At 38.7% G+C, this 144,179-nt stretch overlaps 2 protein-coding genes and 1 long non-coding RNA gene across 5 annotated transcripts; 1 reads left to right on the top strand and 2 right to left on the bottom strand.

Annotated features, from left to right (window-relative positions):
* The first annotated feature begins 38,083 nt into the window (after positions 1-38,083).
* Positions 38,084-43,820, top strand: LOC136117742 (uncharacterized). Its single transcript, XM_065868710.2, has 2 exons — positions 38,084-39,705; positions 43,597-43,820. Exons 1-2 carry the CDS (start codon positions 38,725-38,727, stop codon positions 43,621-43,623), a joined length of 1,008 nt encoding a protein of 335 aa, XP_065724782.1. The 5' UTR covers positions 38,084-38,724; the 3' UTR covers positions 43,624-43,820.
* A 37,552-nt stretch (positions 43,821-81,372) lies between these two features.
* LOC136117750 (uncharacterized) lies at positions 81,373-94,851 on the bottom strand. The gene is made up of 2 exons (XR_010655294.2): positions 84,566-94,851; positions 81,373-81,938 (listed from the first exon to the last, which is right to left on the bottom strand). It is a non-coding gene; the product is annotated as an uncharacterized lncRNA (long non-coding RNA).
* Positions 94,852-99,284: 4,433 nt separating this feature from the next.
* LOC136117747 (uncharacterized) lies at positions 99,285-140,610 on the bottom strand. 3 transcript variants are annotated; one of them, XM_070998206.1, is made up of 3 exons: positions 140,437-140,610; positions 105,676-107,180; positions 100,849-105,616 (listed from the first exon to the last, which is right to left on the bottom strand). In XM_070998206.1, the coding sequence occupies exon 2, from the start codon at positions 106,188-106,190 to the stop codon at positions 105,831-105,833; it is 360 nt and encodes a 119-aa protein (XP_070854307.1). In that variant the 5' UTR covers positions 106,191-107,180; positions 140,437-140,610; the 3' UTR covers positions 100,849-105,616; positions 105,676-105,830. The 3 variants fall into 3 exon arrangements, 2 of the variants coding, with proteins under 2 accessions (XP_070854307.1, XP_065724792.1); XR_010655288.2 differs by lacking the exons at positions 100,849-105,616; positions 105,676-107,180 and adding an exon at positions 99,285-100,838; XM_065868720.2 differs by lacking the exons at positions 100,849-105,616; positions 105,676-107,180 and adding an exon at positions 133,382-140,356.
* Positions 140,611-144,179: the final 3,569 nt, after the last annotated feature.

Below are 144,179 nucleotides of genomic sequence, written 5' to 3'. Positions count from 1 at the left end.
CAAAAACAAAACGGAAATTTAAACTTGGACAACGGCAATCTTCACGATGTACATTTTTGAACACCTGAACTGGAATACACAGCACTAATCGCGGTTCTGGAGTCCCTCCCAACCATGAGTGCATCCTTTCACATTTTTTTGGACACATCTCCCAATTCTGCTTTGTGGGTCGCACTACCTCGCCTAAACCATCTCACGCCCCAACACCAATTTCTACTCACACGAATTCAATAAATAATAATAATAAATATTTCAGTAGTTTTTGGCTTGCGTAAATAAAAAAGTTAAAAAAATACTGATTTAAATAGATATAAATTGTCATAAAATATTTTGGGCGGGCTACGAAATTAAATATTTTATCGGGCTCGTTTTTATTTTAATTTTCGGCTTGCTGATTTTTTTGGCGATCGCAGTTCCCGGGAACTCTATTTTAAATTTTCGTTGGCAAATATAATTTTATTGTCAAATAAAAACCTGTGGCCACCCGGGGATGAATGGTCAATTTTCTTGTTAAAAATTCGATCTCCTCCTGGTGGCTGGTCTTCGTTTGCCCTTATATAAATCGGTATTCCTCATTCCGGCTTATCCCCTCTGGAATATTTGGGTAGGAACTTGAATTTTTTTTAATATTATTTCTTTGCCAACAGAACCGTCTGCGACCACTGACACTCGCCATTTTTTTACCCTTGCTTGTTCAACTTTTCTTGGCCTCTCTTCGCCAAAAACCACTTAAATTTTTCGGATTTAAACTTCGGTTAATTTGGTAGTTATCCGGTTGAAGGAACCAGTTTCATAATTGGACTCAGCTGCCCGACTCCCTGCACTCTCGAGTCGTCGATAGTGGTGTATCGATTTTGTGCCTATCGTTATCTGTCTTAATGTAAACAGCTTTGTTAAATTCGTAATTTGTGTATTCTTTTGTCGTTTAGAACATAACACCAGCCATGTCTTTCGGCTCGATGTCGCTTAAATTTCCGAGACTGGCCCTGCCAACCCTTGATGGTAAATTTTCGCAATTCCAGATTTTTATTGCAATGTTTAATCAGATTATCAATAGCCAAGGCTCATTACGATCACCGAAAAGTTTAACCAGCTAATTGCTTGCCTCAGGGGTCCCGCTGGAAACCACTCAGGGGTTTCAGGTCTCGATCGATAACTATCCGAAGGCGTTAGCTCGATTAAAGTCTCGCTATGGCAATCCGATCTTAGTATTCCTCGACAACATCTACTCACTTACTGTGTTTATGCGATGCCGAATTCACGCTTTCATTTCGCGATTTCAGCCGATTCGTGTGTGCATAAACGCCATTTCGTGAATTCGGCAACACCCGAAAGTTGACTATGAATTCAACCTAAAAGCGTGAAATGGTCACAATTAAGCTCCGGTAACTCTATGTAATTATCGGAGTTGCCAGATCGATATAAATACATAAATACACCTTACTTTTAACAAATTATTTTTTAATTCAGTGTCAATGGAAACTATTTTTTATCTTTTATTTTAATGGTAGAAAATATTGTATACTGGCTTGCACACACTTTATCTTTAATAATAGCAAGATTAGTTCATGCGAATCGAAAAAAATAATCGGTTTAATACTCGCTAACACCTTTTTCCACCGGTCCGGCATCTCTGTCAGCTGAGATTGATAAAATGCATGAATTCGGCCGCGTCGCATAAACAGGAGCAAATTTTATTTCACGCTTTCAAGAAATCATGAAATTCTTAGCATAAACATAGTAACTGTTTACAATACAACCCGTAGCCAACACAAGCTGAAAAACCCTACGCAGCCTGATCGACCGCGCCTTAGCATGGTTTATTTTGCTGCAATCGATAGGTAGCGAGTCTCAGATAGCTCAAGCAATGCTCAGCTGGATCTTCATGGAGAAAGTTGATGAACGCACTCGAGAAAAATGGAACGAATCTCAGGAATTTTCTACATTGCCATCTTGGTCATCTTGCTTGCAAATTGTGGAACGCCATTGTCAGTACTTGGAGTCTACGTCTACACCCGACAGCACTACCTTTCACAAGGGAACAATAGCAGACGAAGCCTTCAAGCAGTCCCGTTACTTGGAACAAAGACCTTCTTTGGAGCACCATCAGTTGGACAAATCAAACTAGGGGACAGGATGTCAACGCTACAGAATGGAACCAGGAAATGGAACTTCGCATAATTTTTGCCTATCCGTCAAAGAATCAAATAATTGAAATTTTGGAACGCCTTTAGTTTACTGATAATGGCAAACCCGCCGACAGATTCTGACCAGAACAGCAATCATGTGAGTAAATATGCACCCAATCAATTCGAAGGGGGGCAGTCGGAAGATAAGTGTAAGTACGATTAACTTACCATTAAAGGAAGAACCCTGCCTTCTTGGATCAATAATCGAACGCAATCGGACTAGGTTTTTGTCCTTGGAACGACGACTAAACAAAGGTATTAAAACTCAGTACGCGAAGTTTATGGATGAATTTCTCTCTTTGGATCACTTGGAAGTCGTCCATAAACCTCTTTTAGATAAACCGCATTTCTATGTTCTCCTCACTGCGTATTTAAACTCTCTAGCACTTCCACAAAGTTAAGAGTCGTGTTTGACGCATCGTGTCAAACTACATCGGAAAAATCGTTGAATGACCTTTTTCTAGTAGGACCAACAATTCAACGCAACCTCTACTCACTTCTCCTAAACTTCAGACTTTACCGATTAGTGTTAACCGTTGACGTGGTAAAAATGTATCGTCAGGTGCTTATCAGCTCAGAACACCGATTCCAGTACATCTTTTGGAGAAACCACCGTTCAGAATCGCTTCAGACTTATGTTTTGAAGACCGTTACATATAGTACTGCAGAAGCGCCTCACATAGCCATTCGCAGTATGGTACATCTGGCCAATCAGTTCGAAAATGATTATTCCACTGGGGCCGGTATAATAAAATCATCATTTTATGTCGACGATATTATTTCCGGTGCGAACTCTGTTGTAGAACTTCGTCAAATTCAAGAAGTTACAAAAATTCTGGGAAGTGCAATATCTTTATAAATTGTTAGTCATAAGCAAAAGCTCCGAATTAAACCTTTACATTACATCTCATTGTTACTCTCTGATATCTGAAAGCTTAAAAAGTAACTTGGCTAAGGACGAACCGCGACTTTTAAGAAAAAGGGGAATAACTTTTATATTTAAGATGTTATGTGGACTACTGGGTAAAATGGTCTTAAAAATAAGAGCATTCAATTCTTACTGAACTTAACTAAAGAAATTACAGATATTCGTAATTCTTTTAAATGTTGGTGCCGCTTGTTTTGAATAGGTCGTCTCCTTAATTTGTTTTTTAGTTCATGTAAAACAAAAGAAAAGGACAAGTGCAACTGGGATGAGTTAATACATAATCATATACGCTTGCTTGGATAGGTTGGAAGTATTTCCTTTGCTGACTACTACTGTGGGCAAAATATAAATACAATTTTTTCGAAAAGTTAAAAAACTTTATTCTTCTAAATGATCTTCATCTCCATCAGAGTAATCCCCTCCTGATAAAATGCACTTATGCTAAGTTTTTCCAATTTTCAAAACATGCCAAATTTTCCTTTTCCGGTATATCCATCGGCGCCTTCATCGATTCAGCTTTTATCTCCTAAATCGACTCGAAACGCGTTACCCGGAGTGATCGCTTTAGTTTTGGGAATAGCCAGAAGTCACACAGGGCCTAATCAGGCGAATGCGGTTTTGTGGAATTGGTAACGAAGAACAAGTGAGAATCAAAAACCAAGAGTTGCTGTTTCCCATAGTTCTGGTTCTTTTAACCTAACCTAATATTCCTTACTGGTCAGGTGAAAAAAATTCATAGAGAACCACACCGCGAAAACCGAAAAAGCAAATTATTACATTACTTTTTGCCCACAGTATGTTCCTTTCGAAATATGTGAAGCTGTTTCATTACGTTAAGATTATTTGGGATAAGTATTAAGATAAATTATAGGATATAATTTATTATTTTGTTATTCTAAACGACTAAAAAATTCTAAATATTATCTGCATACTTTATTTTTACAGACTCTTACGAAATTTTAATTTTGTGAGTTTCGTTCAAAATGTGCAGTTTTTATTTTAGAACAGAGAAAATTACACCATTGGAAAGGGATCAATTGGTAGGTTGACGAGACCAATACATTTCAGTAAAAAAATTTATCTAGCATGAAAATTGTGGGCGTCACTGGTTTTCGGGGTTTGTGGGCGTTAAAGTGGGCGTGGCAAACTTTTTTTTCGTCAATCAATTTATTCTTGCATCAAAACTGTAGGAGCCACAGTTTTGGGCGGTTTGTGGGCGTTAGAGTGGGCGTGGCACTCTACTGAAACAAACTTGCGCTGCGTAAGAAGCTCAGAAGTCTGCAAGCCAAATCTCAATAGCCTAGCTCTCATAGTTTCCGAGATCTCAGCGTTCATCCGGACGGACAGACAGACGGACAGACGGACATGGCTAGATCGACTCGGCTAGTGATCCTGATCAAGAATATATATACTTTATGGGGTCGGAAACGCTTCCTTCTGCCTGTTACATACTTTCCGACGAATCTAGTATACCCTTTTACTCTACGAGTAACGGGTATAACAACTCATACAAAATACATTTAAAACCGCCTAAAAAACTTCCGCAACCGCTTTTAATAGCTACTCTTATCTTAAGGCTTAAGAAATTCGAATGGTTGCATCGCGACATCTTATGCCAATGCTGGCCCGACCTTAACTGACCATTTATTCATATCTTGATTACACAGAGATTGCCTTTCCTTAACCTATATCGAAGTTGTACACCTTCGATATTTACCTACATCCTAACCCCTCCTACACCACGATCACCCCCGGTAACTTGTTATCAATTCTTGTGTTCGTTTTCCTTCTAATAACCATTCTACTGGGGTATTGGGCTGCTCCTTATATTCGAGAACCAATCGGATTGGTTCTAGGAGTACAACATGCCTGTATGCACTCCCTGTAGATGTCAACCTGTTAAGTGAACATTCTAGACTATAAAAATGACACCACTCAAATTGCTCAGGATCAGTTCTTCAAATGCCTCAGTCTGCATGCCTATGGATCTAACCGTAGAATTTGTCGATTCGGAAAACGAGGTTGAGATTGACAACCTGGAATTACCACCCACCCAAGATTCTGATCTTAAAAAAATCGAAAACTCGGATCTAGACCTTGTGCAGGTTTCCGAAGCAGAAGATTCGGTTGATCGCCCCCTACAAAGCGTATTTCAACCGGCTGCATCGTCGACCCAAAATAGGGACCCAGGATTGGAGTCTCTTGAGTGGAGCCAGTTTCCATTGGGGACTACTACGCAGGCTTTTTTAGAATCCCTTATCACACACGAAGAAGGTGAAGATGTATTTCAGTGACGACCTATCCAGCCCAGAAGATGAGGTTTTTCCTAACGACGACCACATCTTTGAAGAACTTATGGGACCTCAACCGCCACCGACTAACCATTAACTATTTTTGCTGGATGATGGAGATGACGACGCATTACTAGATGTTTTATTTGATCTAGATTCTTAGATTTTTAGAAAAATAAAGTAAAAACTATTTTAAAATTGTGAGCTTTTAATTGTTTTTTATTTATTGGTCCATTTTTCTTTGCCTTATAAATACTTTTTAGCACTGCGTTGTGAACCAACAGACGATGCATATTAAAGTCGTATCGCAACCAAATTTTCCGTACTTTAGGACAGAAATAACAATAATAAAAGGAAGATTTAGACTTCTGATAGGCGAAGTTGTATATCGTTAAGGTATGCGCTTTTAGGCCGCAGCGAGTAGTAAAGGATTTGGTTTCTGAGCACAACTCGCAATGATACTTCACCATTTCGATGTTTTTAAAAATAAACTGACTTTTCTATAAAAAGGTATCTTATATAGCATCTGAGGGACAATTCTTACGTTATATACACTAACTTTGTTTTAACGCTAATAAAAGATTTATATAAATATAAAAAGAGATAGACATACTGATATGTATTTCTGGCTTTATTCTCAAGTATTACATCGTTTGAATAAGTATTTTGTTACATATAATGAAGACATATTGTTATCTCATTTACTCCACATAAATTGATAGAAATATATTCTTTTTGAAAAGTATTAAAGACCATGTAATTTCGGGTTAAAGAATTAGTATACAACAGTTAGGTACTAGTGCACAACGAATCCAATCTTACGCTGATAAAAAATGGTATGCATATAAATTAAAAGTAAATACTTTATCACCTAATTTTGTTGAATTTGATAGGACTTCTTTGTCTGAAGCCTGTGATTGGCTACACAAAAATTGAAAATCTATGTATTGGATTTGAGTATAAGATCAATGGATGTAAGCTGAAAAAGACACCATATGGAACTAAAATAGCTCTGTATTTGACTGATAAGGACGATAAAGATGTTTGGATATTTCTACCTAAAAGTTATGTGAACAAATTTTCTACAAAGACATCAGTTAGGAAATTAAATGAGAATGGAATAACTCATATGGTATATAAAGGAAAAGATCTGAACAGATATAGTTGTGCTCAAATTGAATTGTTATCAGTAAATAAGTAAAGTAAATAAGATTCTTTAATATAAAGAGCTGAGTTTTTAAATCCAACAACAGTCTTAAATCAGTCTCAAAAATAAATAGTTTTCCTTAAAAATGTACGCTCAACAGATAGAACAATTCTTTATGCAATTTGAAAGAATGCTTTTCGAGTAGTACCTACAAAGGATGGAGTTCCTAAAAGCTACTTTGGAGGATTAAGAGGAAAAAGAGTTAATCCATTCGAAGTTTGGATTCCATTATAAACTTTGTCCCTGGAGCGACGATGATGCCTCATCTGGACCAGACACATGTCAGTGTCATATGCTGCCTGCACTGAAAGAGGAAGCCCTTAGTCTAATGATTAAATATTATAAGTTAAACAAACGTATTGCTCCAAAACCATAAATAAAACGAATTCATTTTACTTAAATATATATGTTTTTTATTTTTTAAAATGGTTCTTAAACATTTTTATTATTAATTTATCATTAAATGAATAGTCGTTTTCTTCAATTTTCTTAAAAAAAAATTTAGTGTTTTCTTTTTACTTTTAAAAAGACCTAACAGCATACAATAATGTCCGCAAGTGTTAGAAAAGTATCCCTGCAGTTTTTGCTTATTAAAAAAAATGTATAGGCGTTAGATTTTAAAAATTTTAAAAATTCTTTTTTCTGGGGATATTGACCATATGAATCGAAAAATTCTGCTGACCTACGACTATCAAAATAAAATGCAATCCAATGAGTTCCAGGTTGATCTGAAGTGTCGGTACTCGCAATTATTAGTGCGGGATACTTTAAAATAGTTTTTGGTAACCTATCCGAAGGAAAAACTCCTTTAAAAATAGATTTTGTTTTTGAATGCTTAGAAAGAAAATGTTCAATTTGTAAAGTATTCATTTTAAAAGAGCATACGAATATTTCTATGCTTATCAATATCAATCATTGAATCGTATTCACAGTATACCAAGCAAGTAACTGCTTCAGCAAGTGGTTCCGAAAATCTTCCATCGATTCTTATAGTACCTTGAGAGATTAAATTTGAACATATAGTTGAATTTGATTGGTCAGCAGTTAAGTCTAAGGCTAATATAAAACTGTTTGAATCAAACATTTCCTTGGTAATTTGTAGTCCACGATCGTAATGTTTAATTCCACATGATCTAAAAAGCATATTATAACCTCTTGAGCTTTGAACCTTTTCAGCGTTCGAGTAATCGAACTCCAGAGCCTGGGAAGGAACTTGAACTCCATTAACCAATAGGTTAAAGCGTTGAATTTTAAAATGTTCAAATTGAAATGGGTCTAAGGCTCGGTTTCCTGAGTATGAGCGGTTTTTAACCATACAAAAGGGCAGAAAATTTGGTATTTGACCAATAACTGCGTTGTCTATCGACAGTGTATTGTTGCCCGGATATATTGTAAATGATTTGACTTCAACCTTGCTGAATGGGTACAGAGCATTTTTTGTTTGTAAAACATGATGATGAGCCAATAAAATGCTTGGGTTAACTGTTATGTAGTTCATGAAAAGTGGTGCTTCAAGTATCTTTAAATTTCATTCAGTACCAGATTCCACTAAATAAAACGCTGTTTTTTCAATATTGAAATTTATTCTTAAATCAACATTGTTAACGAGAAATGCGAATTACTTTTTTTTTGGTGCTTTTTCACAGCGCAAAATGTACAAAAAATCCAACGGCCGGCTGTGCACTTTTATATGCACATATGTATGTATGTATGTTCGTATGTTTGTGACCGAATGCACGAAACGACAGCGAAACAAAGCGTTTGTTTAAACTATATTAAACAATCGCGAGACCGAGTTGCAGACTCCGATAAAAACTGCCATCACGTCGTCACGTCACGTATGCCACCTTTATATTTATAATTAATAACGCACGAATAGGTTATATTAAAATGTATAGCGTTTATTCGGAGCGGCAGACGGACTGTTAATGTGAAAAAAGCTTGGCTCCAAGATCTTCATATAGACATATGCAGGCTTACAAAGTAGTTGCTGAATAGATAAGCGACAGCTTTAGTGGTATAAGAAAGAAGGCGAAAGATAAGCAGAGAGCGCTGCCGGTGCCGTCGTACACCTATGCGCGCATGACTAGGCGCTGGCGATCTGCTCCGAAAAATGACTATTTTAGTTCTAAATAAATAATATTTGGGTATGCATTATTTATAGTCCAGACCTTCTCCTTCTTCTAAAGTGAAGAGTAACGAAAATCGGAACAGCTGAAGTTTCAAATGGTACCTTATATCCATTGGAATCAGTAATTAGTATTAAGATTTCATTTGGTGACCACATGTCCAAAGGATAATATTCAATATTTTTATATTGAATATTTTTTTTTTTCCATTATAATGCATTTCACGAAGGCATCGCGGTCTTTTACTACCTACTGACCTTGGTTTTATTATGTCAGTGTAAATAAAAATCCATTTTCAGGAATATTCGTTTAAACGGATACATTTTTATACCTAAATGTTTCAGCATTTACAAGACTAACAAATTCGGTTTCTTCAACGACATTTTTATCTTGGTTAGGTGCATATTTAATGTAATTATTCAAATATATATCTGAAATACCGACTTTCCAATCATTGTTCATATCTTCTGGAATGTTTACAAGACGGGATTTAGTAACTTTATAGTTTCCCTTCAATGTGTTCAATACAATCTCTACTATTGTTTTTACCAGGTCACTATTACTATTGCTTATAATTGCCTTACGTAGTCTATTGTCAGCCTTTATGAGCACATACAATAAATGTTTGTTTGCTTTCAAGCGATTTAGGGTCTTTTTGTAAACCACTTTCATTTGAATAGCACACAGAATATTCTGAATTGAAAATGTCACATCTAAATATTAAGAGATCGTTAATGCCCTGAGTGAGATCAATAAGTAAATATCCGTGAGGTGGCTCCGTTACTTCTTTATATATTCTAAATAGCTCCGTTGGGTTTTCTGGGTAAATTTGTCTTGCTAAACATTGAAATTGAAGCTTATCACTAGGATTTTTGAAAGCAACAATGTATTTGGTATTTAGTGAAATATCTCTGCTGTGCGAAGTTTTTTGAAATATGTCCTGAGTTACCAATATAACTAATAAATTTCTATGATGTGATCCTTTTGTAAACAGCTTACACACATTTTTATTAAAGGCTCCCCTCATCAAGTCATCCAATATTAAAAGAATTGGTTCATTCGTTTAGTTTTCAACTGTTTCAGGAACTCCTTTAAAATATACAATCTTTTCGAAATTGAGCTTGGCACTCTCCTCTGCATAACACCAAATAATTCGATCTATTGAAATATTAAAAAGATCATTCTTTTTGGTGATTAGATTTTCTAAAAATGTTGTTTTTCCCGATCCTGAGGGTCCACAAATAAGCATTGTAAAAGGATGTATAAATTGTGTAAATGAATGAATGAATTTTAATATATTATATTATTAGTAATTGCTTATATAATGTTTTTAAGTTATACTAGGTTTTATTAATATTCTCTTGATCGCGTTTCTTGGAGCAGTTCTTCTCGAAATGAGTATCAGATCCGCAATAATTACAATAAATAAGTTGCGTGTATCCATTCTTACGGGGATCATTTCCAAAAAATCTCTTAAAAGAATCCATAATAAGAGACAACCTGATAGGACCATGAATTTCTTTTTACTAAATTTTAAACACATGTGTCACCATTACTATACATTTCATAATTGGTGTTTTCTAAGAATGCAAACAGCTTAAATAAATTATTTAATGAACATCGAAGTGGAAGTTTTTTCTTGTGTATTCTACAATTCGTAAAAAAATTGGGTAGTTGAGTTAAACTTCTTCCAATATCTATATCGATTATGTTTGTTGATAAATACTTGATTAAAAATTTTTTTTTAATTTCATATCGAACAAGAACTGTGTGATACTTGTTGAGTGGTGTGAGTATTTCTTCAAAACTTGTGTATGGAATATCTCCAGCTGACCAATCCAATCCGTTTACGTTCTGCTGGTTAAGGTGCTGCTGCTTAAGAGCTCCATTATCCAATTCTTTTATGTTATATGGCGGTTTGAAATGGAAAAAATTAATTCATAAAATGACCCATTAATAGGGGTACCCATATTATCTTGTATTTCATATGTTACGGGGTATGTAGACTTGACTTTTAAAACTTTAAAAACTTCTGTGGTCCAATTAGGTTCGTATCCCTTCATAAATGCTCCCTTGTATTTACTTATTCTAACAAAATCACCTACTAAAAATGTATGTTTTGGAAATATTTTTGGTATATTATATACCGATTTTAAAATAAACTCTTAATTTTTCGTGCAGACATCTATAGGCTTCCTTTTAATTGTTCGGTGATATGAATTATTGTATTGATTTACGAGATAATTGATGTTATGAATCCACTTATATTTACCCTGCATACTAAACATTTTCCACATACGATTTTTTAATGTTCTATTAAAGCGTTCACATATAGAAGCCTTGAGATGCGTAAAAGTATGACAATGATTTATATCAAATTTATCCATTAATTTCCAAAAAGTGGAAGTAAAAAATTCTTTCTTTTGATCTGACTGAATATTCTTGGGTGTACTTTTACTCTTTTTAAAAACAGATTTCATTCCTCTGCTACATCCAGGACAGACTTTATCTTAACTGCCTCGGCGTATGCACACTTTGAGAAAGTGTCAATAACGGTCAGTAAATATCTAAAACCCTTATTTTCTTTCCAAAATGGTATCATTTCAACTAAATCAATTTGCCATGTGTCCTTTGTCCCTTCTTGAACGAACTTTCGCCGTGTAAAGTTTTTTCGAGCTGCCTTATGAATTTCATCGATAACTTGTTATTAGCTCATCTTAAGATGTTGATTTATTAGTGTTACTTTTTATTTGATGACGATGGTTGCTTAGTCAATAATGCTTGCTTATATACAAGAACATCCCTTTTTATTTCTGTACGCATTTCAAAACATAATCGTGTTAAATCTATTTGCACATCCTTATCATAGGTACCTTCTAAATCAGATAGTTGAATACCAAGTTTTTGTAAAGATACACACTTAGGAATAATATGATTATTGTAAAGACATATTACTTGCTGTCTTAATATGGAGTTCCAACATAAAAATGTAGTAAAAAATATGCCAAATCTTAGTAATGATCTCCAGGACTCAGAATCAAACTCAATTTTGTTACCATACTGATTAATCACAAAAACGTACTGATTATCTGATTTCCTAAATCTACAGTTACATTTTATGGAGTGCAAGCACGGATGATCAATAATTGTATCAGGCATCAAGAAGTCATACTGGTCCAGTTTCAACTGAATAAATTCCTTATACGTAAGCAGTTGCATCCATTCGTCTTTGTCAAATCCAATGAAATTATTTTTACTTTGCTGCATCCAAACCGTCGGCAAAAATTTTCGAGTAGTTGACAGACCACATTTCAATTTTAAGTTATGAACAACATAATACTCGAATCCAAAAATGACTTCGTGGTCCTTTTTTTCGAGAAGTTTTATTTCTTTTAGTTACACACATTTCCATCAGGTAAGACTACTTTAAATAAACTGTAAATATGTTCTAGTCTTACCGGTATATAAAGGAGAAAGCCCTAGCAAGCACACCCTCAGTTGGTTAAAATATCTCAACCAATGATGAACACAGTCGATCGTAATTCAAGCATTATAGTAGATTTTCAATATGTACTTGGTAACAACAAACAAGTTTTCGTTAAGGAGCTGGCGTTTATGCCTGCTGGAACTGTTATACCTAATTTTTTCCATTTCAAACCGCCATATAACATAAAAGAATTGGATAATGGAGCTCTTAAGCAGCAGCACCTTAACCAGCAGAACGTAAACCGATTGGATTGGTCAGCTGGAGATATTCCATACACAAATCTTGAAGAAATACTCACACCACTCAATAAGTATCACACAGTTCTTGTTCGTGGTGAAATTAAAAAGAATTTTTTAATCAAGTATTTATCAACAAACATTATCGATATAGATATTGGAAGAAGCTTAACTCAACTACCCAATTTTTTTACGAATTGTAGAATACACAAGAAAAAACTTCCACTTCGATGTTCATTAAATAATTTATTTAAGCTGTTTGTATTCTTAGAAAACATCAAATTTGAAATATACAGCAATGGTGACACATGTGTTTAAAAATAAGTTAAAAGTAATTCATGGTCATATCAGGTTGTCTCTTATTATGGATTCTTTTAAGAGATTTTTTGGAAATGATCTCATGATCAAATGACCTCAGGATCGGGAAAAACAACCTTTTTAGAAAATCTAATCACCAAAAAGAATGGTCTTTTTAATATTCCAATAGATCGAATTATTTGGTGTTATGCAGAGGAGAGTGCCAAGCCCAATTTCGAAAAGATAGAACTAAAGGAGTCCCTGAAACAGTTTAAAATGAAACGAATGAACCAATTCTTTTATTATTGGATGACTTGATGATGGGAGCCTTTAATAAAAATGTGTGTGAGCTGTTTACAAAAGGATCACACCATAGGAATTTATCAGTAATAGTGGTAACTCAGAACATATTTCATAAATCTTCGCACACGAGAGATATTTCACTAAATACCAAATACATTGTTGCTTTCAAAAATCCTCGTGATAAGCTTCAATTTCAATGTTTAGCAAGACAAATTTACCCAGAAAACCCAACGGAGCTATTTAGAACATATAAAGAAGTAACGGAGCAACCTCACGGATATCTACTCAGGGCATTAACGATCTCTTAAGATTTAGATCTGACATTTTTAATTCAGAATATTCTGTGTGCTATTCAAATGAAAATGGTTTACAAAAAGAGCCTAAATCGCTTGAAAGCGAACAAACATTTATTGTATGTGCTCAAAAAGGCCGACAATAGACTACGTAAGGCAATTATAAGCAATAGTAATAGTGACCTGGTAAAAACAATAATAGAGATTGTATTGAACACATTACAGGGAAACCATAAAGTTACTAAATCCCATCTTAATGCTCTAAAAAAGTATAAAAATGCATTGCGCTACCTTTCGTGCCCAAAGCGTACATTAAACTCTAAGAGAAAAGTCCTTATTCAAAAAGGGGGATTTCTACCGATTCTAATAACTTCATTGCTTTCTGGAATTTTTGGAAAACTATTAAAAAATGATTAAGAATAAACATAATTTAAGCAAAGTAATTTTAATGCATCCTAATAGCTATCAGAAATTGATAAACAATGATAGAGGAAATGAATTAATAAATATAAAATTTTTACCAATATTAAATAATAACAAAATAAGTGATTTCGATAAATGGATCAAAATTCGTCAAGAATTAAGTTACTATCAAAATAAAAAACGTAATAAATCATGGAATTTTCAAAATGAACAAAAAGCGAATCCTATTACAACCAAAACAATTGAATCCCAAACCACTGATTGGATTGATATAAAACCCAGCACATCAAAATCAACATCAAAGTACGATCACTCACGTCCGGAAAAATTTGAGTTTCCCGATTTACCACCTGAAAGTGATAATGAGGATTTTAGTTCAAATAAAAAAGAAAATGTTGTATCAGATAAACGAAAAGTGAGTGATACCTCTTTTTTAGATAGTGAAACAGATAAAAAGAAAATAGGATGAGAGAAACCAGTGCTCAAAGTGAAGCTTAATGAACGACAACGCAAATTCAAAGCAAAACTACAAAAATTGAAAACGGAAACTTTACCTTATCAAAATTTTAAATATGTAACAGGACGGGAAAGGTTAATGCGATCGGTTAGAACAAAAAATCCAGTACAAACTGGTAAAAATAAATTAAATTGGATTTCGTATCATTAACTTCCATAAAAATCAAATATGGGTTATTTAAATGAGATATTTATCACATTGTTAAGTAATGACTCAATGAATGTATTTCCTGACAACGTAAAGTGTGCATTTACAAACATTGTTAACATTCCAGAAGACATGAACGATGATTGGGAAGTTGGTATTTCAGACATATATTTGAATAATTAATTAAATATACACCTAACCAAGATAAAAATGTCGTTGAAGAAACCGAGTTTGTTAGTCTTGTAAATGCTGAAACATTTAGGTATAAAAATGTATCCGTTTAAACGAATATTCCTGAAAATGGATTTTTATTTACACTGACATAATAAAACCAAGGTCAGTAGGTAGTAAAAGACCGCGATGCCTTCGTGTAATGCATTATAATGGAAAAAAAAAAATATTCAATATAAAAATATTGAATATTATCCTTTGGACATGTGGTCACCAAATGAAATCTTAATACTAATTACTGATTCCAATGGATATAAGGTACCATTTGAAACTTCAGCTGTTCCGATTTTCGTTACTCTTCACTTTAGAAGAAGGAGAAGGTCTGGACTATAAATAATGCATACCCAAATATTATTTATTTAGAACCAAAATAGTCACCATGGTGAAATCTTATCAGGATTATTATGTAAATCAGTGTGGTGGGGGCTTAAGCAACATCGGAAGTCTTTACATATCTCCGCATATAGTGCAACAATGACGAGGAATCGAAAATTTTTTTAGCGGTCTTTTTAATTACATAAAACCACTTTTTCTTTCGGGCATATCTGCTATAAAAAATCAGGCTGCTGAGACTGGTAAGACTGTAATCAATGAATTTGGGAGAAAGCCTTTAAGAAATATAATTCAAGAACAAAGTAAAATTGCTTTACAAAATCTTTCAAATAAAACAATTGATAAAATTACCCGTTTTCAAAGTGGAAGTGGAAAAAGAAATAAAAGGCTAGGTAATAGGAAAAAACGACTTCATTATACATCTAAACGACAACGTAAACATACCCAAACGCAACATAAAAAGAAAAAATCAACAAGAAAATTAGATATTAAAGATATTTTTTCTAAAGCAAAATGAGTACGCATATCGAATGTATGAAAAGTGAATTAGATTTGTTTGCGGCACACCCCACGCAAAGTTCTATTCTAAGAACTGAAGAAGTCTCATACAACCCAATTGCTTCTTTGGACGGTGCCTCTTCAATCGAATTTGTTTGCTTGGGAAATGGTGAAACGTATCGAGATTTATCAAGTGTTTATTTACGACTTGTTGTGCAACTTAAAAAAAATGATAACAACAGCATTGAAGGAAATGCTGTTGGTGTTATAAACAATATTCTACATTCAATATTTAGAAGTTCGTCAGTTTATTTAAATAATATACTGGTATCGCAAAGTGATAATAATTATCACTATAGAGCGTATTTGCAAACAATTTTAAACTATGGGAGTGACGCCTCTGAAAGTCACTTGGCCTCCCAAGGTTATTTTCCCAATTTTGGAAGAATAACAGCAGGGAAATATGTTTATCCGGACTCGAATGAAACCCTTAAAAATATGTTTCAAAATAGTAACAAGGTTGAGTTATTCGGAAAAGTTCATGGAGATATTTTCAATCAAACCAAACTGCTTGTTAACAATGTTGATTTAAGAATAAATTTCAATATTGAAAAAACAGCGTTTTATTTAGTGGAAACTGGTACTGAATGAAATTTAAAGATACTTGAAGCACCACTTTTCATGAACTACATAACAGTTAACCCAAGCATTTTATTGGCTCATCATCATGTTTTACAAACAAAAAATGCTCTGTACCCATTCAGCAAGGTTGAAGTCAAATCATTTACAATATATCCGGGCAACAATACACTGTCGATAGACAACGCAGTTATTGGTCAAATACCAAATTTTCTGCCCTTTTGTATGGTTAAAAACCGCTCATACTCAGGAAACCGAGCCTTAGACCCATTTCAATTTGAACATTTTAAAATTCAACGCTTTAACCTATTGGTTAATGGAGTTCAAGTTCCTTCCCAGGCTCTGGAGTTCGATTACTCGAACGCTGAAAAGGTTCAAAGCTCAAGAGGTTATAATATGCTTTTTAGATCATGTGGAATTAAACATTACGATCGTGGACTACAAATTACCAAGGAAATGTTTGATTCAAACAGTTTTATATTAGCCTTAGACTTAACTGCTGACCAATCAAATTCAACTATATGTTCAAATTTAATCTCTCAAGGTACTATAAGAATCGATGGAAGATTTTCGGAACCACTTGCTGAAGCAGTTACTTGCTTGGTATACTGTGAATACGATTCAATGATTGATATTGATAAGCATAGAAATATTCGTACGCTCTTTTAAAATGAATACTTTACAAATTGAACATTTTCTTTCTAAGCATTCAAAAACAAAATCTATTTTTAAAGGAGTTTTTCCTTCGGATAGGTTACCAAAAACTATTTTAAAGTATCCCGCACTAATAATTGCGAGTACCGACACTTCAGATCAACCTGGAACTCATTGGATTGCATTTTATTTTGATAGTCGTAGGTCAGCAGAATTTTTCGATTCATATGGTCAATATCCCCAGAAAAAAGAATTTTTAAAATTTTTAAAATCTAACGCCTATACATTTTTTTTAATAAGCAAAAACTGCAGGGATACTTTTCTAACACTTGCGGACATTATTGTATGCTGTTAGGTCTTTTTAAAAGTAAAAAGAAAACACTAAATTTTTTTTTAAGAAAATTCAAGAAAACGACTATTCATTTAATGATAAATTAATAATAAAAATGTTTAAGAACCATTTTAAAAAATAAAAAACATATATATTTAAGTAAAATGAATTCGTTTTATTTATGGTTTTGGAGCAATACGTTTGTTTAACTTATAATATTTAATCATTAGACTAAGGGCTTCCTCTTTCAGTGCAGGCAGCATATGACACTGACATGTGTCTGGTCCAGATGAGGCATCATCGTCGCTCCAGGGACAAAGTTTATAATGGAATCCAAACTTCGAATGGATTAACTCTTTTTCCTCTTAATCCTCCAAAGTAGCTTTTAGGAACTCCATCCTTTGTAGGTGCTACTCGAAAAGCATTCTTTCAAATTGCATAAAGAATTGTTCTATCTGTTGAGCGTAAATTTTTAAGGAAAACTATTTATTTTTGAGACTGATTTAAGACTGTTGTTGGATTTAAAAACTCAGCTCTTTATATTAAAGAATCTTATTTACTTTACTTATTTACTGATAACAATTCAATTTGAGCACAACTATATCTGTTCAGATCTTTTCCTTTATATACCATATGAGTTATTCCATTCTCATTTAATTTCCTAACTGATGTCTTTGTAGAAAATTTGTTCACATAACTTTTAGGTAGAAATATCCAAACATCTTTATCGTCCTTATCAGTTAAATACAGAGCTATTTTAGTTCCATATGGTGTCTTTTTCAGCTTACATCCATTGATCTTATACTCAAATCCAATACATAGATTTTCAATTTTTGTGTAGCCAATCACAGGCTTCAGACAAAGAAGTCCTATCAAATTCAACAAAATTAGGTGATAAAGTATTTACTTTTAATTTATATGCATACCATTTTTTATCAGCGTAAGATTGGATTCGTTGTGCACTAGTACCTAACTGTTGTATACTAATTCTTTAACCCGAAATTACATGGTCTTTAATACTTTTCAAAAAGAATATATTTTTATCAATTTATGTGGAGTAAATGAGATAACAATATGTCTTCATTATATGTAACAAAATACTTATTCAAACGATGTAATACTTGAGAATAAAGCCAGAAATACATATCAGTATGTCTATCTCTTTTTATATTTATATAAATCTTTTATTAGCGTTAAAACAAAGTTAGTGTATATAACGTAAGAATTGTCCCTCAGATGCTATATAAGATACCTTTTTATAAAAAAGTCAGTTTATTTTTAAAAACATCGAAATGGTGAAGTATCATTGCGAGTTGTGCTCAGAAACCAAATCCTTTACTACTCGCTGCGGCCTAAAAGCGCATACCTTAAAGATATACAACTTCGCCTATCAGAAGTCTAAATCTTCCTTTTATTATTGTTATTTCTGTCCTAAAGTACGGAAAATTTGGTTGCGATACGACTTTAATATGCATCGTCTGTTGGTTCACAACGCAGTGCTAAAAAGTATTTATAAGGCAAAGAAAAATGGACCAATAAATAAAAAACAATTAAAAGCTCACAATTTTAAAATAGTTTTTACTTTATTTTAAAATCTAAGAATCTAGATCAAATAAAACATCTAGTAATGCGTCGTCATCTCCATCATCCAGCAAAGTTAGTTAATGGTTAGTCGGTGGCGGTTGAGGTCCCATAAGTTCTTCAAAGATGTGGTCGTCGTTAGGAAAAACCTCATCTTCTGGGCTGGATAGGTCGTCACTGAAATACATCTTCACCTTCTTCGTGTGTGATAAGGGATTCTAAAAAAGCCTGCGTAGTAGTCCCCAATGGAAACTGGCTCCACTCAAGAGACTCCAATCCTGGGTCCCTATTTTGGGTCGACGATGCAGCCGGTTGAAATACGCTTTGTAGGGGGCGATCAACCGAATCTTCTGCTTCGGAAACCTGCACAAGGTCTAGATCCGAGTTTTCGATTTTTTTAAGTTCAAAATCTTGGGTGGGTGGTAATTCCAGGTTGTCAATCTCAACCTCGTTTTCCGAATCGACAAATTCTACGGTTAGATCCATAGGCATGCAGACTGAGGCATTTGAAGAACTGATCCTGAGCAATTTGAGTGGTGTCATTTTTATAGTCTAGAATGTTCACTTAACAGGTTGACATCTACAGGGAGTGCATACAGGCATGTTGTACTCCTAGAACCAATCCGATTGGTTCTCGAATATAAGGAGCAGCCCAATACCCCAGTAGAATGGATATTAGAAGGAAAACGAACACAAGAATTGATAACAAGTTACCGGGGGTGATCGTGGTGTAGGAGGGGTTAGGATGTATGTAAATATCGAAGGTGTACAACTTCGACATAGGTTAAGGAAAGGCAATCTCTTTGTAAGCAAGATATGAATTAATGGTCAGTTAAGGTCGGGCCAGCATTGGCATAAGATGTCGCGATGCAACCATTCGAATTTCTTAAGCCTTAAGATAAGAGTAGCTATTAAAAGCGGTTGCGGAAGTTTTTTAGGCGGTTTTAAATGTATTTTGTATGAGTTGTTATACCCGTTACTCGTAGACTAAAAGGGTATACTAGATTCGTCGGAAAGTATGTAACAGGCAGAAGGAAGCGTTTCCGACCCCATAAAGTATATATATTCTTGATCAGGATCACTAGCCGAGTCGATCTAGCCATGTCCGTCTGTCCGTCTGTCCGTCTGTCTGTCCGTCCGGATGAACGCTGAGATCTCGGAAACTGTGAGAGCTAGGCTATTGGGATTTGGCTTGCAGACTTCTGAGCTTCTTACGCAGCGCAAGTTTGTTTCAGTAGAGTGCCACGCCCACTCTAACGCCCACAAACCGCGAAAACCAGTGACGCCCACAATTTTCATGCTAGATACAATTTTTTTACTGAAATGTATTGGTCTCGTCAATACCTACCAATTGATCCCTTTCCAATGGTGTAATTTTCTCTGTTCTAAAATAAAAACTGCACATTTTGAAAAAAACTCACAAAATTAAAATTTCGTAAGAGTCTGTAAAAATAAAGTATGCAGATAATATTTAGAATTTTTTAGTCGTTTAGAATAACAAAATAATAAATTATATCCTATAATTTATCTTAATACTTATCCCAAATAATCTTAATGTAATGAAACAGCTTCACATATTTCGAAAGGAACATACTGTGGGCAAAAAGTAATGTAATAATTTGCTTTTTCGGTTTTCGCGGTGTGGTTTTCTATGAATTCCTTTCACCTGGCCAGTAAGGAATATTAGGTTAGGTTAAAAGAACCAGAACTATGGGAAACAGCAACTCTTGGTTTTTGATTCTCACTTGTTCTTCGTTACCAATTCCACAAAACCGCATTCGCCTGATTAGGCCATGTGTGACTTCTGGCTATTCCCAAAACTAAAGCGATCACTCCGGGTAACGCGTTTCGAGTCGATTTAGGAGATAAAAGCTGAATCGATGAAGGCGCCGATGGATATACCGGAAAAGGAAAATTTGGCATGTTTTGAAAATTGGAAAAACTTAGCATAAGTGCATTTTATCAGGAGGGGATTACTCTGATGGAGATGAAGATCATTTAGAAGAATAAAGTTTTTTAACTTTTCGAAAAAATTGTATTTATATTTTGCCCACAGTAGTAGTCAGCAAAGGAAATACTTCCAACCTATCCAAGCAAGTGTATATGATTATGTATTAACTCATCCCAGTCGATATGCACTTGTCCTTTTCTTTTGTTTTACATGAACTAAAAAACAAATTAAGGAGACGACCTATTCAAAACAAGCGGCACCAACATTTAAAAGAATTACGAATATCTGTAATTTCTTTAGTTAAGTTCAGTAAGAATTGAATGCTCTTATTTTTAAGACCATTTTACCCAGTAGTCCACATAACATCTTAAATATAAAAGTTATTCCCCTTTTTCTTAAAAGTCGCGGTTCGTCCTTAGCCAAGTTACTTTTTAAGCTTTCAGATATCAGAGAGTAACAATGAGATGTAATGTAAAGGTTTAATTCGGAGCTTTTGCTTATGACTAACAATTTATAAAGATATTGCACTTCCCAGAATTTTTGTAACTTCTCATACTGCGAATGGCTATGTGAGGCGCTTCTGCAGTACTTTATGTAACGGTCTTCAAAACATAAGTCTGAAGCGATTCTGAACGATGGTTTCTCCAAAAAAAGTACTGGAATCGGTGTTCTGAGCTGATAAGCACCTGACGATACATTTTTACCACGTCAACGGTTAACGCTAATCGGTAAAATCTGAAGTTTAGGAGAAGTGAGTAGAGGTTGCATTGAATTGTTGGTCCTACTAGAAAAAGGTCATTCAACGATTTTTCCGATGTAGTTTGACACGATGCGTCAAACACGACTCTTAACTTTGTGGAAGTGCTAGAGAGTTTAAATACGCAGTGAGGAGAACATAGAAATGCGGTTTATCTAAAAGAGGTTTATGGACGACTTCCAAGTGATCCAAAGAGAGAAATTCATCCATAAACTTCGCGTACTGAGTTTTAATACCTTTGTTTAGTCGTCGTTCCAAGGACAAAAACCTAGTCCGATTGCGTTCGATTATTGATCCAAGAAGGCAGGGTTCTTCCTTTAATGGTAAGTTAATCTTACTTACACTTATCTTCCGACTGCCCCCCTTCGAATTGATTGGGTGCATATTTACTCACATGATTGCTGTTCTGAACTAAAGGCGTTCCAAAATTTCAATTATTTGATTCTTTGACGGATAGGCAAAAATTATGCGAAGTTCCATTTCCTGGTTCCATTCTGTAGCGTTGACATCCTGTCCCCTAGTTTGATTTGTCCAACTGATGGTGCTCCAAAGAAGATCTTTGTTCCAAGTAACAGGACTATTCAACGGGACTGCTTAAAGGCTTCGTCTGCTATTGTTCCCTTGTTGAAAGTAGTGCTGTCGGGTGTAGACGTAGACTCCAATTACTGACAATGGCGTTCCACAATTTGCAAGCAAGATGACCAAGATGGCAATGTAGAAAATTCCTGAGATTCGTTCCATTTTTCTCGAGTGCGTTCATCAACTTTCTCCAGCTGAGCATTGCTTGAGCTATCTGAGACTCGCTACCTATCGATTGCAGCAAACTAAACCATGCTAAGGCGCGGTCGATCAGGCTGCGTAGGGTTTTTCAGCTTGTGTTGGCTACGGGTTGTATTGTAAACAGTTACTATGTTTATGCTAAGAATTTCATGATTTCTTGAAAGCGTGAAATAAAATTTGCTCCTGTTTATGCGACGCGGCCGAATTCATGCATTTTATCAATCTCAGCTGACAGAGATGCCGGACCGGTGGAAAAAGGTGTTAGCGAGTATTAAACCGATTATTTTTTTCGATTCGCATGAACTAATCTTGCTATTATTAAAGATAAAGTGTGTGCAAGCCAGTATACAATTTTTTCTACCATTAAAATAAAAGATAAAAAATAGTTTCACTTGACACTGAATTAAAAAATAATTTGTTAAAAGTAAGGTGTATTTATGTATTTATATCGATCTGGCAACTCCGATAATTACATAGAGTTACCGGAGCTTAATTGTGACCATTTCACGCTTTTAGGTTGAATTCATAGTCAACTTTCGGGTGTTGCCGAATTCACGAAATGGCGTTTATGCACACACGAATAGGCTGAAATCGCGAAATGAAAGCGTGAATTCGGCATCGCATAAACACAGTAAGTGAGTAGATGTTGTCGAGGAATACTAAGATCGGATTGCCATAGCGAGACTTTAATCGAGCTAACGCCTTCGGATAGTTATCGATCGAGACCTGAAACCCCTGAGTGGTTTCCAGCGGGACCCCTGAGGCAAGCAATTAGCTGGTTAAACTTTTCGGTGATCGTAATGAGCCTTGGCTATTGATAATCTGATTAAACATTGCAAAAAAAATCTGGAATTGCGAAAATTTACCATCAAGGGTTGGCAGGGCCAGTCTCGGAAATTTAAGCGACATCGAGCCGAAAGACATGGCTGGTGTTATGTTCTAAACGACAAAAGAATACACAAATTACGAATTTAACAAAGCTGTTTACATTAAGACAGATAACGATAGGCACAAAATCGATACACCACTATCGACGACTCGAGAGTGCAGGGAGTCGGGCAGCTGAGTCCAATTATGAAACTGGTTCCTTCAACCGGATTACTACCAAATTAACCGAAGTTTAAATCCGAAAAATTTAAGTGGTTTTTGGCGAAGAGAGGCCAAGAAAAGTTAAACAAGCAAGGGTAAAAAAATGGCGAATGTCAGTGGTCGCAGACGGTTCTGTTGGCAAAAAAATAATATTAAAAAAAATTCAAGTTCCTACCCAAATATTCCAGAGGGGATAAGCCGGAATGAGGAATACCGATTTATATAAGGGCAAACGAAGACCAGCCACCAGGAGGAGATCGAATTTTTAACAAGAAAATTGGCCATTCATCCCCGGGTAACCACAGGTTTTTATTTGACAATAAAATTATATTTGCCAACGAAAATTTAAAATAGAGTTCCCGGAAACTGCGATCGCCAAAAAAAATCAGCAAGCCGAAAATTAAAATAAAAACGAGCCCGATAAAATATTTAATTTCGTAGCCCGCCCAAAATATTTTATGACAATTTATATCTATTTAAATCAGTATTTTTTTAACTTTTTTATTTACGCAAGCCAAAAACTACTGAAATATTTATTATTATTATTTATTGAATTCGTGTGAGTAGAAATTGGTGTTGGGGCGTGAGATGGTTTAGGCGAGGTAGTGCGACCCACAAGGCAGAATTGGGAGATGTGTCCAAAAAAATGTGAAAGGATGCACTCATGGTTGGGAGGGACTCCAGAACCGCGATTAGTGCTGTGTATTCCAGTCCAGGTGTTCAAAAATGTACATCGTGAAGATTGCCGTTGTCCAAGTTTAAATTTCCGTTTTGTTTTTGTTGTGTCTGCTGCGTATACATTTTATTAATTGTTCCCCCCCATGGGACATTCGATGACTAGCCGGCATCTACACTGCGCGAAAAGCAGGACACAACACTGGCCAAAGCTGCATGTGATTGCAAGCCAATGCCGATTACATCCTGACTGCATGACTTGACTGAGACGTAGAGCTCTTCAAATTTAGCATAGCTGTCGTCTGTTCAATCCGTCCCTGAATCGCTAGGGCATTGAAGATGATTGTTTCCAACATAGCCAAGCGGCACGATAATTTCGATGTTGGGCGTATCGGGTGTTCCGATTTGGTGTCGGGATCAACTATGTCACGAATTCTCAGCCGAAGGTTATTACGTTTCTGTAATAACAAGTCTACCCAGACATTTTCTTCAACTCTTCGGTTAAAGTTTCTTATTTTCCAACGACAAAGAACTTACAGATTGCGCTTATCGAACCATTTTCAAATATAGACAACAGCAAAGTGTTGTTAGGTATCACAAAGATGACCCCGCTTTTCCAATTGCAGACTTACATCGATTTTACAAAACGACAGACGATGTCCAAGAAGTGATTATGAGGCTTTTTATTTGACAAAATCCAATTACAAGGCGAAGGAGTCCCAGTGAGAAAAGTGCGACCAAAATTCGACTTCCAATTCGAGCCACGCGAATGAAAGGGTTGTTGTTTTTGTTACACACTTAAAAATAAATAACTTGTCTAATACAAAAACCCCACACCCACAATGTTCACTTTTTTAAGATAAAATTACGAAAGTAGGCCTGTTTTTTGTTCTTTTAATCACTTTAAACCCCGAACGGCAAAACTAAAAATGTCGGTGAAGCTACAGAACTTGCTTTAATTAAAGTTAATTTAAATTGTATCTCAATTCAACACTAATGGTGTCTGTACTTCTTAGGATTTTCCTAATATGCCTTATGCAAATCTGGTTCTTCACTAGCACACCTATAGCGCCACCTTCCTACACCTAGCGCAACCAAGCGCTACTAAGCCTATAGCACCAACTAAAATATCTGACATTAAACGGACAGAAAACGCTTCCTTCTACCTGTTACATACCTTCCGACGAATCAAGTATTCCCTTTACTTTACGAGTAACGGGTATAAATACATATAAAAAGCAGTCCTCCCAAAAGCAATACTTTATTAACACATCCATTTTTAGCCATGAATTTCTGCCATACGAATTTTTTTTTATTTAAACTTTATGGTGGTATACAATGATTTATTTATTTATTTTTTAACGATGTTAGTAAAGATTTCAAAACTAAAACTAACACGGTGTGTTGTAGTGTTAGCTGCGGGACCTTTGACTACGTATTTTTAGTTAGTGAACTTAATTTAACAATGATTGATATTTTGATTTTATATTAGCTTATAAAATCTTGTTTTTTTAGTAAATTTATGAAAGTTGTTATATTTTCTGCTGTTGTGTGCTTGAGGTAGTTGCTGGCTTAGAGATTTTTAAAAAGTAGATGGCATGAGTCTAGGATGTGTTCCGTGTTAACTGAAGTTGATTGGCGGAGAGGGCAGTTGCGTGAGGTGTTTGGATCGATAAGGTTTGTGTGTTATGTTTGAATGTCCAAGGCAGAGTCTTATAAATTTCATTTGGTCAACTCTGGTGATTTCTTCTTGAATGGTTTTGTACCATGTGCTGCATTTGTTTATTAAGGTTTAAATTATCTCTGCTGTTAGGATTGATGAATAAGGTGGCAGGTTTCCGTATTGCAATGTTTCTCTTTCGGCGATTATAGCCAAATCTGTGGTTGAATTTTGTTGAGATCCGTCCGTGTATATAAATGTATGGATTTTTATACCCGTTACTCGTAGAGTAAAAGGGTATACTAGATTCGTCGGAAAGTATGTAACAAGCAGAAGGAAGCGTTTCCGACCCCACAAAGTATATATATTCTTGATCAGGATCACTAGCCGAGTCGATCTAGCCATGTCCGTCTGTCCGTCTGTCTGTCCGTCCGGATGAACGCTGAGATCTCGGAAACTATGTGAGCTAGGCTATTGAGATTTGGCGTGCAGATTCCTGAGCTTCATACGCACCGCAAGTTTGTTTCAGCAGAGTGCCACGCGCACTCGAACGCCCACAAACCGCCCAAATCTGTGGCTCCTACAGTTTTGATGCTAAAATAAAAATTTTAACTGAAATGTATTGTTCTCGTCAATACCTATCGATTGACCCCAAAAAAAGTTTGCCACGCCCACTTTACCGCCCACAAACCGCCCAAACCTGTGGCGCCCACAATTTTCATGCCAGATAAGAAATTTTAACTGAAATGTATTGGTCTCGACAATACCTATCGATTGATCCAAAAATTTTCCACGCCCACTCTAACGCCCATAACGCTTAAATCTGTCTACCACCGGTAGGTGGCGCATTTCAATTTCGCTTTACTGCTTGCATATCTCCATTTCCCTTTGGTTATTTAAGCTGAGTAACGGGTACCTGATAGTCGTGGTACTCGACTTAGCGTTCTTCCTTTTTTTTTGTAGTTTTGCAGCGAGGTGTTGATTATATTTTGTTGTAGTTGCCATGGCGGTTTTGTTTTGTGCAGTTTTGTTGGTTGACAATTTTCTATAGCTCGTTCTAGTGTTGGTGTGTCTTAGGAGCGAATGAAGTTTTTGAAGAGTTTAGTTGTAAGGTGGTCTCGCCGTTGCTCGATGGTTGGAATGCTGGATTCATAAAGTAAGTTATATGTTGGTGTTGTGCGAAACGCACCCAGGACTGCTGTAAGAGCTGCGTTTTGTGTGATTTTTAATTTGTTTAATAGTAGGGCTGCAGAACAGACTTTGCGGACTATCCAGAAATGTGAATACAGTTTCGTTTAACACAAGACCTATTAACACACGATTCACCAACTAAAGATTCTGGAGAAGAAACTGTTTTTTTCCTTTATGAAGACATATCTGGCAACAAAAGAAAAGATTAAAAATATTTGGAGACGCCCCACGCTAGTTCAAATATTTGTCCGCTGGACTATTGGAAGGTTTGTTCGCTATTATTAATTACATCGATAAAATCTGAATTACGTTTTCTTCTTTGTCAGACTTTTAAAAAATTGTGCCTTACGCTATTTAAGCATCCCATCTCGCTCTACTAAGTCAGAGCGTGTCTTCAGTAAGGCTGGCTGCATCATTTCAGACAGTTGAGCCGCTCTCAAGGCGAAAACGGATGATAGATTCATTTTTTTCCGCGCCAAGGAGGTGCTACTGTGAATGTTAGTGGTTAACAGACGAGAGCAGTTACGTCCAGATGGTCTCTCATCTCGCTCTCGGACTCTCCACCACCGCTCTCCTAACAGTAGAGTTAAGTAGAAGCTGTTACTTCTAATTTACCAGTGAAAGAAAGCCCACGCAGTGGCTAATAAAGCGAAATATTGTTGAAAGTTTAACAAGAGACTTTTCTATTCGATACGGGAACGGAGCCGACAGCCAGAACCCAGGAAAGCCGCCACCCTCCACTTCATGGTCCTTCGAGCCGGATATTTCCAGGAGTTTACGAGTTCCAGCGTTCAGCGGCGGAGTTTTCCGAGTTCTTCAAAAAATCCAAGATAAGTACGAATATTCCATATTTCCATTGCCGACCAGCCAGATATTTCCCAAGAACCCAATTTTCTTATATCTGCCTGATCGGCCATTTCCATTGTGCATACGATCGCCATATTCCGGCTTCTTTTTCGTATTTGCCATTTCCATACCAATCCCTGCCCATTCTACAATGACATTGTATCAATAAGACACTTACTCTCCACTTGCAACGCGGTAAACATTCAAAGACAAAAAACATTTAATAACACCAACCCACTAGAAGCACAGTCGAATCCCACACCACCAAACATATCAAAAATTATACAATTTCTAAAAAACACAAATTTATACCACCGCATATAGGACGACTCTACCTAAGCTTAACAATAGAAATAAATACCTATAAAAAACCGTAAAAAATAATATTATGTACAATTCGAGCTGAAGGCCCACGTCGCCATTGCTCAACATCATTGCTAGCTCATAATTTTAATTATTTGTTAGCTCCTTATAAATAAAAAAATTAAATTACCAAAAATCAAAATAACCGGATTCCACCGAACCCTTCACCACCTTTCCAGAATTTGCATGATATTTATTTCAGCAGCGCTAATTCGCACACACCGGCGGCTCACATCCATTAAATATAAATAAACAAATACATTTTTTTTCCAAGCCGTGACGGTGCGAAATATATATTTATTTTCCTATTCCTAGCGCTCATTTCCGCAGCGCAGCAAACAACTGCAAATATCTTGCAGGACATTTGTTCCGAATTCTCGTTATTTCTTCGCACATCAAGTAGTTGATGAGCGACTGTTCCGTTTCCACATATTCCAAAAGTAGAACGGAGCTGCAACGCTAATAGCGAACACAAACGGACCGCTTGCAATTGTCATAACGGGAGAACGGAGTAGCCACTGCGAAATATTAATATTTTTTTTTGGTTTTTAAAATTAAATTAAATTAATTCCATACGATTTTTTGTCGTTCTTTTTCTCTTGGAATCCAATCCGGTGCTCCGCAACAGTGTGACCACACTCCAGGACAGACTTTTCCGGGCGGGTCTAATTTTTACAAAGCAAACAAGGGCGGCCCAGATAATCTGATTTTTGGAATGCCAGGTTCCACCTCTCCTCGCTTGCGCACAGCAAGCCCAGTAGCCCCAAAGTCGATCACAAAGGGAAAGGGCGAAACTTCCTTAGACACCCAAGGACACGACAAGAAGCTGTCTGTCAGCAATCAGAAACGATCGTCTCTGAGTCCGCTCACGCCTAAAGTTAGGCCACAAATCTGGACCAAGTCCTTAAAGTCGCTAGCAACTCGTTCTCAACCCTTGCGCGGTTCAACACGGTGTCCGACCGTATGAGCCATTTAAGAGCGACGATTGAAACTCCATGGCCGTCATCTCCGTCCGGCCACACCTGCAAAGTCCACTGGGACAAAGCCAAGAAAGAATTTAAAGCGTGTCTAGACACGATTTCCCGCATTACGACTGAAGGGGCGTAATAAGAGATTCTGAATATGAACATTGCTATTCGGTGTACGAGGAGCTAGCGGTTCAACTCAGTGAGCTAATCGACCGAGCCAATTCTCAGCATCCGCCCACGAGCACCAATAATCAGTCCACTTACATTCCGTCTGGGTGCCGGTTACCGCCATGCGATACTGAAGTATTCGAAGGGGACTATCTGAAATGGCCAACATTTAGGGATCTTTTTACAGCAGTTTATGACAACAATTCTAAGTTGACATCGGTCGAAAAACTTTTTCATCTCAACGCTAAAACTAGCGGCGAGGCTAAGGCAATCGTAGCCAATCACCTCTCACAAATGAGGGTTTCGATTCAGCATGGGCAGCGCTTCGAGACCGTTTCGAAAATAAGAGACTGCTAGTAAACATCCAACTCAAACTCCTTTTTAATTTGAGTTCCGTAAGTTCTGAACCTGGCCAGGCTCTGAAAGACCTGCAAATTTGCCACTCCCACTCTAACAGCCATAACGCTTAAATCTGTACACCTCCGGTAGGTGGCGCATTTTAATCTCGGTTTGCTACTTGCATGTCTCTATTTAGCTGAGTAACGGGTATCTGATAGTCGAGGTACTCGACTATAGCGTTCTTCCTTGTTTTTTTATTGACTTCATTATAGTATTCTGTAACTGTCATTCGTCCCTGCCTGAGGATACTTAGTTCTGACTCGAGAATATGTATTGGTCGTTTATCGCTATATATAAAGTCCAATCTAGATAAGATTGCTCGAAAGTTTAAAACGGTGCCATGATTGGTAAAGCATCATGGGCAGCTCCCAAAATTTTATTTCGTAAAATTGTTAAGGCGATAAAATATTGTTCACTTTGAATTTTATAGAGACTCATTACAGTTTCTGCGGCTTCCCTCCAACCTACATATTGTGTTGGTTCCCCCGTGAATTTTGGTAAAGATTTTACCACTTCAAGTGTTGTATCGCATTTTATAGTTGGGTCGATTTTTCATTAAATAATTTTTGGAACTTTTTATTTAACGCGGCCCCACGTTGGGCGCCAATTAAATTCGTCGTTGGTAGATGATTTAAAAAAATTTATTTTTTTATTTTTAAAACTCGGGTGATAAACCTTTATTCTTAAAACTCAATTAATACAAGACACTTTTTATAAACTGTGAACCGATCGCGGTCTCGGATAAAATAGGACTGGCTCTTAATTCTAAAAAATTATCCAATGAACCTCGGCCAGAAGCTTTCCTTTTCTTAAGCTTCCAGAACTTTAATTTTTGTTTAAAATAAAAGCTTATGCTGAAACTGTCGCATCTCGTTGTGAAATGAAATTATGCTGACCGTTCAATTTGATTGAAAATCGGAACGCAATATGTTCTGAACTTAGAACGCAATACTGTGGGCTTTGAACGGAAAAGTTTGGGCTTCGAACGGAAGCTTGTGTTTACTTTACGATTGGTTTACTTATCTTAGCAGGACGGTCAAGCGCGGCCCTCGAAGTGAATGGCAAAGGCAAAGGCAGAATCTTAAACAAAGGCAAAGGCAATGTCGCTGAAGGCAAGGGTAACATAGCTGAGATTGAATTCAAAAATTTGTTTATAAATTCCATAAGTGGAACCCTTTCACGGGTTGGATAACTCATCCCCTTCTAAAATGGATCGTCCCGATTCAATATGAAATTCATTTAATTGATCTCTTAATTCTGTTAAAAAATTTTCTTGGTTAATAGGTTTTTCTGGTTCTGGCCGTTGTTTTTTGGTTACAAATAATATGACATTTTTGTATTTTATAATAAGTAAAAAAATCCAATATATAATGATTAAAATTAATAATATAAATTTAAGTGATATTTTGGTGTTATTAATTTTAATGAAAGGATTTAAAATGTTTATATTATCTAAAGAAAGTTCTGAGTTATTTGATAATATGTAATCGGATATTTCATAATTTTTGAAGTGGTTCGTAGTTAAGTAGTTAGGAATTTTGTTTTACAAATTGGAATTTCGGTTGTACCATTAAATGTTATCAAAAATGAACCGTTTAAATGAGAGTTGTTCACAATATTGTTACCATTTATAAGAATGGCACCATCTTGTATGATGTCTATTTTTTTATTTTTCTCTCTTATTTTTTTACAAGTGGATTTCTCGCCATTTAATAAGCAGGTAAAACAAGTTTTTTCATTATTTAAAGTGCAATAATTATTAAAAAGTTCGTTCTTAAAGTTAGACATTTCATAAAACATATTTACGCATTTTGCGACTTGATTGCTTAATACTAGTTTCCCATCGATTTGGGAAATCGCTCTAGCGTAATATATTTCGCATCTGTTTTTTATTATTGGGTATTTTATATAAATTATTACAAGTTCTTTATGCAGTGCGATTTTAAAAACAGAGATGTCCATTAGGTCAGCGATAATTACTGGTTTTTGTTCATGTTTTAATATTTCCATGATGTCATCATTGTTTAATATTTTGGTATTAAAAACGTCAATTTTTGCTAGTGTGATTGTGTCAATTAAATTTTGCAGATCAAATGTTAATAATCGTAAGCGATGTTTTCGCAGTGGTAAATCTTGATCAATAAAAACATTTTTAAAATCATCAGAAAGAGATTCTATTTCTTTAAACAGTTTGGAATTGATAATAAATTGCTTATTATTATTTTCAATTAATTCATCGATTTTATTCTGTATTTTAATAAAATCATCATAATTCCATTCCAGCTAACCATTTCCACACAGTGCCTATCTCATTTATCCCCCTTTTTGACCTAGTTGATATTAATTGTGATAAAATTAATTCGATTACTTCTATGTCATATTTAATTTCCCATTGTGACCTTTTATTAGTATCCCTTTTTATATTATCTGATTCCAATTTTATTATTTCTTTATAAAAACTTAAGTTAAAATAAGGTGTAGTATGAGCACCTGATAAAACCTTTTCTGGAAAAGGAAAAAAAAGTAACATATACATTTTTAGAATTTTATATTATCTTTGTGAATAATTATATTTCTATTGTTGATTATTATTTTGTTAGGTAAATTTTCTTTAACTACTTGTTTTTTATATCTATCTGTTTCTAACATTTTCTCTTGTGTATTTTTTAAAATTTGAGGAATGTTATCGTGCTCTATTTTATTATATAGTACGTCAAAAGGTTTTTGGTTCGTTGTAGAATGAATGCTCTGATTATATTCTTGAGCGGCTCTTATTACTATTTCGGAATAGTCGGTTAGATTAAATTCTTCTTTAATGCATCGAGCTAATTCTGTTAGTGTAGAATGTGCCCTTTCAACTTGTCCGTTTGAGGTACCTCGTGCCTCGGGTCTGCGTAATGTAAAGTTAAACCGCACCTTTGTGCAAAAGATTTCAATTGGGCCGAGGTAAAGCTTGGTTCATTATCGGTTATTATTACTTTGGCTTGTGGAAATTGTTGAAGAAGTTCCATTACTTTGTTTTCGATATTTAGTTTATTTTGAATTTCTTTTACTACTAAAAATTTTGAGTAAGCGTCAATACAAGTTATGAAAGTATGACTTTGCGCGTAATATATGTCGATGTGTAAATTTTCGCCTTCTTTACTCGGGATTGGGGCTTCTCCAATTGGAATTTTAGTTGGGTGTCTGTTATATTTGTTTTCATTGCAAATTTTACAATTTTTTATATATTCTTTTAATTTTGTAAGTAAGTTTGGCCAATAATACAATCTACTGATTTGTTTATAATTTTCGTCCCCTGTGTGCTCTGCAATGTGTTTCTTCGATTATAAGTGCTCTGTCCTCAGGAGTTTCTACATCTTGGACAAATATTTTTGTATACAAAGATTTATTCACAAAATTATCTTTAAGTGGTTTTTGAATTCTATAAAAGTCCTCTAAAGTACAATGAATACCTACCGTTAAATTAGGAGGAATATATTCTCTTAAGATTGATATCAAATTTTCGGGAGTGTCAAATTCTATTATATGTCTGGTATTTTCGAATATATTAATCGACTCATGTATTGTATATCTCCCCGTTGCTAATAGCAATTGTTGCTTAAACTGGTTTAAGGGTTTACGGGTTTCTTGTAAAACATTCTCAAAACTACTCTCTGCTGAATGCTAAGTGTTTTGATCTGAGACCGATTCGTTACTGTCAGTTAAGTTGTTGATCGGAATTCTTGATAAGACGTCTGCAACTACATTAGTTGTACCTGGCTTATAAATGACTTTAGGAGTGAAACTTTCTATGAAGGAGTACCAGCGTTTCATTTCAATATTAGGATTTTTATCAGAGATTGCGAAAGATAATGGTTGATGATCGGTTTGGATTTCAATTCCAATCACTCCGTATAAGTAGTTTCTTAGATTTTTAAGAGCCCATACTATGACTAAAAGTTCCTTCTTATTAGTTGCATAAACTTGTTCCGTTTTAGTCAAGGTTTTTGAAATAAAAGTAATTGGTTTACCTTCTTGAGATAATACTGCACCAATTGCGACGTCCGAAGCGTCGGTGGTCAGGGTAAATTTTTTATTATAATCCGGTTGAACTAATTCTACTTGAGCAATGAGATTTTCTTTCAGCTCGTTAAAAGCTTTAATAGCTGGGTCATCCAGCTGAATAAACATTTTTGTTGACGTTCTTTTGAAATTTTGCCATTATGACCTCCAAGATATTTTGTTAGAGGTTTGGCAATAGAGGCGTAATTTAAAACAAATTTTCTTTAATAGCCCGTAAGGCCTAAGAAACTTCTCAGTTCCCGAATATTTTTTGGAAGCGGATATTTAATTATGGTGTCAATTTTTTCTGGGTCTGTCTTGATGACGTTATAAGATACGATGTATCCTAAAAAACTGGTTTCGCGTTTAAAAAACTTTCATTTTTCTAAAGAGATTTTCATGTTTGCCTTTAATAAGTCCCTTTGCCTTTGTATAAGTCTTTATAATGTTGTTCAATCGAGTTTGAGAATATTATAATGTCGTCCATGTAGACATGACATGTTTTCCCTATTTGTTCGATAAGGATGTCGCCCATTGCTCTCTGAAAAATTCTTGATGCATTTGTTAGTCCGAATGGCATTCTTAAAAATTCGTATTTTCCATTATTTATTGAAAAGGATGTTTTTTCTACATCAGATTCTTTCATTAATATCTGATGAAAACCTGATTCTAAGTCTATTGTTGAAAAATATCTTGCTTTTCCCAAATTAGATAGAATTACTGATGGGTCTTGCATTGGGTACCTGTCAGGTATGGTATTTTCATTTAATTTTTTATATATATTTACGGCTTGAATTCTCCTTTATTTGGTACTACCAGAACTGGTGAATTATAAGAGCTTCGACTAGGCCTTATAATTTCCTTTGCTAACATTCTACTGATTTCGCTGTTCACGAAGTCGGTGACAGAAAAAGCGTACGGATATTGTTTCCCGTATATTGGCCTGTCGTGAATAAGATTTATTTCCCCCTTTATGTCTGTTCTAAAAGGAATTTGCATATTTATCTTTGAATGCTCTTTTTCAATATAGAGAACTATTTTTTCCTTTAGTCCGTCTAATTGATCAGTACCTATATTATTTATCTGTTGTTTGTCGGATAAGTCAACGACGGCGGGCTTGAAATTTTTATATTTGAAACGATTTTTATTTATTTGATTTTTGACGGTAATTACTTCGTCGGCACTCTCATGATTTTGAATTCCCAAGATATTTGTATTTTTATTGACGGTATTTACTTCGTCGGCACTCTCAGGATTTGAAATTCCCAAGATATTTCTATTTTTATTGACGGTATTTACTTCGTCGGCACTCTCAGGATTTTGAATTCCCAAGCTTTTTTCACTTTTTTCCACAGATAATAAATCTGTGTTTTCGCTATTTTTTTCATCAAAATATTTTTTTATAATAAATTCTTTTAACGGAAGAATATTATTTTCTTCAATTAAACTTATTTCCTTTTTTTCCTCATTATCATAATATTTTAACTTTTCTGTTTTCCCTTTATATTCCAAGACTCCCTTTTCTATATTTATTAAAGCTCCAATTTTTCTTAATAAATTAAATCCAATTAGCAGATCAGATTCTAATCCTTCGATTTCATAAAATAATTGTCTTGTTTCAAATATATTTATAATACGGTAATACCTAATAATTGAATACCCATGAACTGTAGTTACCTTTTTGTATATTGATAACTCATTTTTATTTTCGAAAATTCCCTTTTTTATATTTATTTTATATATTATATGTATTATTTTATATAACAAGCAGTGGCTCTATTAAAATCTTTAACTGCTTCTTGGTTTTTCGGTCTGTCCTATTTAAATAAGGCATTCCCCTGTAGGGGTAGTTTGTAGTTTGCTCTTTATTTTGATTAGCGCGATAGTAATTTGATCGATTATTATTTTGATAATAATTATTATTGTATCTACCTCGATTATTATTTGCCTGCCAATTATTATTCGGCTGTCGATTGTAACTAGGTTTATTCTGGAGTTGAATCGATGGATCAACATCCATTGGCTCGACGGCTTGTTGCTTTTGATTATTATTATGATTATCGTTTTGCCAAAAATGTCCTTTTTGTGGCCAATTATAGTTCTGGTTATTACTCCAATAATTTCCCGTTTTATTACTATTATTGTTCTGTCTTTTTTGATCAAATCGTAAGTTGTTTCCTGATATTTATTTTCATTTTAAAAACCATTAAACCTGTTTGCAAATTGAGCACGGAAATTGTTTGATTCTAGTTCTTGGACCTTTGCCAAAGCATTGGGTAAATCTGGTGGATTTAATGAGAAAAGAGTTTCTGAGATAGGTCCATTTAGCCCAGATATAAAAATTCGTAAAGCATTGCTCCTTATTGTTTTGTTTGTTTCTTTGGCAAATACGCTGTCCTTTCCGTATGTCATTATGGTTTTGTTTATTAGTAGTGTCATTATACCCGTTACTCGTAGAGTAAAAGGGTATACTACATTTGTTGGAAAGTATGTAACAGGCAGAAGGAAGCGTTTCCGACTTCATAAAGTATATATATTCTTGATCAGGATCACTAGCCGAGTCGATCTAGCCATGTCCGTCTGTCCGTCTGTCTGTCCGTCCGGATGAACGCTGAGATCTCGGAAACTATAAGAGCTAGGCTATTGAGATTTGGCGTGCAGATTCCTGATCTTCTTACGCAGCGCAAGTTTCAATAGAGTGCCACGCCCACTCTAACGCCCACAAACCGCCCAAAACTGTGGCTCCTACAGTTTTGATGCTAGAACAATAATTTTAACTGAAATGTAATGTTCTCATCAATACCTATCGATTGACCCAAAAAAAAGTTTGCCACGCCCACCCTAACGCCCACAAACCGCGAAAACCTGTGACGCCCACAATTTTTATGCTAGATAAAAAATTTTAACTGAAATGTATTGGTCTCGTCAATACCTATCGATTGGTCTGTATACCGCCGGTAGTTGGCGCATTTTAATCTCGGTTTGCTACTTGCATATCTCTATTTAGCTAAGTAACGGGTATCTGATAGTCGAGGTACTCGACTATAGCGTTCTTCCTTGTTTTTTTATTGACTTCATTATAGTATTCTGTAACTGTCATTCGTCCCTGCCTGAGGATACTTAGTTCTGACTCGAGAATATGTATTGGTCGTTTATCGCTATATATAAAGTCCAATCTAGATAAGATTGCTCGAAAGTTTAAAACGGTGCCATGATTGGTAAGAGCATCATGGGCAGCTCCCAAAATTTTATTTCGTAAAATTGTTAAGGCGATAAAATATTGTTCACTTCCCTCCAACCTACATATTGTGTTGGCTCCCCCGTGAATTTTGGTAAAGATTTTACCACTTCAAGTGTTGTATCGCATTTTATAGTTGGGTCGATTATTTGTATTTTATAATCCTCCACAGTGTTTGCATCTGTGGCTAACTTTCCTTCTAAACCTTCTATTTTCCTGCTCACTTCATTTAATTGAACATTTATCAATCTATTTATAAATTCCACTGTTAAGCCGCCTGCTGTGGCTATACTACCTGCAGAAAAATTTGGTGCTGAACCTCCGGTTGCCATGGTTAGATTTATTTCACCAAAGCTATTTATTAAGTCTTCCAGATTCTTTCTCAATATTTTTTATTAAATCGTGAATCTATCTTACTTTCTATCAATTTTTAAATCTTATATTATTTTTTTTTTAAATTCCCTGATCTTAGATTATAATTTTTAATTTTTTAATTTTTTTTTTTTATTGAAAATTAATTTTTCACGAAACTGTCCCGATAGGGTCTTCCTTCTGTGAGGTTGTGGGTTGATCTTCCTTCCTGGATTCAGTAGAAATTATGGCAATAGAATGCCCTTCCTTCCTTCTTTATTTTTTCCTGTTTCAGCGAGTTGTGATTTTGTTGTTGTTGTTGTAAGAGCTGGTTTATTTAACTGTTTTTGTTTAGTGCGTTTCTGGTTTTGCTTTATTTTGTGTCCTTGTATTTTTTTTATTTAAGATTTTGGTCCACCTTTTTTTTAAAGTTCATCTTTAAATGGATTATTTCATTTTTTAATTTCCATTTAATTATTGTTAACGACCACTGTCACTTTGTTGTGATGTTTGGTGGATTTTTTAATTTCTCCACTAAAAATGTTGAGTTGTTGGCCGCGCGAGCTCTGTTTATATTTAACTTATTTTTCATTAAATAATTTTTGGAACTTTTTATTTAACGCGGCCCCACGTTGGGCGCCAATTAAATTCGTCGTTAGTAGATGATTTAAAAAAATTTATTTTTTTATTTTTAAAACTTGGGTTGTTCGGAGCAGATCGCCAGCGCCTAGTCATGCGCGCATAGGTGTACGACGGCACCGGCAGCGCTCTCTGCTTATCTTTCGCCTTCTTTCTTATACCACTAAAGCTGTCGCTTATCTATTCAGCAACTACTTTGTAAGCCTGCATATGTCTATATGAAGATCTTGGAGCCAAGCTTTTTACATACATTCACATTCCGTCTGCCGCTCCGAATAAACGCTATACATTTTAATATAACCTATTCGTGCGTTATTAATTATAAATATAAGGGTGGCATATTTGTTGTCTTCCCCATAAACATTTGGTGACCCCAACGTGATAGCAGTTTTTATCGGAGTCTGCAGCTCGGTCTCGCGATTGTTAATATAGTTTAAACAAACGCTTTGTTTCGCTGTCGTTATCGTGCATTCGGGCACAAACATACGAACATACATATATACATAAGTGCATATAAAAGTGCACAGCCGGCCGTTTGATTTTTTGTACATTTTGCGCTGTGAAAAAACACCAAAACTGTGTTGTGCAAACAATTCTTAACAAAGTGAATCGCATTTAATCTTTGTTAATAGCGCATATTACATATATATATGTACATATAGCCATACATACATTCGTTTGCCAGTTACATAATCCGCTGTTGCTAGGGAGGCAACTTATCGGCAAGAACAACAACAACCAAGTTAAAGGTTCCGTTGCATCTCGGCGACGCTTGTTAACCTTCACGTTTTCGCGGTAAAGGGTATACGGTGTTTTGTGCCTCTAACGCGGTCGGACATTTTATTTTATTTCATTTTCATTTCATTTTTTTTCCTTTCTCGTGATTGAAAAATGTCTGATACGGAAAACTCGGTTCGGGCTCAAAATGAATCCACAAGTGACGTCGACTACTACCGAGTCAAAGCCCAATCTATTTTGCGGCAAATGAGCTCGATGAAATGCTATTTAAACGCTGATGCGGTTAATCAGTTTGACGAAGCTGATTTGCTGGCGCGAATGGAATGTATCAATTCCCTAAACCAGGCATTTGATTCTGCGCAGACATCGTTGGAAAGACTGGATTTTGCAGAGATCTCGAGCGACCATCGGATTGAATTTGCTGAAGTCTTCATGGATGTCAAGGCGAAACTAAGCCGAGGCTTGTCGGCTCATCGCAAGTCACAATTGCCGGCTTCAACCGCTGCAAATTCAATATCTATTGACATCACTAATAATGCGGATCTTTCTTTTCGATCTAGAAAGCCTCGGTTGCCAAATTTGGAAATTGCTCGTTTTCATGGATCCTACTCTGAGTGGCCGGATTTTCTTGCGACTTTCACTACGGTCATCGGAAATGATGATGAGCTAAGCGACATTGAAAAATTACAATATTTGCGTTCGAGTTTGGGCGGCGTGGCTCTGGAAACCATACGCTCGCTCGAACCCTCGAATGCTAATTTTAAAAAGGCTATGAATTTGCTGGTTAATCGATTTGATAATAAAGTTTTACACTTTCAGGCACATGTTCAGGCAATATTCGGTTTAAAAGGTGTCGAGAAGGGATCTTCGAAGGGTCTTCGGGAGCTGAGCGATTGCATGAATTCGCATCTGCGAGCAATTCGAACCCTGGCCAATACGCAACAAATTTTGGATGGACTTTTAATTCACATCGTCACTCGGAAACTGGATCAGAGGACGCGGGAAAAATGGGAAGAGGATTTGTCAATCACTGAGCTGTCTACCTGGGATGCTATGGAGTCGTTTTTGGAAAAGAGGTGCAGGATGATGGAAAACTTGGATCAAGCCTTGGTAACTCAAACACCAGGCCAGCAGGTGGGAAAAAACTTGCACAATAAAACCAAAATACACTTATTGCATCTGCTACTAACTCAAATCATTTGACATGCTTATTTTGCGATGCACGGGATCATTATTTGCCAAAGTGTTCTCGATTTTTAAATTTGAGTCCGGATCTTCGATATAGAGAAGCAATGAAGTTGCACCTTTGCCTCAACTGTTTGCGCAAGGGGCATAGTTTGCAGCAATGCAAGTCGACTCACTGCAAGTATTGTCGCATGAAGCACCATTCATTATTACACATGAACCATGACCCATCCGCAACATCAACCTCATTTTCATCTCCATCATGCGACCCATCCTCGAGCTCTCAGCCATTACCATCTACTTCATCAGCATTAGTATCATGTTCGCATACATCATCGCATCCTGATCATCATTTACCAAGCCCTCCACCCAAAACCTTAAATATTTTGCCGATCGACTACGCGTTGCTTCCAACTGCTATTATCTACGTCAGAAATAGAATTGGAGCATTTATGCCTTGCCGAGCAATTTTAGATTCGACCTCCCAGCTAAACTTCATAACCTCTCGCTTAGCTAGCCAACTAAACTTGAATCACAGAAGATCGCAAACGTCGATTTCTGGGATAGGAGAATCTTCCACGATCTCTGATAAGACTGTCGATATTCTTGTGCAATCACGGGATGCAAGCTATCGTGCGGCATTCACAGCGGTTGTGACTCACAGTATTACTGATTATCAACCCCATTTCAATATAAATGCAACATCGTGGAGGATACCGCAAACATTTCACTCGCTGACCCTAATTTCAATCAATCACAACGAATTGACCTTTTACTCGGCGCTGGGTTGTTTTTCGAAATAATTTCTATGGGACAAATTCATTTGGATAGGGCTTTGCCAACTCTTCAGAACACCAAGCTTTGTTGGATAGTCTCTGGAGGGTTATCATCGAACGTGCCAACTCATAAATCGGTTTTACAAGCCAGCATCAAGGACCCAGCTGATCATTCCGATGACACACTTTCCGCCATTGTAAAGCGATTTTGGGAAATTGAGGACTTCACTTCGTCTAAGCCATCTTTATTGCCGGAAGACTTGCGATGTGAGCAACTTTTTACTGAAAATTGCATTCGACTTGGAAACGGCCAATACTCTGTTCGTCTCTTGACCACTTCCGGATTCGAATCTTTAGGTGATTCTTATTGCTTGGCTCGTCGTCGTTTGAAGAGTTTGGAAGCTAAATTAGATAGAAACCCAGCCCTGAAAGCTCAGTATTCAGCATTTTTGAGGGAGTATATCGACCTAGGTCACATGTCTCTTGTAACTAAGGAACCGCCAGAAACACAATTCTTTTTGCCCCACCATTGCGTACATAAGCAGGAGAGCACGAGTACGAAGCTTCGTGTCGTTTTTGATGGATCTGCTAAATCAACTTCTGGTAGCTCTCTGAACGACTTACTTCTGGCAGGACCAACAATTCAACAAAAAATCTTCAATATACTGCTTCGCTTTCGATTTTTTAAAGTTGCCCTTTGTGGAGATATCTGCAAGATGTACCGTTGCGTGCGTGTCTCGTACCCGAATGATTTCTTGCAGTGCATCGTTTGGAGAGAGAGCTCCAGGGAAGAGTTTTTAAATTTTAAATTGAACACGTTGACTTATGGAACCAAGCCAGCTGCCTTCTTGGCTATAAGGGCCATGCATCAACTCTCTTACGATGAGGAGGAATCATTTCCTATTGGAGCAAAAATTGTTCGTAGAGATTTCTATGTGGATGATTTAATATCTGGTGGGGACTCAGTTGAGGAGGTGAGAGAAATTCGTCGTCAGGTGAAGGAAGTACTGTCGCGAGGCCACTTTCCAATTCGCAAATTGTGTTCGAATGAGTCAGCAGCCCTTAAAGGAGAGTCTGAATGCGACAAGGAGCAGTTAATCAAATTTCACGATGGATCGGATGTCGCCAAGGCATTGGGGTTAGTCTGGGATCCATCTTCTGATCAGCTCCTATATCATTTTTCTCAACTGCCAACCAATCAACGACCCACTAAGCGGGTTGCATTGTCGACGATTGCCAAATTCTATGATCCACTCGGTTTAATTACTCCTATTATCACAAAATCTAAGATTTTTCTGCAATCCCTATGGAGTGCGAACGTGGATTGGGATGATGCACTGCCAGAGCCCATTCTTTCGTCATGGGGGGAGTTGACCTCACAGTTATCGGTCGTACAGAACTTAAAATTCCCACGATTCGTACTGCAACCAAGGGCTTCCGTTGAGTTGCATGGATTCTGCGATGCTAGCATGTCAGCTTATGGAGCGTGTCTATACTTGCGATCGGAGACCAATGGAGAATCGAAAGTCCATCTGCTCTGTGCCAAGTCAAGGGTAGCTCCATTGAAGGCCTTAACAATTCCAAGATTAGAACTTTCCGCAGCGCTTTTATTGGCTGAGCTAATCGTAAACGCCAAGGAAGCCATAGATTTCGATTGCACCTTTCATTGCTGGTCGGACTCGTCCATTGTGTTGGCGTGGATTCGGCAACCTCCGAGGGAGTTTAACGTTTTCGTATCAAACAGAATCGCGAAAATTCAGGAGATGACGAAAGGCATGTCTTGGCATCACGTTCCTACAAACTTGAGCCCGGCAGACGTCGTGTCGCGAGGATGTACCCCAAGAGAATTGTTGGAACATTCCCTTTGGGCTAACGGGCCTCCATTCCTTCTGCAAAGCTCGTCAAATTGGCCGTCCCTGCTAGACTCAGTAAAGGATCTTCCAGAGCACCGTTCTGTGGCTCTTATTGGGGCCGTTTGCATAGACAGTTCATCAAACTGCAAATTCCTCAACTCTTTTGATAAGTTGCAGCGCGTATTTGCATACATTTATCGATTCATTTCAAATTGCAGAGCCAAATCTCCGTCGTTAAAAGGTCGACTTTCGGTGGAGGAGATCAACTCTGGAACTGTACTTCTTCTGAGGAGCATCCAACAGGTTAACTTGGCGAAGGAGTATGGATCTCTTAGCCAGGGCAAGCCGTTTCCACAGAAAAGCAAGCTGGTTTCGCTTAGGCCTATACTCGGCTCCGATGGGTTACTTCGCGTGGGTGGAAGGCTTCAGAACGCAAACTTGGACTACGATACGAGGCATCCGATACTGTTGCCCAAGGATCATCCAGTCACCAAGGCGATCATTGTTTATTATCATGAGAAATATTTGCATGGAGGATCGCAGGCGCTGCTTGCCGCATTACGGCAAAGGTACTGGCCGATTGGAGGCCGCAAGTTCGTCGCCAGCATTATCAACAAATGCGTCCGATGTTTCCGAATGAAGCCTGTTACTTGGGAGCACGTCATGGGTAGCCTTCCAGCAAATAGAGTGCAGCCTAATCCAGCTTTTCATACCACAGGAGTGGACTATTGTGGGCCATTCTAGCATAAGGCAGAGGCCAGAAATAAGGCACCCCACAAGTGCTATATCGCCGTCTTTGTCTGTTTTTCCACGAAGGCTGCTCATTTGGAAGTGGTCCAGGATCTCACGACGGATTCTTTCATCACTAAGGAGATTCATCAGCCTTAGAGGCAGTCCGCGTACCATTTGGAGCGACAATGCTACAAACTTTGTCGGTGCAAAGAGAGAGCTTGCCGAGCTGAAAGAGCTCTTTTTGAGCGAGCAGCACACAGCATCGATATCTTCCGTCTGTTTAGCTGATGGGATCGATTGGAAGTTCATCCCTCCGCGTGCCCCGCACTTCGGTGGTTTATGGGAGGCCGCTGTGAAGTCAGCTAAATTTCACTTCTACAGAGTCGTCGGTGCATCCACCTTAGCCATCGATGAATTAAGAACTCTTGCATATGAGATTTCTGCCATCCTGAACTCCCGTCCACTCTGTCCAATTTCAGAAAATGCTGAAAGCCTTGAGGTGCTAACACCGGCGCATTTCCTGAAGGGTTCCAGCTACACTAAATTTCCTGAGCCTGGCATTACTCATCTCCGCGAAGACCGCCTCAGCAGATGGCAGCGGGTTACCCAGATGCAGCAACATTTCTGGAAAAGGTGGAGCAGCGAGTATTTGTCCCTACTTCAAGAGAGGAGCAAGTGGCGCGTAGAAACGTCTAACATAAAGGTTTGACGCATAGTTTTGCTTAAGGAGGACAACGTTCCACCCTTGAGATGGCAGCTTGGATGCATCCAGGAAGTCATACCCGGGGGGGACGGAGTCATCAGAGTAGCTGTGGTCCGCACACCTACAGGTCTGATCAAGAGAGCCGTCGCCAAGCTAGCCGTTCTGCCCATCGATTCCGAGATAGTTGGAACCTTACCCCTTCCAACGGGGGGAGTATGTTCGGACCAGATCGCCAGCGCCTAGTCATGCGCGCATAGGTGTACGACGGCACCGGCAGCGCTCTCTGCTTATCTTTCGCCTTCTTTCTTATACCACTAAAGCTGTCGCTTATCTATTCAGCAACTACTTTGTAAGCCTGCATATGTCTATATGAAGATCTTTGAGCCAAGCTTTTTAAACACTCACATTCCGTCTGCCGCTCCGAATACACGCTATACATTTTAATATAACCTATTCGTGCGTTATTAATTATAAATATAAGGGTGGCATAAACCTTTATTCTTAAAACTCAATTAATACAAGACACTTTTTATAAACTGTGAACCGATCGCGGTCTCGGATAAAATAGGACTGGCTCTTAATTCTAAAAAATTATCCAATGAACCTCGGCCAGAAGCTTTCATTTTCTTAAGCTTCCAGAACTTTAATTGTTGTTTAAAATAAAAGCTTATGCTGAAACTGTCGCATCTCGTTGTGAAATGAAATTATGCTGACCGATGTAATTTGATTGAAAATCGGACGTACATATACCTGCCTACTGCAACATATGTACATAAGGAGCAACGCACATGCGTTCATACGGTACACCCAATAAAAATTTCAACAACGATTTTTATTATATGTATAATAATATTACACTTCACACGCCCGCAACCTGCTACAAAAATTCCCTAAAAAATTCAAACTACTTTGACCACGTAGGAATACCAGGAAATGAACTGGCGGACACCCTAGCAAAAGACGCAATTAAACAACCACTTATAACTATTGAAAATCCTAACACAAAAGACAAACTAAAATATATAAAAAACACACTCCAAGCCAAAACACTATCTTACATAACGAAGACATCAGCCTGGTACCAGTCAATTAACCAACTCCAACTCAATATCTACCACATCACAAAGAACAACCACTTATCCATTTCACGTTTAAACCAGATAAAAATAACAAGACTCAGACTTGGACACACCAAAATAACCCACACAAACTACATAGATCCAAACCATACCAATCCCTGCCCATTCTACAACGACATTGTATCAATAAGACACTTACTCTCCACTTGCAACGCGCTAAACATTCAAAGACAACAAATATTCAATAACACCAACCCACTAGAAGCACAGTCGAATCCCACACCACCAAACATATCAAAAATTATGCAATTTCTAAAAAACACAAATTTATACCACGTCATATAGGTAACTCTACCTAAGCTTAACTATAGAAATAAATACCTATAAAAAACCGTAAAAAATAATATTATGTACAATTCGAGCTGAAGGCCCACGTCGCCATTGCTCAACATCATTGCGAGCTCATAATTTTAATTATTTGTTAGCTCCTTATAAATAAAAAAATAAAATTACCAAAAATCAAAATAACCGGATTCCACCGAACCCATCACCACCTTTCCAGAATTTGCATGATATTTATTTCAGCAGCGCTAATTCGCACACACCGGCGGCTCACATCCATTAAATATAAATAAACAAATACATTTTTTTTCTAAGCCGTGACGGTGCGAAATATATATTTATTTTCCTATTCCTAGCGCTCATTTCCGCAGCACAGCAAACAACTGCAAATATCTTGTATGACATTTGTTCCGAATTCTCGTTATTTCTTCGCACATCAAGTAGTTGATGAGCGACTGTTCCGTTTCCACATATTCCAAAAGTAGAACGGAGCTGCAACGCTAATAGCGAACACAAACGGACCGCTTGCAATTGTCATAACGGGAGAACGGAGTAGCCACTCCGAAATATTAATATTTTTTTTTTGGTTTTTAAAATCCAATTAAATTAATTCCATACGATTTTTTGTCGTTCTTTTTCTCTTGGAATCCAATCCGGTGGCCGCAACAGTGTGACCACACTCCAGGACAGACTTTTCCGGGCAGGTCTTATTTTTACAAAGCAAACAAGGGCGGCCCAGATAATCTGATTTCTGGAATGCCAGGTTCCACCTCTCCTCGCTTGCGCATAGCAAGCCCAGTAGCCCCAAAGTCGATCACAAAGGGAAAGGGCGAAACTTCCTTAGCCACCCAAGGAGACGACAAGAAGCTGTCTGTCAGCAATCAGAAACGATCGTCTCTGAGTCCGCTCACGCCTAAAGTTAGGCCACAAATCTAGACCAAGTCCTTAAAGTCGCTAGCAACTCGTTCTCAGCCCTCGCGCGGTTCAACACGGTGTCCGACCGTATGAGCCATTTAAGAGCGACGATTGAAACTCCAGGGCCGTCATCTCCGTCCGGCCACACCTGCAAAGTCCACTGGGACAAAGCCAAGAAAGAATTTAAAGCGTGTCTAGACACGATTTCCCGCATTACGACTGAAGGGGCGTAAGAGATTCTGAATATGAACATTGCTATTCGGTGTACGAGGAGCTAGCGGTTCAACTCAGTGAGCTAATCGACCGATCAGCATCCGCCCACGAGCACCAATAATCAGTCCACTTACATTCCGTCTGGGTGCCGGTTACCGCCAAGCGATACTGAAGTATTCGAAGGGGACTATCTGAAATGGCCAACATTTAGGGATCTTTTTACAGCAGTTTATGTCAACAATTCTAAGTTGACATCGGTCGAAAAACTTTTTCATCTCAACGCTAAAACTAGCGGCAAGGCTAAGGCAATCGTAGCCAATCACCTCTCACAAATGAGGGTTTCGATTCAGCATGGGCAGCGCTTCGAGACCGTTTCGAAAATAAGAGACTGCTAGTAAACATCCAACTCAAACTCCTTTTTAATTTGAGTTCCGTAAGTTCTGAACCTGGCCAGGCTCTGAAAGACCTACAAATTTGCCACTCCCACTCTAACAGCCATAACGCTGAAATCTGTATACCTCCGGTAGGTGGCGCATTTTAATCTCGGTTTGCTACTTGCATATCTCTATTTAGCTGAGTAACGGGTATCTGATAGTCGAGGTACTCGACTATAGCGTTCTTCCTTGTTTTTTTATTGACTTCATTATAGTATTCTGTAACTGTCATTCGTCCCTGCCTGAGGATACTTAGTTCTGACTCGAGAATATGTATTGGTCGTTTATCGCTATATATAAAGTCCAATCTAGATAAGATTGCTCGAAAGTTTAAAACGGTGCCATGATTGGTAAGAGCATCATGGGCAGCTCCCAAAATTTTATTTCGTAAAATTGTTAAGGCGATAAAATATTGTTCACTTTGAATTTTATAGAGACTCATTACAGTTTCTGCGGCTTCCCTCCAACCTACATATTGTGTTGGTTCCCCCGTGAATTTTGGTAAAGATTTTATTACTTCAAGTGTTGTATCGCATTTTATAGTTGGGTCGATTATTTGTATTTTATAATCCTCCACAGTGTTTGCATCTGTGGCTAACTTTCCTTCTAAACCTTCTATTTTCCTGCTCACTTCATTTAATTGAACATTTATCAATCTATTTATTAATTCCACTGTTAAGCCGCCTGCTGTGGCTATACTACCTGCAGAAAAATTTGGTGCTGAATCTCCGGTTGCCATGGTTAGATTTATTTCACCAAAGCTATTTATTAAGTCTTCCAGATTCTTTCTCAATATTTTTTATTAAATCGTGAATCTATCTTACTTTCTATCAATTTTTAAATCTTATATTATTTTTTTTTTAAATTCCCTGATCTTAGATTATTATTTTTAATTTTTTAATTTTTTTTTTTTATTGAAAATTAATTTTTCACGAAACTGTCCCGATGGGGTCTTCCTTCTGTGAGGTTGTGGGTTGATCTTCCTTCCTGGATTCAGTAGAAATTATGGCAATAGAATGCCCTTCCTTCCTTCTTTATTTTTTCCTGTTTCAGCGAGTTGTGATTTTGTTGTTGTTGTTGTAAGAGCTGGTTTATTTAACTGTTTTTGTTTAGTGCGTTTCTGGTTTTGCTTTATTTTGTGTCCTTGTATTTTTTTTATTTAAGATTTTGGTCCACCTTTTTTTTAAAGTTCATCTTTAAATGGATTATTTCATTTTTTAATTTCCATTTAATTATTGTTAACGACCACTGTCACTTTGTTGTGATGTTTGGTGGATTTTTTAATTTCTCCACTAAAAATGTTGAGTTGTTGGCCGCGCGAGCTCTGTTTATATTTAACTTATTTTTCATTAAATAATTTTTGGAACTTTTTATTTAACGCGGCCCCACGTTGGGCGCCAATTAAATTCGTCGTTAGTAGATGATTTAAAAAAATTTATTTTTTTATTTTTAAAACTTGGGTTGTTCGGAGCAGATCGCCAGCGCCTAGTCATGCGCGCATAGGTGTACGACGGCACCGGCAGCGCTCTCTGCTTATCTTTCGCCTTCTTTCTTATACCACTAAAGCTGTCGCTTATCTATTCAGCAACTACTTTGTAAGCCTGCATATGTCTATATGAAGATCTTGGAGCCAAGCTTTTTACACATTCACATTCCGTCTGCCGCTCCGAATAAACGCTATACATTTTAATATAACCTATTCGTGCGTTATTAATTATAAATATAAGGGTGGCATATTTGTTGTCTTCCCCATAAACATTTGGTGACCCCAACGTGATAGCAGTTTTTATCGGAGTCTGCAGCTCGGTCTCGCGATTGTTTAATATAGTTTAAACAAACGCTTTGTTTCGCTGTCGTTATCGTGCATTCGGGCACAAACATACGAACATACATACATACATAAGTGCATATAAAAGTGCACAGCCGGCCGTTTGATTTTTTGTACATTTTGCGCTGTGAAAAAACACCAAAACTGTGTTGTGCAAACAATTCTTAACAAAGTGAATCGCATTTAATCTTTGTTAATAGCGCATATTACATATATATATGTACATATAGCCATACATACATTCGTTTGCCAGTTACATAATCCGCTGTTGCTAGGGAGGCAACTTATCGGCAAGAACAACAACAACCAAGTTAAAGGTTCCGTTGCATCTCGGCGACGCTTGTTAACCTTCACGTTTTCGCGGTAAAGGGTATACGGTGTTTTGTGCCTCTAACGCGGTCGGACATTTTATTTTATTTCATTTTCATTTCATTTTTTTTCCTTTCTCGTGATTGAAAAATGTCTGATACGGAAAACTCGGTTCGGGCTCAAAATGAATCCACAAGTGACGTCGACTACTACCGAGTCAAAGCCCAATCTATTTTGCGGCAAATGAGCTCGATGAAATGCTATTTAAACGCTGATGCGGTTAATCAGTTTGACGAAGCTGATTTGCTGGCGCGAATGGAATGTATCAATTCCCTAAACCAGGCATTTGATTCTGCGCAGACATCGTTGGAAAGACTGGATTTTGCAGAGATCTCGAGCGACCATCGGATTGAATTTGCTGAAGTCTTCATGGATGTCAAGGCGAAACTAAGCCGAGGCTTGTCGGCTCATCGCAAGTCACAATTGCCGGCTTCAACCGCTGCAAATTCAACATCTATTGACATCACTAATAATGCGGATCTTTCTTTTCGATCTAGAAAGCCTCGGTTGCAAAATTTGGAAATTGCTCGTTTTCATGGATCCTACTCTGAGTGGCCGGATTTTCTTGCGACTTTCACTACGATCATCGGAAATGATGATGAGCTAAGCGACATTGAAAAATTACAATATTTGCGTTCGAGTTTGGGCGGCGTGGCTCTGGAAACCATACGCTCGCTCGAACCCTCGAATGCTAATTTTAAAAAGGCTATGAATTTGCTGGTTAATCGATTTGATAATAAAGTTTTACACTTTCAGGCACATGTTCAGGCAATATTCGGTTTAAAGGGTGTCGAGAAGGGATCTTCGAAGGGTCTTCGGGAGCTGAGCGATTGCATGAATTCGCATCTGCGAGCAATTCGAACCCTGGCCAATACGCAACAAATTTTGGATGGACTTTTAATTCACATCGTCACTCGGAAACTGGATCAGAGGACGCGGGAAAAATGGGAAGAGGATTTGTCAATCACTGAGCTGTCTACCTGGGATGCTATGGAGTCGTTTTTGAGAAAGGAGGTGCAGGATGATGGAAAACTTGGATCAAGCCTTGGTAACTCAAACACCAGGCCAGCAGGTGGGAAAAAACTTGCACAAATATAACCAAAATACACTTATTGCATCTGCTACTAACTCAAATCATTTGACATGCTTATTTTGCGATGCACGGGATCATTATTTGCCAAAGTGTTCTCGATTTTTAAATTTGAGTCCGGATCTTCGATATAGAGAAGCAAAGAAGTTGCACCTTTGCCTCAACTGTTTGCGCAAGGGGCATAGTTTGCAGCAATGCAAGTCGACTCACTGCAAGTATTGTCGCATGAAGCACCATTCATTATTACACATGAACCATGACCCATCCGCAACATCAACCTCATTTTCATCTCCATCATGCGACCCATCCTCGAGCTCTCAGCCATTACCATCTACTTCATCAGCATTAGTATCATGTTCGCATACATCATCGCATCCTGATCATCATTTACCAAGCCCTCCACCCAAAACCTTAAATATTTTGCCGATCGACTACGTGTTGCTTCCAACTGCTATTATCTACGTCAGAAATAGAATTGGAGCATTTATGCCTTGCCGAGCAATTTTAGATTCGACCTCCCAGCTAAACTTCATAACCTCTCGCTTAGCTAGCCAACTAAACTTGAATCACAGAAGATCGCAAACGTCGATTTCTGGGATAGGAGAATCTTCCACGATCTCTGATAAGACTGTCGATATTCTTGTGCAATCACGGGATGCAAGCTATCGTGCGGCATTCACAGCGGTTGTGACTCACAGTATTACTGATTATCAACCCCATTTCAATATAAATGCAACATCGTGGAGGATACCGCAAACATTTCACTCGCTGGCCCTAATTTCAATCAATCACAACGAATTGACCTTTTACTCGGCGCTGGGTTGTTTTTCGAAATAATTTCTATGGGACAAATTCATTTGGATAGGGCTTTGCCAACTCTTCAGAACACCAAGCTTTGTTGGATAGTCTCTGGAGGGTTATCATCGAACGTGCCAACTCATAAATCGGTTTTACAAGCCAGCATCAAGGACCCAGCTGATCATTCCGATGACACACTTTCCGCCATTGTAAAGCGATTTTGGGAAATTGAGGACTTCACTTCGTCTAAGCCATCTTTATTGCCGGAAGACTTGCGATGTGAGCAACTTTTTACTGAAAATTGCATTCGACTTGGAAACGGCCAATACTCTGTTCGTCTCTTGACCACTTCCGGATTCGAATCTTTAGGTGATTCTTATTGCTTGGCTCGTCGTCGTTTCAAGAGTTTGGAAGCTAAATTAGATAGAAACCCAGCCCTGAAAGCTCAGTATTCAGCATTTTTGAGGGAGTATATCGACCTAGGTCACATGTCTCTTGTAACTAAGGAACCGCCAGAAACACAATTCTTTTTGCCCCACCATTGCGTACATAAGCAGGAGAGCACGAGTACGAAGCTTCGTGTCGTTTTTGATGGATCTGCTAAATCAACTTCTGGTAGCTCTCTGAACGACTTACTTCTGGCAGGACCAACAATTCAACAAAAAATCTTCAATATACTGCTTCGCTTTCGATTTTTTAAAGTTGCCCTTTGTGGAGATATCTGCAAGATGTACCGTTGCGTGCGTGTCTCGTACCCGAATGATTTCTTGCAGTGCATCGTTTGGAGAGAGAGCTCCAGGGAAGAGTTTTTAAATTTTAAATTGAACACGGTGACTTATGGAACCAAGCCAGCTGCCTTCTTGGCTATAAGGGCCATGCATCAACTCTCTTACGATGAGGAGGAATCATTTCCTATTGGAGCAAAAATTGTTCGTAGAGATTTCTATGTGGATGATTTAATATCTGGTGGGGACTCAGTTGAGGAGGTGAGAGAAATTCGTCGTCAGGTGAAGGAAGTACTGTCGCGAGGCCACTTTCCAATTCGCAAATTGTGTTCGAATGAGTCAGCAGCCCTTAAAGGAGAGTCTGAATGCGACAAGGAGCAGTTAATCAAATTTCACGATGGATCGGATGTCGCCAAGGCATTGGGGTTAGTCTGGGATCCATCTTCTGATCAGCTCCTATATCATTTTTCTCAACTGCCAACCAATCAACGACCCACTAAGCGGGTTGCATTGTCGACGATTGCCAAATTCTATGATCCACTCGGTTTAATTACTCCTATTATCACAAAATCTAAGATTTTTCTGCAATCCCTATGGAGTGCGAACGTGGATTGGGATGATGCACTGCCAGAGCCCATTCTTTCGTCATGGGGGGAGTTGACCTCACAGTTATCGGTCGTACAGAACTTAAAATTTCCACGATTCGTACTGCAACCAAGGGCTTCCGTTGAGTTGCATGGATTCTGCGATGCTAGCATGTCAGCTTATGGAGCGTGTCTATACTTGCGATCGGAGACCAATGGAGAATCGAAAGTCCATCTGCTCTGTGCCAAGTCAAGGGTAGCTCCATTGAAGGCCTTAACAATTCCAAGATTAGAACTTTCCGCAGCGCTTTTATTGGCTGAGCTAATCGTAAACGCCAAGGAAGCCATCGATTTCGATTGCACCTTTCATTGCTGGTCGGACTCGTCCATTGTGTTGGCGTGGATTCGGCAACCTCCGAGGGAGTTTAACGTTTTCGTATCAAACAGAATCGCGAAAATTCAGGAGATGACGAAAGGCATGTCTTGGCATCACTTTCCTACAAACTTGAACCCGGCAGACGTCGTGTCGCGAGGATGTACCCCAAGAGAATTGTTGGAACATTCCCTTTGGGCTAACGGGCCTCCATTCCTTCTGCAAAGCTCGTCAAATTGGCCGTCCCTGCTAGACTCAGTAAAGGACCTTCCAGAGCACCGTTCTGTGGCTCTTATTGGGGCCGTTTGCATAGACAGTTCATCAAACTGCAAATTCCTCAACTCTTTTGATAAGTTGCAGCGCGTATTTGCATACATTTATCGATTCATTTCAAATTGCAGAGCCAAATCTCCGTCGTTAAAAGGTCGACTTTCGGTGGAGGAGATCAACTCTGGAACTGTACTTCTTCTGAGGAGCATCCAACAGGTTAACTTGGCGAAGGAGTATGGATCTCTTAGCCAGGGCAAGCCGTTTCCACAGAAAAGCAAGCTGGTTTCGCTTAGGCCTATACTCGGCTCCGATGGGTTACTTCGCGTGGGTGGAAGGCTTCAGAACGCAAACTTGGACTACGATACGAGGCATCCGATACTGTTGCCCAAGGATCATCCAGTCACCAAGGCGATCATTGTTTATTATCATGAGAAATATTTGCATGGAGGATCGCAGGCGCTGCTTGCCGCATTACGGCAAAGGTACTGGCCCATTGGAGGCCGCAAGTTCGTCGCCAGCGTTATCAACAAATGCGTCCGATGTTTCCGAATGAAGCCTGTTACTTGGGAGCACGTCATGGGTAGCCTTCCAGCAAATAGAGTGCAGCCTAATCCAGCTTTTCATACCACAGGAGTGGACTATTGTGGGCCATTCTAGCATAAGGCAGAGGCCAGAAATAAGGCACCCCACAAGTGCTATATCGCCGTCTTTGTCTGCTTTTCCACGAAGGCTGCTCATTTGGAAGTGGTCCAGGATCTCACGACGGATTCTTTCATCGCTGAGGAGATTCATCAGCCTTAGAGGCAGTCCGCGTACCATTTGGAGCGACAATGCTACAAACTTTGTCGGTGCAAAGAGAGAGCTTGCCGAGCTGAAAGAGCTCTTTTTGAGCGAGCAGCACACAGCATCGATATCTTCCGTCTGTTTAGCTGATGGGATCGATTGGAAGTTCATCCCTCCGCGTGCCCCGCACTTCGGTGGTTTATGGGAGGCCGCTGTGAAGTCAGCTAAATTTCACTTCTACAGAGTCGTCGGTGCATCCACCTTAGCCATCGATGAATTAAGAACTCTTGCATATGAGATTTCTGCCATCCTGAACTCCCGTCCACTCTGTCCAATTTCAGAAAATGCTGAAAGCCTTGAGGTGCTAACACCGGCGCATTTCCTGAGGGTTCCAGCTACACTAAGTTTCCTGAGCCTGGCATTACTCATCTCCGCGAAGACCGCCTCAGCAGATGGCAGCGGGTTACCCAGATGCAGCAACATTTCTGGAAAAGGTGGAGCAGCGAGTATTTGTCCCTACTTCAAGAGAGGAGCAAGTGGCGCGTAGAAACGTCTAACATAAAGGTTTGACGCATAGTTTTGCTTAAGGAGGACAACGTTCCAGAGTAGCTGTGGTCCGCACACCTACGAGTCTGATCAAGAGAGCCGTCGCCAAGCTAGCCGTTCTGCCCATCGATTCCGAGATAGTTGGAACCTTACCCCTTCCAACGGGGGGAGTATGTTCGGACCAGATCGCCAGCGCCTAGTCATGCGCGCATAGGTGTACGACGGCACCGGCAGCGCTCTCTGCTTATCTTTCGCCTTCTTTCTTATACCACTAAAGCTGTCGCTTATCTATTCAGCAACTACTTTGTAAGCCTGCATATGTCTATATGAAGATCTTTGAGCCAAGCTTTTTAAACACTCACATTCCGTCTGCCGCTCCGAATACACGCTATACATTTTAATATAACCTATTCGTGCGTTATTAATTATAAATATAAGGGTGGCATAAACCTTTATTCTTAAAACTCAATTAATACAAGACACTTTTTATAAACTGTGAACCGATCGCGGTCTCGGATAAAATAGGACTGGCTCTTAATTCTAAAAAATTATCCAATGAACCTCGGCCAGAAGCTTTCATTTTCTTAAGCTTCCACAACTTTAATTTTTGTTTAAAATAAAAGCTTATGCTGAAACTGTCGCATCTCGTTGTGAAATGAAATTATGCTGACCGATGCAATTTGATTGAAAATCGGACGTACACATACCTGCCTACTGCAACATATGTACATAAGGAGCAACGCACATGCGTTCATACGGTACACCCAACAAAAATTTCAACAACGATTTTTATTATATGTATAATAATATTACACTTCACACGCCCGCAACCTGCTACAAAAATTCCCTAAAAAATTCAAACTACTTTGACCACTTAGGAATACCAGGAAATGAGCTGGCGGACACCCTAGCAAAAGACGCAATTAAACAACCACTTATAACTATTGAAAATCCTAACACAAAAGACAAACTAAAATATATAAAAAACACACTCCAAGCCAAAACACTATCATACATAACGAAGACATCAGCCTGGTACCAGTCAATTAACCAACTCCAACTCAATATCTACCACATCACAAAGAACAACCACTTATCCATTTCACGTTTAAACCAGATAAAAATAACAAGACTCAGACTTGGACACACCAAAATAACCCACACAAACTACATCGATCCAAACCATACCAATCCCTGCCCATTCTACAACGACATTGTATCAATAAGACACTTACTCTCCACTTGCAACGCGCTAAACATTCAAAGACAACATATATTCAATAACACCAACCCACTAGAAGCACAGTCGAATCCCACACCACCAAACATATCAAAATTTATGCAATTTCTAAAAAACACAAATTTATACCACCGCATATAGGATGACTCTACCTAAGCTTAACAATAGAAATAAATACCTATAAAAAACCGTAAAAAATAATATTATGTACAATTCGAGCTGAAGGCCCACGTCGCCATTGCTCAACATCATTGCGAGCTCATAATTTTAATTATTTGTTAGCTCCTTATAAATAAAAAAATAAAATTACCAAAAATCAAAATAACCGGATTCCACCGAACCCATCACCACCTTTCCAGAATTTGCATGATATTTATTTCAGCAGCGCTAATTCGCACACATTGGCGGCTCACATCCATTAAATATAAATAAACAAATACATTTTTTTTCCAAGCCGTGACGGTGAGAAATATATATTTATTTTCCTATTCCTAGCGCTCATTTCCGCAGCACAGCAAACAACTGCAAATATCTTGCATGACATTTGTTCCGAATTCTCGTTATTTCTTCGCACATCAAGTAGTTGATGAGCGACTGTTACGTTTCCACATATTCCAAAAGTAGAACGGAGCTGCAACGCTAATAGCGAACACAAACGGACCGCTTGCAATTGTCATAACGGGAGAACGGAGTAGCCACTCCGAAATATTAATATTTTTTTTGGTTTTTAAAATCCAATTAAATTAATTCCATACGATTTTTTGTCGTTCTTTTTCTCTTGGAATCCAATCCGGTGGTCCGCAACAGTGTGACCACACTCCAGGACAGACTTTTCCGGGCGGGTCTAATTTTTACAAAGCAAACAAGGGCGGCCCAGATAATCTGATTTCTGGAATGCCAGGTTCCACCTCTCCTCGCTTGCGCACAGCAAGCCCAGTAGCCCCAAAGTCGATCACAAAGGGAAAGGGCGAAACTTCCTTAGCCACCCAAGGAGACGACAAGAAGCTGTCTGTCAGCAATCAGAAACGATCGTCTCTGAGTCTGCTCACGCCTAAAGTTAGGCCACAAATCTAGACCAAGTCCTTAAAGTCGCTAGCAACTCGTTCTCAGCCCTCGCGCGGTTCAACACGGTGTCCGACCGTATGAGCCATTTAAGAGCGACGATTGAAACTCCAGGGCCGTCATCTCCGTCCGGCCACACCTGCAAAGTCCACTGGGACAAAGCCAAGAAAGAATTTAAAGCGTGTCTAGACACGATTTCCCGCATTACGACTGAAGGGGCGTAAGAGATTCTGAATATGAACATTGCTATTCGGTGTACGAGGAGCTAGCGGTTCAACTCAGTGAGCTAATCGACCGAGCCAATTCTCAGCATCCGCCCACGAGGACCAATAATCAGTCCACTTACATTCCGTCTGGGTGCCGGTTACCGCCATGCGATACTGAAGTATCGAAGGGGACTATCTGAAATGGCCAACATTTAGGGATCTTTTTACAGCAGTTTATGTCAACAATTCTAAGTTGACATCGGTCGAAAATCTTTTTCATCTCAACGCTTAAACTAGCGGCGAGGCTAAGGCAATCGTAGCCAATCACCTCTCACAAATGAGGGTTTCGATTCAGCATGGGCAGCGCTTCGAGACCGTTTCGAAAATAAGAGACTGCTAGTAAACATCCAACTCAAACTCCTTTTTAATTTGAGTTCCGTAAGTTCTGAACCTGGCCAGGCTCTGAAAGACCTACAAATTTGCCACTCCCACTCTAACAGCCATAACGCTTAAATCTGTATACCTCCGGTAGGTGGCGCATTTTAATCTCGGTTTGCTACTTGCATATCTCTATTTAGCTGAGTAACGGGTATCTGATAGTCTAGGTACTCGACTATAGCGTTCTTCCTTGTTTTTTTATTGACTTCATTATAGTATTCTGTAACTGTCATTCGTCCCTGCCTGAGGATACTTAGTTCTGACTCGAGAATATGTATTGGTCGTTTATCGCTATATATAAAGTCCAATCTAGATAAGATTGCTCGAAAGTTTAAAACGGTGCCATGATTGGTAAGAGCATCATGGGCAGCTCCCAAAATTTTATTTCGTAAAATTGTTAAGGCGATAAAATATTGTTCACTTTGAATTTTATAGAGACTCATTTCAGTTTCTGCGGCTTCCCTCCAACCTACATATTGTGTTGGTCCCCCCGTGAATTTTGGTAAAGCTTTTACCACTTCAAGTGTTGTATCGCATTTTATAGTTGGGTCGATTATTTGTATTTTATAATCCTCCACAGTGTTTGCATCTGTGGCTAACTTTCCTTCTAAACCTTCTATTTTCCTGCTCACTTCATTTAATTGAACATTTATCAATCTATTTATTAATTCCACTGTTAAGCCGCCTGCTGTGGCTATACTACCTGCAGAAAAATTTGGTGCTGAACCTCCGGTTGCCATGGTTAGATTTATTTCACCAAAGCTATTAATTAAGTCTTCCAGATTCTTTCTCAATACTTTTTATTAAATCGTGAATCTATCTTACTTTCTATCAATTTTTAAATCTTATATTATTTTTTTTTTAAATTCCCTGATCTTAGATTATAATTTTTAATTTTTTAATTTTTTTTTTTTTATTGAAAATTAATTTCTCACGAGACTGTCCCGATGGGGTCTTCCTTCTGTGAGGTTGTGGGTTGATCTTCCTTCCTGGATTCAGTAGAAATTATTGGCAATAGAATGCCCTTCCTTCCTTCTTTAATTTTTCCCGTTTCAGCAAGTTGTGATTTTGTTGTTGTTGTTGTAAGAGCTGGTTTGTTTAACTGTTTTTGTTTAGTGCGTTTCTGGTTTTGCTTTATTTTGTGTTTTTGTATTTTTTTTATTTAAGATTTTGGTCCACCTTTTTTTTAAAGTTCACCTTTAAATGGATTATTTCATTTTTCAATTTCCATTTAATTATTGTTAACGACCACTGTCACTTTGTTGTGATGTTTGGTGGATTTTTTAATTTCTCCACTAAAAATGTTGAGTTGTTGGCCGCGCGAGCTCTGTTTATATTTAACTTATTTTTCATTAAATAATTTTTGGAACTTTTTATTTAACGCGGCCCCACGTTGGGCGCCAATTAAATTCGTCGTTAGTAGATGATTTAAAAAAATTTATTTTTTTATTTTTAAAACTCGGGTGATAAACCTTTATTCTTAAAACTCTATTAATACAAGACACTTTTTATAAACTGTGAACCGATCGCGGTCTCGGATAAAATAGGACTGGCTCTTAATTCTAAAAAATTTTCCAATGAACCTCGGCCAGAAGCTTTCCTTTTCTTAAGCTTCCAGAACTTTAATTTTTGTTTAAAATAAAAGCTTATGCTGAAACTGTCGCATCTCGTTGTGAAATGAAATTATGCTGACCGATGCAATTTGATTGAAAATCGGAACGCAATATGTTCTGAACTTAGAACGCAATACTGTGGGCTTTGAACGGAAAAGTTTGGGCTTCGAACGGAAGCTTGTGTTTACTTTACGATTGGTTTATTTATCTTAGCAGGTCGGTCAAGAGCGGCCCTCGAAGTGAATGGCAAAGGCAAAGGCAGAATCTTAAACAAAGGCAAAGGCAACGTCGCTGAAGGCAAGGGTAACATAGCTGAGATTGAATTAAAAAATTTGTTTATAAATTCCATAAGTGGAACCGTTTCACGGGTTGGATAACTTACACATACTTCCGTTCGCGTTACACCCTGCAAACATTTCTACAGCGATATACTACAATACAGTCCAGATTATTTTCAAAATTATTACAAATTACAAATTTAAATTTCGATTTACACACAAGTCATACGCCCATACATACACACATATAACCCTGATGCATGCTTATTAATGTACGTACATATGCCTGGTCATCTCAACATATGTACATAAGGGAAAAAGTCACGTAGCGTAACGTAAGGCAACGTAAGCACGGTAACCCACGTACCTTCTTTCGTGGTACACCCTACAAACATTTCGAAAGCGACATTTACAATACAGTTCCAAATATAAAAAGGACAATTTACACACATATATTTTCAAATTCCCACAAACACACATATACATACGTCCATACATACACACATATAATCCTGATGCATGCTTATTAATATACGTAAATATACCTGCCTACTGCAACATATGTACATAAGGAGCAACGCACATGCGTTCATACGGTATACCCAACAAAAATTTCAACAACGATTTTTATTATATGTATAATAATATTACACTTCACACGCCCGCAACCTGCTACAAAAATTCCCTAAAAAATTCAAACTACTTTGACCACGTAGGAATACCAGGAAATGAACTGGCGGACACCCTAGCAAAAGACGCAATTAAACAACCACTTATAACTATTGAAAATCTTAACACAAAAGACAAACTAAAATATATAAAAAACACACTCCAAGCCAAAACACTATCATACATAACGAAGACATCAGCCTGGTACCAGTCAATTAACCAACTCCAACTCAATATCTACCACATCACAAAGAACAACCACTTGTCCATTTCACGTTTAGACCAGATAAATATAACAAGACTCAGACTTGGACACACCAAAATAACCCACACACACTACATCGATCCAAACCATACCAATCCCTGCCCATTCTACAACGACATTGTATCAATAAGACACTTACTCTCCACTTGCAACGCGCTAAACATTCAAAGACAACAAATATTTAAAAACACCAACCCACTAGAAGCACAGTCGAATCCCACACCACCAAACATATAAAATATTATACAATTTCTAAAAAACACAAATTTATACCACCGCATATAGGATGACTCTACCCAAGCTTAACAATAGAAATAAATACCTATAAAAAACCGTAAAAAATAATATTATGTACAATTCGAGCTGAAGGCCCACGTCGCCATTGCTCAACATCATTGCTAGCTCATAATTTTAATTATTTGTTAGCTCCTTATAAATAAAAAAATTAAATTACCAAAAATCAAAATAACCGGATTCCACCGAACCCATCACCACCTTTCCAGAATTTGCATGATATTTATTTCAGCAGCGCTAATTCGCACACACCGGCGGCTCACATCCATTAAATATAAATAAACAAATACATTTTTTTTCCAAGCCGTGACGGTGCGAAATATATATTTATTTTCCTATTCCTAGCGCTCATTTCCGCAGCACAGCAAACAACTGCAAATATCTTGCATGACATTTGTTCCGAATTCTCGTTATTTCTTCGCACATCAAGTAGTTGATGAGCGACTGTTCCGTTTCCACATATTCCAAAAGTAGAACGGAGCTGCAACGCTAATAGCGAATTGCAATTGTCATAACGGGAGAACGGAGTAGCCACTGCGAAATATTAATATTTTTTTTTGGTTTTTAAAATCCAATTAAATTAATTCCATACGATTTTTTGTCGTTCTTTTTCTCTTGGAATCCAATCCTGTGGTCCGCAACAGTGTGACCACATTCCAGGACAGACTTTTCCGGGCGGGTCTAATTTTTACAAAGCAAACAAGGGCGGCCCAGATAATCTGATTTTTGGAATGCCAGGTTCCACCTCTCCTCGCTTGCGCACAGCAAGCCCAGTAGCCCCAAAGTCGATCACAAAGGGAAAGGGCGAAACTTCCTTAGACACCCAAGGACACGACAAGAAGCTGTCTGTCAGCAATCAGAAACGATCGTCTCTGAGTCCGCTCACGCCTAAAGTTAGGCCACAAATCTAGACCAAGTCCTTAAAGTCGCTAGCAACTCGTTCTCAGCCCTCGCGCGGTTCAACACGGTGTCCGACCGTATGAGCCATTTAAGATCGACGATTGAAACTCCATGGCCGTCATCTCCGTCCGGCCACACCTGCAAAGTCCACTGGGACAAAGCCAAGAAAGAATTTAAAGCGTGTCTAGACACGATTTCCCGCATTACGACTGAAGGGGCGTAAGAGATTCTGAATATGAACATTGCTATTCGGTGTACGAGGAGCTAGCGGTTCAACTCAGTGAGCTAATCGACCGAGCCAATTCTCAGCATCCGCCCACGAGCACCAATAATCAGTCCACTTACATTCCGTCTGGGTGCCGGTTACCGCCATGCGATACTGAAGTATTCGAAGGGGACTATCTGAAATGGCCAACAACGCTAAAACTAGCGGCGAGGCTAAGGCAATCGTAGCCAATCACCTCTCACAAATGAGGGTTTCGATTCAGCATGGGCAGCGCTTCGAGACCGTTTCGAAAATAAGAGACTGCTAGTAAACATCCAACTCAAACTCCTTTTTAATTTGAGTTCCGTAAGTTCTGAACCTGGCCAGGCTCTGAAAGACCTACAAATTTGCCACTCCCACTCTAACAGCCATAACGCTTAAATCTGTATACCTCCGGTAGGTGGCGCATTTTAATCTCGGTTTGCTACTTGCATATCTCTATTTAGCTGAGTAACGGGTATCTGATAGTCGAGGTACTCGACTATAGCGTTCTTCCTTGTTTTTTAATTGACTTCATTATAGTATTCTGTAACTGTCATTCGTCCCTGCCTGAGGATACTTAGTTCTGACTCGAGAATATGTATTGGTCGTTTATCGCTATATATAAAGTCCAAACTAGATAAGATTGCTCGAAAGTTTAAAACGGTGCCATGATTGGTAAGAGCATCATGGGCAGCTCCCAAAATTTTATTTCGTAAAATTGTTAAGGCGATAAAATATTGTTCACTTTGAATTTTATAGAGACTCATTACAGTTTCTGCGGCATCTCGTTGTGAAATGAAATTATGCTGACCGATGCAATTTGATTGAAAATCGGAACGCAATATGTTCTGAACTTAGAACGCAATACTGTGGGCTTTGAACGGAAAAGTTTGGGCTTCGAACGGAAGCTTGTGTTTACTTTACGATTGGTTTATTTATCTTAGCAGGTCGGTCAAGAGCGGCCCTCGAAGTGAATGGCAAAGGCAAAGGCAGAATCTTAAACAAAGGCAAAGGCAACGTCGCTGAAGGCAAGGGTAACATAGCTGAGATTGAATTTAAAAATTTGTTTATAAATTCCATAAGTGGAACCGTTTCACGGGTTGGATAACTTACACATACTTCCGTTCGCGTTACACCCTGCAAACATTTCTACAGCGATATACTACAATACAGTCCAGATTATTTTCAAAATTATTACAAATTACAAATTTAAATTTCGATTTACACACAAGTCATACGCCCATACATACACACATATAACCCTGATGCATGCTTATTAATGTACGTACATATGCCTGGTCATCTCAACATATGTACATAAGGGAAAGTCACGTAGCGTAACGTAAGGCAACGTAAGCACGGTAACCCACGTACCTTCTTTCGTGGTACACCCTACAAACATTTCGAAAGCGACATTTACAATACAGTTCCAAATATAAAAAGGACAATTTACACACATATATTTTCAAATTCCCACAAACACACATATACATACGTCCATGCATACACACATATAATCCTGATGCATGCTTATTAATATACGTACATATACCTGCCTACTGCAACATATGTACATAAGGAGCAACGCACATGCGTTTATACGGTACACCCAACAAAAATTTCAACAACGATTTTTATTATAAAAAAACACACTCCAAGCCAAAACACTATCATACATAACGAAGACATCAGCCTGGTACCAGTCAATTAACCAACTCCAACTCAATATCTACCACATCACAAAGAACAACCACTTGTCCATTTCACGTTTAGACCAGATAAATATAACAAGACTCAGACTTGGACACACCAAAATAACCCACACACACTACATCGATCCAAACCATACCAATCCCTGCCCATTCCACAACGACATTGTATCAATAAGACACTTACTCTCCACTTGCAACGCGCTAAACATTCAAAGATAACAAATATTTAATAACACCAACCCACTAGAAGCACAGTCGAATCCCACACCACCAAACGTATCAAAAATTATTCAATTTCTAAAAAACACAAATTTATACCACCGCATATAGGATGACTCTACCCAAGCTTAACAATAGAAATAAATACCTATAAAAAACCGTAAAAAATAATATTATGTACAATTCGAGCTGAAGGCCCACGTCGCCATTGCTCAACATCATTGCTAGCTCATAATTTTAATTATTTGTTAGCTCCTTATAAATAAAAAAATTAAATTACCAAAAATCAAAATAACCGGATTCCACCGAACCCATCACCACCTTTCCAGAATTTGCATGATATTTATTTCAGCAGCGCTAATTCGCACACACCGGCGGCTCACATCCATTAAATATAAATAAACAAATACATTTTTTTTCCAAGCCGTGACGGTGCGAAATATATATTTATTTTCCTATTCCTAGCGCTCATTTCCGCAGCACAGCAAACAACTGCAAATATCTTGCATGACATTTGTTCCGAATTCTCGTTATTTCTTCGCACATCAAGTAGTTGATGAGCGACTGTTCCGTTTCCACATATTCCAAAAGTAGAACGGAGCTGCAACGCTAATAGCGAACACAAACGGACCGCTTGCAATTGTCATAACGGGAGAACGGAGTAGCCACTGCGAAATATTAATATTTTTTTTTGGTTTTTAAAATCCAATAAAATTAATTCCATACGATTTTTTGTCGTTCTTTTTCTCTTGGAATCCAATCCTGTGGTCCGCAACAGTGTGACCACATTCCAGGACAGACTTTTCCGGGCGGGTCTAATTTTTACAAAGCAAACAAGGGCGGCCCAGATAATCTGATTTCTGGAATGCCAGGTTCCACCTCTCCTCGCTTGCGCACAGCAAGCCCAGTAGCCCCAAAGTCGATCACAAAGGGAAAGGGCGAAACTTCCTTAGCCAGCCAAGGAGACGACAAGAAGCTGTCTGTCAGCAATCAGAAACGATCGTCTCTGAGTCCGCTCACGCCTAAAGTTAGGCCACAAATCTAGACCAAGTCCTTAAAGTCGCTAGCAACTCGTTCTCAGCCCTCGCGCGGTTCAACACGGTGTCCGACCGTACGAGCCATTTAAGAGCGACGATTGAAACTCCAGGGCCGTCATCTCCGTCCGGCCACACCTGCAAAGTCCACTGGGACAAAGCCAAGAAAGAATTTAAAGCGTGTCTAGACACGATTTCCCGCATTACGACTGAAGGGGCGTAAGAGATTCTGAATATGAACATTGCTATTCGGTGTACGAGGAGCTAGCGGTTCAACTCAGTGAGCTAATCGACCGAGCCAATTCTCAGCATCCGCCCACGAGCACAAATAATCAGTCCACTTACATTCCGTCTGGGTGCCGGTTACCGCCATGCGATACTGAAGTATTCGAAGGGGACTATCTGAAATGGCCAACATTTAGGGATCTTTTTACAGCAGTTTATGTCAACAATTCTAAGTTGACATCGGTCGAAAAACTTTTTCATCTCAACGCTAAAACTAGCGGCGAGACTAAGGCAATCGTAGCCAATCACCTCTCACAAATGAGGGTTTCGATTCAGCATGGGCAGCGCTTCGAGACCGTTTCGAAAATAAGAGACTGCTAGTAAACATCCAACTCAAACTCCTTTTTAATTTGAGTTCCGTAAGTTCTGAACCTGGCCAGGCTCTGAAAGACCTACAAAGCACAATCCAAGGGTGTTTGATAGCGCTGGCTCATTCCAACATTTCCACAGTGAACTGGGACTGTCTCCTGGTACTCCTGTGCGCCAGCAGATTACAAAAATTGACCTACTCCTTATGGCAGCAGTCCCTTTCATCCAAGTCCGATATTACGACTGAGGATATGAAACCCGGCACCAGCAATCACTCTAACGCTAAGAGTCAACCCGTTTCCATGAAGCTCAACTCCTTCGAAGCTAGGGTGGTCACAAAACCAAAGAATTGCGATCTGTGCTTAAAAGAGAGTCATCCAGTGCGCTTATGCCAGCGATTTCTCCAGATGTCTGTGCATGCGCGAACGAACTACATAAAAAAAAGCAGCTTTGCCTAAATTGTTTCGCGAGAGGCCACCAGCTACGTGAATCTACTAGCACTCACAGCTGTTTCACATTTCGAGCGCGGCATCATACACTGTTGCATAAAGACCACCCCAATTCCCGTGGATCAACTTCCGCAATTAGTTCTTTAGCAGGCCCTCAAAATCCAGCTGTACAGGGGGCCGCCAACGGTTCAGAAAATCTGCCCAGTGTGCAGAACTATTTAGCAACCGGTGCTTGAGCGGTTTTGATAGGCACGGCCATTATTGACATATGCCACTTGGGAACGAACTACAGGTCTCGTGCTCTGGTAGACACGGGTTCTGAGGTTACGTTTATTACGGAACGCCTGTTCGATATGATTAAGCACCCATTCAGCCATATCCAAGCCCAAGTTTCGGGCTTAAATCAGACCGTTTCCGCTCAGGCGACCAGGCTCTGCCATTTTTTTATTTGAGCCCCAAACAAGCCAGGCCTTCAGCTAGAAACCGGAGCTAACGTTTTCCTGAATTTGCCGAATTTTTCAACGAGATGCGGTGATTGATTTACCTGCCATTCCCCTGGCAGATCCAACATTTTTAGAGAGTTCCCAGATAGATGTTCTGATCGGAGCCGACATTTTACCGTCCGTGTTGCTGAGCGGCACGCGCACAAACATTTGTGGTTTTCTCCTAGGTCAGAAAACTATTTTCGGCTGGGTGCTTACTGGCCCAATTGCTAGTACATCTAGCCAAAATCGGGTATCAGCTTTCACGACCCAGATAACCGAAACGAGTGACAGGGGCTTGGAAAAACTTCTCACTAAGTTTTGGGAGGTGGAGAACATACCAAATAAGAAGCACTCGCGATCCATTGCCCTAGCTCTAGTTTCTTAGAAACGAAACCCGTTTGAAAATAGACTTTCCATAAAAGAGCAATATGACTCAGTCATTCAAGAGTATTTGGATCTGGGTCACTTGAGAGAAGTCCCCCCATCTTACGATTCTACAAGCTTATATCTACCACACCCCGCTGTGGTCAAACCTGAGAGTACTACCACCAAACTTCGCGTGGTATTCAATGCTTCTAGCCCTTCAGCAAATGAGACAAGCCTGAACGATATTCTTCATGCTGGTCTAGTCCAACAATCTGATTTAACCATTCAGATCTTGAAGTGGCGTTATTTCCAATACGTGTTCGGTGCAGACATTACAAAGATATACCGTCAAATCTGGGTCGATCCTAAGCATACGCCGTTCCAAAGAATTTTATTCCGGAATAAAGAAGGAGAAGTAAGCGATTTCGAACTAAAAACCGTCACCTTTGGTGTCAACTGTGCACCGTTTCTGGCACTCCGCGTACTCCAACAGTTGGTAGATGATGTAGAAAAGGACTTCCCTAAAGCAAGCAATATTGTTCGTCATTTTATGTACGTGGACGACGTTCTAGCAGGGGCCAATTCCATTCAAGAGGCTCAACTTGCAATTAGCGAGCTTCACCAAGCTTTTAACCGCGCCGGGTTCCCATTGAGAAAGTGAACAGCTAATCAGGAGAGCATACTCGAATATATCCCAAACGAGCATCTACTCCAAGACGACTTTCGTGACCTTAATTCCGAAAGTCTTTTCCAAAATACTTGGTGTTCGGTGGAATGCGACCTCGGATGAGTTCTATTCCGAGCTTGAACAGATCCGTATTCCAAGGTGGGTTGGATTCCAGCCAGAGGTTAAGGTAGAGCATCATGGTTTTTGTGAAGCGTCGCAGAAGGAATATGGGGCCGCAATATACTTGCGGGTTGAAGAAGGCCATAACATTATGACACGTCTGCTTACCGCCAAAACCCGTGTCGCCACTGTTAAAACGGAGTCCCTTCCACGGCTAGAGCTGTGTGGGGCATTGTTGTTGTCAGAAATTATCGTTGCGAATATGCCAATTTCCAATTCCGACATTTTCTGCTGAACTGATTCCACCATCGTCCTCGCATGGTTGAATAAACCGGCATGCCACTGGACCACGTTTGTAGACGACCGAGTGACCAAGATTACTCAGGTGACAAGCGCTGAGCATTGGGCGCATGTCTGATCTGAGCACAATTCGCTCGCTGCGGGAGCTGGTTTATAGCCAACTCTAGTGGGAAGGACCGGATTGGTTACAACAGCCAAAAGACAAGTGGCCAACACTGGGGCTTGCACCTCCAGTCACAGACTTAGAGCAGCGTGCTGTGAAGGTCAATTTCGCAAAGGCCCCATCCGAATATTTTCTGGAACGGTCCTCCAAGTTGGAAAAGGCTCTGTGGGTCCTTTCGTACGTGTTACGATTCATTCAACGCTGCCGCAAGATGCCGAGGGACCCAGCTGATCGGCCTACCAAGGAAGAGGTCCAAGAAGCTGAAAGAGCCCTTATTCTATATTCTCAGCGGGAGGAATATATCCAAGAGCTTAAATTCCTAAACGATAAGCGTCCAATTCCATTTTCCAGCCCGATAGCCAATCTGTTTCCATTTCTTGACCAGCGAGGCCTGTTAAGGGCATGTGGTCGCATTACAGCCTCAACGGCCCTTCAGTATGACGAGCGGCATCCTATTATACTGTCATACAAATGTCGACTAGATCGTCTGCTCGTCCTTTTTTCACACCAGATTTTCCTGCATGGCGGCAACCAACTAGTGGTACTCCTCATCCGATCGAAGTATTGGATTTCTAAAATCAAGAATCTGGTAAAAGCTGTGCGAAACTCCTGTAAGTTGTGCACTATTTACAAGAAGAGACTACAGACGCAATTGATGGGCGATCTTCCTACCGTTCGAGTTTCCTTTTCCAGGACATTTACATAACTGGCATTGATTATGCAGGCCCGTTTGAGATAAAAAACTATACAGGCAGAGCAAGCCTTATTACCAGGGTATATGTTTGCGTGTTTGTGTGTTTCTCCACAAAGGCTATCCATTTAGAGCCAACGTCCGACCCGACAACCGAGAAGTTCCTCGTGGCATTTGCCCGATTCGTAGCGAAAAGAGGTTGTCCCCAGCGGGTCCATTCGGATATGGCAAAACCTTTGTGGGGGCAGCGACTCTACTTTCTCGGGATTTCATGCAGACGATCAAGGAGTCTGTGACTGATACTTATAGCCATCAGGGAATATTGTGGAGGATCCTCCAGGAGCTTGACAATAGTTATTATTATATCTTCCTTGATTATTATTCGCCTTTCAGTTACACTAGTTTACATCCAAAATGCCCTAAGAAGGATGATTGTTAAGTTGGTCCCCTATATCACAAAAAGAAGACTACAAATTTTTAAATAGAGAAGGTTTTAAAAAATTTTCTTTTTTAAATTTGCTTGGTATCTCCGTTTTTAATTATATCTCCAGTTCACTCTCGACAGCCTAAGCCATCGGACGTGTTCTTCCGCGTATCATTAAAGTACCGCAGCATCCCAACGCATAATCAAAACAAACGCAAAGATTGCCCCCGCTTATCTAATTCCCGATCAACGCAACTAACAATTTTGGCAGCTTTAAAGAAGCCTTAAAGTTTGTTGACCTCATCATGCCCGACCCTCCGGACATCTGGAGAAGGCACCCGCCAGACGGAGTATTCCTAATAGCGACTAGGACAGATGACGACTCCAAGTCTCTAGCTGAAGTCTCAACATTCATCATCAAAAAAACAATAGACAACACAATCCAAGGAGAAGTCACAAGTTGTAAAAAAACCAAAATGAAACAGGTCTAATTAAACTAACATTTAAACTAACCAATCTCCCAGAACATATATACATTGGAAACGAAAGAGTCCAGGTCCGCCCACACATTCCTCCTCCAATGCGCTGCATCACCTGCTCGCGAATGGGACATACCGCAAAGTTCTGCAAAAATTCAGCAATCTGCTCAAACTGTGGGCTTACAGCTCATGAAAACACAGATCAAGGTATAATATGCTCAAACAAATCCAACTGCATCAACTGCACGGAAAAAAAACTACCACTCACTGATCACCACGCCCGCGACAGAAACTGCCCAGTTTTCTTGTCACACAAGGAAGTTCAAGCGATTAAGACCTTAAATAAAGTAGACAACAGGAAAGCCTGGTCCATCTACAAAAACCGCCACCACGATGGCTCCCTGTACTCCTCAGCAGCCAAAGCTTCCTCCTCTCAATCTAACCAAATGCAACCACCAAAAACTACAATAACACCTACGCAGCGCAAAACGGTAAGCTACGAATCTGATGAGTTTACCCTCCCGAACGCGTCTAATTTTGACCCAGTTGAACCCATGTCGTCTGGTTCCGAAATACAAGACGCCAATCAGGATCACACAACAAAAAGAAAAGCCAAAATCCTACCTCTAAACATCTCAAATAAAACGAAAAGACTGCTGAAAAACGATCAAAACTCTGTCATGACTAGAGCAAAACTTAAAGCCATTTCCTCTTCTGATACGAATCCAACACCAAGCCAAATCTAAAAATGACTCTAAAGATCCTCCAATGGAATATAAATGGTTACCTTAACAACTACAACGAACTGCTAATTCTACTAAAGCACCTTAATCCCAAAATCGTTTCCCTCCAGGAGACTCACATCACTTACTACCAAAACTTACATATCCCAGTTAACTTTGAATTTCACTACACATCCTCGCACAGTCCAGATGGCGGTGTAGCAATTTTGATACACAAATCAATAGAACACACCATAATTCCACTTCAAAACTCATTCGACACCATTGCACTGGAAATTAAGTCTTTCAAAAAACTCAATATCGTTTTTTCCTACATCCCACCGAACAGAAAATTTACCGAAGCAGATCTGGAATCAATAGTCCCTATAGGAAACTCTCCAACATTATTTACAGGAGACTTTAACAGCTGGAATAGTTAGTGGGGTTCCCCCACAACTAACCGTAGGGGACGAATACTAGGCAAATTCATCCTGAACAAGGGCTTCATCATTCTAAACAACGGCCAACCAACTCACTTCTCGACCCATAGATCACTCACACACATCGACTTAGCATTTTGTTCACCCGACCTCAGAATTTATTGTGACTTCAAGATCAGCGACTCTCTCCAAGGGAGTGACCACTTCCCAATTACTATCGACATGTTTCCAAGCAGCAGAAGAAAGAAAGACAACTTCAGTCAACGCTTTGTGACAAAAAACGCAGATTGGAAAAAATTTGAAACACTCACAAACATCCTTAGTAATTCCATCCCAACGTCAACAAATATAAACCAAGAAGCAAGTAATATAAACAAAATTATTCTTCAAAGTGCATACCAAAGTATTCCGCATACAAAACCTCCAAGATCGCACCACAATGTCCCCTGGTGGAATAAAAAACTGGAAAATTTAAAAAGGGAAAAAATCAAGGCCTGGTGGACCTTCAATAGAGATATGTCGACAAATAATCTAATTAACTACAAAAAACTGAACGCCCAATACAGAAAAGAAATAAGATCGAGAAAAGCAGACAGCCTCTTTAAGCTTACATCCAAAATCACGCCACAATCCAAGCCGGAAACAATTTGGAACAAAATAAGAAAGCTCTGCGGACTCCACAAAGCCACAAATATCCATGCTATTAAAGACAACCATAGTAACAATCTCCTTACTTGCCCGAAACAAATTGCCGACACATTTGCAAAATTTTGGTCTCTTCGCTCAGAGGACACACAATTTTCCACAAGCTTCATCGAAGAAAAACAAAAATAACTCACACTCAACCAAGGAAACACCACACACAGAACAGCACTATTTATGGAACAAGATATAAACTTTCTAGAATTCTCTACCGCCCTAAACAGCCTAAAAGGTCAAACACCAGCACAGGACAAAATAAATTATCCAATGATCCAACACGTCGCAAACCCGGTCAAAATGAGAATCATAAATTTCTTCAATAGCATCCTAAAGTCACACATTCCTCAAACCTACAAATCTAGCATAATTATCCCAATACACAAACCAGGTACGGACAAAACTTTAACAGAATCCTACAGACCTATTTCCCTCAATCCCTGCATATCAAAAACACTAGATAAAATAATATCGAAACGGCTATGGTGGTTTGCAACATCCAACAAACTACTAAATAGCCGACATCTCGGATTTAAAAAAGGGAAATCTGCTATGGACTGTCTGCTTTACGCAGACGCTCTTATCAACAGAGCCCTTAACGAAAAGAGACACCTCTCAATCATATCCCTAGACTTTGCCAAAGCCTTTGAAAAAATAGGGCTACACACAATCATTAACCAACTCTCGGCATGGGGCTGTGGTCCAACCACCTACGTGTCACATTTTATGTCTAATAGGAAAATCCGAGTTAGAGCCAACAATACCACTTCAACGGTACAACGGCATACCGCAAGGATCCCCACTCTCGGTTATACTTTTTCTTATCGCATTCAACAGCCTCTCCGATATTATAGACAATCACAAAAACCTTTCCCACACAGCATACGCCGATGACTTTAACATATTTATCAATTTAAAACGAGACAAAAATGTGTCGATCAACTTGAACAATCTATTTAACGAAATTAACGCTTGGTGCCAAAAATCAGGAGCAATGCTCTCTGTTTCAAAATGCAAGCACATTCATATATGCAAAAGGAGAGCCTGTTCATGCCAGGTATCAACACAAGATACGACCATCAAAACGGTTACGGAACTGTCGTTATTAGGACTACATTTTGACCACAGATATAAATTTAAGCCCCACATTAAGAAACTACAAAAATCAATAGACAAGTCCCTAAACATAATAAAATGCTTATCCAGCGGAAAATATAATAGCCACCCACATACCTTAATCGAAATCGTAAAAAGCCTATGCATTTCCAAGATAGATTACGCCCTTTCTATATACGGCACGTCAAAGAAATCTACTATAAAACCAATTAGAACCCTACTAAATTCCGCACTACTTACATCATTAGGAGCCTTTTGCTCTACGCCAACAAATAACCTCTACCTTGAAGCAAACATCCAATCAATAGAAAATAGAACCGAATACCTAAAAGCAAAATCAATCAACACTATCATTCAGGCCAAAGACACCCCGCTCAACCAAATCATACATCGGATCTCCAAAAACAAAAATAGAAAATACAGAAACTCTACCATCAACCAATGCATTAATAGCTGCCAACACCTTGATATCCCAACCCAAGCTCCTCAGAAGACCAAATCAATAAAACCACCCTGGCTTATGGACAAAAGCTTAGTAGACATACAATTAAGCTATGCCAAAAAATCGACTACCAACAAACATGTTTACCTAAAAAAGTTCCTGGACATCAAAGACAACCTTTTAAAGAAGAAATTCTCCTTCCTGTATACCGATGGCTCCAAAAACAAAGAAATAATAGGTCTAGCAGTCACCACAGAAGAAGAAATTGTCAAGCAAGCTGTCCTACCAACCTACTCCTCAGTATACACAGCAGAGGCAATCGCAATTCTGGAAGCTGTTAGAATAGCCGAGAAGAAAAGAGGTAAAACCTGCATTTGGTCCGATTCACTATCAACCTTGGAAGCTGTCCTTAATTGTAACAACATGTCATTTTACACTACATCGATCCGGGACTTAATCATAAAACTCGCCCCAAAAATCATGTTGCTATGGGTCCCTAGTCACATTGGGATCAAAGGAAATGAATGCGCCGACACAGCAGCGAAAGATGCAACAAGATCACCCCTTATTTCCATCCCAAATCTAAACCGCACGGACATTAACAAACTGTTAAAAACGAATATACTTAAAAATAATGCAAACCTACAACAGAAAGCATCTCCTTGGTACCAAGCCATTAACCCAGAGATAATAAGCATCAACGAATACGCCAAAAACGCACAACTTTGCAGCTTGCCAAGGAAAGAAATTACTAAATTCATCAGGCTTCGACTAGGACACACAAAACTGACACACGAATACCGATTCTCCCAGCCAATAAACAGCCAATGCCGATTCTGCACCACAGACGCCATCTCGATCTCACATATCCTTAACGACTGCACCGCATTTCAAACACATAGACCTAGTAACTCAAATATAAAACTATCTGATCTCTTAATTAACCCTTCATATGAAAATCTTCAGCAAATCCTCAACTTTCTCAAATCAGCTAACCTACCTCAACTCATTTAAATTGTTAATCTCCTTCTCTTCCCATTCATATGTAAATTTCTAGTTATTAAGTAAACATGTAATTACAATTTAGTCCGGCCGAAAGTCTCAGCAACTATGGCCGATTTCTCCCTGTACCTTAAGTTTTAAACTTTTGGCAACAGAGTACAATAAATAAATAATTATATCTCGATTTGAGCTATACCAATTTAGGTGATAGATATTTTACGTTAAGTCTATAATGTCACCCTTTAATTTTGCCGAATTAATGAATAGGCTAAAATGAGAGCTAAGACTCGTCAAAGTTTGAAAATGTGGAATTTTTAAACAGTTTAGTGACTGAAAAGCGTCTGTTAATATAGGAAAAACTCGAAGGGAACTGACCACTAATCGAGACGTGCACCATTTTGAAGTTACAATCCATACGAACAAAACAATCCATTTTTACAAAATCTAGTGTTAAATAGTTAAAATTTAATATGTCATAGCTTTCATTCATAGCATTCAGTATTGACCAACGGAAGGAGGTTCATGTTATTTACTTAACATTGGTAAAACTATTTAAAAAATAAACATGTAATAACTACAAATACTCATTTAATAAGCAGGTAAAACAAGTTTTTTCATTATTTAAAGTGCAATAATTATTAAAAAGTTCGTTCTTAAAGTTAGACATTTCATAAAACATATTTGCGCATTTTGCGACTTGATTGCTTAATACTAGTTTCCCATCGATTTGGGAAATCGCTCTAGCGTAATATATTTCGCATCTGTTTTTTTATTATTGGGTATTTTATATAAATTATTACAAGTTCTTTATGCCGTGCGATTTTAAAAACAGAGATGTCCATTAGGTCAGCGATAATTACTGGTTTTTGTTGATGTTTTAATATTTCCATGATGTCATCATTGTTTAATATTTTGGTATTAAAAACGTCAATTTTTGCTAGTGTGATTGTGTCAATTAAATTTTGCAGATCAAATGTTAATAATCGTAAGCGATGTTTTCGCAGTGGTAAATCTTGATCAATAAAAACATTTTTAAAATCATCAGAAAGAGATTCTATTTCTTTAAACAGTTTGGAATTGATAATAAATTGCTTATTATTATTTTCAATTAATTCATCGATTTTATTCTGTATTTTAATAAAATCATCATGATTCCATTCCAGCTAACCATTTCCACACAGTGCCTATCTCATTTATCCCCCTTTTTGACCTAGTTGATATTAATTGTGATAAAATTAATACGATTACTTCTATGTCATATTTAATTTCCCATTGTGACCTTTTATTAGTATCCCTTTTTATATTATCTGATTCCAATTTTATTATTTCTTTATAAAAACTTAAGTTAGTTACGTGAAATAATTCTGCGTATGAATCGTACGTCAATACGTCTTTATTGTCCTTAAATAAAAGATACTCGTGACTATTATTTCTGATTTTGTTAATAAAATAAGGTGTAGTATGAGCACCTGATAAAACCTTTTCTGGAAAAGGAAAAAAAAGTAACATATACATTTTTAGAATTTTATATTATCTTTGTGAATAATTATATTGCTATTGTTGATTATTATTTTGTTAGGTAAATTTTCTTTAACTACTTGTTTTTTATATCTAGTTTTAAGTTTATTTCTTTCCCCGTGTTTCTTTTCATAAATTACCTGTCCTACATGATATACTTTTTTCTTTTCTGTTTTCATTATGTGTTTCTAACATTTTCTCTTGTGTATTTTTTAAAATTTGAGGAATGTTATCGTGCTCTATTTTATTATATAGTACGTCAAAAGGTTTTTGGTTCGTTGTAGAATGAATGCTCTGATTATATTCTTGAGCGGCTCTTATTACTATTTCGGAATAGTCGGTTAGATTAAATTCTTCTTTAATGCATCGAGCTAATTCTGTTAGTGTAGAATGTGCCCTTTCAACTTGTCCGTTTGAGGTACTGTGCCTCGGGTCTGCGTAATGTAAAGTTAAACCGCACCTTTGTGCAAAAGATTTCAATTGGGCCGAGGTAAAGCTTGGTTCATTATCGGTCATTATTACTTTGGCTTGTGGAAATTGTTGAAGAAGTTCCATTACTTTGTTTTCGATATTTAGTTTATTTTGGATTTCTTTTACTACTAAAAATTTTGAGTAAGCGTCAATACAAGTTATGAAAGTAAGACTTTGCGCGTAATATATGTCGATGTGTAAATTTTCGCCTTCTTTACTCGGGATTGGGGCTTCTCCAATTGGAATTTTAGTTGGGTGTCTGTTATATTGGTTTTCATTGCAAATTTTACAATTTTTTATATATTCTTTTAATTTTGTAAGTAAGTTTGGCCAATAATACAATCTACTGATTTGTTTATAATTTTCGTCCCCTGTGTGCTCTGCAATGTGTTTCTTCGATTATAAGTGCTCTGTCCTCAGGAGTTTCTACATCTTGGACAAATATTTTTGTATACAAAGATTTATTCACAAAATTATCTTTAAGTGGTTTTTGAATTCTATAAAAGTCCTCTAAAGTACAATGAATACCTACCGTTAAATTAGGAGGAATATATTCTCTTAAGATTGATATCAAATTTTCGGGAGTGTCAAATTCTATTATATGTCTGGTATTTTCGAATATATTAATCGACTCATGTATTGTATATCTCCCCGTTGCTAATAGCAATTGTTGCTTAAACTGGTTTAAGGGTTTACGGGTTTCTTGTAAAACATTCTCAAAACTACTCTCTGCTGAATGCTAAGTGTTTTGATCTGAGACCGATTCGTTACTGTCAGTTAAGTTGTTGATCTGAATTCTTGATAAGGCGTCTGCAACTACATTAGTTGTACCTGGCTTATAAATGACTTTAGGAGTGAAACTTTCTATGAAGGAGTACCAGCGTTTCATTTCAATATTAGGATTTTTATCAGAGATTGCGAAAGATAATGGTTGATGATCGGTTTGGATTTCAATTCCAATCACTCCGTATAAGTAGTTTCTTAGATTTTTAAGAGCCCATACTATGGCTAAAAGTTCCTTCTTATTAGTTACATAAACTTGTTCCGTTTTAGTCAAGGTTTTTGAAATAAAAGTAATTGGTTTACCTTCTTGAGATAATACTGCACCAATTGCGACGTCCGAAGCGTCGGTGGTCAGGGTAAATTTTTTATTATAATCCGGTTGAACTAATTCTACTTGAGCAATGAGATTTTCTTTCAGCTCGTTAAAAGCTTTAATAGCTGGGTCATCCAGCTGAATAAACATTTTTGTTGACGTTCTTTTTGAAATTTTGCCATTATGACCTCCAAGATATTTTGTTAGAGGTTTGGCAATAGAGGCGTAATTTAAAACAAATTTTCTATAATAGCCCGTAAGGCCTAAGAAACTTCTCAGTTCCTGAATATTTTTTGGAAGCGGATCTTTAATTATGGTGTCAATTTTTTCTGGGTCTGTCTTGATGACGTTATAAGATACGATGTATCCTAGAAAACTGGTTTCGCGTTTAAAAAACTTTCATTTTTCTAAAGAGATTTTCATGTTTGCCTTTAATAAGTCCCTTTGCCTTTGTATAAGTCTTTATAATGTTGTTCAATCGAGTTTGAGAATATTATAATGTCGTCCATGTAGACATGACATGTTTTCCCTATTTGTTCGATAAGGATGTCGTCCATTGCTCTCTGAAAAATTCTTGATGCATTTGTTAGTCCGAATGGCATTCTTAAAAATTCGTATTTTCCATTATTTATTGAAAAGGATGTTTTTTCTACATCAGATTCTTTCATTAATATCTGATGAAAACCTGATTCTAAGTCTATTGTTGAAAAATATCTTGCTTTTCCCAAATTAGATAGAATTACTGATGGGTCTTGCATTGGGTACCTGTCAGGTATGGTATTTTCATTTAATTTTTTATATATATTTACGGCTTGATTTCTCCTTTCTTTGGTACTACCAGAACTGGTGAATTATAAGGGCTTCGACTAGGCCTTATAATTTCCTTTGCTAACATTCTACTGATTTCGCTGTTCACGAAGTCGGTGACAGAAAAAGCGTACGGATATTGTTTCCCGTATATTGGCCTGTCGTGAATAAGATTTATTTCCCCCTTTATGTCTGTTCTAAAAGGAATTTGCATATTTATCTTTGAATGCTCTTTTTCAATATAGAGAACTATTTTTTCCTTTAGTCCGTCTAATTGATCAGTACCTATATTGTTTATCTGTTGTTTGTCGGATAACTCAACGACGGCGGGCTTGAAATTTTTATATTTGAAACGATTTTTATTTATTTGATTTTTGACGGTAATTACTTCGTCGGCACTCTCATGATTTTGAATTCCCAAGATATTTGTATTTTTATTGACGGTACTTACTTCGTCGGCACTCTCAGGATTTGAAATTCCCAAGATATTTGTATTTTTATTGACGGTATTTACTTCGTCGGCACTCTCAGGATTTTGAATTCCCAAGCTTTTTTCACTTTTTTCCACAGATAATAAATCTGTGTTTTCGCTATTTTTTTCATCAAAATATTTTTTTATAATAAATTCTTTTAACGGAAGAATATTATTTTCTTCAATTAAACTTATTTCATTTTTTTCCTCATTATCATAATATTTTAACTTTTCTGTTTTCCCTTTATATTCCAAGACTCCCTTTTCTATATTTATTATAGCTCCAATTGTTCTTAATAAATTAAATCCAATTAGCAGATCAGATTCTAATCCTTCGATTTCATAAAATAATTGTCTTGTTTCAAATATATTTATAATACGGTAATACCTAATAATTGAATACCCATGAACTGTAGTTACCTTTTTGTATATTGATAACTCATTATACCCGTTACTCGTAGAGTAAAAGGGTATACTAGATTCGTCGGAAAGTATGTAACAGGCAGAAGGAAGCGTTTCCGACCCCATAAAGTATATATATTCTTGATCAGGATCACTAGCCGAGTCGATCTAGCCATGTCCGTCTGTCCGTCTGTCTGTCCGGATGAACGCTGAGATCTCGGAAACTATGAGAGTTAGGCTATTGAGATTTGGCGTACAGATTCCTGAGCTTCTTACGCAGCGCAAGTTTGTTTCAGTAGACTGCCACGCCCACTCTAACGCCCACAAACCGCCCAAAACTGAAACTCCTACAGTTTTGATGCTAGATAGAAAATTTTAACTGAAATGTATTGTTCTCATCAATACCTATCGATTGACCTAAAAAAAAGTTTGCCACGCCCACTTAAACGCCCACAAACCGCGAAAACCTGTGACGCCCACAATTTGGATGCTAGATGAAAAATTTGAACTGAAAAGTATTGGTGTCGTCAATACCTATCGATTGATCCAAAAATAAATTTGCCACGCCCACTCTAACGCCCATAACGCTTAAATCTGTCTACCGCCGGTAGGTGGCGCATTTTAATTTCGCTTTGCTGCTTGCATATCTCCATTTCCCTTTGAGTAACGGGTATCTGATAGTCGAGGTACTCGACTATAGCGTTCTTCCTTGTTTTTATTTTCGAAAATTCCCTTTTTTATATTTATATTATATATTATATGTATTATTTTATATAACAAGCAGTGGCTCTATTAAAATCTTTAACTGCTTCTTGGTTTTTCGGTCTGTCCTATTTAAATAAGGCATTCCCCTGTAGGGGTAGTTTGTAGTTTGCTCTTTATTTTGATTAGCGCGATAGTAATTTAATCGATTATTATTTTGATAATAATTATTATTGTATCTACCTCGATTATTATTTGCCTGCCAATTATTATTCGGCTGTCGATTATAACTAGGTTTATTCTGGAGTTGAATCGATGGATCAACATCCATTGGCTCGACGGCTTGTTGCTTTTGATTATTATTATGATTATCGTTTTGCCAAAAATTTCCTTTTTGTGGCCAATTATAGTTCTGGTTATTACTCCAATAATTTCCCGTTTTATTAGTATTATTGTTCTGTCTTTTTTGATCAAATCGTAAGTTGTTTCCTGATATTTATTTTCATTTTTAAATCCATTAAACCTGTTTGCAAATTGAGCACGGAAATTGTTTGATTCTAATTCCTGGATCTTTGTCGATGCATTGGGCAAATCCGGTGCATTTAATGAGAAACAAGTTTCTGAGACTGAACCATTTCCTGCAGAGATAAAAAATTCGTAGAGCATTGCTACATGTTTTGTTTGGTAATTACGCTGTCCTTTCTGTATGTCAATATGGTTTTGCATAGTATAACTAACATTAAATTCTGACTGATTCTGAACCAGTACCGATTGTAAATTACAGCAAAGTGTTGTTGAGGAGGTATCACAAAGATGACAGCGATTTTACAAAACGACAGACGATGACCAAGAAGTGATTATGAGGCTTTCCATTTGACAAGATCCAATTACAAGGCGAAAGAGTTCCAGTGAGAAAAGTGCGACCAAAATGTCCGCGGTGTTTTTCTTCATTTTTCCGACCTCCAAATCGAGCCACGCGAATGAAAGGGTTGTGGTTTTTGTTGCACACTTAAAAATAAATAACTTGTCTGTTTTTTGTCCTTTTAATCACATTAAACCCCGATCGGGGTTTATAAATATTTCAATTTCTTATTATTGTTTATTGTTGCGTTCCAATTTGTGTATAATATATTCATTATATCATAATCATTATATATTAATAATATCATTATATTTGAATAGGAAACGATAAAAAATTCAACCTTAAAAAAAATCTGCAAGGTCCAATGTAAGGAATTATTTTAAGCGTTTACATGGTGGCAACACTGAAATATGGGTGCGCTTGCGTCGTGTGGATGAGCAAGTTCATCAACACGACGCAAGCGCACCCATATTTCTAACCGTGCCGAAATCAGCCCGGACTCTAGAAGCGTTTTACGACGTTAAAGAACCATAACAAATACGATAGTAACTCGTCGTCAACAGATAATGCAGCGTCCAAAATTAAAGGCGGTTTTAACCTTTGCTTAAAGACATATGCCTTGTTTTGCTCGCACGCTCAATTGAATTATGTAATATACTCTCCTGTTAGAGAATTTGAAACAAATAATTTTCAAATGTAAGCGTATTGTTACGTTTTTTTAAATATTTTTGGGCTACTAATTTACTCGAATTTAAAGTCTGCTCAGGAAACTGACTCTTCTTACGGGCTGATACAGGAAGTGTCAACGCGGTGGAACATCTGCTTCAAAATGATGAGCAGGCTTTCAAAACTTAAAGACGCAGTTTCTTATGTCCTTCTGGACACCAAAAAGGCACCTCCACCGCAGCAGAGGAAACATTAGTTCTCAATGATCTCGAGCTACTGTTTGAGCCTTGTAATACTGCGCGGTAAAAAGTCACTACAATCTTGGATCCTTCATTTTATAAGAAAGGATTCCAGGAGAGCAGCTATGCTGATTCACCTGCGGAAGAGCTGCAGAACAAACTTTGCGGACAAATATATGAAGAAGCGTGGGGCGTTTCCAAATATTTGGCGTCTTATCTTTTGTTACCAGATTTGTCTTCATAAAGGAAAAAAACAGTTTCTTCACCGGAATCTTTAGTTGGTGAATCGTGTGTTAATAGATTTTGTGTTAACCGAAAATGTATTCAAATTTCTGGATAGTCCGCAAAGTTTGTTCTGCAGCTCTTCCGCAGCTGAATCAGCATACCTGCTGTCCTGGAAGCAAGCAATTCCAACAGCAACAGATTTGCGCTTCTAGCAGGAAATAGTCCAGAACAGGCTCAAGAGACCCAACCGAAACCTAAGCCCCCACCAATTTACATTAGGGAGAAAATCTCGAACGCCCTGGTCAACAAAATTGTTGCGCTGACCGGGGACGAAAACTTTTATGTTGTTCCGGTCACAGAAGGGGATATCCATGCAGGGTCCTCTTTTCAGAAAAGATAACGCTGACTTTAACTAGTATGATGATATGCTTTATTCACATTCGACTGGTTAACTTAGGTTTTACAAAATGTATATAAGAATGCACACAATTTATTTATGTGTGCGTGTGATTTCCTGGAAGGGTCACACTATTTCGTCAGAATCCAGATTTCACGTGTTGTCTCTTGTATTCGTCCTGTGGTCCTTCCACAGCATGTGGAAACCCAGTAAACCCAGTAAAACCCAATTAGGTCAATCTTAAAATTAATACAAAGAAAATTGAATATTCAAAATGACAAAATGATGTGATGCAAAATTAACATACAAAACAATTAAAGGCAATTTCAGGAAGTAATCTTATAAATTTGAAAATTATAAAGTAGTTAGGAATATCTTCTGTTTTTAAATTCAATAACATAGTTTCAAAAAATTATTCTTTTAAATGATAAATTAAATTATGTCTTCAACTTTTATGTAAGTATATAAAAAAAATTGTCGTCTGCATCCATCAATCGGTTAAGCCAAGACGCTGTCTTAGTTGTGCGAAGCGTGGAGCTGGGAGTGGTTTTGTTAATATATCCGCCAGTTGATGATCTGTAGAAATATACTCAAGTTTTATTAGTTTATTTTCAACTTGTTCACGTGAAAAATGATATTTGATGTCTATATGTTTTGAACGTTTGTGGCAAGAGGGGTTGTTGGCTATACTAATACAGCCCTGATTATCTTCAAAAATTGTAATAGGTTGCTTTGATTTATGTTCAAACATTCTAGTAAAGATTTTAACCATAGGGCTTCCCTTACAGCCTCAAACAATGCCATATATTCGGCTTCGGTTGATGATGCTGCCACTGAATTCTGTTTTCTAGTACTCCAACAAATCAGGTTTGTTTTAAACATCTTGAAAAGATATCCTGTTGTACTTCTCCTATCCAATTGACTTCCACCCCAATCTGAATCTACATATCCAACAAAGAAGTCGTCATTCTTCTCAGTTTTAGTGAATGTTAGCTTAAAATCAATAGTATCTTTCAGATATCTTAATACCCTTTTTAAGCATAGCCAAAGCTCTTTATTATTTTTCTGACTATACCGACTCAAAAGATTTACAGATATACTGAGATCTGGCCTTGTACATAGCATTACATACATAAGGCATCCAATCAAACTTTGACAAGGAGAATCGTCTCTTTCATCAGAGTCTAATAAATCAAAGTTCAGTTTACTTGGAAGTGGTGAATTTACAGAATTACATTGCTCCATTTTAAATTTTAATAAAATATTTTTAATATAAGCTGATTGGCTTAATTCCACTTTACTTTCTTTTGTGTCTATTTTAATACCAATAAAATACTTAATTTCCATTAAATCTGTCATTTGAAACTTGCTCATTAAATATGACTTAAATTTATTCATTGTTAAAATGTTTTCTGTACAAATAACCAAGTCATCTACGTATAACAAAACATATATATTTTTTAAAATAGTCCCTTTATCCAAAATATATATACATCTATCTACAGGTGAATTTTTAAAACCAATATCTTTTAAAGCCTTTTCAAACACTTTAAACCAACAAAGCAGTTTTTACATCCATATGATGTACTTTAAGGCTGTACTGGTTTGAAAAAGACATTATAAGTCTGAAACTTGCAATTCTAGCCACAGGGGCAATGTTTCGTCGTAATCGATTAAATATTCCTGTGTAAATCCTCGTGCTACAAGTCTGGCTTTATATTTTACTGGTCTACCAAACTCGTTCTGTTTTATTGTAAATATCCATTTACAATCGACTATGTTTTTGTTTTCAGGTCTTTCTACCAGTGACCATGTATTGTTAATTTCACGAGAATTAAGCTCATCTTCAATAGCTGCTCTCCACTGTTCTTTATCACTCCTATTTTAATTTCATCAAAAGATATTGGAGCACTACCTGTTAAAGTTTGCGCATTCATAACACAAATTTTAATCATATCTCTATATGACAATTTGGGCTTTTCTTTTAGTCTATTGCTTTTTCGAATTTGAGCATTTGAGTCACTTGGTTCACCTTCAGATAAAACACCAGATATCTCTGGATCGGCCTTTTCCACTTCATTTTCAATTTCACTAGGCTGCACATCTGATACTACTATATCAGTGTTTTTCTGAACCGTTTCACTCTCAATAAGACCAGAGTCTTGAAAAGCAGGTTCAATATTTTCTTCAAGAATGGGAAAATCCATGTTGTTATCAACATCCACAGCTCTAGACATTATCCTGCTTGATTCATCAAACACTACGTCTCTTGCAATAACAAATTTGTTATTCTCCACATCCCATACTTTATATCCATTTGGTTCATACCCGACAAGTATACCTTTCCATGATTTGTCATCAAATTTTCTTTTTCTCGTTTTATTGAGAACGTATACTGTCGAACCAAAAACTCTTAAGTACTTCAGGCACGGCTTTTTGCTGTGCCACATTTCAAAAGGTGTCTTTCTGCATTCATGTAATGCACTAGTTGGGCTTCTATTAATAAGGTAGGTGGCTGTTAGCACTGCTTCACCCCAGAAAGTTTTCTGAATCTTGCCCCCTATAACTAAAGCTCGAGCTTTTTCCGTTATAGATCTAATCATCCTTTCGGATACACCATTTTGTTGTGGACAGAACTTCTTTTTGAACACAGAACTCTTTCATTTCATTCGATAAATACTCCCTACCATTATCAATATAAAGGTTAACTATATTTAAATTAAACAAAGCATGCGTTTTAGCTACATAGTCTTGAAATACACTAAGAACTTCTGACTTATAACTCAACAGGTAAGTTACACAATAATGCGTATACTCATCAATAAAAACTACATAATAATTCTTATGATCAACAGTAGATGGGGTTATTGGACCACACACATCAGAATGTACCACAAATAATGGTCGATTTATGTGGTCCTTGTTTTTAAATTTATTAAAACTTAATCTCGCCTGCTTTCCCTTGACACAAGCTTCACGTAATTCATTTTCTGGTTTTATGTTATTCAGCAAATCTGTATCGTCAAACATATTTTTGGTTTTAATTTCTAAAAACTTTCCCTTACTCGAATGACCTAGCCTCTCATGCCACAAACTATAATTATTATTTTTAGCTGCATTTGCAATACAAGCTAGTTTATTAGAAAAGAAATTAACCAATGGAACATTTCAAAATATACTTCCATTCATTACAATTATTTTACCTTTTCTAACAGTTACACCTCCTGTGTGAAATACAATGGTAAGGCCTGCCTCCTGCATTTTTTTAACTGAGATCAAGTTTTCAGGGATATCAGGACAGTATAAGAAATCTTTAAGCTCAATTTTCTCATTTGAATCTGTGCACAGCTTCACTGTTCCTTTCTTAACTGCATAAATGAATACATCGTTCTTGGCAACAGAAATTTTAATAGGTTCATCTAGTTCAGTGATAGTTGTAAACAAACTCTCATTGTTGGCCAAATGGTCTGATGCGCCAGAATCCAATATGAACCCAATGTTTGGTTGGCTATTTGCGCGTCTCATCATAAATGCGATCCCATTATGATTTCCTTGCCTTTGTGTGGATGTCATCTGCGCCTGTTTGCCATTTCCATGTTTCTCCTTTTCCCTTTTTAGAGCAAAGCAATCTTTTTTAATGTGACCACTCTTGCCGCAATGAAAACATTTTTTCTGGAACTTTGAAACTCTATTTGTTGCAAATTTGCTACTTTTCTTATAAGAAAATTGAGGCTTACTGTCCTTTTTTACAGCCTGCATAACCTTTAGACTGGTATCTTTGCTAATATTTTTTAGCTTGATCTCGTGATCCAACAGACGATTTTTTACAAAAGCCAAGGTTAAATTGTTTTCTGCTAAAGTTTCTATTGCCGTTATAACGCCGTCATACGAAGATGGCAGTGTTAGTAGTAAATGCGAAACCTTGTCCATTTCTTCAACTTTAGCACCTGATGCTAGCAATTCGGCAATGAGTTCGTCAAGCAAATTAAAATGGCTTAATAACTGAGAATCGCTCTTAAGTTTTAAAGATAGCAGTTGCTTGCGTGTAGACAACTGTGAGGCCAAACTCTTCCTCTCATAGATGGAATCTAAATTTTGGAAAACCTGCTTTGCAGTATCTTCACTTTTAGCAAAACCTAAAAACGAGTCACTTAAGTACTCAATGATCACGCTTTTTGCACATTTCTCCTTTTTCTGCCATTCAACCAAATCTTCTTCTTCTTCTTCTTGGTCTATAACTTTCAACACATCTATTTCGTTTAACAATGCCCTTATACGAAATTTCCAGATGGAATATTTTTCTCCATCAAATGGCCTTATATTTCGTTTATTGGTTTTCTCCATTTTTTTGTTTAATATATATAATAAAATGATACTTTTACTTAGCTGCAGTTATGGCGTGGTCTGGTCCCATAACCTATAAGAATACACACAATTTATTTATGTGTGTGTGTGATTTCCTGGAAGCGTCAGGATTTCACGTGTTGTCTCTTGTATTCGTCCTGTGGTCCTCCCACAGCATGTATAATGTGCTCGGCGCAATACTACACTTCCCACCAACTCACAAACCAAGTTAAATACACTTTATGTATAGTTTTAGATATATATTTTAAGTTCCTTGGATCACGTCTTGTCACTTCAAAATTATGCGGAATAAGTGAGAGCTGAACCAGCTCATCGGAACCAAAACGATATTGGTGTTACCAGTAGTGAGCAGAATACTTTTGCTTATACGATATTCTTATCGATATGAAGTAATGTCATATTCCAACAATGTACGTGTGCTAAAGAACTGCGTTGCAACTTTTCACTCACGTTGCAACTGGGTATCGAGTACAACTTAGGAACATCGAGTACAACTTAGGAACATCGAGTACAACTTAGGAACATCAAGTACAACTTAGGAATATCGAGTATTACTCAGGAACATCGAGTACAGAAAAGGAAAGATATTAGATCAGTAGGTAAGACCGCTTGTAGTGGTCCTTGTCTCTCCACTATCGCATCCCACAATCGTCCCTCCTGACGCGGGATTCGTCCCGAATGCCTTCATGTACTCTGCGACGGTTGATGTCTCAAACGGCCCATCCCCTTCTCCTACCCTTTCAACTTCGTATCTTCCATGGTTTCCTACTTTGACAACTTTATACGGCCCTAGGTACTTCCTTCCAATTTCAAACCAGTACCATACTGGGTGCGCTTAATAGCTACCAAATCGTTTAACTGGAACTTCTTTTCTACCTTTCTTTTTGCATAAAAAGCTTTCTCGTTTTCCGCTTGGATACTCTGAATGTTCTCCCTTGCTTCCTGCCTTAGTTTGTGGCGTTCATCACCTAACTCCGAAATGAAACAGTCCTGTATCAATGACTTGAGCTGGACATCTCCTGAGATACGCATATCTAATCCTGTTAGCAGTTTGAATGGTGATACTTTGGTACTCCTCGGCTCAGTGTTATTTATGATCTGCTGTACCTTACCTACATGCTTATAGCAGCACCCAGGGCTTTCCAGGCTTAAATTGAGCATCGGAACAACTATTTTATGCATGCGTTCTACTTGTCCGTTTCCCCTTGGTACGCCTGTTGCAATCAGCAAATGTTGAATCTTCTCCGTATCGCAGTACTCCTTGAACAGGTGGGATGTGAATGCAGCTCCACGATCTGACACTTTTCTATACGGATTTCCAAAACAAACAGGCGCTCCAAACAAGTTACCACTTCTTCAACCCCTGTGCTTCGTGTAGGATACAACCATACGTACTTGAAAAAGGCATCTACAATCACGAAGATGTGATTATACCCTTTTTTGGTTAACTCCGTCGGACCAAAATGATCTACATGGTATGTGACGAGCGGCTTGTCTCCTTTGTCTGTTGGTGTAAGGAACCCTTCTTGCCTACCAGCCTTCGCATTCACAAGGATGCACTCTACGCAATATCAACCACTTGCGCTAATTTCTCTTTTAGTTTCGGAATGTAATACGACTTCTCAATTAAATCCTGCGTTTTCTTGGATGAGAAATATCCTTGCTTGATAATCTCGGTTTCCATGAGTGAAGGAACTACTAGCAACTCTTTATTAGGATCTTTGAACAGAACTTCGTTCACTATGTAGAAGTCTTCATAGCCTTTGGTCTCAACGACACTTTTGAGTAAACGATGAAACAAACTGTCAGTCAACGTAAGACATGAACCCCACTCAACGCATCGACATGTCTCATCTTCGAACCTTCTATTTCGTAGTCGAAATCTTGTAGGTACATCGCCCATCTAGACACTCTGAACACTCAGTCCGTAATGATTTTAAACTTTTTCCCTAAAACGTACACCCGCCACTTTACCAAGGCTCCAATAACAGCAAGTACATCCAGTTCATAGGAATGATACATTTCCTCACATGGCTTGGTTTTACGGCTCATGTAGAAAACTGGATGCCACAAGTTATCACAGGGATCTCGTTGAAGCAAAACGGCTCCAAATCTGAACTTGGATGCATCGATATGAATTTCTGTTTCAAGCGAATGATTATAGAGCTTCAGAACTGGTCAACTGATCAACGCTTCTTTTTTTTTCTTATTTTCTTATTTGGACGTTGATGCACTATGGTCAGTACAAACAAGTGGCCCTACGACACTAAGCAAAGCTTGTTACGCGCGGAGCCCATCACCGTTTTGGGCGAGTAAACATAATCGCGGACAAAGAAAAAGACAATGTAACAATAGACAATTAAAAATACAGGTCAATATACGAATAGACAAAATACATCAAGTAAAACTAATTAGTTACTAGGGAGGATAGTATTGTTGATTTAAAGATAGGAAGTGAGTCAGTAGTAGATATTAGATGATATAGTCTATTATAATCATTGCAAAGTACTCTAAAAGGTTCATGCATTGCGTAATTAGAGATACAGTGATTTAATACTAAAGGAATATAGTTTCTAGTGAATCTATTTGGCACATTAAAATGCCGGCGACCCAGTAACTCGGGACTCTCTACATCACCATGAATAAGATTTCTAATAAACGTAATACCAAGCATAGTTCTACGGTTAGCTAACGATGGTAAGTTAATTAGAAGTAGTCTACTAGAGTAGGATGGTAGTATTAGGCTTGTATCCCAGTTAAGTCTCCGTAAGGCAAATATTAAGAAGTTTTTTTGCACAGACTCAATCCGGTCTATATGCACGCCATATTGGGGACTCCAAACAGGAGCGCAGTACTCAAGAATTGGTCGGACTAATGAAATAAACAAGGTCTTTGTGACATAGGGATCATCGAATTCCTTCGACCACCTTTTGATAAATGCAAGCATGCCCCTGGCTTTATTTACCAGAGTAGTAATGTGATCGGAAAATTTAAGTCTAGGATCCATGTAGACTCCAAGGACGTCAGCATGCGTTATCCTATCTAACGCACAACCACTCAAAGTATACGTTGAGTAGTGGGGGCTGACACGAAAAAAGGTCATTAGTTTACACTTAGAACCATTTAAATTCAATTCATTATCCATGCACCATGTTTGAAATGCATTTAGATCCGATTGTAAAGCTAAACTTTGTGCGGGGTCATTATATTGCAGGCACAACTTAACGTCATCTGCGTACATAAGAACCCGTGACTTCGTTAAGACTAATGGAAGGTCATTTATAAATAATGTAAACAGGAGCGGACCGAGATGACTTCCTTGTGGTACACCGGAAGTAACTCGGATTAGGGATGACAAAGAGTTTTTAAAAATGACCCTTTGAGTCCTATCATTCAAATAACTTAAAATCCACCTAAGAAGATCACCTGAAAACCCTAAAACGTCCAATTTCCGGACTAAAATCGGGTGACTTACAGAATCAAACGCCTTACTAAAATCAGTGTAGACCACATCAGTCTGATGATTCTTTCTAAAACCTTCTTACCTTTTTAAATGCTGCGAATCTCGAACCTCACCTCCTTTCGCAACATGTCGGACAACGGCTTGGCAATTACGGTGTATCCTTCCACAAACCTACGGAAGTACGACGTCAGTCCTAAGAATCTTTGGACTCCTTTCTTGTCGCTCGGAATTGGAAAATCAGCAACTGCTTGAGTTTTCTCAATACCTGGCTTGAAGGTACCGCTTTCAACGACATAGCCTAAGAAGTTAACTTTGCGCTTCAACACCTGACATTTACTCAAATTAATGATAACATCGTCCATGTATACAACCGCTTCCTCGTTCTTAATCGAATCACATATAACTGTCAATCACATATCACTGCTGGAGAGTTTGTTATACCGAAGGGTACAAACAGGAACTCATACTGACCACTCTGAGTGACGAACGATGTATACTTTCGAGATTCAGGCGAAATAGGCACGTGAAAGAAACCATAAGTCAAATCTAGATTTGTAAAAACTTGTCCACCTTGTTGCTTTTCGATCACACAGTTCATTTGAGCTGTTGGGAAGTTATCTCGGACAATCTTTTCACTTAACTTTCTATAATCGCAACACAAGCGCTTCTTCCCGTTCTTCTTATCTACAAGCACCACTGGCGAAGCAAAATCGGATGTACTAGGTTTGATAATCCCTTCCTCTAGCCATTCTTGAACCTGGTCATCGACAATTTTCTGATCGCAATAAGCTTATCGTCTCGGATGTTGGAAAACAGGCAACTCGTCTGTCAACAAGATCTTCATCTCGACTGGGGAAGTGAGATTTCTCTCTGGCTTGTAATTATCGATCAATGACTCCACTTCAGAAGCTACTTCCTGACTTAAGTGCTCCAAATCTACAGCCGAAACTGTCTTAGAGTCTTTCGTGCTGTATACACGTACATTGCCCTGTCTGGTTATTGTCTGATCCTGTCGTTGGTCTTTGCTGAAGACTTCGAACTCTTGGCCAAAATATAGTTGGTTGTGAAACGACTTTATCGTCCTGAACGACATTGGTTGCTCTCTCTGTTTTGACCTGTACTTTTGCTTAACACTGCGCTTCTCGGTGTCCTGGCTGATCGCATTTGAAACATTTCTCTTTCACAGGACAGTCTTTCTTCATGTGAGACGAATATAAAGGATACTAGTTTTCCCAACCTGCGATGAACTTCTGCTGAGGATAACTTGATTCCAAATTCCTCCAACAAAGCCGATTTCGAACTGGCCCAGTCCTTGATATTCCTCTGGCTACGCACAAACATCTTTGCTGCTCCACTAAGTAACAGTTTTGCATACACAAGCAACTGTAAAGGGTTCCACTCAACTCTTGCTGCACAATCTTCCAACTCTCATATCCAATGGTTTATATCTGGGGATCTCGACCCAGAAAACTGCGAAACACTGCCCTCTACATCTTTCAACATGAACCATGATCTACCCTGCCTTTCATTTCTTAGTCCTTGATGCCAACCTGATGCGTTTGGCCGATATATTGTGGTTTCTGCGGACGTTAGTGATAGACCATCTTCACCATTATCCTCCGTTTCCGTTACGTCAACAACCTATCTTGCAATTCCGCATTCAATCCAGTCGTACCCAATTGTAACTCCGACAACTTCCGACGCAACTCTTCAACTCGCAATGCCAAGATCTCGCTTGTCTCCGTTTTAAAACTTTTTCCTGTAGATTATTAAGATTAAACAATGATTCTTAAATGTAGAATCAAAAGCAAATTGTAAATAGATTAACCACCCTGCCTCTGGAACTGCTTGATTTCAATGTTATCCCACTACTTTACAAACGACTTGAAATAAACTTTCCGCCAACTCTCCACCAAAAGCTCAGCCACTCGCTCAATGATGTCGCTTGTGGTCGTCGTCGTATTTCTTTTTTACAATGAAGACTTCCAAACTCAACTGGAACTTTCTGGATGCTTTCGTCTGCTGCCAAGATCTGTGTACCAGCCTTCCGCTTGCACAATCCTGCACGCATGCTCCGATGACCACACCAGATCCAATGTCTTGCTCGCTGTATCTCCACTGCTTCCAACCCGTGTCTGCTGCTTCTCCTAGATCTCCAGCCAAAGAAAACACCGAAGCTATAATTTGTTTCATATTATTTTCCCACCAATTTTTCGATCGTTCCTATGGTAGCTATATGATATATTCGTCCGATTTTGATAAAATTTAATTCGAAATTCAAAACTAATTGAAAAATGTTATTTCCAAGCTGAGGAGGTTATATGTTAAAAAAAACCAAAGATATAATTTAAAAAAAATTGTTTTCCGATTATTCTATGTATTATTGGGAGCTATAAGATATAGTTATCCGATCCGGCTGGTTCCGACTTATATACTACCTGCAAAAGATATAAGACTTTTGGGAAAGTTTCCGCCCGATAGCTTTCAAACTGAGAGACTAGTTTGCGTAAAAACGGACGGACAGTCGGACATGACTAGATCGACTCGTCTAGTCATGCTGATCAAGAATATATATACTTTATGGGGTCGGAAACGTCTCCTTCACTGCGTTGCAAACTTCTGACTGAAATCAATATATCCTCTGCAAGGGTATAATGAAGTGCACCCCATTTATAACCTGCAATACTTATTGCACCGAAGAATTAACGTGGAAGAGCCACATAAAAGGAACAGCCCAGTGCAATGCACAAATTGTCAAGAAATACGGACACACCAGGGCACACTGTTCACTTCGAACAGTCTGTGTAGCTTGTGGAAAAAGGAAAAAATGCGTTAACTGCCAAGGTAACCACACGGCAAACTACTGGGGCTGTCCGATCTACAAGGAGATGAAGGACCGCATGCGAAAAGTGACAGCAACGCGTCATCAGAATACCCAAACTCCGTACACTTACTCGAGTACGACGCCGGAAGTATTTTTCGGCACGGCTGCAAGATCCTTATTTGGCCAACTAAACTCCCAGAATGTCTTCTCATACGCCGATGCCCTTCGATCAGGGACGGAAACCCCACTCCTGTCTAATCTAGGAAACGCTCAGCAGATCCAAGTACAATCGCAAATCACTCTGGAATCTATGATGGTCACTATGCAGCAAAGTATGATGGAATTCATGTCATTCATGAAAGCGACCATGCAAACACTGGTTCGAAACCAGAACATGGCCTTACAACTACTTGCAGGCAAGCAGTCTAAATAACAGATGGCAAATCTACGAATTACAATGTGGAACGCCAATGGCGTTTCACGGCACAACCTTGAAGTAACACAGTTCCTGAATGATAATCATATCGACTTTATGCTACTGGTAGAGACGCACCTCACAAACAAATACAACTTCCAAATAAGAGGCTACACTTTCTACCGCACAGACCATCCAGATGGTAAAGCCCACGGCGGAACCGGCATCTTGATCAGGGAACGCATCAAGCACCACTTTCACCAAAAGGTTTGCAACTAATTACTTGCAAGTCACGTCTATCAAAGTGCAGTCAGGCAACGGAGACCTCACCATAGCAGCTGTCTACTGCCCGCTTCGCTTTTCAATTTCTGAAGGACAATTCATGGATTTCTACAACTTTCTTGGAAATCGCTTTATAGCTGCAAGGGACTATAATGCCAAACACACGCACTGGGGATCGCGCCTTGTGACTCCCAAAGGAAGGCAATTGTACAATGCAATCATAAAAGTGAACAAAAAGTTAGACTTTGTTTCCCCTGGCAGCCCCACATTCTGGCCAACAGACCCCAGGAAAGTTCCAGACCTAATAGACTTTGCGGTGACAAAAAACATTCCCCGCAATATACTAAGCGCCAAAGCGTTTTCAGGCCTGTCGTCAGACCATCCACCAATGCTTATAACTCTTCTTCAAAGCACAAAAACTACAGATCACCCCCTTAGGCTGACGACGCACAGAACCAACTGGTTAAAATATAAAAAGTATGTAAGCTCACACATCAAATTAACCGAAGCAATAACCGAATTAATTCAACATCGAAGTGGACATCGACTGCTCTACCGATGCTTTTGAAGAAGTATTCTGCCACTATCTTAACACCACAAGGCAGGGACGTGCAAGCCAACCCCTTCAAAACTAATCTGCAAATTGAACGGCTAGTCCTAGAAAAGAGGCGCCTGCGACGTGCCTGGCAAACCAACAGATCGCCGTAATCAAAACAACGTCTTAAGGAAGCCACTCGCACACTAAATCGAGCTCTAAAGCAAGAAACAGAAAATGCACAGCTGCGGTACATTAAAAAACTTTCACCAACCAGTACAAAACATCCTCTGTGGAGGGCTCACCCAAATATGAGCTCTCCAATCGAAACAGTCACTCCTATAAGAAATTCATCTGGCAGCTGGGTCCGCAGCGACGAAGATAGAGCCGAAAATTTTGCTTTACTTCTACAATATTTCCCTACCACCATTGTTTCAGCCAAAGGAGATCGGGAAAGTCATTGGGGAACTGAAACCGAAAAAGGCCCCTTGCGGTGACAAAATAACCCCAAAAATATTTATTGAACTTCCAAACTCTGCCATTGAGGTTATTTGTAAGCTCTTCAATGGGACCAAAACTCTCGGCTATTATCCGAAAAAATAGAAAAAACCTATTATCATTATGATACCGAAGCCCGGAAAAGACCACGCAATTCCGTCATCCTACAGACCATTAGTTTATTATCGTGTCTGTCTAAGTTGTTCGATGAAGTGCGCTAAGGCCTACTCTGTTCCTCCTATACACAGCGGATATTCCCACAAACGAGCAGCTAACAACATCTACGTTGTACCTCCTCGTAGTAGACAGGTGGCTATCTGAACAAATATGTAAACACATAACGTTTACTCTCAACAGGCAAAGATGTCCTCCACTATCATTGAATAATACGCAGATTCCCCAAGTCAACGATGTAACGTATCTCGGCGTCCACCTTGACAGACGACTAACCTGGAGAAGACTCATCGAAAGCAAGAAAGTACATCTAGAACTACTCTAGAACTGCGTCTGGACTACAAGGTTTTGCTGTACAACTCCACTCTCAAGCCCATCTCGACATATGGCTTCCAGCCATGGGGGAACGCCAGCAGCAGCAACATAGACATTGTACAGTGCGTTCAATCGAAAATTCTGCGAACTATCACTGGGGCACCATGGTATATTCGCAACCAAAACGTCCACAGGGACCTAGGCATTCTTACCGTAAAAGATGAAATAGACAAACAAAAAGCGTCCTACAATGAAAAACTCTCTGTGCACCTCAATCGCCTTGCAAGAGGCTTGACTTAAGTTTCCAGCCGATCCCGTCTACAACGCAACGACCTGCATTTTCAGCATTTTTTTCAAAGATATGCTATGACATAAAATTTCTGTATTACAAGATTCTAAAAATATTAGGTTTTTATTAATCGATTTGTTGTTTCTTATTATTTACCTTTTTATTTATTTCATATATGAAAGGAACGTATCTTAACTTTTTCTTTAAGTATTTTAAGTATGAATATGTACTATAATTTTGTGCTGTTTTTTCAAAGATATGCCATCAAATTTCTGTAAAACAAGATTCTTCGATTAATCGAATTTTTTCTTAAAAGATCGAACAGTATCGTTGCACTGAGAATCGATTTTTTCATAGTTCCGAATTTAGGTTCATTTTTCATTGAAATCCAAATAGATGGATGGATTCCAATCCTTCGATTTCATAAAATTAAGGTCTGGATTCTAATATATTAATAATTTGGTCATTTTTATGAATGGGATACCCACGAACTGTATATACTTTTTAATATATTGATAACTCATTTTCATTTTCAAAAAAGGAACTTTTTAATATAACAAGCAGTGGCTCCAGTGCCTATTAAAAGGCTTAACTGCTTATTAGTTTTGTCATTTTAAATAAAGCATTCCCCCTATAGGGGTGTGATCTTCATTGATATAACTTGATCTTGTTACCTTATTAGCAGGCTGAACATCTTCCTTCCGGTTGCATTTTTGAACTTGAGTTTGCTTCTATCTTGATTTGTAGGATAACAGGTTAAACGATTATTATTTTGACAATAGTTATTATTATATCTTCCTTGATTGTTATTCGCCTTTCAATTACACTAGTTTACAGCCAAAATGATGATGATTGTTAAGTTGGACCCCAATATCACAAAAAAGAAAACTTCAAATTTTTAAACGGACAAGGTTTTTAAATATTTTTTTATAAAATTTGGTTGGTATCTCCGTTTTTAGTTTAAGCCTATAATGTCACCCTTTAATTTTGCCCAATAAATGAAAGGCTAAAATGAGAGCTAAGACTCGTCAAAGTTTGAAAATGTTCAAATTTTTTAACAGATTAGTGATTGAAAGGCGTCTGCTGATATAGGAAAAACTCGAAAAGAACCGACCACTAATCGAGACGTGCACCACTTTAAAGTTACCATCCATACGAAGGAAACAAGCCATATTTGTACAAAATCCGTGGTTAAATAGGTACAATCTAATTTGTCATAGTTTTCATTCATAGCAGAATTGCCACTTAAATTTGAATTTCAGTATTGACCAGTTCATGTTATTCCCTTAGGCAGTGCTGTGAAACTTTTTTATTTACGAAGTATTGGTAAAACTATTTAAAAAATAAACATGTTATAACTAGTTTAGTTATATGTTTACTTAAATATTATCATTAATTTATTTCTTATATGTTTATTTGCTTAGTTTTTATCCATTCCCAAGTATAATCGATTGTCGCTATTAACAATGTTAATACACATTACTGCCTATGGAAATGACATGAAAAAGTTTGACGAGTTGTAGCTCACAAAGCTATAGCTAATCGGCAAAATTAAACGGTGACATTATAGTTTAAAGTAATACATACATCACCTAAACTGGTTAACCGCAACTCGTGATATAACTAAAAACAAGGATACCGAAAAGTTTTCTTTAGAAAATCTTTTAAAACACTTATCCGTATGAAATATTTCTGACTTCTTTTTTGTAATCTAGGGGTCCAACTCTACCGCGAACTACCATCATTCTTCTTAGGGCAGTTTAAAAACAGAATTTCGTAAACTAGTTTTATTATCAGGTTTATTTTGATTTGGAGCGATGGATCAACGCTTATTGGCTCGATTGTTTATTGCTTTTGATTTTTATTCTGATTATTGTTTTGCCAAAAGTTCCTATTTAGTGTCCAATTATTATTTTGGTCTTAATTTCAATTATTATCCATTCACTTAGTATTATTATTTTGTTTGGAATGTTCTAGATTAAATCGTAAGTTGTTTCCTGATCTTAATTTTCATTTTTAAATCAATAATATCTATTTGCACGGAATTTGTTTGATTCTAATTCCTTTGTCGATGCATTAGGCAAATCCGGTGCATTTAATGAGAAAAAGGTTTGTGACATTGAACCATTTCAGAGATAAAAAGCTCGTAGAGCATTGTTGCTTGTTGTTTTGTTTTCCCTGGTAATTACGCTGTGCTTTTCGTAGGTCATTATGGTTTTGCCTATACACATACTTAATTCTGACTCAAGAATATGATTCGCAATCTACATAAGATTGCTTAAAAACTTAAAAAGCTGCCATTATTAGTTATAGCGGTTGGGTTATGTTATAATAAATGTTCACGCCAAAAGTGTATTTAATTTCTGGAGGCAGTGCCGAGCGGCAGTTTCTTCAAGATGTCTACGTCTCGCTCGCTCGAACTGCCCTCCGCTCTCCCTTTCCAACTCTCCCTCAAGTCTCCGCTCCGCTCTGGAGCGCTGTAGTTAAACAATTATATTTTGCGAGTGTCACAATAAGCACCCAAGCACGGCGCGTAAAAACCCAAAAGGACCCCAGGGTTTTTCATACCTTCGTTCTTGGGATTTCCTACTACTTCAGCGGCCAGCCAACCCCGCCCCAACATTTTGGTCCTTCGAGCCGGATTCACAATCTTTGGATTTTCCTCTCCTGAAGTTGCCTTGGGTTTTTACCATAAGTTGTAAGTTATAATAAGTTCCTCTTACTAGTATTTGCCGGTCATACAGCCAGTTTTTCGAGCCCTATTTTGACTAACTTTCTGTATGATATATTGTCTTAATCCAAAAGCGAGTCAACCGACGCAACGGCATTTGACAGATGTATTTCATTTCCGTTATTTGTGCCCGACAATATTCTAGTTTCCTTTGCCCACAATATGTTTTTAATTCTAACTGTGTATAAAACATAACTCAGCCGCAGTAAAAAATTACCGATTCTAAAATTTTTCTATATGAATTGCACATTTTGTTTTTTCCTGAGTTTCAACTGCGTGTTTATATTTACATAAATATTCTAATACAGTCCATTTTCACTACTCTTTCTAATACAGTTCACTCCAACTACTTTTCTCCACCTACAATCACTGCTAAATTATTTATAAAATCATATTTTCAATTTCAACGCTATTCCGCTATTCGCACATCACATATGAAGATATTGTACATACAAGTTAACCAAACTGTTTCACTTATGGAATTAATAAAAAAATTTGGAAATTCAATTTCAGCGATATTGTTATTGTCTTCAGCGATATTGCTTTTGCCATTAAATTCGACGCTTTGGCTGTCCTGCTAAGATAAATAAACCAATTATAAAGTAAACACAAGCTTCCGCTCAAAGCTTAATCTCTCAAGATCAAAGCCCAAACTTTTGCGTTCTAAGTTCAGATCATATTGCGTTCCAATTTTTAATCAAATGGCATCGTTCAGCAAATTTTCATTTCACAATGGGATGCGACAGTCTCGGCATTACCTTTTAATTTAAACAAAAATTCAAGTTTTAGAAGCTTGGAAAAGAAAAGCTTTTGGACGAGGTTCTTTGTATTAGATTTTAGAATTAAGAGGTAATAGACATTAAATGTGTCGTTATGTAATAGTGAAATAATGTCTAACACCAATAAAATAAAAATAAAAAAATTATTGTGGTTGCGTCATCAAAAGTTAAAAAAAAACAATATAAGAAAACATAAATTAAACTAAAAACATTTTTAGTGGGGAAATTGAAACATCCACCAACGACGCGTACAAAAGTAACAGTGATCGCTTTAAATTTAAATGGAAAACAATAAATAAAATATAATATTAAGATGCTTAAAAGGTGGATCGAAAAATCTAACTCACAAGCAAAACATCGAGAACACTATAAAAACAAAATAAATTCGAATCGCACCAAATAATCAAATTTGTTAAGGGCAGTACTCAACCCTCCAAAAGTCGTCCAAAACCAAAAACTTTATATAAAAAAACGTTATGAGGGATGCTGCAATAAGTCTAAATAAAATTCAGAGTCAGCAATATATTATCGCTTTAACAATTTTTCGAAATGAAATCATCGGAGCTGCCCACAATGCTTTAAGCAATCATGGCACCATCTTACATTTTCAAGCAATCTTGTCTAGTTTGGGTTTTATTTATAATTAAATATTAAGAATTAAATATGGGTAAAATGGGGTAAAATGACAGTTACTGAATACTGAAATGCAGTCAATAAAAGATTACCAGGGAAACAAACAAAACTACAAGGAGCAATGATCTACGAATTTTTATCTCTGGACAAAATGGTTTAATCTCAGAAACTCTTTTCTCTCTGCCCAATGCTTTGGCAAACAGGTGAAAACAGGTATTTTGGTTTTAAAAGTTAAAATAAAAATGAGGAACACAATTTAAGATTTAATCCAACAAATTCAAAACCGTATAATAATACTAGGCGAACGGAAAATAATTGGAAGTATAATCAAAATAATAATTGGCTTCAAAATAAGAATTTTTGGCAAAAAAAATAATTAGAATAACCTGCTTATAAGGTAATAAGATTAAATAATTCAATAAAGATCATTTTTTCGATCATAACCCTACAGGTGAATGCTTTTTTTAAAAATAAAATACCAAAACTGGTCATCAATCGGGTATTTTTGCATATCACTTTTGACCCCTTATGTTGCCATATCATTTTCATATTTTCGAACATATGAAATTGATATTTTCGAACATGTCAATTTGGTATTTTTCATATCAGATTGATATGCGCACATATGCTTTCATATAAAACTGATATGCTTTCATATCAAACTGATATACTTTCATATCAGATTGATATGTTTGTAATATCAATGTAAATCAGTTTTGTTTTTAATTTTTTGCATCTTACAAACAAATAAATATTGATAAATTAAGATCGCTGTAAATATTTATTTTTATATATTTCGGATCAATTATAAAAATAATTCCAGGACTTAGCAATAAATGACCGATCACGCTGTACTCGGATGCCTCCTGTAGCTTTGCTTCAGCGCCAGGAAGTCCTTCTTCTGTCCTCGTTAGAAGTTTTCCAGCGAAGTGGTGGACGCCACTTGCCCAGCTCGGCATCTTGGCCAGCCATTTGACTTTGTGTGGTGCAGTCTGTGTAGTCAGCCACCGAAAAGCACGTTACAGTCTCCAAGAAATAAATATGTTAGAATTAGACAAACATCAAGTAATTACAATTGAAAATGAGGTACTTACCATTTGCAAAAAAAATAAACAACATATGTAAATGTTTCACTTTTGTACAATTTCACATTTCGTCGAATGTTAGAGTGACCGCGGCAATTCAGTCAAAAAAATATCTTTAGTACCATATACCATAAATACACAAAAAATACGAAAGCACAGTCATACTTTTGAGGTTATTGAGAGATATAAACTTATTTAATCAAACATCTTCGAGAGGTACGGAATAATATAAATCAACCTGTATTTTTTATTTACTTTACGTATTTGGATAATTTGGCGGTTTTCCAGCAATCCGGGAACGTAGACGTGGTAAGAGCCGTGTTAAATGTGTACGTTTAGGAAGTAGAATTTGTATAAATTTAGGATGAAAATCGTCAGGTCCAATTGCGTTAGACTTAATTTTAAGAAAATATTATCTAAAACATCACATTGGTCAACACACATAAATCTTAACCTAGTAAGGTACTGCTTTAAGGTACTGAATTCCGGTATGTGCTGGTTGTGACCTCAGGAACTTGGCATTCTGCTAATTTAAGCTTGAGTTCATTTATGTCAACATCTAGTTCCTGTGATGTCTTTTGTTTACCTTCCCTTAGAGCTGTAATCTGTTTCCATGTTTGACTCGAAAAGGTGGAGTTTTTTAATCTTTGGCTGAAAAAGTATGATTTTGCAGAGTCGATTAGTTTGGTAACCCTTTTTTTCAGAGATACAAACATGCGGTGGTGTTTTGTACCTTTTCCACTTCTGGTATGCTTAATTTCGTTTTATAATTTCCAATTTTATATTGTTGGTAAACCATGGTTTTACGGACGGTCGAATTGTTTTATGTTTTACTGGAACCAAACTATCGTATATGTGGCTAATATTAAGTTGAAGAAGTTGTAGTGTAGTTAAAGTCAAAGTTATAGGTCAGGTTAGCTGATCATACAAACATATTTTATTAAAATCCCTCACAAAAAACAAATCTAATAATGTGATACGAGTTCTGCTGACGTGGATTGGAGATGAAAGATTCACTGGTTCCAGACCTAGCGATTACATGTTGCTGGTAAGTTGAGATTCCCTCAGAATATCACTGTTAAGATCGCCTGCAAGAATTACATCAGTGAAGTTTACTGTAATGTCTGTCAGAATATTGATTAGATCATTATAATTTGTGTTGCAATGCGGACGATAAATGCAGCCAATTAACAGATTTTTCTCCATAATCGGGTTTTGTATTTCAAGAAAAATATATTCTTTTGCACTTTTTATTGTGTGTTGGCAAATAAATTTGGCTTTTAATTTTTTGTTTACATATATAGCAACTCCTCCCCCATGACTAACACGATCAGAACGGTACACATTATATCCATCACACGATATTAGCACATCCCATAGACTCTGGACAATTCATGTTTCAGACACGCATATAACATCAATTTCCGAACTTACAAACATGTACCTAAACTCTTTAATTTTCTTTGGCAGGCTTGAGACCAGGTCTCTGCTTTACCAGGATGCACAGAAGGGCATGACTATTTGCTGTTGAATTATTCAGGTTTTCTTCCATTGTGAATAGTTTTCGATTTTAATATAAAAAAAAAGGACTGCACACCAGACAAAAAATTAGGCAAACTACTAAATTAACAATGCGACTGATCCTAAACATATGACTAACAGGAGTTAAAGATACTAAACTATTTTGAAATCCTAATATGGAGGTACAAAATATTTGAATTACGAAATGAATTATTCTCTAAAGCGGCATCTCTGCTTGAGTTGATTTCGCCCACATCACTACTCTCTCCGTCTACAGGCTTAAAAAATACGTCTCCACGGCGAGTAAAGACGGCCGCTACGCGCTTTTGTTTTTTGAGTCGCATGGCATGCTTAAAGATTTCGTAATTTGTTTTCGTTAGTTGTTCGTTTATGTGCCGTTTACTCTACGAGTAACGGGTATAAAAATATAGCGAAAAAAGTTTGAGATCAATAAATCCTGAACATGCCGACGTAGAAATATCCGTCAACAAAAAAAAAATAGTTTGGGATCAACAAGTCCTGAACACGTCGACGTAGAAATGGGTTAGGTTAGGTAGGAGTGGTTGGAGATTAGATCCTAATCCACACACTTAGGCCACATTGGGCCCCTTGTGATACCACATGATCTCCGATTAGATCCTTTTCCCTAGCTCATGGGTTATTTGCTTTCACGAAGTATTTTGTTCTTCTTAGGAAACATACAAGTTTTTGGATGCTTACGCCCTGAATGGCCCCAAGGTTCGGAAGTGTGTAGCTACCTAGAGTTTGAAAGCGCTTTAGGTTATGCGCTGGGCAAAAGGATAGGAGGTGTTCGATGCTCTCCTATTCGTCTAACTGTTTGCAGCTGCGGCAGAAGTCGTGGTAACTGAGTCCCATCCTGAGCGCGTGAGTCCCTATAAGGCAGTGGCCCTTGAGGGCGTTTAGGAGAGTAGAGATGTCCTCCCTGCTACATTGTAGGAGAGTTTTTGTTCTTTTCGAGTTGTAGTTTGGCCATGTGAGTCTAGAGTTGTGGCATGTTGAGATTGAGTTCCAACGGTTGTACAGTCTCTGCCTGAGATGGAGCTTGCAGGTAGTCATGGGCATACCCACCGTGTCCCTTTCGCGAAGGATGTCGGCGGTTGTCCCCTGTCTTGCTAGCTCGTCTGCTATGCAGTTGCTCTCAATGTTGCGGTGTCCAGGCACCCAGATGAGGTTGATTCTCATATGAGTGGCCATCTCGTTAAGAGATTTGCGGCATTCAGAGATTGTTTTTGAGTTCGTTGTGTAGGAGTCGAGGGCCCTGAGGGCTGCTTGACTATCCGTCGAGAATTGTGTTTAGTGCTTCAGGGGCGGTGGTGCGAAGCGCCCCACTAATGCAGAGTTCAGCGCTTTTTGGATCTTGTGAAGGATCCGGAGGTTGCAATTCTTTTCTAGGGAATGCCACCATACAATGTTTCCGTAGAGGAGAATGGGCCTGGGTTGCAGTGTTTGGCCAGTGAACTATCATGGGGGAGAAGCCCCACTTCCTCCCTATGACTTTTTTATAAGCGAAGAGGGCTATGGCCGCTTTGTGTGTGCGATCTAGGATGTTGTCTGTTCAGAGATTTGGTTGCTAAGGGTTAGGCGCGTTTGGTGTAGTTTTGGGAGAATTAGATTTGGTATCTTATACTTCCTTGTAAAGAGAACTAGTTCGGTCTTTTCTGGGTTAACTCCCAGTCCACAGACAGCCGTCCACCTGGAGAGGGTGCATAAGGCTGTCTCCATTAGATTGCAAAGAGTTTGCGGGAATTTGCCCTGCAGTTGGATAACCACGTCGACCGCGTAGGCTACCACTTTAGTGCCCGCCTCTTCTAGAAGAGATAGCAGTTTGTTGACCACTAAAACCCATAGAAGTGGTGAAAGTACGCCCCCTTGTGGGGTTCCTTTGCTGTCATTCCTGGTCGAGTGGGCTGATCCCATAGTGGAGTACACTACTCTGCTGGTTAGCATGGTGTGTATCAGTCCCACTAAGGGCAGCTCAATGCCCAGTTCAGTCAGAGCACCAGTAATCGCCGTTGGGGTGACGTTGTTAAGGCGCTTTCTATGTTCCTTATAGTGGAAACCTCTCTCTATACTGGACACTAGAGAGTGGAGGGCGGTATCTGTTGATCTGCCCTTACGGTACGCGTGTTGTGCGTCAGAGAGTAGGCTTTGGTCGATGGTTAGCCTGATATGGGTGTCAATTAGCCTTTCCAGGGTCTTCAACAAGAAGGAAGAGAGACTATTCGGGCGGAAGTACTTTGGGTTGGTGTGGGAGGGTTTGCCGGCTTTCGGTATAAAAATTACCTTACCAGCCACCTTGTTGGAATATGGTTTAGAGCAAGGCAGCCGTGGAAGATGGCTGTCAGCCAGGGTAGGGAAATATCTAGTGTCCGTTGTAGCTTGGCCGGGAAGAACCCTTCTGGGCCGGGGGATTTGAAGGGCTTAAAAGAGTTAACAGCCCATTGAATGCGACCAGGGTTTGAAATGTTGTCTATGCTCTGGTCGTCTAAGTTCTTTTCTATGTAGAGGTCCGCCACTGCATGGGTGTTTTTAGGGAAGTGGGTGTCTAACAGTAGTTCAAGGGTTTCCTGACTGTTTTCCGTCCAGCTGTCAGCATTGGTTTTTAGATAGCCAATGGTTGCTGGAGATTTTGCCAAAATTCTTCTGAGTCTGGATGCTTCCGCAGTAGATTCTATACTACTGCAGAATTTAGCCCAAGCTCTTCGTTTTGATATTCTAATTTCCTTTTTGTATAGGCTTAGTTTTGTATAGTATAAATTCCAGGAAGATTCGCTTTTGTTGTATTTAGCTCTATTGAAGTAAGTTCTACACTCTCTTTAAAGGTTCGCCAGGGTTGCGTTCCACCTTGGGAGTTTGTGCTTTGCTTTGACTGTTCTGCTTGGGCAAGCCCTTTTTAAGGCCTCACTGCAGATATCAGTAAAGGTGTTAACTAGGTTATCTAATTCCTCACCGTTTCGTATGTGCGTCGGTGGAGCGTGTAGGTTCCTGTTAAGGAGATGTTTGTAGTATCCCCAGTTGGTTAATCTTAGATTACTAATGTTCTCGGCGGGAGGACAGTCAAGAGTTATTGTAAATTCTATGTATCTGTGGTCTGAGAATGAGTGCTCGATCCCCACCTTCCACGCTTCTAGCTGGCTAAGTAGGTGTTCAGATATTAGTGTAATGTGTGTATGTTCGTACTTCCCCATTGTGTGTGGTGTGCGTTAGCGTCCCCACCCAGGATGAGTTCCTTAGATTTTTTTTTATTAAATAAAGCTTAAGTGTATACAGGAATAAAAGTGGTAGAAGAAGAGAAGAGGTAGAAATGTTCCGATCCCTTGGGACTGCCGCAAAGCTATACTTCGCGGGACGGATGGCGGTCAGGTTGCCGCTCCTCCTTATGACTCGATGCGTCGACTCCGTTCTCGACGCCATGTTGGCTATCGCGTCCCACTTGCTTTGGTTTTCCAGCATGCAGCTGATCAGGTTGCCAGCTGTCAGGTTACAAACGGTTGTCGTTTTTGCTTCGGCTCGGTTCCTAGCGTATAGGGGGCAGACGAATAACGCGTGCTCCGAGTCTTCGATGCTTCCTGTGCCGCAGTGGTCGCAGTAGGGACTTGGCTCGTGCTTAAATCTGTGCAGGTATTCCTTGAAGCATCCGTGTCCGGAGATCATCTGCGTGAGGTAGAAGTCTACCTGTTCGTGTCGTCCCTGCAGCCAGGGGGTTAGACTGGAAATTAGCCTGTGCGTCTACCGCCCTGTGGTCGCATTGTTCCACCTCCTTTGCCATGCCTCGATCGTGTTGCTGCGCTGGGTCCTGCTTCCTCTGCTCCCAGTTCTTCGTTCTGCCGCCAGCAGGTCTATCGGTATAGTACCGGCTACCACTAGCGCGGCCTCCTCAGATACCCTGCAGAAGCTGCTTGTGATGCGCAGTGCGCAGCGTCTGTAAACAGCTTTGCACTGGCGGCTTTATGATGCGGTCTTCATAGCTTCGGCCCATATGGGCTCGGCGTACAGTGTAGTACATGTCACCACTGTGGCTATGATCCTTCTGCTGTGCTGCTTTGGTCCTCGAGTATTGGCCATCATCCTTGAGATGGCTGCAGTCGATCTGGATGCTTTGGCTGCTGCATACGATAGGTGCTTCTTAAACGATAGCCTGTGGTCGATCAGTACTCCAAGATACTTGATTGAGTTCCTTAGATGATTGAATATGTATGTGTTGTTATGTAGTGATGTTTGGTAGTGGCCCTTCGTAGTAGTGAGCCAGATAGAATGATGCTATGGTGTGATGAGTGTTTTCGTTTAGCTCCAGTCTGACCGTGGTGAGGTCGCCTTGGCTAAACTGTGGAATAAGAAATGTGTTAAAGTGTGTTTATGTAAGAATGCAGGTTCTGGTTTTACCCTTATCCTTGGTGTAAAATAGCTTGTATAGGGGGGTTGATAAGGCACAGATGTTGTTACCAACAATCCATGGCTTTTGAATGAGGACTACGTCTATGTTGCCTGTTGCCAGGCGGGTGAGGAGGGCAGCGGAAGCTACCTTGCTGTGGTGCAGGTTAATCTGCAGAAACTGCACCATCTTTGGGACCGTGGTCGGGCTGGGTACCCTCTGCTTCCTCCGCTATGTCCTGGAGAACACTGCGCCCTGGTCGGGTTGTGTCCTGAGTGCACAGCTGCTTCAGGCTCTCTGTCAGCTCCGAGTCGGTTGACACGTAGCCGGTGAGGGTGGCCTCCTCATGCTCCAATTCGTCGTCGCTCGGGGGTTCGTACGATGCACAGGCAGCCAGGTTGTCTGCCGCTAGCTTATCTGTGTCATAGATGCGCAGTTGCACCTTATCGAACACATAGTTCACCCGGTTTTGTTGGGCTGCGAGGGGTTCCAAGCAGGCCTGGTTCAAGAGGATTACCACATTCATGGTGACGCACTCGGTTTTCTCCACCTTGACCACCTTCCAACCGTCTGTTGGAAGCTTCGGGTTGAACCTGGTCAGCAGGCTGAGTATAGCCTCTGGTTCCGAGGGTTCCGACGGCAGCCACACCCTCGCTCTCAGTCGAGACGGGATGTCTGCGGCCTCGCAAACTGCCAGCTTGACCCCGGGGTAGACCTCGCCGACCTTATTAATGGCAGCCTTGTAAGGTGCTTCCGACCTCTCGTCTTCACAGGCGATCAACTTAACGTTGCCCTGGCACCACCCTGCAATCGGGTGGCGGACCTGGGTTTTCGTCCAGCACTTTTAAGGCCACTGTCGCAAGGGCCCGTTTAACCAGACCCCATTGGTTCCTTGGGATCATTCCGCCTTCATCGCCCTGGTCGATGACTCCAATGATCTTCCGATCCTTTACTACTTCAGCAAAGGATATTGACCATGTGCCGCGGTTGGTTACTCTGGCCTTCTTGCTCGCTGGTTGAGCTGTCTCCATCGACCTTGTCGCTTGTTGCTGGTGCTGGTGTTCATAGCGATGTCAAACTCTGGGATTACCGCCTTTCCCCAGGCTATGTCCTCTTGGATTTTTATGTTATCCAATTTTGACGCTTGGTCCTCTCGTATCGGGTTGGTGGCCAGCCGTTTGAGGATCCGAAAAGCTTTCTTGCGTTCAAGAGGTCCTGCCTGGTTAGGTGGTACCCTCTTGAACTCCTTTGCCCTGGTACTCACCACGAGACCGGCTTTGGCGATCCCCTCAGGTTGGAGTGGAGTGGAAGGCTTGGGCTTGTCGTTTTGGTGAGCTGGGCTTAGCCGGCTGCGTTGTTCGCTGGCCTTGGCAGGGGTCGACGTTACAGGGACTAGGGTAATCGGAGCCGTGATCTTATTCGTAGCTACCCTGGAGAACCAGGGCGCTCGCTATCCGCAACCTGCGACCCGTTCGGTAGCCTTCAGCTCGGCGAGCCATCCCACTAGCTCTTTGGCCTAAGACGTAGAAATATCCGTCAATAAAAAATTAAATAGTTTGTGATCAAAAAATCCTGAACATGCCGATGATGAAATTTTCGTCAGCAAAATAGTTAATTGTATAGGATCTAAAGATTCTAAACACCCCGACGTCGACTTATCCGTCAACAAAAAAGTACAAAAATTTGGTACTAAAGAGTCCCAGCGAAATAAAATGAATAATATTCAAATGTCCAGTACTAATCGAACAGAAGTTCTGGAAAAGAAAATAAGTGACATAATCAAAGAGGAACACTCAAAAATAAATTTACAAATTCCATTTCGAACCGATATTCGAAGTGAAATAAAACCTTATGCCTTATCAGTTTCAGATTTCGTTAATAGTGAAATCAATATAAGTATAAGTTTTTATAATTCACCCGGGTGTAGTGGTACCCAAAAATTGTCAAAATGAAGATGGCAGTCCTAAACATAGACTGGAAATAGATTTCAAAAAGCTAAACGAAATCACTATTTATATATATATATTATTAGCTAAGTACTTCTCAACAATCGATTTGAAATCAGGATTTTAGCAAATTTTAATGAAAGATTCCGATTTAAAAAAAAAACAGCATTTTGTACAAATAATGGAAAGTTTGAATTTTTAGGAATGCCTTTTTGCTTAACAAATGCACCCAGAATTTTTTGATTGCTATAGATGATTTCTTAATGGAGCAAGTGGGAATAGCGTGCCATGTTTATATGGATGATATTATTATTTTTTCAGACACAATTGAACAGCTGACTTAATTAAGATAATTAATATATTACAAAGTTCAAATATGAAAATTTTACTCGAGTAATGAAAATTTTTAAAATTAGAAACCTATTTTTAATTTACATTGTTTCTCATAACGTAATTGTCGAGTCACGCAGCCGCAGCAGCTAATTAACGTCTTAATTTGATCTCTTATATTAATTGCATCGCGAAAGGTAGCTCTCTCTATCTTGCTCTCTCGTTTTTTGTGTACTTGCATTCTTGGGCCCAGCATTCTGTCCCTTTGTAAAATCAGTACGAATTCTGATCTCGACATTAAATGCACTCTCGTCCCGCCTACTGTACTCTCTTTCGCTATTAAATTGTTAGCAAGCACAAAGCAACCTGAAATTCGTATTTTTTAATTTAGCAATAACTAATAACAAAGCTTATTAGTTTAACGTTGGTGACCCCGACGTGATTTGTGCATAAATAATACTAAGTGCAAATCATATAAGTCTATGTATTGACTTTTTCGTTCTTGCGGCTGCGGTGCATTGGCGGAGCAACAATCATAAGGCCTTAAATGCAGTGAGCGCTATAAATAAATAGCAGTTGGTGATTGCGGAAATTTACATATAAGGCACAAAATCAGCTTTACATAGAAGCGTACATAGCCAAGTAACGGGCTGTTATTCACTCGTTTGCTTTGCGCTCATCTTCCCGCTGGAGCCGAATTTCGGGCATTTCGTCTGCTGTTGTTGTTGTAGCCATGCCTACGGGAACTTTTGGAGATGTTACCGCTGATGCAAACAGGGCAATATTTTTAAAACGCAAGGCAACGGCTTTATTTAATAGACTGGAGCGCTTAGTGGATTGCTTATCAAGTGCGGCGTTAACTTTATGCGACGAATCCGGTCTTCATGTGAGGTTGGAGTTGATTGATGAGCTTCAAGAGTCATTTAAAAAGGTGCTCGGTGAGCTCGAAGAATTGGATTTCTGAAGTCATTCTGAAGTCATCGGTTCGATCCGAAATTTCAAAGCGCACCTCACAGCTTCTTTCGCACTCAACTTTTGCTGACGGCATCACTCCGGGAGTTTTCGGCCCCCAGCAGCGTCAGCCTCGACATAGGCCAGCATTGCTGCCCCCACTGGAGCTTCCAAAATTCGCTGGAGGTTATGCAAATTGGTTTGACTTTTATTCTATGTTTACCACGATCATAGATATCCATCCGGACCTCACCAACGTAGAAAAGCTGCAGCATCTACGATCGTGCCTGAGGGACGCAGCGTTGGAAACTATTCGCTCATAGGAAATTTCGGATGGCAACTACGCAATTGCTTTAGATTTGCTGCAAAATAGATTTGATAATCGACGTTTGGTTTTTCAGGCACACATTACTGAGATCCTGGGATTTAAGGCGGTGCAGAGTGGTTTCGTCTCGACACTTCGGGAGCTGTCCGATAAGTTAAACGCTCATACTCGTGCTCTCAAAGGACTGGGCACGACGGAACAAATCGCAGGATGTATCATCGTCCAAGTCCTGTTCCAAAAGTTGGATCCGGCAAGTCAGGCAAAGTGGGAAGAGCGTTTAGAGGACCCTGCCTTCGTCAATTTAATTCCTACGTGGGAGTCAATGGCATCATTTCTGGAGCAGCGATGCAGGACGTTGGAGACTATGGATTTCGCCATGGCAAACTATGCGCCGGGCAATCAGGTGGGAAGTAACAGAATACCCAATGCGCGTAGATCAGCATTTGTTGCCTCGAATTCTAACCCTTAGTTTTGTATATTCTGTAATGATGCGGCTTCAAGAAGCGAAACGGCTCGGTTGGTCATCAAGTTCGGCAATGCGACTAATTGTCGTGCATGCGGATCTAAGCACACCCTGCTTCACCTGGGAAACTTACCTTCCTTTTCTTCACACGAAGGAGCGCAGCTTCAAGAAGCACTTTCCTCTGCCTCGCCCCCTGCACTGCCTTCCACTTCGGCTGCTCTTACTTCGCAGGAGTTTAGTAATGATATTGTGCTCTTAGCAACAACTAACGTTTTAGTAAAAAACCGTTCCGGGGTTTTCGTTCCCTGTCGAGCTCTACTCGATTCGGGCTCCCAACTGCATCTAATAACGTCCCGATTCGCAAATCAGCTTCAGGTAATGAAAATAAAATCTTCAGAGCCTGTAACTGGAATAGGAGATTCCAGTTTTGTGACGGATGGTCACTCGGTCAATATTACGAATCAGTCCCGAACTTCCGAATACTCAGCCAACATTACCGCGGTGATTGCTTCGAACATGATAGAACGACAACCTAGCTTCAACGTCGACATTGGCAGCTGGAACCTACCCAAAAATATACAGTTAGCTGACCAAAGGTTTTATGCTTCCCAGCGGGTGGACCTTTTAATCGGAGCCAGCCTTTTTTTCGAGATGTTGTGCGTTGGCCAAATCAAGCTCCCACCTGGATTACCCCTAATTCAAAAGACGCGTCTGGGTTGGGTTGTTTCTGGAGGTTATGGCCTTTCCAATGGCTCGTCCTTAATGTCGTCTCAAGATGTTGTTACATACGCCCTCCCCCATACAAAGATTAACCCCGGCAAACAACTGTCTTAAGTTGACGGTAGGGGCCGCTAATGACTAACCACACTCAGATTAATAAGGGCAAAACAGAAATACAATTCGACAACTCACGAGTGTCGCGTGGCCAGAACAACGACCACGATCGACCTGCTCGTAACCGTACTCCAGTAAAATGGCAAAGTGCACCAGGCGGCCGTTGACTCCTAAGATAAGATAAATGGAGAAGCAGTACCCCTAGGTACCCCCTAGCGAAAGCTCTAGACCGGTATAAAAGACCCCAGCCAAATAGAGAAGACAGACAGAAATTGTTCTGATCTCCCTGACAGTGGTCTAGAAGTACAACTCCCATCCACACAGACCACGACCGGAAGAAGGCAGGTGTCCAGAAGGATGTCTTGACCGTTTCCCTAGGATCAACTTCACCCAGGAGAACGACCTGATTACCGGTCCTGCGATCGACCACACTCTGAAGGAAGTCAATCTGCATAATTCCGAAGGACGAAAAGAACTAGTGACCCAAGTGTATGGCCTCAGTACGTCAATACGGGCAGCAAAACGTCCAAAGTGGCCGGCAACACTGCCAATGTGATTAACACCGTAGAGATCGTCGACCACCAGGATGTCAACAAGACCATGAAGTTCATCGTTGGACTACTCCTAATTCTAGTGATGGTGGTTAGGATGTACAAGCGCTCTGTTCAGAGACGCCGCGACCAACATCATGCCCTGGAGAAAGTGGTGACCCACATCGGAGCATAAGCCGAGCAGTTGCAGTGAAGTGAAGCAGCAAAAAGACAATAGAAACAATAAACGGCGAATAAATTGCATTCCAAAATTATAAACAAAAAGTGAATCGCCAAAAACAATTTGCGAGTACATGCATTTCGGAATGCAAGTGTAAACAGAATACCCAAATACAAACGCTGAGCAAGAAATTGGAGCTGCACCGACCAGCCCCAGCCCGAGCATTTGGAACTGACGTGTGCCGCAGTGGAACTCTCATACGATGCATACATATCTATACAGCGATAGTGTTATATTTTTGTGTAACGTAATTTTTGTGTTATGTTTTTGTGAACCGCCATAAAATCTTGCACGTATGTATAAACCAATTATAACATCTCCCAAAGCCCAGGATCCGGAGCGTCGAGATCTCTTCGCCCATGATTAAAAGGAGGGTAACTTTGTCGGAACACGGTTCCTTCCTTATAAATACATATAAATATGTATCCGTGCACAATGATCACTTCAGAAGCTTAAGCAAAGACTATAGACAATGATCCACAATTTAACGTACGAGTTCTATACTTGTTATCAAAAGCAACCCTACCAATAACTGTGCATGAATTAGAGTTCTTATATAGATTATTCGTCCAGATTTTTCACCACTTGCCCACTGTAAAAAGACCGAAAAGGCAATCATTATCTCTACCGTTCCAACGGTCATTGTCCTTTTTCGTTTAGATAAGAATTTATTTTTGGGCAATGTTAATACCTTCCTAGTTAAGACCAAGAATTAATCTTTTAGGAATTCATATAACAATATTCAAATATAATAATTAATCATATATAATCATTTGGATATACATTCCTCTTTGTATACATTTTATATTTTTGTATATATAATAATTAAAAATTAATTTTCCAGCCGCGTATGACAATTGCAAGAGCCCTCTGAGCGACGTTTGTAGTCGTGAATAGTCAGCATTTTGCTGATGTGTGCACCTTCACAGGTAGTAAATTCGATACTCTCCGCTAACAAAAGTAATTGTCAATTAATTTAATTTCCATATGAATTGGCCAACATTATGTTACTCATCCACGGCGCACGCCGATATAAATATTACCCAATAAATTTGTAATGTAAAAGAATATCAAAACATGAAGTTCTAGAGCTTTATTAAGGGGGTGTGCTGACGCGAGTAGTGGAGTAGGTCGAGAACAATGACATAACTTTCGACGGACAACCTTGATAATAGGGGATCGTTTTGCGCGACCCGCGACGATCCATTGGCACACGAATGCGTGAAGGGGGGAAAATATGGCCAAAACACAGCCCGATCGTATTGCGATCAAGCGACAGCTAAGCTTGTTGGGCAATGTGGACTGATGACTGACGAACTTTGTGACTAATATTATTTTCCAGGCACTTTAAATACTTATTCTCGTTATGTTGGAGAGGAGAGAGGCTTACCAAGATCCCACGACCCGAATACGACGTAGCTTATGCCGGCAAATGGTGCCTGAATATCGGACGCCTCTCCCTCGGCCCAAGTCCTTGTCGGGACCGGGGCTCTAATATGCCCACGTAACAGAATTGGCGCCCAACGCTAGGATATTTCATATTCCTCAAGGGTCCTCAACCTCGGTACTTGCAGTATGGGAGTGGATGTACCTAGGGATGGCATAACTTTCATCTTTATTTGCCATGAGTAGTTTGACTGTTTGATAGAGCAGGGAGCTAAAATAATTTTAAATATGCGCCTACTTATTTGTTTTTGTTATTAAATTAGTAACTGTAAAGTCCCCAACTTCTGTGACTGTCAGTGTTGAGAGGCCACTCAATCAGAACTGTGTCGCAGAATAGAGGCCTGACTTTGAAATGTTTTTAACCGTAGAAATTCCCCGTTTTGTTCATGGACAAATTTACCGGAATTTCCTTAAAACAAGAACTATGAGTTATCGTTATTATAATACTATGAAACTACGTGCTGAGCGACTATTTGTTGAAATTAACGTAAATACAATTTATATGTGCTTTCTGGCCGACGCCCCACGACGTACTAGGCATTTGTCAGATCGTTTGATAGGTTCGAGTCCAGAAAGAGCAGGAGCGCAAACATTACGGTAACGCATTTAGCAGTTGCGGTGCGGGTCTACTGTTCGTTTGTCGATCCAGGACAGAATGGGGGTGGGGGAACAGACAGGAAACGCAAAGCCGATGCCCCACAACGTACTAGGCATTTGTCTGGTCTTTTGCTTGGTTCGAGTCTTTGCGGTTTCCCTTGACATATTTGGGCGGTGGACGATTTTTAGTTTCTCTGGCCGACGCCCCACAACGTATTAGGCTAGTTGGTCAGGTCGTATGCTTGGTTCGAGTCCAAAAATATAGGAGACGGTTGTGGAGCCCGAGAATGATCGGTCAAACAACTTGTTTTCCGATGACTGGCGGGAGGGGGTTTTTGGACAGATCCCTTATCTAAACACAGCCAGTTTCCGTTTAAAACATTTGAGCTGACTAGAAAAAGGGAAAGTAAGGGCATGTTAGCTTAGCGGAACCTCGTTGTGTAGAAGCGGCTAACACCCATAGTTAGGGATACTTATTTTGTATTATTTGGGGCTTAAATATCGAACGGTTCTTGACCGAAGACAAACTTGAGAAGCACAGGAAAGCACCCCCAGTTTATAAACATTTTTACTGACGACTTATTCAGCGTGTACGTCCTGGCCGGGTGTTTTGAAAGGAATCACGTGATCCTATTATACCAAACAAAAAAAAGGTGAAGACAAATTCTAGTGCGTGTATTAATCAGCACAAAGTGACAATTTATAAAAGAAAGCGGAGGCCTTTAAAAAAGTCCTAATCATATAAATGAAGGGGGCCAAGAAGAAGGTCCTATTCCAACCCAGCTCCCGAAGAGTGACCCGAGCAACAACGCGCTGTGAGAATCACCAACCCCGCAGTGCAAGCGCGCCAAGGCTAGGAAATTCACCTGAAAGAGAGCCGTGGGAGCTCGCACAGAATCAGCCAGAACAGGTAGATACCCTGCCTGAAGAAAACAATCTGGACCAGTATACTGAAATGGAAGGAGCCGCCGGTGGGGAGAATCTACCCCTAGCACCGCCAAAAGGGAGATCAAGTATGCTTCCCCAATTTCAGAGGCATGAAGAGGACAACCTAGAGGGTGCCGAGCGCCGGGAACAAAGATTAATGGAGCTCTTGAGGCAGAGCAAGGAAATGGAGCGTGGTATGAGCGCCCAATAACCTCATTAGCGGAGTTCAAAAGAGAGGGTCTCCGAGTTGATCGCTGGTTGAGAAACACAGGAAGAAACATGCGCCGAGCGGCGATCAACGAAGTAGAGGAATTCCAGACACTGTAGGACTTACCGGACGCGGTCACGGTGGAAGAATTTAACCGGCAGCGGAAAGACACACGAGGGCGTTATGAGGATGGACAAGGATGCCGAGGCCCATTACACGCGCTGGTGTGTTATAAGTGTGGAAAAGGAGCAGATTTCTGCAGGAAGCATCCTGCTGTAGTATGCACTTATATCGAATATCTACTGTACCAAGAGTACTTGAAACAAACACACTGTAACACTTTGTTGCAGTGTTTATATAAACAAAAGGCTCGGTCAAAAACCTAAGTGGCCGAAACATGAGTCGATCGGCACGCTCAAAGAAAGTGCAAGTGTCAGCATTCTGTTGCACACGCCGGCCGCTCAGCCAAACTCAAGTACATACACCTACCCTCGCGCTCCAGCCAAAGAGAGCATAATTAATATACTTTATATACATAAGATATACATAGCCGTCTCTCTGCCGCCCAACTGTAAGCAGCGCAGCTACGAGAATTAGGCTTACTTAGATCCTAAGGCAACTTGTAAAATCAGAAACAACTTGACGTTGGAAGAGGCATTAACGCTGCTCCTAAATATAAAAACTAAATAAATAAAGAATCTTAAAAACTACTAAAAGATGTGTTCTCAATAAATGGATACGGAATAATAAAACTACCAACACAAGGAGTTTCTCACAACATGGCGACCGTGACTATGGTCCAAAAGGATCTGGACATGGATCTGGACTTCGAAAAATAAGAAGACAGCAACAAAGGCGACAGCAGCAGACAACAGCAACAAAGGCAAAAACAGCAACAAAGGCAACAACATCAACAACAAAGGCAACAACAGTAACAACAGCAAAAACGGCAACAACAACAAGAACAAGAGAAGAAACGCAGTGAGTAGAGTGTGATGTGTGCCAAAAGAAGTGGCGTGGTCAAAAGATTGAAAGCCAGAAAGGCTCATCTACTGAAGCTGCTCAACAGCGGCAAAGCAATAAAATGGATCGATTCGGTAAAAATACATGCCGAAGTTGAATACCTAAAAAATTTGCTATCAGAACGTAAGAATCAGACCACAGCCACAGCCACATCCACCTACCCTGTAATCCAAAATATTTCAAAAAATAAAAACACATTGCCTCCTCCAGAAAAAGTTGCCATCCCAAAGCTGAAGAAGACGTGCCCAGATGACTGCGAGGGACCACTGTGCTCCCCGTTCTGCGAGTACACCTGTGTAGCCAGCACCGGTGCCCCACCATGAAGTACACCTGTGCAGCCAGCACCGGTACCAAGGAAGTGTGAACCGACAGCGCTACCAAGAGCGCAAATTTTTTTATCTTTGCACTGCGTTGCAACAATTTTTGTAATTGCACTGCGATGCATATTTTTTCATTTATTTTATAAAAACAATTGTAAAAATTGAGCGACATAAAAGTTGCCCGATTAGAGTATGGCCTGAAAACCATACACAAAATAGGCAGGAAATTATATGTAAAATATAATAATAATTGGTCAAAAACAAAAAAGTAAAATCAAAATTAATAATATTAAACTAGTTGTTTATGAATAACATTAACAACATTTACGAATTGATTCAAAAATCTAAAGAATTTGACAGACCAAGATATATATTAAGAATACCAACCCCAAAGATGGGTTTAATAGATACAAAAACAGTGGATTCCACTGCAAATGTTATTAATAAGGTAGAGTCAAACCCCATAGACTTAGAATTAATTCATACATTGCTTATAATAATTGTTGTAATAATGTGCGCAAACTGTTTATATAAACTTTATAAATTGCACAATAAATGTCTTAAGAAAAAATATATGAGCCAGGCAAATGATCTGGACAAAATTTAAACACTTTGGCACAAACAACATTAATATACAAATATTGCTGTATTGAAATTTTTCAAAATTAAAGAAAATGGAATAAAATAAAAAAAAAATAAACAAAAATAAATTAATTAAAAATGGCTACTCTAAAAGCAATTGCAAACACATATGATGGGGACATTTATTTTAGAGAAAGAATTCTGCAATTAGTTGCACCAACTTCAGTAAGCATTTACGAGTTAGAAAACTTATATATTGAAACATTTAATTTAGATGCCTCTCCACTAATTCATTGCACAAGCACCCAAAAGGCCATTGTCCTATCCACCATCCCAGGGGTACAGGTTAGATCAGTAGTAGACGAACACCCAATACTAGGTAAAACAATAGTAATGATGGTCTTCAAGAAATAATTCATCTCCACAATATAATGGAATGGAATGAATTATATAAGCAGCTAAATAACATAAAAGTTGACTTTGACAAATCACATAAGTCATTTACTCAAAACAGGCAAATTCAAAAGAATACCATTAAAAAACATATGGAAATTCTAGTAAAATGTTTTAATTAAGCACGAATACTAATATATGGCCAGAGGGAAAAATTAAATCAAGATCATTGGTCCCAAGTATCAAAATTTTTGATCAGACTACGATCTAATTTAATATCAATTAAACAAAAGTTTAAGTTGGACATATCGGTACCAACTATACTTAACACTTCCCTAGCAGTTGAAACTGGTGATGAATCGGAATCAACAAAACAAACTGACAGTGACCAAATAGAATCAGAAGACCTTACAGAAACAAATCCTAAAATAGAAGAGCAAGATTTAAATAATCTTACTATTCCAGCTGTTTTAATGTCAGATCTGGATAATTCTACAGATTCTGATGATAATTCCATAATAGAAAATAAAACAAGAAACAATATCACAATGGCACAATCTAATATTGATTTCATTAATACAGCATCCAAGCTTATACCAGTTTTCGATGGTAAATCTGAAAACTTAACGAGTTTTATGGATGCATTAGAAATAATAGAATCAATAAAAGGCGAACACGAACGTTTCAATTATAATAACAAAGCTAAAAGGTGTCGCCAGAAATCTAATCGGAGATGAAACAACAATAGCTGAAGTCATTTCCAGATTAAAAAACAACGTCAAAGGCGAAACTGTAGAAGTGTTGTCAGCAAAACTGATGAGCCTACAACAACGCAATAAAACTGCCAACCAGTACACACAAGAGGTTGAGCAGATGACGAAATCCTTAGAAGGTGCATTTATAACAGATGGCTTATCCCTAGAGTTAGCCAGACGTTATTCCAATCGGCATGCAGTGAAAGCAATGACTAAAAATTGCACAATAGATAAGGTAAAAACTATCATGCAAGCCGGTACTTTCAATACAATGAATGAAGCCATATCCAAATTTGTAAACAGTTGCACAGAAACAACCGGACAGCCAAACACTGTCCTATATTACAAAAATTACCCGCAGCGCGGTGGAAATCGCGGACGAGGTAATAATCGAGGTAATAATCGAGGTAATTATAACAATACCAGATATTATCAGAATAACGGATATAATCAAAACAATGGTTATAACAGAAATAACCAAAATAACAATTATTATAGAAACAACAACCGTGGTGGAAACACCAGCGGCGGAAACAGTCGTGGGGGAAACAACAACAACCACAATAACAATATTAGAGTGGCACAAACAAATTCGGGAAACTCCCAACCACCTTTAGATACACGACAGTAAACAACATCAAAATTCACACTTTAAATCTCAGTCAAAATACATTTGTCACTTTCACGAACGTAGCAACAGGAAAAGAATTAGTTCTCTTACTAGACACAGGTGCGGAAATATCCTTATTGAAGGAAAATTCTGATAATTTTCAAAACATTCAAGATAATCACATCATAAACATACAGGGTATAAGTCAGGAAGTTACAAAATCAAAAGGCTTAACTTCTATTGAAATTCAAACTTCTAAGTACATAATTCAACATGATTTCCATATCGTAAATATGCAATTCGCTATTCCATGTGATGGAATACTAGGAATCGATTTTATCAAAAGATACAACTGTCAATTAGACTTCAAGCCGTCTGAAGACTGGCTTATAATAAGACCAAATAACCTAAAATATCCAATTTATGTTCCAATAGCATAGAGTTCTGGCAACAACTCACTAATTCTGCCAGCAAGATCCCAAGTCGTCTGAAAAATCGAAATAAATTCAGAAGAAGACAGTGTATTAATTCCGAATCAAGAAAATAAGCATGGTATCTATATCGCAAATACCATAGAAACAGTCCAAAATGCATATATAAGATTACTAAATACTACAAACACAGATCAAGTAGTCTATATCAAAAACATTCATCATGAACCACTTTCAAACTACGACATAGTAAAAACGGACTTAGAAGACAGACAAAAAATTGTATTATCCCAACTTGCAAAAAACTTCCCGCCTCAATTCAATAAACAACTTACAGCATTATGCACCCAGTATAGTGATGTGTTCGGACTAGAAACCGAATCGATCACAACCAATAATTTTTATAAACAAAAGCTGAGATTAATTGATGATGAACCCGTAAATATAAAAAATTATAGAAATCCTCATAGTCAACAAGACGAAATTCAAAAACAAGTCCAAAAACTCATCAGTGATGAAATAGTGGAACCCTCTGTATCACCTTATAATAGCCCACTTTTGTTAGTACCAAAAAAGTCACTTCCAAATTCGGAAAATAAAAAATGGCGATTAGTAATTGACTATCGTCAAATCAATAAAAAACTCTTGTCTGATAAATTTCCACTCCCTAGAATCGATGATATTTTAGATCAACTAGGTAGAGCAAAATATTTCTCATGCCTTGACTTAATGTCAGGTTTTCATCAAATTGAACTGGAAAAAAGTTCACGGGATATAAAATCTTTTTCAACAAACAATGGTTCGTAACGCTTCACGCGATTACCATTCGGTTTAAAAATAGCGCCAAACTCTTTTCAGAGAATGATGACTATAGCTTTCTCTGGATTAGACCCTTCGCAAGCATTTCTTTATATGGATGACTTAATAGTCATAGGTTGTTCCGAAAAACACATGCTCAAGAACTTAACTGATGTTTTCGAGAAATGTAGGAAACACAACTTGAAGTTACATCCTGAAAAATGTTCATTTTTCATGCATGAAGTCACTTTCTTAGGACATAAATGCACAGATAAATGAATCTTGCCCGACGACAAAAAATACGACGTCATTCAAAATTATCCAGTCCTACATGATGCGGACAGAGCTAGAAGATTCATTGCATTTTGCAATTATTACCGACGTTTTATAAAGATTTTTGCTGAATACTCCCGTCACATAACAAGATTATGTAAGAAAGATGTAAAATTCGAATGGACAACACAATGTCAAAACGCCTTCGAACATCTTAAATCAGCATTAATAAATCCCACTCTGTTGCAATACCCAGATTTTAGCAAAGAATTTTGCATAATCACAGATGCTAGCAAATACGCTTGTGGAGCAGTCCTAACTCAAAACAAAAATGGACTACAGCTTCCAGTGGCATACGCATCAAGATCCTTTACGAAAGGTGAAAGCAATAAGAGCACTACAGAACAAGAATTAGCATCCATGCATTGGGCAATAACACACTTCAGACCATATATTTATGGTAGACACTTCACTGTCAAAACAGACCATAGAGCACTGACATACTTATTTTCAATGGTAAATCCAAGTTCCAAACTAACACGAATGAGATGTGAATTAGAGGAATATAATTTTACGGTGGAGTATCTAAAGGGTAAAGACAACTATGTAGCCGATGCGCTCTCCAGAATAACAATCACAGACCTAACAAATATACAAACAAGTAATAAAATTCTGAAAGTCACTACCAGAAACCAAAGTAGACAGAAATCCTGCGCAATGAAAGATCAAATAGAATTGCATAAGCAATCTATAGAAAAAGCTTCAAAGCCCAACGTATATGAAGTCATTAACAATTATGAAGTACGTAAAGTAGTGACCTTGCATGTAAATAATAAAATGTGTTTATTTAAGCACGGAAAGAAAATTACAGCAAGTTATGATGTAAGCGATTTGTATACTAATGGAACTATTGACTTAGGTCAATTCTTTGAAAGGCTTGAAAAGCAGGCCGGTATTCACAAAGTCAGCCAACTCAAAGTGGCACCATGGGAAAATATCTTTGAACATGTTTCAATTGATATTTTTAAATTAAGGGCAATAATATATTGAAATCATTGAGAGTAGCGCTACTCAACCCGGTGACCGTAATCAAAAATAATAAAGAAAAAGAAGCTATCTTGTCTACATTCCATGATGATCCAATACAAGGTGGTCATGCAGGCATTACAAAAACCTTGGCCAAGGTCCAGAGACACTATTACTGGAAAAATATGTCCAAAGACATAAAAGAGTACATAAAGAAATGTCCTAAATGCCAAAAGTCGAAAGCGACTAAACATACTAAGACCCCACTAACTATAACCGAAACTCCACAAAGAGCTTTTGATATAGTAATTGTAGATACTATTGGTCCCCTTCCAAAATCTAATAACGGAAACGAATACGCAGTAACACTCATCTGCGATTTAACTAAGTACCTAGTAGCTATACCTATACCAAATAAAAGTGCAAATACAGTAGCAAAAGCTATATTTGAAGATTTTATTCTGAAGTACGGTCCAATGAAGACGTTCATTACGGACATGGGAACATAATATAAAAATTCAATTATTGAAGATCTATGTAAATACTTACATATTAAAAACATAACTTCAACTGCACACCACCACCAGACTGTAGGTACCGTGGAGCGAAGCCACAGAACACTAAATGAGTTCATTCGTTCATACATCTCAGTTGACGATACTTCGTCTATTGTTTTAATACAACGCCATCTATGGCACATGACTATTGTCCATATGAGCTAGCTTTCGGTAAAACTTCAAATCGACCAAAAAACTTTAATAGCATAGATAAAATAAAACCCCTTTATAATATAGAAGATTATGCTAAGGAATCCAAATTTAGATTAGAACAGGCAATTAAGAGAGCTAGACTAATGCTAGAATCTCATAAGCTAAAACAGAAAATTAGTTACGACAAAACTAGTTCAGATTTCGATTTAAAAATAGGAGATCAGGTTTTATTGAAAAATGAAACAGGACATAAGTTAGATTCGAAATATACAGGTCCTTATAGGGTAGAACAAATAAGAGATAGAGATAACATAACTATAATAAATAACCAAAATAAAAAACAAATAGTACATAAAGATAGATTAAAAATGTTTATTTCATAATTGCATTTAGCATGGCCATGTTTAGAAATACTTTTACACTCCATGCTTAGAAATACTTTTACACTCCATGCTTTAGAAATACTTTTTCTTTTAATACGTATATTATTCCCAATTCCATTCTCTTTAAAAAAAATAAGAAATTTAAAAAAAAAATTAAAAACAAAAAAAAATAATTATTCCTTTAAGTAAAATATACTAACAAAATAACTTCATAATATTACGTTATTTTTCAAAAGGAGGGAGATGTAGTATGCACTTATATCGAATATCTACTGTACCAAGAGTACTTGAAACAAACACACTGTAACACTTTGTTGCAGTGTTTATATAAACAAAAGGCTCGGTCAAAAACCTAAGTGGCCGAAACATGAGTCGATCGGCACGCTCAAAGAAAGTGCAAGTGTCAGCATTCTGTTGCACACGCCGGCCGCTCAGCCAAACTGAAGTACATACACATACCCTCGCGCTCCAGCGAAAGAGAGCATAATTAAATATACTTTATATACAAGGGTGTTCAAAAGTATTTTCACAAAAAAAAAGTTAAATATATTCATAATTTGAACTTACATCTTGTTAACTTTGGCATCAATGGAAAGGTAATTTAAATGCCGTTTGAATGATACAATACATTTCTTAACACATTCAGTACTTATTGAAAAGGACGAATTTGTGTGAAAATGTCCTTTTTGAACTTTTTTCCTCGACTTGAAAACTTAAATTTTTTGATGCAAAAAGTTTGTTCAAACAAAAATAATAGTAACTGCAAAAAGAATTTTTCAAAAATCATTTTGCTTATATTTATTATGGTTTTTTAAAGGTGACACTGTCGGAAAAAATTTGTATGAAAAAGAGAAAAATATGCCTAAAATGCATGTTTCTAAGCATTTTCAAAAAATCATAAAAAATATAAGCAAAATGATTTTTGAAAAATTCTTTTTGCAGTTACTATTATTTTTGTTTGAAGAAACTTTTTGCATCAAAAAATTTAAGTTTTCAAGTCGAGGAAAAAAGTTCAAAAAGGACATTTTCACACAAATTCGTCCTTTTCAATAAGTACTGAATGTGTTAAGAAATGTATTGTATCATTCAAACGGCATTTAAATTACCTTTCCATTGATGCCAAAGTTAACAAGATGTAAGTTCAAATTATGAATATATTTAACTTTTTTTTCGTGAAAATACTTTTGACCACCCTTGTACATAAGATATACATAGCCGTCTCTCTGCCGCCCAACTGTAAGCAGCGCAGCTACAAGAATTAGGCTTACTTAGATCCTAAGGCAAATTGTAAAATCAGAAAGAACTTGACGTTGGAAGCGGCATTAACGCTGCTCCTAAATATAAAAACTAAATAAATAACGAATCTTAAAAACTACCAAAAGATGTGTTCTCAATAAATGGATACGGAATAATAAAACTACCAACACAAGGAGTTTCTCACAACACTGCGAAGGAAGAATCCTGCCCGATCAAATTCCACGATGCCACGTGCGGGTTCTGGGAGAAAGTCGGGACGGATGCAGATGCTAATCCAGCGGATTTTGCGCGGAGTCCGTCAGGCAAGACCGGGATATACGGGCGGACCAGGACCAACTCTTTCCGGTAAAAACACCGAAGCCCAACCAAATCTCCCCCCATAAGAGCCTAGAACAACGAGAGGGGTTGTACGAACTTGCTCGTGAACGTATCTTTACTGGCTCGGAAGATGCAGACAGCGAGACACGAACAACACGGAAAATACTAAAATTATATGATGCCCGAGCAGACTATCGCCGACTCAAGAAAAATGTGGTGGACACCGGTGGTGAGCGTGCAAAATGACAACCGTTTCTTTGCCAAAACGAAGGTCGATGGAGAAGAGATACTCGCATTACTGGACACAGGCGCCAGTGCGAACTGTATTGGCAGAGGAGCGCGCGCTTTCTTAAAAAACCGGACGAGGCCGATAAGGAAGCTAAGTGAAGAATGTGTACGTACAGCCAGCGGTGGTGAGACCCAAGTAACCGGAGCCATAACGTTACCTGTGGAGTGGGAAGGAGAAACCAAGGACCTAGAGTTTTTGATAGTGCCAGGTCTGACACAACGATTTTATTTTGGAATTAATTTCTGGGATACGTTCGGCCTCACATTCCTCGGTAAAGGCAGACGCGAGGTTGCCGCCGTTGAAAAATAAAATAAATATAAGCAAAATGATTTTTGAAAAATTCTTTTTGCAGTTACTATTATTTTTGTTTGAAGAAACTTTTTGCATCAAAAAATTTAAGTTTTCAAGTCGAGGAAAAAAGTTCAAAAAGGACATTTTCACACAAATTCGTCCTTTTCAATAAGTACTGAATGTGTTAAGAAATGTATTGTATCATTCAAACGGCATTTAAATTACCTTTCCATTGATGCCAAAGTTAACAAGATGTAAGTTCAAATTATGAATATATTTAACTTTTTTTTCGTGAAAATACTTTTGACCACCCTTGTACATAAGATATACATAGCCGTCTCTCTGCCGCCCAACTGTAAGCAGCGCAGCTACAAGAATTAGGCTTACTTAGATCCTAAGGCAAATTGTAAAATCAGAAAGAACTTGACGTTGGAAGCGGCATTAACGCTGCTCCTAAATATAAAAACTAAATAAATAACGAATCTTAAAAACTACCAAAAGATGTGTTCTCAATAAATGGATACGGAATAATAAAACTACCAACACAAGGAGTTTCTCACAACACTGCGAAGGAAGAATCCTGCCCGATCAAATTCCACGATGCCACGTGCGGGTTCTGGGAGAAAGTCGGGACGGATGCAGATGCTAATCCAGCGGATTTTGCGCGGAGTCCGTCAGGCAAGACCGGGATATACGGGCGGACCAGGACCAACTCTTTCCGGTAAAAACACCGAAGCCCAACCAAATCTCCCCCCATAAGAGCCTAGAACAACGAGAGGGGTTGTACGAACTTGCTCGTGAACGTATCTTTACTGGCTCGGAAGATGCAGACAGCGAGACACGAACAACACGGAAAATACTAAAATTATATGATGCCCGAGCAGACTATCGCCGACTCAAGAAAAATGTGGTGGACACCGGTGGTGAGCGTGCAAAATGACAACCGTTTCTTTGCCAAAACGAAGGTCGATGGAGAAGAGATACTCGCATTACTGGACACAGGCGCCAGTGCGAACTGTATTGGCAGAGGAGCGCGCGCTTTCTTAAAAAACCGGACGAGGCCGATAAGGAAGCTAAGTGAAGAATGTGTACGTACAGCCAGCGGTGGTGAGACCCAAGTAACCGGAGCCATAACGTTACCTGTGGAGTGGGAAGGAGAAACCAAGGACCTAGAGTTTTTGATAGTGCCAGGTCTGACACAACGATTTTATTTTGGAATTAATTTCTGGGATACGTTCGGCCTCACATTCCTCGGTAAAGGCAGACGCGAGGTTGCCGCCGTTGAAAAAACACCGGATTTCGACCTTATGACCGGAGACTTAGACATGATTTTTGTATGCCTAGATTATTTCTCCAAGTTTGTCTGGCTGCAGCCGATGAGACATGCAGTAGCTGCAGAAGTCATAAAATTCCTGGAGACCAATATTTTCCATCAATATGGGGTCCCCGAGTTCATACACTCTGACAACGGCAAGCAGTTTGTGTCTCAAATTGTTGGCGAGCTAATGACCCGCTACGGTATTCGACACGTAAAGACTGGACTTTACTCCCCGCAAGCGAACGCGGCTGAGAGGGTAAACCGATCGGTACTCCAAATTTTGCGAGCTACAATTGCCACCGATCAGCGAAATTGGGATACTCAACTAAGTCGAATAGAGTGTGCCCTTAGGAATGGCCTACACGAGTCGATAGGCATGGAACCATATAACGCCATGTTCGGAACGCGGATGGTTACCCATGGAACAGCCTTTCCGATTCTACGAAAACTGGGGGGAATACAGGCAGGATATCCACAGATAAGTCTCCCAGACAAGATGGAACTCATCCGAGAAAAGGTGATCCATGGATTGAACCGAACTCATGAAAGCGCGGAAAAGGCATATAACACCCGTAGCAAGCTCGTAGAGTTTTCCGTAGGACAAGTTGTCTATAGGAAAAACTACAGACAGAGTAACACAGTTGACGAATATAATGCCAAGCCTGTCCCTTAACGAATTCGCTGTGTTGTACTCCAGCGTAAGGGCAAAGCGCTATATAGCTGGGCAATGCAGTAGGGAAAAGTGTCGGGGTATTCCATGCTAAGGACCTGTATGTCACCTGAACCTCTGAACGTAATCCGACGACTCCAGAAGGCGACAAACTTAGAACTGTGGGATTGCACGAGTTGATAGAAGGTACCGATCACATGATGAGGTGATCACGTAATCAGAACTACCCTGATTCCGCTATAAAAGCCACAGCCTGGGGGAGCATAAGCCGAGCAGTTGCAGCGAAGTGAAGCAGCAAAAAGACAATAGAAACAATAAACGGCGACTAATTTGCATTCCAAAATTATAAACAAAAAGTGAATCGCCAAAAACAATTACAAACAATTTGCGAGTACATGCATTTCTGAATGCAAGTGTAAACAGAACCGCAAACAGCCGCAGTGGAACTCTCATACGATGCATACATATCTATACAGCGATAGTGTTATATTTTTGTGTAACGTAATTTTTGTGTTATGTTTTTGTGAACCGCCATAAAATCTTGCACGTATGTATAAACCAATTATAACATCTCCCAAAGCCCAGGATCCGGAGCGTCGAGATCTCTTCGCCCAGGATTAAAAGGAGGGTAACTTTGTCGGAACACGGTTCCTTCCTTATAAATACATATACATATGTATCCGTGCACAATGATCACTTCAGAAGCTTAAGCAAAGACTATAGACAATGATCCACAATTTAACGTACGAATTCTATACTTGTTATCAAAAGCAACCCTACCAATAACTGTGCATGAATTAGAGTTCTTATATAGATTATTCGTCCAGATTTTTCACCACTTGCCCACTGTAAAAAGACCGAAAAGGCAATCATTATCTCTACCGTTCCAACGGTCATTGTCCTTTTTCGTTTAGATAAGAATTTATTTTTGGGCAATGTTAATACCTTCCTAGTTAAGACCAAGAATTAATCTTTTAGGAATTCATATAACAATATTCAAATATAATAATATATAATCATTTGGATATACATTCCTCTTTGTATACATTTTATATTTTTGTATATATAATAATTAAAAATTAATTTTCCAGCCGCGAGGAGTATCAGCCTTGTAATTGTATGACAATTGCAAGAGCCCTCTGAGCGACGTTTGTAGTCGTGAATAGTCAGCATTTTGCTGATGTGTGCACCTTCACAGGTAGTAAATTCGATACTCTCCGCTAACAAAAGTAATTGTCAATTAATTTAATTTCCATATGAATTAGCCAACATTATGTTACTCATCCACGGCGCACGCCGATATAAATATTACCCAATAAATTTGTAATGTAAAAGAATATCAAAACATGAAGTTCTAGAGCTTTATTAAGGGGGTATGCTGACGCGAGTAGTGGAGTAGGTCGAGAACAATGACATAACTTTCGACGGACAACCTTGATAATAGGGGATCGTTTTGCGCGACCCGCGACGATCCATTGGCACACGAATGCGTGAAGGGGGGAAAATATGGCCAAAACACAGCCCGATCGTATTGCGATCAAGCGACAGCTAAGCTTGTTGGGCAATGTGGACTGATGACTGACGAACTTTGTGACTAATATTATTTTCCAGGCACTTTAAATATTTATTCTCGTTATGTTGGAGAGGAGAGAGGCTTACCAAGATCCCACGACCCGAATACGACGTAGCTTATGCCGGCAAAGGGTGCCTGAACATCGGACTCCTCTCCCTCGGCCCAAGTCCCTGTCAGGACTCGGGCACTAATATGCCCACGTAACAATGTACGTCTCGCTAGTAGAGAGAATACTTTTGATCGGTTAGATGATCTTCTTATCTTCTTAGATGATCTTATACGCGCTACTAAGGAAGAATTGGACTGTGAAGCAAATTTCGTAAGACACGTCGTTCGTTTGCCAGCTGGTGATTATTCTGTTCGGCTGCCTGCCAAGCTCAATCAAGATCTCTTGGGAGAGTCCTACCAGCTAGCTTATCGAAAATTCTTGTCCCTAGAGAGAAAGCTGAATCGTCAGCCAGCCTTGAAGGCTCAGTATGCAGCATTCATAAAGGAATACCTCGCCCTAGGACATATGTCATAAGTTTCTGCCACTGACATCGGGTCGTGCCGATACATCTTATGATGAATCGGCGGCCAGTTTCTCAGGCTATTCTCTTAACGATATTCTGATGGCACGCTCTGTAATTCAGCCTAAGTTGTTTCAGATTATTCTTCGGTTCCGTTCACACCCAGTAGCAATCACAGGAGACATTTGCAAAATGAAGCGTTGTGTTAGAGTTTAGCCTGAGGACAGCCATTTGCAATGCATTTTTTGGAGGGATTCCCCCCAGGACCAATTTCGGGTGTTTAAGCTAGACACCGTTACTTATGGCACGAAGCCAGTATAATTTCTGCCAGTGCGAGCTATGCATCATTTCTCATCAGACGAGCATACAGCGGTTCCGTTTGGGGCTGAGGTCATTCGTTGCGATTTTTATGTGGATGATTTGATATCTGGAGCCAAGTCCAAGGAAGAGGCAGATCAAAACTTCTAGCCAAGGGAAAATTTTAGCTTAGAATGTGGTGCTCAAATGTGTCGGCTGTTTTGGATGGAGTTGCAGACAAGGATAAGGAGTCATATTTGAAGTTTTGATGATGGCACTGATTTTGCAAAAACCTTAGGACTCGCTTGAGATCCAGTTTCTGACCAACTAGTATTTTCCTTTTAGTTCTTACAGTCAACATCAAGCCCCTGCAGGCGATCTGTCCTGTCTGCAATAGCGCGATTTTACGATCCTCTCGGGTTGGTTGGACCTGTGATTACAAAATCGAAAATTTTCCTTCTACAACTGTGCAAGGAGAAGTTATCCTGGGATGAAAGCCTTCCTGAGTCACAGAACACGCAATGGAGTACTATGCACGAGTTTTGGGCAGATTAAGCATGCGTAATTTCCTCGGCTGGTTCGTTCTCCACACTCTGAGAGTGAAATTCATGGATTTTGTGATGCCAGCATAGAAGCATATGGTACCTCTGTCTACATCGCTTGCAACGGCCGATCTCAATTACTTTGCTCAAAGTCAAGGGTAGCCCCCTTGAAAGCACTTACTGTGCCCAAGCTGGAACGGAACTGTGTGGGACGGAACTCCTGTCTAGGCTCATCGCAGAGGTGGCTGGTACGAGAGCATTTGAGGGAAAGTTTTACTGCTGTAGCGACTCTGCTGTTGCGCTTTCATGGATCCGAGACGAGCCGTCCAGATTCAATATTCTGGTAGCGAACCGAGTAGCTCCCATTGAAGAGCTAACTGAGTCTGTGGAGTGGCGATATGTTCCAACTTCTTTAAATCCAGCTGACATTCTCTCCCGAGGTGATTTTCCTGCTGAGCTCAACGAGTCTCCTCTCTGGGCTCATGGACCAAAATTCCTTTGTGGCCCCAAAGCTGAGTGGCCGACCCCAATCACTGCTGAAAAGCCAACTCTTGAGGTTCGCCGGAGGATTCTACTAACAAAATCTTCATACGAAGACATAGTGGCCAGTTCAAAATTTGCCAATTCCTTTGCTGCCCTTCAAAGAATTTTCGGATACGTCTATAAGTTTAGTAGTCGCATCCATCGCCCTACGTTCACGGTGTCTGACCTTCAAGGCGGTACTCTGCGGTTGCTTCGTCTTCTCCAGCGCTCACATTTATGGGATGACATCAAATCATTGCAGTCAAAGGGAATGGTGCACTCCTCCAGCTCGCTCGCATCTCTTTCGCCATTCATTGACCAATTTGGGCTTCTTAGAGTGGATGGCCGGCTAAGGAATTCTTCTCTGAAATTTAATGGGCGTCATCCAATTATATTAACTCGGAGTCATTCGGTCACTATTGCCATTATTGCTCACTTTCATGAACGCAATCTGCACACTGGGCCACGGGCATTACTCGGCATAATTCGATTCAAATATTGGCCTATTGGGGGGAGGAAGACGGTTATGAAGGCGGAAAACAAATGTATTAGATGCTTTCGAATGAAGCCTCGAGTAGTGGAGCATATCATGGCGGATCTTCCAAAGAAGCGACTTAATGGATCTCATGCGTTTAAAGTCACTGGCATTGACTTTTGCGGGCCATTTTTCTACAAGTCAGAGGCGCGAAACAAGCCTCCAGTAAAATGCTACGTTTGCTATTCATTTGTAGTTAATCAAGGATCTCTCTACGGTATCGTTTCTACATGGCCTCAAACGATTTATATGCACTAGAAGAAGGCCGCGGCAGATTTGGTCTGATAATGCAACCAACTTTGTTGGCGCTCGCAATGAGCTGCTGTCCTCAGCAGTGATCACCAGAGAGCTACGTTGGCCTTTTGCCTAGCGGAGGCTATTGATTGGTGTTTCATTCCTCCTAGGTCGCCACACTTTGGCGGTCTTTGGGAAGCGGCTGTGAAGATCGCTAAGCATCATTTCTACCGCGCTGTTGGCACAGATGTTTTAGCCTTTGAGGAGTTGCGGACCCTGGTGTGTCACATTTCGGCGGTTGTTAATTCTCGACCATTAGTCTCGATTTCAGAAAACCCAGCTGATCTGGATGTATTAACCCCAGCACATTTTTTGAATGGTGGTCCGCCTTCCTCTTTCGTCGAGCCGGATGTGACCAGACTTAACTTCAATCGCTTGGATGGATGGCAACGCGTGGCTTACTTTTAGCAGATCTTTTGGTCCCGATGGAAGGAAGAATTCTTAACATTACTGCAGCAACGCTCCAAGTGGCGCACCCCAAAACCTGGCCTGGTTGTCGATGACTTAGTTCTGGTCAAGGAGGAAAACTTGCCTCCCATGAAGTGGCCCCTCGCCAGAGTGATCGAGCTTCTGTTCGGTGGAGATGGGGTGCTCGAGTTGCCGTTCTAAAGACAGCATCAGGAGTGACAAAGCAAGCAGTAAACAAGCAGTGTCTGCTTCCCCTTAAGGATGATGTTGAAACCCAGGCTTCCAACGGGGGAAGTATGTCGGGTCACGCAGCCGCAGCAGCTAATTAACGTCTTAATTCGATCTCTTTTATTAATTGCATCGCGAAAGGTATCTCTCTCTATCTAGCTCTCTCGTTTTTTGTGTACTTGCATTCTTGGGCCCAGGATTCGGCTGGCTGTCTCTTTGTAAAATCAGTACAAATTCTGATCTCGACATTAAATGCACTCTCGTCTCGCCTGCTGTATTCTCTTTCGCTAATAAATTGTTAACAAGCATAAATCAACCTGAAATTCGTATTTTTAATTTAGCAATAACTAATAAAAAAGCATATTAGTTCAACAGTAACTAAAACGGATCCTGAAAAAATTGCCACAAATACAAAATATCCGATTCCACAAAATATTAGAGAACTCCGAAGTTTTCTAGGCCGAACGCGGTATTGCAGAAAATTTGTCCGTAACTATTCAAAAAATTGCTGAGCCATTAAAAAAATATCTAGAAGGGGAAAATGGAAAGGTTTCCAGAAGAATGCCTACAAAAATTTCCAAACTGATTGACGAATCAGCTGAACAAGCTTTTAACGAACTAAAGAGAATCTAATAGCACGGGTAGTAAAAAATTCGTTTTTTAAAACAGGCACATCAAGATAATAATAAAATAACAATAAATAATTAAATAAATAAATGTTAGCCATGGTATGGGCTTTAAAAAATCTACGAAATTATTTATACAGTAATTGGCGTAGAAAAACAAACGGACCATCAATCCTTATCCTTCCCAATTTCGGATAAAAATCCAATCGTAAAAAAGAAAGAATGGTATTTCATAGAAATTTTTACCCCAAAAATAATATACAAGTCCGGAACAACAAATGTTATCACAAATACAAATAAATAATATTACAAACAGCGATTTAGATGTGTCAGAACAGTCAAACTCAGATCAAGACACACAGCATTCCGCTGAAAATAGTTTTGAAGCTGTAATACAAGAGACCCGTTAAATCTGTTTAAACAACAATTGTTATAAACAACGGGGAGGAATCCAATACATGAGTCACTAGAAGTATTTGACAAGACAACACACATAATCGAATATGAATCGAATATATCAATGGAAAGGTAAAAAGTTTGAATAATACAATACATTTCTTAGCCCATTCAGTATTTATTGAAAAGCACGAATTTGTGCAAATCTACTTTTTAAACTGTCGGCGTTAAATGCTATAGCAAATCCCTCCAATAATTCCTTCTACCCAGCCACAATCAGACAAATTCTGTTAAAAAATTTTAACAAAATAACCATAAAATGGATCCCGGGTCACTGCGGCATAGAAGGCAACGAAGTTGCTGATAAAACCGCCAAAAACGCCTTTGCATTTCCCCTGATATTCTACGACAACCTAAACATATCCTAAACAAATTAAAAAACACTATAAAGAACTACAGTCTTCTCTTTTTAACCAAACAAATACATATTACAAATAAAACAATACAGATCAAAACAATATATACAATTATGGTCGACTCCAAGCCGACCTATTCATCCCACGTCATATCTTTACAAAAATTGTACGTCTTCGGTTAGGACACACTAACCTAACCCATAGCTACCTTTTTACGCGCCCTCCCACAAGACCCTCTTGCCCCTTATGCAACAACGAAATAAGAACTCCTCGACACATCCTAATAGAATGTTCCTATCTGGATTCCATAAGATCGTCTCTCTTCACTTCCACAAACCCCTTACAATCCATATTTATCCCCACCGCACCACAAATAAAAAAAAATAATAAAATTCCTTAGCTTTAATAATATAATTAATGAAATTTAATAAGCTTGTAAACGTATAGATAAATGAAGTTATGAAATGAATATTGAAATTTGTTATCTAGTTTTTAAGCTTAAGGCCGCGTAGCTATAGCTTATTTTAAGTTCGCCTGTAAATTTTACATTATAGTCGAATATTTTATAATAATAGTAATAAACTTTTTTCCTCCTCATAAAAAATATAAGCAAAATGATTTTTGAAAAATTCTTTTTGCAGTTACTTTTATTTTTGTTTAAAGAAACTTGTTGCATCAAAAAATTTAAGTTTTCAAGTCGAGGAAAAAAGTTTAAAAAGTAGATGTTTACACAAATTCGACCTTTTCAATAAGTACACAGAGAGGAAAAACCAAGAACAATGTGATTGAATTGAGAACATTCGTTCTTAAAAACCGTGTAAGCACAAAAGTTCTTATTTGGATCCGAAAGTTCTTAATTCTAGAACGAAATGGTAGGAACTAAAAAAGTGAAATGAGTTGATTTCGTTACATTTGCAAGTTGATTTTGGTTTTAATTTAAGAACATATTTGGATCAAAATGATAACATTTTGATATTGATTTTATCTGAATTTGGAATCAAAAGAAGAACGTTTTAAACTTTCCAAAAAAACACAAAAATAAGTTTACTTAGTTTTTAATAGTTTCATATATTTATTAATTTGGTGACAGTTATTTAACATTTGATTATTTAAAGGCTTATAGTGACTAAATGTGAGAGTATTTAAAGGTTGTTTTCTGATTTTCTAGCAATTATAAGTGTTTTTATTCAGATGTGTTTATATTTACATACAGATATATATGTAGAACACATAAACACACGTGGACACGAACGATTTTGTCCTTACCAAGTTCTTGAGAAAAACACACTCTGAAGTAGAGGGTGGCGGCTTTCCTGGGTTCTGGCTGTCGGTTTTGTTCCCGTACCGAATTGAGAAGTTACTTTTTAAACTATCAAAGAATAGTTCACTTTATTGGCCACTGCGCGGGATATCTTTCACTGGTAATTTAGAACTAACAGCTTTTACTTAACTCTAATGTTAGGAGAGCGGGGGTGGAGACTGTTAACAGTCCGAGAGCGAGATGAGAGACCATCTGGACGTAACTGCTCTCGTCTGTTATTCAACCCCTCATCCAGATTCAGGAACCCGGGTTGGATGACGTCACGATACACGTCAGAGCCCAACACCAGGGATATAGTCGCCGGACGATGAAATTGTTCGTCAGCGAGGCGTATATCGTTGAATCTCCAATCGGCTAGGGCACGGATTGGAGTGCGAGTGCAGAGGTTGAAAGAACGCCGCGGCCAGCGACCGGTCGATGGTGCTCACTGGGGTGCACGGGTCGATCAGGGCCCCCGTCTTGTTGGTTCCCGTGTCGAGAACCACGATGGCCGTCGGGATGATTTGCATAGTCCGATGCTGCAACAGAGACGCCACAGATGGAGCTGCAGTTGGCGCTTCGAACTGGTCGGAACACCGGGAATGGTTCCGCGAGCTTGGCGTTGGATTTGGCGAGCGTAAACCGGAAGCCGAAGGTCGTGGTGACGTCACCGAGGGTCGCAACGGAGAAATTGATCGGCGGCGCGAACTGGAAGATTCGCGCAATTCGAGCAGCGTGTGGTGGTCTTGCCCACACTTTTTGCACGTGTCTCCACTGCGACATACTCCTTCGGAATGCTGGTGGGCCAGGCAATTCACACAATATTTGCTTATGATAACGGCGCGGAGCCGCTTCTTAGTGCTGAGCGTCAGGAAATGGTTGCACTTCCGCAGAGGATGGATTCCCCGACAGACTCGGCAGCGGTAGGATCGAGTACCTCGTGAACGTCTGTCGTCCAAAGTTTGGTCGCTGCGAGGACGTGGAGCCATGGTTTTAATGACTTAATAAAAAAAGATAAGCGCATTTAGTATCAATTGTGAACGGAAGCATGAGGACAGAAGGCACTATTTTGGAAGAGCGGAGGTTGCTTTGGCCTCCATAGGAAGAAGTACTAGCTTATGGATGGGACGCGTTATAGTCCCTTGAGCGGTAAGGATTTCGACTACGCGAACTCTACTATCGGCTCCTGGAATGACAGATACAACTCTGCCGAGCCGCCAGTCGTTTGATGGCATATTGTCTTCTTTGACGACCACCATATCATCGACTTGGATATCTCTGGAAGGATTCTGCCACTTATTGCGCTTGTGAAGTTCTTTTAAGTACTCCTCTTTCCATCGCGCACTGAACTGCTGATGCAGGGCCTTTAAGTGTTGCCAGCGATTTATAATCGACTTAGTTTCGCCCTTAAATTCGGGTTCATTTGTGGAAAGCAACGGAACCCAATCAGAAAGTGGCCTGGCGTCAATGCCAACAACTCAGAAGGATTTTCGGACATGGGAGACAGCGGCCTGGAATTGAGGCATGCTTCAACTTTGGCTAGAAGAGTTGAGAACTCTTTAAACGTGTACTTCCGACTTAACGTCGACTTGTAGAAAAGTGCCTTGAAGCTTTTCACTCCAGCCTCACACAATCCTTCCATATGTTGAGCTCCTGGAGGAATAAACCGCCACAAAATTCCCTGATGGATATAGGTATCAGTCACAGACTCCTTGATAGTCTGCATGAAATCCCGAGAAAGTAGAGTCGCTGCCACCACAAAGGTTTTGCCATTATCCGAATGGGGCAAATGCCGCGAGGAACTTCTCGGTTGTCAGGTCAAACGTAGGCTCTAAATGGATAGCCTTTGTGGAGAAACACACAAACACGCAAAACATATACCTTGGTAATAAGGCATGCTCTGCCTGTATAGTTTTTTATCTCAAACGGGCCTGCATAATCAATGCCAGTATATGTAAATGACCTGGAAAAGGAAACTCGATCGGTAGGAAGATCGCACATCAATTGCGTCTGTAGTCTCTTCTTGTAAATAGTGCACACCTTACAGGAGTTTCGCACAGCTTTTACCAGATTCTTGATTTTAGAAATCCAATACTTCGATCGGATGAGGCGTTCCACTAGTTGGTTGCCGCCATGCAGGGAAATCTGGTGTAAAAAAGGGACGAGCAGACGATCTAGTCGACATATGTATGACAGTATAATAGGATGCCGCTCGTCATACTGAAGGGGTGTTGAGGCTGTAATGCGACCACATGCCCTTAACGGGCCAATCCGGTCTTTCCCACTAGAGTTGGCTATGAACCAGCTCCCGCAGCGACACGCCTCGACTGGCTAGGTTCGGAATTGTGCTCAGATCGGAAATGCTCAGCGCTTGTCACCTGAGTAATCTTGGTCACTCGGTCGTCTACAAACGTGGTCCAGTGGCATGCCGGTTTATTCAACCATGCGAGGACGATGGTGGAATCAGTTTAGCAGAAAATGTCGGAATTGGAAATTGGCATATTCGCAACGATAATTTCTGACAACAACAATGCCCCACACAGCTCTAGCCGTGGAAGGGACTCCGTTTTAACAGTGGCGACACGGGTAAGCAGACGTGTCATAATGTTATGGCCTACTTCAACCCGCAAGTATATTGCGGCCCCATATGCCTTCTGCGACGCTTCACAAAAACCATGATGCTCTACCTTAACCTCTGGCTTGAATCCAACCCACCTTGGAATACGGATCCGTTCAAGCTCGGAATAGCTGCGCAAAAATTCTTGCCATCTTTGATTCAATTCTGTGGGTATGTTTTCATCCCAGCCCAAAGCTCTTGCAACCAAATCTCTTGCATAAAGATTTTTGAGCGGACAATAAACGGGGACAGCCATCCGGCTGGGTCAAAATGATTCGCGATTTGGGAAAGAACCTCTCTCTTCGTATAAGTAGATTCAATCGAAACTGGCGGTGGGACAAAATAGAACTCATCCGAGGTCGCATTCCACCGAACACCAAGTATTTTGGAAAAAACTTTCGGAATTAAGGTCACGAAAGTCGTCTTGGAGTAGATGCTCATTTGGGATATATTCGAGTATGCTCTCCTGATTAGCTGTCCACTTTCTCAATGGGAACCCGGCGCGGTAAAAAGCTTGGTGAAGCTCGCTAATCGCAAGTTGAGCATCTTGAATGGAATTGGCCCCTGCTAGAACGACGTCCACGTACATCATCTACCAACTGTTGGAGTACGCGGAGTGCCAGAAACGGTGCACAGTTGACACCTTCTTTATTCCGGAATAAAATTCTTTGGAACGGCGTATGCTTAGGATCGACCCAGATTTGACGGTATATCTTTGTAATGTCTGCACCGAAGACGTATTGGAAATAACGCCACTTCAAGATCTGAATGGTTAAATCAGATTGTTGGACTGGACCAGCATGAAGAATATCGTTCAGGCTTGTCTCATTTGCTGAAGGGCTAGAAGCATTGAATACCACGCGAAGTTTGGTGGTGGTACTCTCAGGTTTGACCCCAGCGTGGTGTGGAAAATATAAGCTTGGAGAATCGTAAGACAGGGGGACTTCTCTCAAGTGACCCAGACTGAGTCATATTGCTCTTTTGTGGAAAGTCTCTTTTCCAACGGTTTTCGTTTCGAAGAAACTGAGCTAGGGCAACGGATCGCGAGTGCTTCTTAGTTGGTATGTTCTCCACCTCCCAAAACTTAGTGAGAAGTTTTTCCAAGCCCCTGCCACTCGTTTCGGTTATCTGAATCGTGAAAGCTGATACCCGATTTTGGCTAGATGTACTAGCAATTGGGCCAGTAAGCACCCAGCCGAAAATAGTTGCCTGGCAAATTCAGGAAAAACGTTAGCTGCGGTTTCTAGCTGAAGGCCTGGCTTGTTAGGGGCTCAAATAAAAAAATGGCAGAGCATGGTCGCCTGAGCGGAAACGGTCTGATTTAAGCCCGAAACTTGGGCTTGGATATGGCGGAATGGCAGCTTAATCATATTGAACAGGCGTTCCGTAATAAACGTAGCCTCAGAACCCGTGTCTATCAGAGCACGAGTCCTGTAGTTCGTTCCCAAGTGGCATATGTCAATAATGGCCGTGCCTATCAAAGCCGCTCAAGCACCGGTTGCTAAATAGTTCTGCACACTGGGCAGATTTTCTGAACCGTTGGCGGCCCCCTGTACAGCTGGATTTTGAGGGCCTGCTAAAGAACTAATTGCGGAAGTTGATCCACGGGAATTGGGGTGGTCTGTATGCAACAGTGTATGATGCCGCGCTCGAAATGTGAAACAGCTGTGAGTGCTAGTACATTCACGTAGCTGGTGGCCTCTCGCGAAACAATTTAGGAAAAGCTGCTTTTTTTGATGTAGTTTGTTCGCGCATCCACAGACATCTGGAGAAATCGCTGGCATAAGCGCACTGGATGACTCTCTTTTGAGCACAGATCGCAATTCTTTGGTTTTGTGACCACCCTAGCTTCAAAGGAGTTAAGCTTCCTGGAAACGGGTTGACTCTTGGCGTTAGAGTGATTGCTGGTGCCGGGTTTCATATCCTCAGTCGTAATATCGGACTTGGATGAAAGGGACTGCTGCCATAAGGAGTAGGTCAATTTTTGTAATCTGCTGGCGCACAGGAGTACCAGGAGACAGTCCCAGTTCACTGTGGAAATGTTGGAATGAGCCAGCGCTATCAAACACCCTTGGATTGTGCTTTGTAGGTCTTTCAGAGCCTGGCCAGGTTCAGAACTTACGGAACTCAAATTAAAAAGGAGTTTGAGTTGGATGTTTACTAGCAGTCTCTTATTTTCGAAACGGTCTCGAAGCGCTGCCCATGCTGAATCGAAACCCTCATTTGTGAGAGGTGACTTGGCTACGATTGTCTTAGCCTCGCTCCGTTCTACTTTTGGAATATGTGGAAACGGAACAGTCGCTCATCAACTACTTGATGTGCGAAGAAATAACGAGAATTCGGAACAAATGTCCTGCAAGATATTTGCAGTTGTTTGCTGTGCTGCGGAAATGAGCGCTAGGAATAGGAAAATAAATATATATTTCGCACCGTCACGGCTTGGAAAAAAAATGTTTTTGTTTATTTATATTTAATGGATGTGAGCCGCCGGTGTGTGCGAATTAGCGCTGCTGAAATAAATATCATGCAAATTCTGGAAAGGTGGTGATGGGTTCGGTGGAATCCGGTTATTTTGATTTTTGGTAATTTTATTTTTTTATTTATAAGGAGCTGACAAATAATTAAAATTATGAGCTAGCAATGATGTTGAGCAATGGCGACGTGGGCCTTCAGCTCGAATTGTACATAATATTATTTTTTACGGTTTTTTATAGGTATTTATTTCTATTGTTAAGCTTAGGTAGAGTCATCCTATATGCGGTGGTATAAGTTTGTGTTTTTTAGAAATTGTATAATATTTTATATGTTTGGTGGTGTGGGATTCGACTGTGCTTCTAGTGGGTTGGTGTTATTAAATATTTGTTGTCTTTGAATGTTTAGCGCGTTGCAAGTGGAGAGTAAGTGTCTTATTGATACAATGTCGTTGTAGAATGGGCAGGGATTGGTATGGTTTGGATCGATGTAGTGTGTGTGGGTTATTTTGGTGTGTCCAAGTCTGAGTCTTGTTATTTTTATCTGGTCTAAACGTGAAATGGATAAGTGGTTGTTCTTTGTGATGTGGTAGATATTGAGTTGGAGTTGGTTAATTGACTGGTACCAGGCTGATGTATTCGTTATGTATGATAGTGTTTTGGCTTGGAGTGTGTTTTTTATATATTTTAGTTTGTCTTTTGTGTTAAGATTTTCAATAATTATAAGTGGTTGTTTAATTGCGTCTTTTGCTAGGGTGTCCGCCAGTTCATTTCCTGGTATTCCTACGTGGCCAAAGTACTTTGAATTTTTTAGGGAATTTTTGTAGCAGGTTGCGGGCGTGTGAAGTGTAATATTATTTTAATATAATATATATATAATAAAAATCGTTGTTGAAATTTTTGTTGGGTGTACCGTATGAACGCATGTGCGTTGCTCCTTATGTACATATGTTGCAGTAGGCAGGTATATGTACGTATATTAACAAGCATGCATCAGGATTATATGTGTGTATGCATGGACGTATAGATATGTGTGTTTGTGGGAGTTTGAAAATATATGTGTGTAAATTGTCCTTTTTATATTTGGAACTGTATTGTAAATGTCGCTTTCGAAATCTTTGTAGGGTGTACCGCGAAAGAAGGTACGTGGGTTACCGTGCTTACGTTGCCTTACGTTACGCTACGTGACTTTCCCTTATGTACATATGTTGAGATGACCAGGCATATGTACGTACATTAATAAGCATGCATCAGGGTTATATGTTTGTATGTGTGGGCGTATGACTTGTGTGTAAATCGAAATTTAAATTTGTAATAATTTTGGAAATAATGTGGACTGTATTGTAGTATATCGCTGTAGAAATGTTCGCAGGATGCAACGCGAATGGAAGTATGTGTATATGAATACGAATGTGTATGGAAATGGCAAATACGAAAAAGAAGCCGGAATATGGTGATCGTCTGCACAATGGAAATGGCCGATCAGACAGATATAAGAAAATTGGGTTCTTGGGAAATATCTTGATGGTCGGCAATGGAAATATTGAATATTCGTATTTATCTTGGATTTTTTGAAGAACTCGGAAAACTCCGCCGCTGAACGCTGGAACCCATAAACTGCTGGAAATATCCGGTCGATGGATCATGAAGCTGAGGGTGGCGGCTTTCCTGAGTTTTGGCTGTAGGTTTTGTTCCCTTACCGAAGAGAAGTCACTTTTAAAAATTTCAATGAATGGTTCACTTTATTGCGTATTTTATTTTAAAGCTCTAAGTACTAAAGAATTTATACTAACCTTCATGGAATTTTCTTACGGACTCCATTTTAATATCTTTCTGCAACTTTAATACCTACTTGTCACTTTCACTTTCCATCACTTTAAACTTTGTGCAATATATACGACACAAACAAATCGAAACGCAAATGAAATGTGCCAGCCGAATGGTTCAGATGAAGAAGAGCAAAGAAGAAGGGTATAACGCATGCTAAGTGTTAACCGAAAGATACTAACGCGTTATAAAAAATCCGCATCACACCATTTCAAGTCGAAATGCAACTCACTTTTCGTTCTATTTTTAGTCCTTTTCGTTCTTACTTTAAGAACATTTTGAGATTATTGGGTTTCTGAGAACAAATTGAATTTGATTTAAGAATCACGAGATAAATGTATAACATTTCGTTCTTGTTTTGAGAACAATTTCTGTAAACCAAATTTTAAGTACAAGCTTAACTTGATTCAATCACAAAGAGAAGATTTTGAGCTCAAAAAATGCCGTTTTCATTTTAAGAACATTTTTAACTCAGATCAGAACGTCAGAATTCTCTCTGTGTACTGAATGGGTAAAGAAATGTATTGTATCATTCAAACGGCATTTAAATTTCCTTTCCATTGATGCCAAAGTTTACAAGAAGTAAGTTCAAATTATGAGTATATTTAACTTTTGTTTTGTCAAAATACTTATGCCGATCAGTGTATATTATTGGCCCAATTTATACACAAAACAAAAAGAATATATTAAAAATTGTAAAATTGACAATGAAAACAGATATAACACACACCCGATTAAAATTCCAATCGGAGAAGCTCCAATACCAACTAAAGAAGGAGAAAACCTACATATTGATATATACTATGCGCAGTCTAACTTTCATAACTTTAAACTTAAAGAACTTTAAAGAAATTCAAGAAAAATTAAACATCGAAAATAAGGTAATGAAACCTTTTGACATTCCTTATAAAAATCGAGCACGATAATATTCCTCAAACATTGAAAATAAATCAAGATAAAATGTTAGAAACACATAATGAAAACAGAAAAGAAAAAGAATATCATGTAGGGCAAGAAGTTTGTGAAATGAAATATGGGGTAAGAAATAACATAAGCCGAATTATAAGAAACAAGTAGCTAGGAGGTTATGCATAATAAAATAATAATTAATAGTAGAAGCAGAACATAAAGATAATATTAAGAATTAATTAATTATTTTTTTAGCTTACAGAAAATGCATTCCTTGGTCAGTTCAGAAATAATTGGTTACTCGATGATGAATCGTACCACGATTTATTCCACGTAATTAATTAAAGCTATTATAAAGATACAAGGGTAGTCAAAAGTATTTTCACAAAAAAAAAGTTAAATATATTCATAATTTGAACTTACATCTTGTTAACTTTGGCATCAATGGAAAGGTAATATAAATGCCGTTTGAATGATACAATACATTTCTTAACACATTCAGTACTTATTGAAAAGGACGAATTTGTGTGAAAATGTCCTTTTTGAACTTTTTTCCTCGACTTGAAAACTTAAATTTTTTGATGCAAAAAGTTTCTTCAAACAAAAATAATAGTAACTGCAAAAAGAATTTTTCAAAAACCATTTTGCTTCTATTTTTTATGATTTTTTGAAAATGCTTAGAAACATGCATTTTAGGCATATTTTTCTCTTTTTCATACAAATTTTTTCCGACAGTGTCACCTTTAAAAAACCATAAAAAATATAAGCAAAATGATTTTTGAAAAATTCTTTTTGCAGTTACTATTATTTTTGTTTGAAGAAACTTTTTGCATCAAAAAATTTAAGTTTTCAAGTCGAGGAAAAAAGTTCAAAAAGGACATTTTCACACAAATTCGTCCTTTTCAATAAGTACTGAATGTGTTAAGAAATGTATTGTATCATTCAAACGGCATTTAAATTACCTTTCCATTGATGCCAAAGTTAACAAGATGTAAGTTCAAATTATGAATATACTTAACTTTTTTTTTGTGAAAATACTTTTGACCACCCTTGTATAATGAGTATAGAATAAAATAATATAGAAAGGGATTCTATTAAGAGGCCACAATGGGAAATTAAATACGACATACGACATAATCGAATTATGTTTGTCACAGTTAATATCAGCTAGATCAAAAAAGGGAATAAATAAGTTAGCTGGAACTCCGGATCATGATGATTTCATTAAAGTAAAAAATAAAATCAATAACTTAATTGAAAATGATAATATACAATTTATTATCGAATCGAATTATGTTTGTCACAGTTAATATCAGCTAGATCAAAAAAGGGAATAAATAAGTTAGCTGGAACTCCGGATCATGATGATTTCATTAAAGTAAAAAATAAAATCAATAACTTAATTGAAAATGATATTATACAATTTATTATCAATTCCAAATTGTTCAAAGAAATATAATCTATTTATGAAGATTTTAAAAAGTTGTTATCGATCAAGATTTACCCCAAAGAAAACACCGCTTACGGTTATTATTATTATTATTACTATTTATTGTTTAGGCTTCCTAACGCTACAAGTTCTAAAACTTATAAATTAATGCGCTAGTCACAACTGGTAAAAGTATTTAAATTTGGAAAAAATTGGTTCTTAAATCGAATGACTTACATTGTTACATTAATTGTTAAACATTTAAATTGACAAATAAAGTTAAATCGAAATTAAAAAAACTGAGGAAAAGGATTTGGGGATAAATCGGAATGTTAAGAAAAGATATATATACCATATAGCAGACTAGAACTGCTATTTTTTAGGTGTGAGAGAAGTTTTGTCTTAAATAGTTTTGCGCTCCTAGTTTCTTTTATGTAGTTTGGAAGCTCGTTCCACTTTCTAATCGCATTTATAAAAATTGCCTTTTTGAAAGCATAAACCTGTATCGAATGCAGATAATATTCTTTGTTTTTGTAGATCTGGAGAGTTGTAATTTTTCAAATAATGGCTTTCTGGTGTATATAACTTTGTGTAAATAGATTATTATTGTACTTTTCATAAAATCAAGTTGAGTTACATGGTCAGATCTATGCATTTTAAATATAAAACGCGAAATACTGTATGACTTCGCAATAAGAAGACGCACACTAACAGGTAAGGAACTTTTAACTAGTGACAAGGATCTTATTAGTCCGTATGTTTTGCCTACAGCTTTGTTTACGTGGTCATTCCAGTTTAAGGTTCTATTGAATGTGATACCCAAATTATTGGCGGATTCCACGTACTTAATTAGAGTTTTGTTAATCATCAGGGGGAATAGTTTAATATTGCATAATTTATTTTTAAAACTGAGTATTCACTTTGAATTTTTAGTGGATTGATGGCAAGACCGTTGTTTTTTGCTCATTCATGTTCTTTTCCAAGCTCAGTTCTACAAATATCTAAACACTCACTAGTTCTATTAAAAGGACGGCTAACATACATCTGAACATCATCAGTATATAAATGGACATTACATGTCGACAGCACAGACGGAAGATCAATTATATATAGTGTGAATAATAGTGGTCCAAGAACCGAACCCTGGGGTACACCACGCTTCAAATAAGCAAACGAAGAAGAAATATTTGACAACGACAATACTACATATTGGCGACGATTTTTAAGATACGAACACAAAAGTTTTACGGAAGTATTGGAGAAGAAATACAAATTTTGGAGTTTTGAGCACAAGATTTCACGATTTACTGTGTCGAACGCTTTGCAGTAGTCCAGCAATATTAAGAAGGTGACATTCGAGTTGTCCGTCTG

The sequence above is a fragment of the Drosophila suzukii genome, assembly GCF_043229965.1.
Source record: "Drosophila suzukii chromosome 2 unlocalized genomic scaffold, CBGP_Dsuzu_IsoJpt1.0 scf_2c, whole genome shotgun sequence".
In the NCBI taxonomy this organism is placed as follows: Eukaryota; Metazoa; Arthropoda; class Insecta; order Diptera; family Drosophilidae; genus Drosophila; species Drosophila suzukii.
This window is presented reverse-complemented; position numbering and strand designations above follow the sequence as displayed.

Excerpts from the sequence above, each read along its gene's own strand:
- LOC136117742 (XM_065868710.2), top strand. The coding sequence starts at position 38,725 with ATGTCTGATACGGAAAACTCGGTTCGGGCTCAAAATGAATCCACAAGT. Across the intron at positions 39,706-43,596 it reads CTCAAACACCAGGCCAGCAG|AAAATGCTGAAAGCCTTGAG; the intron begins GTGGGAAAAAAC and ends GTCCAATTTCAG.
- LOC136117747 (XM_065868720.2), bottom strand. The coding sequence starts at position 134,544 with ATGGCTCCACGTCCTCGCAGCGACCAAACTTTGGACGACAGACGTTCA.